The 143,237-nt window shown below is 48.6% G+C and overlaps 1 protein-coding gene and 2 long non-coding RNA genes across 3 annotated transcripts; all 3 read left to right on the top strand.

The window, feature by feature from the left end:
- Positions 1-21,734: 21,734 nt before the first annotated feature.
- EPAS1 (endothelial PAS domain protein 1) lies at positions 21,735-104,187 on the top strand. The gene is made up of 16 exons (XM_008699825.2): positions 21,735-22,228; positions 68,253-68,443; positions 76,722-76,873; positions 77,287-77,371; positions 80,777-80,895; positions 80,985-81,190; positions 89,743-89,849; positions 94,903-95,050; positions 95,701-95,915; positions 97,185-97,375; positions 97,843-97,953; positions 99,165-99,646; positions 100,485-100,611; positions 100,873-100,990; positions 101,286-101,447; positions 101,958-104,187. Exons 1-16 carry the CDS (start codon positions 22,203-22,205, stop codon positions 102,107-102,109), a joined length of 2,592 nt encoding a protein of 863 aa, XP_008698047.1. The 5' UTR covers positions 21,735-22,202; the 3' UTR covers positions 102,110-104,187.
- LOC103671226 lies at positions 24,353-30,403 on the top strand. Its single transcript, XR_570781.2, has 3 exons — positions 24,353-24,632; positions 26,062-26,205; positions 28,688-30,403. It is a non-coding gene; the product is annotated as an uncharacterized LOC103671226 (long non-coding RNA).
- Positions 104,188-119,437: 15,250 nt separating the features above from the next.
- On the top strand, positions 119,438-123,187 carry LOC121100965. The gene is made up of 3 exons (XR_005832749.1): positions 119,438-119,560; positions 120,479-120,630; positions 121,935-123,187. It is a non-coding gene; the product is annotated as an uncharacterized LOC121100965 (long non-coding RNA).
- The last annotated feature ends 20,050 nt before the right edge of the window (positions 123,188-143,237 follow it).

The raw sequence follows: 143,237 nt of genomic DNA, 5'->3' as shown, positions 1-143,237 counted from the left end.
GCAGAAAGAATGATCTAACCAGCACCTGGAGTTTCACCAGCTTAAACTTCAGCCAAGCTTTGTTTCCCCTTTGCTTTCAATCATTAAACATTTGAGGTCGAGCGGAGTGCCCTTGTATTCATGCCCCATCCTCGTCTTACATTTGTTTGCGGAGCTTTCTGTTTCTTTAAACAAAAATAATGTAATTCTAAAATTACAAATGGGGACCGGGCCCCCTGATATTTTCCGCGCTGGGGGCCCTGCTCAGGGAATCTCGGGGGGCCGGCCGACCCCAGGTTGGTTCTCTCGGCCCCTCCTCCGGGCGGGCGGGAGCTACCGGCGAGGGGGCTGCTTCCTAGAAAAGCCCGCCCAGGCTTCCGCGGCCTTGGCCTTCCCGCGGCGAGCCATTGTGCGCGCGCCTGGGGACCGCGCCGCCGGCCGGGGGAGGCGTTTCCGGGACGCGCGGCCGGGCAGCCTGGCAGGGCGGCCCCGCCGAGGAAGCGCTCGATTCTCCGAGTGGCACGTTCGCCTCGGGCCCTGCCAGATGCCCCGCTGGGCGGAGGTGAGGGGCGGCGCCACGCTGGGGTCCAAACCGGGCCCTGGGGGTTGCACGGGCAGCCGGGTGCGCTCACTTCTTGGCCGGTCGTTCCTTCCTTCCTTCCCCTAATCGTTATAGCACTTGGTACTGCCAAGCTCTGTATTGGCTGCTGGCATTACAAAGCCACGCTTCTGCTTCATTCATTCATTCGTTCGTGCGTTCGTTCCAGGGGTCCTTACTGAGCTCTGCGTGGGCCAGGCAGTGTTCTAGGCTCTGAGGATACAGTCAGGGTCCTACAGTCAGGGTCCTTGACCCTGAAGCTTTCGTTCTAGCAGACAGACCACCACCAACAGATGTAATAAGTACATATACCATACTGCCCATCCTAAGTGCTGTGGAAGGAAAGAAAGAGGAGGGGGTGGGGAAACCAATAATGGGAGTGGGGGACCTAGTTGCCAAACAGTTCTCCAGAGGAAGAACATTCTAGGTAGAGGAAACAAGAGGTGGAAAGCTCTGAAGTGGGAGCTTGCTGGCAGAGTGTGACTGATACAGAGAGAGCTTTTCCCCTCAGCCACTTGTGCCTCACCTGGACTCCCAGAGCTCGGCTGAAGGAAAAATCTCCCCGAGACAGGGCCCACGGTGAGTGGCCACATCTGTTCCGTGGCTCCCTCGCTTGCTCTGCAGAATCACTTGTATTCACCTCTGGATGCCCAGAGGTATCCTCATTATCTGGGCTTTCTTTCTGTCTCCAGTCCCTTGTCTGACCCCTCTCAATTTGCCACGTGCCCTGCAGCTTGGCCAGTGACTCGTGCTTCCCCAGGGGCACCATGCTGCCTCAGGCCTTGGCACACAGCGTCTCCTGGAATGCCGTGTACATTCCTGAACCCATGTTCACCTGACAAGCCCTTACTCACCCTTCAAGAGTCTGTTCAACATCACATCCTCCTTGAAGCCTCTTTTTGCTTTCCCTTGAACGTTCCAGACTGTCCTCTGCTTATGTGATGCCTGGCACAGACCTCGACAGGCAAGTGTCTGGCCACCTGGCAGTTATGTGTTGACTTGTCGGTGGCCCCAGTGGGCCACGGCCCTCCTTCCCTTACCTCTGTGACCTCAGCACCCAGCACCTGCCCGGCACGGAGCAGATGCTCAGCAAACGCAACTCGACTGAGTGCGTGAACACTCCTTGGCTGCGTTGGTTCCCTAAGCACTCTGGGGCTGAACTAACCAGTCCATGGCTTGCTCTTGGATATTTAACAGACCGTATTCACAGCTGTGGACTCCCAGGTCACGGATTTCCTGTGGGTGAGGGACTGGTCTGGGGGAGACAAAGGTCTTCAGTTTAACCACAGAAAATGACTGGCTCAAGGGGCATTGTTGTCCGAGAGAATAGGAGAGGTTGCCCCCTCTCCCTGACTCCACCCTAGCCCTGGGTGCCAGTCTGTGGCTGGCCACACAACTCCTGGAAACCCTGGTCAGGAATGGGCTTCCTCTCCCTCCCACCAGGACTCTGAGCACTCCTAGGGCAGCGGCACTCACAAAGAGTGCAGTGGCCGGCTGGCCGGCCACCCCTCAGCCCCTCAAGGCCTGCCAGCCTTTCCTTGAAAGTCACTGTCCTTTTCTTCCTATTCTGACATCCACAGTCCTAATCCATCCCCCTGTCCTCACACGTGGATGGCCCAGAAGGTTTTCTGGCTCACTGCCTTGTCTCCCTCCCCTTTCAGTTCCTACCTTCTCCTTCCAATGTCAGAATCATCTTCAGGCATTTCTGTTTTCCAAGTCTCCGAGCAGAGAGGTGACTCTTAGTGTCAAAAGTCAAGTCTGGACACTCAAACCTGGTGTCCTGGGTCCTCTAAAAATTGAACCTTAACTCCCCCCATGTGCACTTTTTGTTTTTACCCTTCCCTGTCACCAACCTCCTTGCGACAGTCTGCCTTACAGCCCCTCAAGTGCTGTCCCAGCTCTGCCCTTCACCTGTCCTGGATGCCTTCCCGGTGCCTCCCACCTACCCAGTCCTTCCAAATGCTTCTGCATGCAAGCCTGTCCAGACAGCCCTGCATCACTCGTCTTGAGCCCTGGATCACATATGTTACTACCTATGACAGTCATTTAATACCTAGACAGTTGACCTTGAGAGCTTTTAAGTTCCCTTCAGTCCTGCAGTTCTATTCTGACCAGGTGTTTTTGCTGTCATGTTTTACAAGTTTACATCTCCATTCACAGAGTAAGAGTCTGAAGGACCAGGCCTTGCCTTTGTCAGGGGGCACGTTCTGTGCTATAGCAACGCCCGGTACACGGTGGCAGACTCAGCGTGGCTTTGCTGATGCAAGGTTTCCAGACCCCAGCCCCAGCTATTCCTGTCTTCAGTAGTTCCCTGCTCAGCCGTTATATGCTGCGGACTACCCCACACATGCTTCTGAAGGGGAGCTGAGAAATACACGCTGATGGAGAGATCGGAGATTTCATACCCGCGTCCTCCAAAGGGAATCTGCATTGGCCGAGTTACCTGGGAAGCGCATGAGGGAACCACCACTGAGCTTTAACGGTGGGATGCCAGGTATCAGCAAGGGAGGAATGGTTGGCATGGGAACCTTTCTTGGAGCCATTCAGTCATATCCTGCTTTCCCTGACTGCTTTGCCTGGGTGTGCTGCCGGTTCTAGACAGGGCACGGGGGCGGCGGGGTGGTGGGGAACGGGGTAGAAAGAGGAGAACGGAGCTATCCATTTACAAGGAAATACCTCTCACTCCTTTACTCCATGGAAGCCTTACTTGCCTAGATGTCACCACGAGAAGAAACGTTATGGCTGGGTTGTCTGGGAGGAGGGGAGCAAGTGGCATCCCCCCCTCCTCTGTCCCCGATCAGCAAGGCTGCCCAGAGCTCCTGCCGGCACCTTGCCCTTTGGAAGAGCTGTGGGAAGGAGCTGACTCAGCCCTCTTGGACCCACAGACCCACTGGGGAGATAAGGTTCAGGATGGGAAAAGTGGGTGTGGGGATGCAGAGGGAAGGAGGGATGAGCTGCATTTATTGAGCACCTATGGTGTGCCAGGCACTGCGCTAATCACATTTACATCTGTTACCTCCTCTAATCTTCCCCCAGATCTTGTGAGATAATTGTCATTAGCCGCATTCCCCAACACAGTTTATTTCCTCTCACACCCTTTCTCCATTGTTCTTTTTCCTGTTTTGTTTTTGTCTTTTCTGATCATAAAGTAGTGTTCATTATAGACATAGTATATGAAAGTAATATGAAAGTGCAAGGAAGAGAAGGAAAGTCATCTATAAACTCACAACGAAGATAGAACCATTATTAGCACCTAAATGTGTGTATTCCAGTTTTTTAAACTCATTTTAAATATATGTGATATTACCTTGTACACTACAATTTTCTATTCTTCTTTTTTTTACTGACCTTTATACCAATAATATTTTCATGGCATTAAAAATTCTAAAACGGCATCTGTAGCATCTTTGCAGGGCCTCATTCTGTGGATACACAACTAATTTTCCTGTTTCCCAACTGCCCGGCATCTGGTTTTCTATCATTTGAAATTTTAAATAACGGTTCAGTAACATCTTGGTACTGACATCTTTCTATGAATTTCTTTCTTTTTTTTTTTTTTTTTGTCTTTTAAGATTTGAAGAACCGTTAGGGGTCAGTGTCATTGTGATTTTAAATGGTAGTTTTATTTTCTAACTTCAAAAGTGAGAGTTGTTTAATGTGAAAAATTTGGAACACTTAAAAAAGAAAACAACATTCCTAACTTTTCAAGTGGCTATTATTAACATTTTGGGGTGTTTATTTCTCCGTTCTTTTTCCTATGACATACAATATGTAAGTATAAATAAATAAAGCTGCAAAAACTGGGTTGACATGGTATAATCCTTACTACAACCTGCTTATCAGCAAGCACTGTATTGTGATCATTATATTATTAATTATCTTTGACAATATTACTTTTAATAGCTGCATAATTCCACTTTAAGGATACACCACACAAGTTAAAGCATTCTTTTACTAGTGGCCATTTAGAGTTTTGTTTCCAAAACTTTCCTATTAGTCACTCTGTTATGAATATCTGAAAATCTTGAACATCTCTGAATATTAATCTCTGACCTCATCTCTGATCATATCCCTTCATACACATTCCTAGAAGTGAAGTTACTAGGTCAAAGTGTACGAGTGTTGTCAGAGCTGTTGGTACATATTGCTTAATTGTGTTCCAAAAAGCATCCTTATAACCAGAGACGGTCTGTCTTACCATTGCAAAACTGATTATTATTCATTTCTTTAGTATTCGCTTTTACTATTAATGATCGTGTTTTGAAATGTTCACCAGCTATGTGTACTTCGTTTTTCGGAATGTTCTTGACTCCTCTTCGCCTTACTGTTTTTGTCTTTAGTATATTTCTTGATGTTCTAGATGAGATCTTTATATTTTAAAGATATTAGCCCTATGCTTATCACACTCATTCTTGAAGAATTTTCCAAGTAAAGAAGAAAAGTTCTCCATTTTTATAGAGGACTAAACCGAGACTCCGTGAGGAAGTGAGTTATCCAAGGTCGCCCACCTGGCAAATGGTCTAGCTGGGATTTGAACCCAGGTCCTACTGGCCGTAGAACGCTTGATCAGAAAAGAAGAAGAGGAGAGGAAATAAGAGGAGCTGTGGAAGGCTCCGTGGTAAACCGTGAGCCTGTGCTGTAGGATGAGTAGAAGTCAGCAGCTGGAAGGGTGGGGATGTTTATGGAGGAGGAGGAGAGACACAGGGCTGGGGGCTGGGAAGCCAGGAAGGGGCCTGGCCTGGTGCCAGCTGCGCGTCTTTCTGGTCATTGCCCCCGCGCTCAGGGACACGCTTCTGGCAGCCCTGGTACCTTCATGACCCTTCAGAGGACTGCCTCCAGCAATCACCCACATCCTCTCCGAATCTGTGCTCCGCCCCACAACCTTTGGCTTGTCCTCACCTGTATGTTCCCGAGGCTTTGAGAGGCCCCTTGTTACCTCTTGTGCTGACATCCAGGGGTGGGAGAAGCCCAGGAGGCCACACCCTCAGCAGGGTCCACATTCAGAGGTCTTCTTTGATCGTCTTTTCTTACCCAGTTACATTTCTTCTAACCCTCATTTCTATGGACACTTGCTAATTGCCAAGGAAAGAAAGAGGAATAAGGCAGAAGATTGGATTGTTGATTTCCTTAGGTTGGGTGTGCAGGGTCCTAGCTTGGAAGCTCCTTGACATCCCTGCAGCCCTCTCCACCTCCTCCGCCCTTCTTGCCCCTAGCACAGGGCCTGCCCTGGGACTGGGCTCAGTAAATGCCTGCGAATGACTGACAGGGCGGGGGGGGGGGGAGGGCAGCCTACCCTGGAAAGGCTGTCGGCTGGCTCTCCTCCCTCCTCCAGGAAGGACCGGATGCAAAAACAGCAAATAAATGTAGCAGTTTGATTTTTCATTCTGGGGTCAGGCAGATGCCTTTTAGAGAGAGGGCAGAGGCAGGGAAGGGGGTGGTGGCGTTGGAAGGGGAAAGGGGGGCGGCACCATGTTACTTGCCCTCTTCTCTTCATGGCTCCCGCTGGACCCATCCTCAGGGAGTTTGGAAATGCCTAACATTTTATCTTGGCAGTTAAGTGCACTCTGGGATTTGGATGGGAACTTGCAGATTTGGAAGCAGGGATGGAAGGAAGAAAGGATACAGTGTCTGTGGAGGTGGGAAGAGAATTGCCATTTTCTGCAGGTTGAAGGGAAATAATAGCACATGGAAGCCTGATCTACAGAGAAGAATAAGGAGCATCAGAAATGGTCATTATATGGGTGACTCGAAGAGAACAATCTCTCCATTCTTAATTTCTTTAAAAGGCGATGGTCTATAGCAATAACAACAACGTATCCTGGGGCTTATATTCAAGGAATAACATATGTGACAACAGAAAAAAGGATGGGGGTGGTGGTAAAGGGTTTAAGTTCTCATATGCAAATTCCAGGTCGACTGTGCTCAATTGAGGGTGCATATTGTAATCCTTAGAACAAAAAGTTAAAAAATCGAACAAAGAGGTTAGCTGCAAATCCCAGAGAGGAGGTGAAATGGAATACTAAATTATAGTCCACGACTGATCTGAAAGAGCACCAGAAAAATGAGCAGAGAACCAACGAGAAACCAAACAGAAAATAAATGATAGCACCTATTAATTATAATATCACCCATGAAGGGAAGAAATGAGATGATCTCTAAGGCCTTTTCCAGCTTTCGGTGTCTCTGATTTCGGTTCACACCCCGTGTGATTACTAGTGGCTCAGAGGCCGTGTTTGTGAAGACGAGATACGGCAGACTGGGAGGAGAATGGGTCTGCTCGTTCCGGGGTCCATGGTTAGCCCCTTGAGACTGTGACTATGGGTCTGCTGTTGCCATTAGTGTAGCAAGTTGAGGTGATGATTCGGGGCAGGGTTGGAGTCAGAGAAGCTGTCAGTGCTACCCGTCAGGCCCAGGGTGAAGGCCCGAGTTAGAGTCCGTCTGCTTGAAGTTTCCTGCTGGATTTGGCTCACTGGCCAGCTCTGTGGGCTGAAAAGAGCCAGACTCAGGAAGGCAAGGTTGGGTGGGGCCAGGCTGACCCAGCAGAGCTCCTGCGGCCTCTCACAGCAGCTGCTCGGGGAAGGTAGGCATGTGTTTCCCATCGTTAATAACCTCTCTCCCCCAGGACTTTTTCTCTTTCTCTTAACAATGCAGTGCAATAGCCATTCGGTCAAAAACCTTTACTGATGACCTGACGTTACCCGAGTCCCCGCCAGGTGCTACTGTAGGTATGGCTGATGCGGCTCGAGCGAGCCAAGGGCGCTGAGCCCCCCCCCCCCCCCCGGTGGGAGACAGAAGCAAATGTGTGATTCCGGGGAGCAAAACCAGGTCGGTGGGTGGAAATGGAGAAGACCCTGTGCCTGCTGAGGGCGGTGAAGGGCCAGTGGGGGAGCAGGGGCAGCGCGTGCAGGAGGCCTGAAGCCGGGAAGGTGAGGGCAGCAGGGTGGCCTGGGAAGGAGGGGGCAGGACCGGAGCTCAGAGAAGGAGCTGTCTTTGTGCCAGGAAGGGACTGTCCTCCACTTTGGAGAGAAGCCACGTGAGGCTGTAAGGAAGGGAGTGATATGGTCTCATCTGAGATTTAAAGATGACTCCAGTCGCTCTGTGGAGAATAGCCTAGAGCAAAACCAGAGAAAACCGAACAAAAGAGAACAATGGGCAGCGAGATAGCAGTCCTGGAACCTGCAGTGTGTTGTGTGTGATCTTGGGTGCGTCACTTAGCCTCTCTCCCGTGTTATCTGTCCATCAAATGCCAAGAGTAGGATCTAGGCTATTTACGTCACAGAGACATGGTAGCCATCCGTCATTTAAACAGTACCTTTAAAGGACAAAGGGCTGTACAAAACAGGCGGTGGCATCATCTTGCCCCTCGGGATACTGGGCACGCTAAATTCAAGCGATGAAATGGGGTCTGTGTAATAATAACTCGAGTTCCTTTCCTCCATGAACATCATGGCGGCACCTGAGCCTTCCCTCGCACAGGGGCTGGTTAGCTCCTTTGGTTAATGAGGCCAAACTCAACTCCAGTGCCAGCCAGATTCTTTTCCTCCATTCCCAGGCCACAGCCTCATCAGACAGTTCTTAACTGGATGTCACCGGGCACACCGGCCCCACCGAACCAGTGGCTGCCCCCCCACCACCACTGAGGCAGCCCCCATGCAAGGGAATGAGCCCACCACCACCCCCTGGGGCTGAAGATCAGCCTCGAACCAGCCCCACTGCTGAGCTGCTTCGCTCCGGCCGAGGCGATGGCCTCTTCAGAATGGGGAGCCTCGTCCGGCCTTCTCACAGGGGCCTGTGGGATCCACAGAAACCCTTGGGGAGGGGCTGGCGTGTTAGCCATGTTGTTGCTGCTGCCAAGGGAACTACCTCTGTTGTCACTGGATTGGGAAAGAAAGCCTGTGACACATCAAGAAAGATTTCTGTGTTCCTCCAGCCCTGCAGGCTGGATTCCAGCGGAAGGCCATTTTGTGAAACACGTGAACCAAGCAAAAAACAAACAAAAAAACCGCAAGAAGCCAGACTCTAGGCACACATACCCTTTGGGGAACATGGAGGTGATTCTTGGACCTCCACACTGTGCGTGCATTAAAGCTCACTTGGCCCTCCCGGCATCCCTCCGAGTAGATATCATCATCCTCATTTTACAGACTGGGAAACTGGTATTCAGGGAAAGTAATGGATTTGTCCAAGGCTATCAGATGGGCTGCAGAGCTGGGAGTCAGCCCGGGTCAGCCTGATTCCAAAGCCGCGTGCAGCCCAGGCCTTAGGCTTACGGCCCTAGAGCATTCAGAGCACCTCTCCATTGTTCTTTCCGGGAAGGCCAGCACTCCAGACATGCTGGGAACCCCTCAGGCCAGAGATGATTGAGGACAAAGTCAGACCCCTTGGGGCTGGTTTGTCATTTTACTCCATCAAAAGACAAATACTCAATCAGCCAGCAAAATATCAATTAGAGGGCTGGGCGAGAGGTCTGGCAGGCAGGCAGGCAGGAGGTGTGCAGACCCAAGAACAATTTTGAGAGCAAGATGCAGCCATGTCTATGCCCAGAGGAGAGGCTGTGCTGGCCACGGAGGAAGGAGCTGACCAAGGGCTAGCAGGGAGTCAGGGTCAATGAAATGCAGACAGGTGCAAAAAGCTGATGCTATGGGCTCAGCCTCTACCATGGAAAAGCCAGACCGCCTGACTGCTTCCCTTTCCGGGGCCTAGGACTCGGGTCCTGGATCTCTCTGGAGCACAGCAGGCCAGCCCAGGGCCACTGGGAGTGCCCAGCACAGACTACATGTTCACCTCGGGCTAGCCCCGGTGCCCCAGGCACAGACCCTGGCCCCACCGTCCATTTTCCTTACAGAGCCGTCCTCTCAGCACTTGCCAGCAACTAGCTGATGACTGGCCGAGTGGTTGAGGCTGCGCAGAGCCTGGACGCAGGAACTGAGCTAGGAAAAGGGACTTCTTCCTATGTTGAGGGGAAGCCGCTGGGGAGAAGGGAAAAATCAGTGAGAAAGTCTGTGTGGGGCCAGTGTAGTGCCCTCTAATGTATGCGATTGGGCCCACAGCTCCTCTGGGGTGACAAGGTGACAGGGTGTGGGGCTCAGCTGCTTGGCCTGCTTCAGGACCTCAGGCAAGGAGAGAGGGCAGAAAAACCTGCCCTTCCTGCCATGTGGGCCTCCCTGCCTGCCTCCCTTCCTCCCTCTCTCTCAACACTATTTTAAAAATGTAACTAGAGGCTTACCTGGTCCCCACCCATCTGCTCAGGGAGAAGGGGAGGGAGTTCAGCTAGATAGCTCTACGCTAGTGGGTGGGGAGGGAGAAAAGTAGGTCCTTCCTTCCAGAAGTAGGCTCATTTAGCAATGGCAAAGAGCAGTAGAGAGGGGTCTTTACTAACTCTTAATCTTAAAACAAATTGATTTAAAATTATATGAAATACTAAGCTTTAAACGTATGGAATTTATATTAGCGTGCAAGGTTTAGGGGTTTTTTTTTTGTCTGTTCTGAGACTATTCCAACTTGCTAATGCTTTCCTTTGGAAACCCATAACAGTATAAGAAACCATGACGTTGATAGGACATTAATCATCACATTTGTATCAGGGTTTCTAAGGTGCTTCTGGGCACAGTGACCCTGTCCCTAAGTCTGTGAAGTAGGAGCCACTAGTAACCCCATCTTGCAGATGAGGGTGCTGGGACTCAGAGATGTTGAATACGTCCGTGACCACCTAAGAAGTGGAGACCAGAATGCGGGCTCAGGCTTGAGACTCCAGGCCCACCAGTGGGCTCTCAGCACCTTCCTGTGCCCAGCCTCTGGGCCCGAAGGAGAAAAGGGCAATGGTGAACCTGCCTGCTCTTTTAGCTCCGCCCCCGCCCAGGGCACGGAGCTCACGCAGACCCGGTTCAGTCAGGTTGGGTCCTCACACTTTATAGGGCTTTAGACTTTCCCCATTCTGCAGCTCATTCATGTTTTCACCTTTCTCTTCACTTGGAAGAAAAATAAATGTAGGAACAAATGGAAATGGGATGTGTTTGTTCCTCGTGCTTTCTCTTGAGCTCTCTGGGCCAAACCTCTCCAGCATGTGTCGTCCGCATGCCCAGCCCAGTGCTGGCTTCCTCAGCACCGGCCTGAGTGACTCCGAGCCACAGAAGCTGGCTTCAGCGTCACCTCGCACGTGTCTGTCCCACCGGCTCATCGTGAACAGTCCAGCGGGCCTGCAGAGAGGGGCCACCTCACCTCTGCTCTCTCTTATGCAGATACTAATGGAAGTGGCCTCCTTATCTCTGTGATCATCATGGCTGGGTGTGGTCATTGAAAGCCTCAAACTCAGTGGAAACTTCTGGAGAAAAAAGGTATATTCACTGGGAGAGAGGACTGGGGAAAGAGAAAGGAAGAAGTGCGGAGAAGAAGAGAAGCAGTAGGCGCAGGGAGCAGGTAGGGGGGGCGATTGCCCAGGGCAAGACACACAGTAGAACTTTGCAGGGCCTGGGTCCCTCTGGGTCCACTCGTCACAGCTCCGGGCTTCCTCCATGCTGCTTACACCTAAATATCCCCTGAGCTACGCTGTGGGGAGAGTTTGAGTGGCCTTTGAACCTACTTAACACCCCAAGATGCTAAGGTCTCCACAGCCACCTGTCTGTACTCCCAGGGCCATGCATATAGACCAGTGTCCCCTCAAACTTCAGGGCTGTAATAATTGGCTCCTTGCTGAGAGTGGATGTACCCCAGGAGATTCTAGAACCCACGGAAATTTTGCTCTGATGTTAATAGCTATTATGCAAAAGTCGAGTATAAATTGAGCATGAAGGTTTTCTAAAAACTGGGAGGAACAAGAAAGATAAACTGTTCTTATGAAGGGCTGGGGAAAGCTACCTGGTAACCTGAGCCAAGGGCTGCCCGGGTCAAGGACATCCATGCTCCATTCCACATATGCTCCCAGAGTTTGCAGAGAAATCCTCACCACTGTATAGTGGTGTCGTTCCTGCCACAATGGCCACGTAATTATTGGGGGCAAATTCATGGTGGGAAAGCTAGAATGTCACGGCTAAAAGATGAGAGTCACATTCCATTTCTCATCAGCACAGGGGTCACAGTCATCCTCCAAAGGCCCCATCAGGCATTAGTAATACAGGTGTTCTAAGTGGTCTAAAGCCAGTAAAAGCTGATAATCTCAGATGATGATAATAACTAAACCTCCTCGAAGGGTCTTTGTGCCGCTTCTATATGCCCTGCCCTTTGCTTCGAGAGTGGTAAGAGAGGATTCAGCCCTTACTCCCAGACCAAAATGCTCTTCAGCCACTTCTCTGACTAGCAAACTCCGGCTCATCCTTCAAGACCCAGCCAAAACGGCACCTTTTCTGCAGACTTTCCCGGACATCCCCCACCCCCAGCCAGCCTGGCAGAATCATTCTCCTTTCTGAACTCCCAGAAAAACAGGGTTTTAAACTTTTTACATGCAGTATTTTGTCTGTTTGCAAGTTTGTCTGCAATAGTAGACGGTGAGTTTAGAGGGGAGGGCTGTGTCTTATTCATCTTTCTAAGCTGAATTTCAACCCCATTGATGAGTAAGAGCTGGACACTTGATAAATGCTTAAGAGGGGAAGGACGAATGAATAAAATTAATTAAGTAAACAAAGATCAGAATACATACAAAGAGAACGAGGCCTCAAATGCAATGAAATTTGGAGAGATAATTTGGAAAGGTACATTTTTATTTTATTTTTTTAAGATTTTATTTATTTGGCAGAGAGCGAGCGAGCGAGCGCACAAGCAGGCGGAACAGCAGGCAGAGGGAGAAGCAGGGTCCCCGCTGAGCAGGGAGCCCAACATGGGACCCGATCCCAGGACCCTGGGATCATGACCCGAGCTGAAGGCAGCCGCTTAACCCCCTGAGCCACCCAGGCACCCCAGAAAGGTACGTTTTTAAATGCTGTTGTTTTATTACTATTAAAATGTGTTTTCTATTCTTTTTTTTTTTAAGATTTTGTATTTATTCATTTGAGAAAGAGACAGAGTGAGTGTAAGCATGAGTGGGGGCAGGGGCAGGCAGAGGGAGAGGAAGAAGCGGACTCCCTGCTGACCAGGGAGCCCCACTCGGGGCTTGATCGCAGGACCCTGAGATCATGACCTGAGCCGAAGACAGCCACTTAACCAACCGAAACACCCAGGCGCTCCTGTGCTTTCTAGTCTTAACAGGTAAAGTTACTGTGGAGTTGTCTGTGGGTCTTTCCAGTGCTCTCCTAAGTGTGGCCTTCCTTATGAACCTTGGGCATTACGAGCTTCACTCTCATACACAGTGAACCCCGGGCTCCCTGCCTTGGCTTTGCCACTGGCATGTTTTTATGTCACAAGACATCTCTCTACCATAAATTACTGTCTGATGAACGCCCACTTTAATTTAGCCTAAAATAGAACAATTAGGAGGGCAAATCTGCTATAATGTAAAATGAACGATTAAGGTAAGGCTTTGTCTAAAGGCTTCGAAACGTCTGTGCCTCCACTTCCCCTGGGGTAGGTCATTGAGCACACTGGTCCCAGGCGGGCTTGCGACCCCAGCATCCATGCACCAGAGACTGCAATCCTGAGACAGACCAAGAGAAAAGCCTCAGAGTTTAAAATCTTAAGTATTTACAGGCACATTCTCAGCATTGCATCCCTGGTTTTCTTCAAAGGGCAAAGACAGAGGTATGCACTCAGAGAAAAATGAAGCATTTTAAATGGGATTTGTGCGGGACCGTACTTCTGGGCTTGGCACCTGGGGAGCTCCATGTGCGTGTATGTGTGTGAGCGCCCAGGTGCATTTGGGGCCGTGTTAGCATGTGCCCTGACTCGATGTTTGTATGTGCTCTCCCCTCTAATCTCAGCGCTCCAAAAGGACCCAGCTGTAGTCCCAGAATGACACAGACAGGAAAAGCCTTTACATGGCCATGGAAATCATAAAGGGGCAATGTTCCCTCATTCCTTGTATATTAGTAAGTTTCAAAACCAATTCCTGTAGTATCCGGACGCCCTAAATGTCCTGTAACCATCCTTCTCACTTAACATAGATCCGAAGTCTCAATGGTCTCTTGCTATCTCTGACCATTTCTTGAATCTGCAGGCACTTTGCTGGGGGACAGGACAATGAATTGCGGGGCAAGCCATTTCTGCGGTTGTGAGGCTTTTTCCTCCCATTTTCCTTTGTGCTTCTATCAGCCTAAATCTGAAGTTTAAACCCCGAGAGTGGGCCAGACAACACCGAACTTCTCTCAGCAGCCAAGCTCCCTCGAAGACATTGCTGGATGCTCTGTGGTCTGCCCCAGGGGTGGTTTCAGGATGGCAGGAGAACTGCTCGGAATGAGATCAAGAGAAAGTGAGGTGAGAAGGTGCTGGAAACCAGCTCCTGCCGAGTCAAACTTTAGTCAAGCGCCTGCCTAGATCAGATGCCCAGAGTGATTTGTTTTCCATGTAGGAAATGGAGGTCGTAAGGACGCAGTCATGTCCTGACCCAAGTATTCCACAGATGGCCTCACGTGTCTGCCAGCTGAGGCTTCTGGGGCAAAGACCACCGCTTAATTCAGTGATGCATAGCCAATCCAAACATCAGAGCCTAAAGGCTCTAAAGAGCCAGCCCTCTCACTTTAAAGAAAAGGAAACCGAGAGCCAATGATAGAAATTTAGCCAAGGATTTTTTTTTTTTTTTTTTTTTTTTAGAGAGACAGAGAGAGTTGGGGAAGTGAGAGAGCATGAGAAGGGGGAGGGTCAGAGGGAGAAGCAGATTCCTTGCTGAGCAGGGAGCCCGATGCGGGACTGGATCCCGGGACTCTGGGATCATAACCTGAACTGAAGGCAGTTGCTTAGCTGACTGAGCCACCCAGGCGCCCTGTCAAGGACTTCTTATCTGACTGGAAGTGCCTTGAGGAATGGTGCATGTCTCACTGATCTTGGTAGCACCAGTGCCCAGCAGGAGAGCTGGCATACAGGGAGCGCTCACCGGATGCTATTCAAGTAAATAGTGCCTACAAATGAATGAGTGAATGAATGAATGAATATACCAGCCAAGATTCTTAGCCGCAAGTAACAGAAATTATCTCCAGCAATTTGAGAAGAACTGATTTATTAAAAAGGTTCTGGTTATCTCACAACGTCTCTGGGAGGGGGGGTAACTGGAGAGCCAGGCGCAGAGGTTAAGGCAGCCGGGAATTAAGGCCCACACTGGAAGCCCGCTGTAGGTGGCTGTAGTTCACACGGCCAAGCCACCAGCTAACTACTCGGGATGCTAGAACTGCTGGCACCAAGATGCTGTCAGTGGGGTGGCAACCGCTTTGCAAGGTGCCTGCTTCCCCGAGACTCAACGAGATTCAAAGTCTGGGTAGATGTGAGTGATTCAAAGAACCCGAGTCACATGTCCACACCAAGCGTTCAAGAGAAGCTGAGATTATCTGGCATTTTTACTTTCTTTAGTGAAAGCCTTTTCTTTAGTGAAGCCTTGCTGCTTAAGGTGAGCGAGGAACTCCCCAAACATAGAAAGGTGCTCAGGTTCGGATGCTGAGGAACTGAGGAGAAAGAAGATGTCCGATGTCCGATGCCACAAGTAAATTAAGGCAGCGGAGGTGCACGATGTAAACACATTGTGCATTTGGCTGACTCTTGCCTCTCTTTGCCCCATTTGGCTGACTCTTGCTGCAGGATGTCCCTCCCCCTTGCTCCCCAGTCTCCCCATAACTTATTTGTGGGAGTCCCTGGAGCATTTTTCACAAGTTCTGTCTGTAGCTGCCATTTTTTCCCCTAGCCGGCTACAGCACTTCCTGTCATTTCCATAGTTAAGGCTTCTCCAAAATTAGGTCAGGACATTTGCCACTGCCTCCTGGGCCCAATTTTTTTTTCTGGTCACTTCTTGAAGACCTTCTAATGCATCGCCAGCACTGTGGCTTCTGACATCAGCCACATGCACAGCCCTGAAAGGGGCCTCAAGACCCTGAGAGAGTTATATCAAACAAATGGGATTCGTATGATACAATCAGAAGGCAACATTATTATTTTCTTCCATTAAACTTTTAAGTGGTCCATTTGATGGATTATTTAGTTCCCACTTGGAATAAAATCTCAGTGAAGTCCCAAGACTTTTAAAGTCACTCTTGAGTAGTAAAAGTAGAAATTCCTTTGCCCATACTACATAAACGTCTTGCGTCCGGTAGGTAATGAAAATTCTCAGCTTCACCCCAGCTTAGAGCTCTGTCCTCCCCAACTTAGACTTGCTTCAACCTGGAAGCCTGAGCGGACAGGAAGGAAGATGCTATCTGTTGCTTGCACCCTAAGATCTTGGCTGATACATTAATTTGTTCATTTATATGTCTGCATATTTGTTTGGTCAGCATTTACTGAGTGCCCCAGTTATGGTAGATGCCCTGTTAGGCATTGAGGAGCCTAAGATATTTCCCTACCTAGCACCTCTGTACTTAACCCCTCTACTGGCCTACATTGGCCCCTCGAGGCTAGGAGAGGGGAAAAATAGGATAGGGAAGGTCGTCTTCTTCTTCTTTCTCATCTTCTTCCACTTCTTCTTCTCCTTCTTTTTACTAGCATGGGTGTAATTTCTCTTTGGTTTTCCCCGGCCATGGCAGCTATTTGCCTCTTTGGTATCTTTGTGGATTCCTCGGGTGGTCTCCTCCAACTGCATCCCCTTATGGTTCCAGAAGGGCCCTCCTCCAGCAGGTCACTTGTGGTCTTCCTCAGCTTCTGCCTCTGGTGGTCCCTCCATCTCTTTCTGTTGAGACCTTTTTGAAGAGGTACGCATGGCAGGATCCTCTTAAAAATCTTCAGTGGGTATTCCTCCTGTGAATTCCACATCTGGTCTGTAAACATCATGGTCTGTGTTGGACCTGCTTGTCATTGCCCAGATACCCTTCAGGAATGAAGGCCTGTCCCCCCCCCCCCGCCGGGGTGCTGTGCCTAAAGCCACAGCCTTTGACTGATCAGGGCAGAGGTAGAAAGGCCTGACCTCTTTACTCCACTTTGGGACAACTCTGAAGAGCCATTCCAGCTTCAGACACCCTGAGGGGTTGGATGAGACCCTTGTGGAGGCTCCACTTTGCCCCCTGCCCAGTCCCACTTCTGTCCCTTCTTTCCCACAGGTGCTGATCCCAAGGGCTCTCCCTCATAAACCTGCTGAATGCTAACCTCCCCCTCCTGCTGGCTCCCCCGGGGAATCCGACCTGCAAAATACACCACTGCCGTGACCAGGTGAGTAGGAGTAAGCCTCGAACCCAGCCCTCCACCTGGCTCCAACAGCCGCTCCAGCCAGCCTCTCACCTGGGGGCGCTCTCCTGAGGCCCTCAAGCTGCAGGGGATGAGCCTCAGGCTCTCACATGGTCTCGGGTAAGTCACTGGACTCGGAGATAGCTGAAAGGCAAGCATTAGTCCATGGTGCAGGGAGGGGAAATTCCATGATGTTGACAGCTCCATCCTAGAAATGCCACTTCTAGTCCTTGACTGTATCAGTGCGTTCACTCCCTTGAGGTGGGCATTGACTAAAGCATGCAAAACTTTTCGAAAGCTCTTTTGCTAGTTCTGTATTTCTGTGTTTTGAAACTGAGCTAGAGAAAGTCCCCTTTTAACACCCCATTACAGGCCGAAGCCACACTATGGGACCAAGGAGGGTGTCTCTGACCCCTACTTTGTGTCATTCTTAGTTACCAGACTTCAGAGCAGTGCTACTTGAGGCCTGATGTCATCATTTCTATTGATAGTAGCACCTTCATTTCTGCTTGTGCCCTTTCTACTCTAAGGTGGGGCTGGCACATCCTTCCTATAGGCCATTCCTCCCACAGAGATTGCAGCCCCCAGCCTAGCAGACGGGCCAGTCTGGGCGAGGTGTCTCTGACTCCTAGCAGTGACGATGGCTGGGACTCTAGCTTTATCTTCCTTCTTATTCACTCTCTCCACCCTCCCACCCACCACCACCAAATCCTTACAACACCTATTGTTTAGAGCATGTGATTTCGCTCTCAACTTTTATATTTAAAACGTTTTAAGAATATATAAATTATATAATATATTAATTGAAAAGTAGTTTGGAAGAGGAAGAAAGGAATCATTACTTATTGACACTCACTGATTTCAAAAGCCTTAAAAAGTAAGTCAATGTGCATGTCATAATCTGGGAAATGCAGTGGGTGCACAACTGGATTGGCTTCTCCTGGAGGGAAGGGAACCACTGGCTTTCTCTCCCTCCAGATTGATTCCTTCCATTCTCCCTAAACCAGCATAACACAATGGCCATGAACCAATGACTCCTTCACTATTTGTTGAATGACCAAATGATAAACACATAAGACCTTTCCTGGGCAGACATTAGTCTCTAAGTCACGGATAATCCAGATGTGGGGGTGGGGTGGGGAAACTGTGGTTCTTTAAACCTGGATCCTTCTCAGTAAGTACTAAGAATTCAAGTAGAAAAAAATGTTCGACTCTTGCCTCAGTAAGAATCCCAGAACTCTTTTAGAAAGATGGCAAAAGCTGAATTTGTAGAGTCAAAAGTCATGTTTAACCGTAGATATAGCATACGTTCAGGCTTTGGCCTGAAGCCAAACACAGGAGGTATGGTTTTCTGGTCATGGGATTCATTGATAAGCGTGAGGACAGACTCCTACAGTCACAATTTAAGAGCTGGTTTTGTTTGGAGAACTAACAGGCAAATGTGAGGGAAGGGGTGACTTCCCTTCCAACCCAATAAATGGTGGGACTGGGGCCCGAAGGGTATTACATGAGATAACACATGTGCAAGACCAGGGCTAGTACCACCCGAGAGTGAATGCCCCCTGAAATTTTGCACCCCAACCCTGACATGTGACAATACACTGAAAGTTGTGAAATGCTAAAGAAATAGCCCAGCCTTCCAAGATCTCCTCTCCTGTTAGATCCCACCCATCCCAACCTAATTTCCAACCACATCCTGGGCCATACTGTTACTTTAACAGGTTTACCGAGGCCCTCTGTCTTCCACCTGCCCACCTTAGCCCAGGTGCCTCCTCTTTACCAAGTCTGTAAGTTAACTTCTGGTCTCCATCTATCCCAATGTCCTAAGGGTATGTGTGCTCTACAGAGGAGAGAAGAGGCTAGAGACCCAATCTTGTTCCACATTAAAACAAGTCAGTATTCTTCTGGGGTCATAGACTTTGCTACAAGCTGTCCAGTCTAGAGTTGGGGGACAGGTAGGGAGATTTGCTGGGAGATGGGCAGTTGCTCCCATTTTAAGCAGCTTGGGAGTTTTGCCTGGTGATGCCCTCTGCTGCCCTCTGTGGCCAAAAGATCATTGTCTCTAGAGACACTCCTCTAAATTCTGGAATCCATCTCTTTCCGCCATCATCTTTTGAAGGTTTTCTCCTGTAGAGCTCCGTGGGAGTTAAAAAGTAAAATGAGACACTCTAGCCACAGGCCTGGGTTGGGTTTATACTCTTAGCTCCTTCCTGCAGAGGTTGTTGAACTGAATCCTGGAAAAAACCTTAAGTGGTCATTGAGCTGCTTAGCTCTGCTCGAAGCAAGGCTGGGTCCAATTCTTCTATATACAGCTTTTGGTGAATCTCAGACACTGCCAAAATCCCAGACTCTTCAAAGTTACTCACTGGGATTTTCATAATACCCATCCAGTTGCTTATCAGAGCTTGGGGACCTTTCACTTAGATGGCAAAATCCCAATTAGAAAAATGGGCAGGCTGGCCATGGGGAAGAAGCACTATTACTATGGTAGATTTGTTGAGTGACTCTTTCTTTACCTTTCCTCTTCTTTTTTTAAAAGATACCAAAAAATCTAATTTCATAAGCTCAGCACTGCTGAAATGTTCTGTGTAGTTTGGAGATGTTGTTCTGTGACTTACAAGCATAGCCCAGACTCAAGAATTTTCTGCTTCCTCGAGCAGTGAACCACCTGAGCACCTGGAAGCCACCAAAGCACCTGTTTCTTCTCTCACTCCGGCACCAAGTGGGATAAGTAAGCTTATTGTTGATTAAAGGAGCACTGTGTCTTACCAATATCGTTATTAAGATAAATAAATGTGTCCACTAGGACTGGGGGGCTGGAGAAGCCCAGTAGGAAATCACTCCATTTCTGAAATCCACCAGCCCCAAGAAATGGCTCCCTAGAGAGATTTGCAATCTTTGTTTGAATCCCTTGACTGTCAGGCGTGATGTTTGATTTCAAAGTCTGTGTACACAGTGCCCATGGCTCTAGGAAAATGAGAAAATGTGCCTGGTTCCCCAGTTCTCGGCAAGTTATCTCCTCTCCCTATTCTGCTTTCCAGTGCTTTCCAAAGGCCCCTGAAAAGTAGCCCCACCCCTCCTGGTGTGCAAGGGAAAAATATGTTTACTTTGTATTTTGGTGATAACACAAACCTAAACGAAAAAAAGTTCCGTTTATGATTATTTTTTTCTTGATATTTATTTTTGCATTGCAGTTAAAAAAAAAGCTAGCGTTAAATTTACCACCCTAACCACTTTTAAGTGTACAGTGCAATAGAGTTAAATATATTCACATTTCGTACAACAGATTCTAGAATTTTTTTGTCTTGCAGAAGCAAAACTGTATACCCATTGCACACTAATTCCCATCCCATCCCCCCACCACCTTTCTACTTTGTTCCTATGAATTGCATTCCTTCAGATACATCATAATAGCGGAATCATAAAGTATTTGTCCTTTTGTGACTGGCTGTTCTCACTTTGCATAAAGTCCTGGACTTCCATTATGTAGATTATTTAATATAAAACATGACCAGGCTTATGGGGAAAACGTACAGCAAGGCTGTCAGTGCGAGGGCTACCACTCCCGTGGCCCTTGCTTTGTCTTCTCTTCTACTCACACCTATGAAGCTTTTCTCAAAGCTTGGAAGACTGAGCCTCCCCTGTCCCATCCTGAGAACTGAATCAACATAATGTTAGTAAATGGGGTGGGATTCTTGGAAGAGCACATAGATCGGGTCGATCAGGTCAGGCCAGAGGCACCTGGCGCATAGATGCCCGGGCCAGCATGGGTTGAAGGCGGCGTTGAAAGCGCAGCTGGAAAATCCCTGCGCTCTAATGGCCTGCCCCTTAGATCTCTGATCTCTCCACACTCAACACCTGCAGACTTCATGTTCCTAGGGCTTCGATAAAACACTGGAGACACATAGGGCAGGTCCGAGATCCTGTGATTTGATGACACGCTGTCAATTCTTATCCCCAAATCACACTAGGAAGCCAGACTGACTTGTCCAATTCTGAATTGGGCCAGGTCCGCGCGGTGGTGGTCGGGTGTTGGGAGCAGGGTGCAGCAGGCCCTCGCTCGAAGCGTGGGCCCTCCTCTCCCGCATCCTCACCAAAGCCACACAGTCCACCACCACCCCGCAAGCAAACAGGTGTACCAGTTGAGGGAAAGGAAGAGCAGGCGAAGCCCTGGCTCTATTTCACTACACCGTTTTCCCCAGACCCTACAGGAGCGGTGATTGCTCTCCCTGCCTCTCCTTTCAGACGGCAAAGTCAGCGGCACTCTGCCGGGAAAAGCGCAACGCCTCGGTTCGGAGCGCCGCTGCTGGGCCGTCGGAATTATCCCCCAGAGGGCTCGGGGGCCAGGCGGCAGAGCTAGGGACGCTGCAGCGGCACTGCGGAGCGGCTGTGCGTGGCGTGGCAGAGCGCGGGACCCTGGGTGCTCGCGGTCTTGCCCTGCTCCCAGAGGTACGGAGGAGGTGAAAGCGCACCGCTGCAAAGGGGCACTCCTGCTGTCCGCGGCACTCCCGGAGTCCCACTTCTCGCTGCTGGTTAGCCCCACTTAGGTCGCGCTTGCCCGGTGCGGAGTCCCACCTTGCCACAAGCCACCCCGCCGACCTCATAAACAACTTCTGGAACTGCTGGGGGAGGAGGCGGGGCGGGCGGGCCGCGGCGGAGCAGAGCGCGGGGGCAGGGGGCGGGCCGGGGTCAGGGCAGAGGCTGCGGCCGCGCCTCCCCATTGGCCGGGACGCAGTGGGCTGCCCGGGCGCGCGCCGCGCCGCGGGCGGGGTGGGCGGGGGCGGGGCCTGCCGGCGCACGCCCGCCCCCGCCCCCTGCGCCCGCGCCCCCTGCGCCCTCCCCCGCCCAGCCGCAGGAGTTTTTAAAGTGGGCTGGCGGCCCCGGGAGCCGGACATTTGAGAGCGGTCCGCGGCGCAGCCCCTGCGCCCAACACAGCGCTGTCCTGAGGCGGCTGTACAATCCTCGGCAGTGTCCTGAGACTGTATGGTCATCTCCGCGGTCGTGCCCGCCCGGCCTTGGACTCTTTCAACTCCAGTCGTTGCAGCCACTTCTTTTTTTTTTTTGAAAACCCAGAAAGTGACTCCTCTTCGCGGGAAAAAGGAACTAAGGTCCCGCTCTCGCGGCCCTCTTTTTGGGTTTGACAGCCTCCTCCCACTCCTTTCCCCGACCCCGCCTCCCCGTGCAGGTTCCTCCCCGGCACCTTTCTCCACCCTCCTCCCCGCACCTAGCCAGCAGCACTCAAACTTCCACCTGACTGTGCGGGGCGCTCGGGACCTGCGAGCACCTAGGACCTTTAACACCTGCCTGGGCCACAAGGAGTAGGCAAGGGCCAGAGCGAAGGCGGCGACAGCAATCCCCACCGGCAGGGGAGCTCAGGTGTCTGGCGTCTCAGAGCGGCACGGCGACAATGACAGCTGACAAGGAGAAGAAAAGGTAAGCGGGCGTCTGCGTTGGCCAGGGAGCTGGTCTGAGGAGGATGGCCACGCCGCACGGGGTCGGCGCCACCGAGAGCGGCTAGGAGAGGAGTCCGCAGGGGTCCTTGAGGCTTGAGGATCGGTGTGGAGGGCTTTGAGGGGGGAGAGCAGGTGCCCTGTCTGCGGACGCGGCGCTTCGGCTTCGCAGCGGAGGGTTCTGTGGGCCGAAGAAGTCGCGAATCTGCGCGCGCGATGAGGCCAGGAGGCCCAGGGAGATGACCCTGGAGGTCGGAGGGGCTGTGGCGCGCGGAACCTTCCCAGATCGCCACCGCTCCAGCCCCCCGCACTAAACTCATGTGGCCAGCATGTTGAAATATTTCTGGGTTGGCTTGACCCAAGTCAACTTTCAACTTTCTCAGGTTTCGCATGTGGGGCATCATCCACTAGTCTCTTTTCCTTGGGACCCCACGGGTCCTTCCAAATGAGCTGCTGTGCTCGCACTGCGCCCCAAACTGGCCAGGGGCTGGAGGCGGAGCGGCCAGGACGCAGCAAAGGGCCCTACTCAGGGTTTGCAGACCCCACTGAAGCTTGGAGAAACCCCCTTTCTGATCCCGCACCTTGACTCGGGAGGAGAGTTGTGTGGTGGGCCGGTTGCCTCGCGAGGGCAGATGCGTTGGTGTGCGGGGAGGGAATGGAGACACTGGATGCCCCCGGCAGGTCCCAGTGTCTCTCTCTCAAGAGGACAGAGAAGGGCAGCCACGATCTGCCCGTCTGCCCTCGCGGGCCTCGCGGCACTGGGTGAGAGGCAACTCCGGCCAACTCTCACTGCCTTCCCGCCCCCTCCCGGCCGCTCCCCGCCCGGCCCTCTCCCGGCGCGGGTGTGAACACACCGCGCGGCCACGCAAGAGTGGGTACGTCCTCGCCTCCCGCGATCGTGCGAGGCTTCCCGACTGGCCCCCTACTCCCCTGGTCTCCGCTGGGGCTGCCCCTGTGGGCTGGAATTTTCAGCCCCGCCCTCGGCGGCGGCTTGGCGGGGCTGGGTTTCGGGGGGGAATGGAATCGAACGTGCGGCCTGAGCCGCGGAGGATCAGCAGGGCTGCGGGGCGGTCGTGCGGGATGGGGGACCGAGCCGCGAAGGGAGGGGGTCACTGGCCCCGAGAGCTCAGTGCCTGGGTTGATTTGCTCTTGTTCTGACTTCCACTGTGGGACCTTCGCCAGAAACCGTGTATCTTCTGGTGGAAAGCGGCGGTTCCCACCTCGGGGCGCCGATAAGGATTTGATAAACCGGAGCGAATCGCGAGCGTTCTGGCCAGGCGCCGGGGCCCTCGCTCCTGGGTCTCTGGGGGACCCGGCTACCCCTTCCCGGCCGCAGCTATCCCTCCCGCGTCACTGTGGCGCCCCCCGGCTAGAGACCGGTGAGGGAGCGTGGGCCCCCGGGGCCTCGGAGCTCCCCCGAGGGCCTATGTCTTTTGAGGGTGGCAAAGCAAGAAAGAGACCTTAAGATCCCAACACATTTTATAAAACCAACATAGCCTGCATCATGATGCCAATAATAAAGACTGAACAACCAAAAAACAAAATTAGAGTCAGCTCTTCTGAGCGCGCTTTGGGCTCTGGAGCCGGCGAGGGAACTTAGGGTGCATTATACAACTGTGATGCCTATCGGTGACTGTCGCAATCGCGGAGGTGGGGCCTGATGGCAATCTTAACAGTTGTGTGAAGTGTTAGCTTCTCCCCGCGGCTCCGCGCCGGGTCCTTGTGTTATGTATATTAATCGTCGCCAGAAACTTGGGAGCGGGGGAAATAATTACTTCGAAGTGCTGTAATGCCTCCTTCGTGAGGGAGGGAGATGGAATAGGAGAAGGAAAGAAATTGGGTAATCAGAGTCTGAATTACTCTCAAGAGCGNCGGGTTTACGAACCGCCGCGGGGACGGCCCGGTGAGCCGCCTGGAAGGCCGCTGCGGGGCTGCGGCGCAGAGCTGGTGGTCGCGCCAAGCGTGTCCCCTCGCCGACGTGCTTGGCTGTTTGTGTTGCAGACTGGCGGGACAGACAGTGTGCCCCTCGCCTTCCAGAGTCCCGTGAAGGGTTGTCCAGTTCCTGTTGGGCTGTTTTGAAATCTATATTTACTTTTCGCGTCTGGCTATTTGTTCGCTGCAGGCTCCTTGCGGGACCAAGGTGTAATTAGCATGTGAACCGATACATTCAAAGTTAGCGTGTCATCTAAGTGTCTGTCCTTAGCTTTCCAGAAGCTCCTCACAAGGGCAGTGTGATGCCTGCTGGAGGGGCTCTTGTGATGGTGATTCTGCACATTGGTTCTTCAGATTTGTCATTCTACTGGTTCGGCAGAGCTGTTTCTTTCCCCAAAGTCAAGATGCACAGAACATTTGCAGTGTTCCTTCTAACAACAGCCCTCAAGAAGTGGGTAGGATTATTTTGTTCTAAAACGTTCATGCCTCGATGGATATGTTAATGTTTAATAATAAAGAGTTTGCTTTCTAAGTGTTGGCGGGCTGGCTGGCCTCCACGGTGGGTATCAAAGTGCATTTTGGTGGTAGTGGGCATTCCCATGATCTCAGAGATGCTCAGAAACGGAAGCTTGCTAAGGGTACTGCACACACTTACCTTTCTGTATCCGTCTGTCAGGTGGAAGTGGGGGTTTCATTAATTAAGGTTCCTGATTCCGTGAAGAGCTAGAAAGTGTCTGGTGTGCCTGGCTGGCTCAGTTGGTTAAGCATCCGACTCTTGATTTCAGCTCAGATCTTGATCTCAGGGTCGTGAGTTCAAGCTTAAGCTCGGCAGGCCATTGGGCTCCATGCTGGGTGTGGAGTCTACCTAAAAAGAGCTGGAAAGTGTCTCACTTCCTGATAAAATAATTTCTGAGTTCTTTCCCTGGGAGAGAAGAGTTTGGAAGTCCTTAGGTGTTTGGGGAATGGAGAATGGTTCAGGTGAATGTAAATGAGATCTTTGGATAATCCAGGAGCAAAGTCCTCTCCAAAACCAGACCCAGCTCAGAGCACCTTTCTGGAATGCTTAGGTCACTTAATGCAGGGCCAGCAGTGGAAGGGGAATTGGAGACATCTGGACCAGTAGTTTTCAAACTACTCTCGCTACTCCTCCCCCTGCAAACTGGACTTAGTTGTTCCTCTGCTAAAATAAAATCAAAGCCCATCTTTTCCCAATTCTAATGGGAAAACTATTGCTAGGCAGTTTTTCTCAATTTAAATGTATTTTCTATAAATATTCCTTTATCATTTGATATCTCTGTCCACTGCATCACCAGAAATCATCAGAATGCAGGGATGATAAGGCATTGGTTTAACACATTCTAGGTTCGGGCATTTCTCATTTAATTCACACAGCTTTCACAAAGTTCAAAATGAATGCTGTGGTCTCAGGTTTTTATCCGTGTTGCTGATGGGGAGCTTAACAATCATTTTATAAGGGATCATGGAAATCATCTAGTTTGAGGCCCAGAGAGGTTCAGTGACTTTTCCAGGCACAAGGAAAGTTAGTGCTGGTAAGAATCAGAACCCCGGTTCATTGCTTTCAATTAATTATGTATTTCCCAATTGTTGACAAAATAGTATCCTCAGCCCTGAAATGCCTCAAAACAGTGGGAATGATTTCCAAAGGATTACAGTGCCCTCTCCCCCACCCCTGCCAAATCACTGAACCTTGTAGAAAGGAGATTTGCTCTTCTAGATAATTATAAAAGACTTGAAGCTGTAGCAGCACTGGTTCTGTTTGCTTCTTTGCAAAATAGGAAGCAGAATTGGCACAGGTTCCATTGCCTACAAACTTTGGGAAGTTTGAATTCAAATGTCTTAGTGCTCTCCCTTTATTTCACTTAGAAAACAAAGTTTTACTTCTATGTGGACCTCATTAAACAAAACCAACGCAAGGGCTGTGGCACAGCAGAGCAGATTGCTTTCTGCAGTAGAGAACCCCTGTCAGCAGAGACATTCAAGCAGCTGCGAGATTGATTCCTGTGCCGAGTAAGTTGGCATTTTCTCTAGGAGTGAAAACTGTGAGACTCAAACTATTTAATTCACTTTGAATGTAAATCAGCCTGTGTGCGTGCGTGCGTGTGTGTGTGTGTGTGTGTGTGTTTGTATAAGTGTGTGTAGGGTGACCCTCAACTCTCTAGGAATTTATTGTATAAAATGTTTACAGATAGAAGGAACCAATTAGATAATTCTCAGCGCTCCAGGATTTCAGCCCCATACGTTTGAAAATACTTGCTGTCATGACTTATCTCAAGACTTAGGTTTTTCTCCTTTTCAAGAAATCTATCCAGTAGTATTTGCTTTTTATGTACTTTTCATTTTAACCTGATGAAGCTTCCCTTTTGCCTCTGGTAGTGCCCCTCACTGATAGTTCACCACTGATAGTCCACCTGGTAGGGTTTTTGCCAATATTGTGAAGTTAGCAGTGTTGGCTCACAGAGCCCCCAGTCCCATGATGTCCGTTTTCGTGATGAACACCAGCTCTGCTGTTCACACCCTGATGTAAATTAGTAAGACAACAGATGTGTGTTGAACACTTGCTCCTACTCTGGATAAAATGCTAAAGAAGAGACTAAGAAATAGGAGATACGGGGCTTTCAGTTGCTTAGTTTGACTGGTGGGGGGAGGAGGACGCGTAAGGAAGCTTACCTAAATATATAGCTAGGTAGCAGCTTACATGTAACTTTTTTGTTGCGATCGAATCTTTTGAAGCTAAAGATGGGAAGCTCTTCGTAGCACGTCAGGCAGTAACCACACATACAAGCACACAGTTTTGAAAAGTATTGTGTGGGTTTGTGGGTGGGAGAGTTGATCCATAGTTTTCCCTGGAATCCGACAGGGCAGACGCTGACCACCAGCATGGAGACTGGCTCTGGTAGGGTCAAATGGGGGTAGTCAGGGTTGGGGGTAATGAGAGCAAAGAAAGGGTGGGGGGCTCAGGAGTGTTCCCTGTTGTGTACTTCCTTATTATGGACAGAAAGGCCCCAAAGATGAATGTTTGCTGTTCTTTAGAACTTTTGGGTGAGGGACATGGGAGGAAGTGTCCAGTACAATTCAGGGAGTGATAGGGATAGAGGTTGTGGTCCCTCTGAGGAGAACAGTGCAGACAGCTATGACTTCAAGAAGGCCAAGAAGAGAGAGGGAGCTGCTTAACCTGGGCTTTGTGAATAGGCTTCAGGGGGTGGTCTGTGAGCCTCTGAAATTGGGTGCAAAATATTATGTATATAAGCCTTTTTTTTTTTCCCTGAGGGAAATCTGCGCAGCTCTCAATAGTCTTTCAAAGGTTCTATGATCTGAAAAAGACAAGTCCTTAAGCGTCTGCCTTCGGCTCAGAGCGTGATCCCGGCGTTATGGGATCGAGCCCCACATCAGGCTCCTCTGCTGGGAGCCTGCTTCTTCCTCTCCCACTCCCCCTGCTTGTGTTCCCTCTCTCGCTGGCTGTCTCTATCTCTGTCAACTAAATAAATCTTAAAAAAAAAAAAAAGAGACCTTGTTCTTCAATGTCTGATTTGGTGACTGTCTTACATTTCAAGACGTTTCTGTTCAGGTCCCAGACAGTTCCCACATTTCACTGCCAGTGTCTCTCCCTGTCTTGAGATGGGGGAGGGTTTGGTGTGTGTGTATCTAGGAAAGATTATGTGGTGCACCTTAAGCTTACCTGTACCTGGCTGGCCTGTCTACCCACCTACATGGCTGCCTTTGGGAATAGAAGGAAGAGGAGTGGGTGCAAAGCACAGGGTTAGCGCTGGTGTGATTCATTTCCTTTTTCTTTCTTTCTTTTTTTTTTTTTTCAGGGGGGAAGGGGCAGAAAGAGAATCTTAAGCAGGCTCCACACCCACGAGCCTGATGTTGGGCTCCATCCCACACCCCACAGATCATGACCCAAGCTGAAATCAAGAGTCAGATGCTTAACCGACTGAGCCCCCAGGCGCCCCATGGTGTGATTCATTTTCTTAATGCTTCTTAAAACAGCCATGAAAATTTGTCCTCACATTTTCCATCATCCTCACACAGTTATTTGGAGGCCCTTTTATGTACTAGGAATGTGTCCTTAAGAGAATCATATATGCAGTAGGACAAAACCATAAAACCTGAACATTTTAGTCTCCTTTGTGCAGGCTCTGCTCTCAGAATTTACCTGGATTAACTCTTAATTCTCCTAGCAACCTTGTGGCATAAGCCCTGTTATTATCCCCATTTCAGTGACAGGAAAGCTGAAGTATATAGAAAGGTAACTGCCAAAGGTCAGCTCGGTGGGAGTGGGATTTGAATTGGGCAAAGCGTCTCTAGAGTCTGTACATTTACCCGGAGGTCCATTCCCCCTTACGTTTTCTAAGCTGTCTGTGACGTATTTAATGCCATGCCTGACCATGGTAAGTACTCTATAAATGATAACCGCATCTGCTGTTGTAGTTGTAATTATAGTAATTACTTTTTTGTGACTCATCACTGTATTGAACCTCACACACAGACAGGAATAGAAGATCTGAAGGGTGGACTTGGCAGTCCTGGAAATTCATCTTTTTCGTGGGTTTCCCTCAACTCTGACAGGAGGCGATTCTCTGCTGCCCCCAAGAAGTTCAAAGCTTTCCACCTCCCACCCTGCACTGGTGGCAAGACTTCAATAATTACTTTAGCCTTCAGACTCCATTGTGCAGAACGACCTGTTAGAAGTCTTCCTCTGTGGCTTCTGAAGAACCATCTCCAAATCAAGATGCACAAGACTTCCTCTGGCTCTTTTGATCTTTTGAAATTGCAAGGACAGGAAGGAAAGAATGGATGGGGGAATAAAGAATAGCTAAGACTGTGGCAATAATAATATGTCGCATTTTTACGGAGCCCTCTCTCTGAGGGCTCTCTACAGCCATCACAACACTGGCTTCTGCACCGTGAGCCTAGAAGGGTTTTCTGAGTTTTCCCCGTGCTGTAAAACTTAGGTGCACCAACACGTATCATAACCGAGAGAGAAGCAAGTCCTGTTGGCAGTTGCATGTCACCATATGTGTGGAAGTCGTGCATGGGTATGTGCCCCTCACAGCCTCTGTCATTTCCAAGCAGAGTTTGGGTGCAATTTGTTGCCAGTTGTCTGGTCCTGCTCATTGAAAGCCACAGGCTGGCCTGCAAGTATGAAGTCAGAAGAGTGGTGGGGCCCTCTGAGACCTCTGGAGCCAAGGAGACAGGTGCAGAATGGGTTAGAATGTTATCTATTTGTAGGTGGCCTTTTGTTTTCCTAGTTTCTCTAGAAATACTGGTTTGCTTGACGGCCTCAGGCTGTTTCTCGGTGCCACTTGTACATCAGCAAAACTTTTCCAGTATGGCATGACCACCAGAAGTTTCACATGTTCCCAGGAGGCACACACCTCCCCCTTAATTTGGAAAAAGTCGTCAGTTTTAACGTTATAAGTAACTTCTGTGCAAGATAATGACTCTGGGAATCAGTTTCTTTTCTCACATGGGAAGATATTTCAGAAAGGGTGGTTCGTTAGTAAGGAGAATGACCCATTAAAAACAGTGTATTTATCTGTCACACACCCAGCTGGCATTTTCCCAATTCTACAAAGCCTTGGAAGTGGATTGTTAGAACTCTCTTCTTATATGCCTCCGGCGACTTCCTGTATCCCCTTTCCATGGCACCCTCCAATAAAAATAAATAACTAAAAATCAAACCTAAGAGGTTAGTTCTAGGAATCTTAGCAGATTAGTGATTTTACTGGGTTAGGCTGTGTAATAAAACCCATGAGTGGGAAAATGACTCCATTATGCCAGACTCATGATGGCGCTGCTGGAAGGTAGCCCCCATCGCTGTGCTGGCTTCTTGCAAATGCTGGGGTACAGCCAATATTCTGGTTTTTGTAGAAGTTAATCAACTCTGTGACTTTAGTTGTTTGGTTGTGACTTTAGTTGACTCTGTCAATCTCATTTTCAGTCTGAGCTCCCTGCTCTTATGGGGTGTCAGTGGTTTGCTCTGAATAAGAGATATGTGGCCTCAATCTGAGACCAATCAGAAGCATTCTATAAATCCTTTAAAATACATCCGTTAAAGTAGATGGATATTGTTGGTGGTAATCTTTTAAGTCACTGTGCTGTGTGTCTAGCCACACAGTGCTCTTTCTCTGTGTCTCGACATTGTATTAACAGATACATGTGTTGTACTCTTGATACAACATTTTCAAAACAAATTTTTTCATATTTTGTCATCACTGTGTATAATATTTGTCCTGACTGCCCCTGGGTTGGGGGCAGGGGGAAGGAAGGGCAAAACATTATCCTAATTTTATACTTGGGAAATTGAGCTGCTGACAGAAGCAAACCACACTGTCTGCAGTGAAACCTACCACTGGACCCAGGTGTCCTTGGTGAGGTTAGGACCCTAGGTATCCCCTGGGGTTCCTGTTACAAGGTAATAAAGAACCAAGAGCACAAAAGGGGTGACTCAAACTTCAGTGGTAACTATTCTCATTACTAATGAGTAATTACAGCAAATATTTACAGGCCTCCTTCCCACCTTTACAACTTCCTGTTGCTGAAGCACTTTGGAGTATTGAGAAAGACTGTCCTGGAAAAAGACGTCATACGGGGTTGCAGGAAAGAGTGGTTTTAAGCACACACCAAAAAATCGGTTGCTTTGCTCTGTTTATGAATTCCACATGGAAACAACAGAAAATTATGCTTGTGAGGGACTGTTGGTGATCCATTCCTAGGAACTTTAAAACAAATTTTAAAAAATCAATTCTGGATGATCGAGTATCTGGGAAAAGGGGACCCAAGATGTTTTTACAGATTATTCTAGAAATAAAAAGACTGCAAAGTAAAATTTTGGAGTTCAAGCACAGGTCGTTTGGTAAACACTCTTTTATGGACATGATCTCTACAATATTTTTCTGAATGAAGACAGTCGTTCATAATAGAGTAAACCAGGATGTATAAAATGTGCCATGTGGGCACTGCAGGGAGCTAGACGACTATCATTCACTTAACAAAGATTCCAGAGTAAATCCTGATAATGCTTATTTCCTATACACTCAGTTTAAAGAGCACTCCAGTGAAACTGCTTTCTTCAGTATCTAAACCACTGCACCCTTGTATTTCTCTCCTGGGTTTCCAAGAGTCCTCAGATGCTATTTTCGAATGGCAGTATTCACTCCAGTACTGGCTAAGGTTGAGGAAGCTAATTTTGGTGCCTGGGGTAAAGGGAGAGAGAAGTCCTCTGCAAAGCCAGAAGGGCTTTCTGGTGCCTGGGGTTGGAGCAGCGCGGTGTTAGCAGACACACCACGTTTCACCTTTAGAACCTTTATTTGTGTGCTTGCACAACAAATGTTTACCCAGATATTAAGATAAGAAAAGTATGAAGGTCACATTTCGCTGGTGAGAGGGGAGCTTCTATAAATGTGACCATATCACTATGCAGCAGGAGTCTGTCTTTTATTCTATACCAGGGACTTAGGGGAATTAATGGTGGGTGGGGCATGGGAACCAGGCCCTTCTCAGTCTTTTGGCTTTCTTGCCTGCACCCTGCAGGTCCTGGCTCCGCTGACGTGCCCATCCCATTAGGCGAGGCCCTTTGGGGTAGTCAAGAAGTCAGAGGAAATTGTAGTCCACTGCGTGGCCCCACTCTCTGGAGTCCTGTGGCGCTCCATGGACATTGGTGCCCTGCACTTCCCTGCTATCTGACTGGCTGGGAAGCAGGCTGGCTACTAAAATAGCTTTCCTACCCTCTCCGAAGAGGTTTGCATGGGGCTGATACTGCCCCTATTTTAGGCAGGGTTGTCATGTCCTCAGAGCACAGAGAGTCTTCAGGGTGGGAAAAGGGTTTCTTTTGTTGTGGATTTGAGTGTTTCCCCTAAAGGTCTCCAAGGGTTAGCTTTGCTCAGAGCCTGAACGAAGACATGGATCCTTGGCCCAATTTACTTCCCAAGGGCAGCCTGCATGGCAGGGCAAGTTCCTCACTCTAACAGTAAGGGACCCACCCCAGCTCTCTCCCCACATCCACACTCACCGGACATGCTTCTGAACTCCAGCTATGCAGGCCCCCTCCCTCTGCCCTAACAGCTTGTTTCCCCCCCAGGTCACAGGACTCCTGCCCACCCGGATTCCCTCAACCTAGTCCTTCCAGCTTGGATGCTCCTCTCCTCTCTTTCTTTTTTTTTTTTTTTAAAGATTTTATTTATTTATTTGACAGAGAGAGAGACAGCCAGTGAGAGAGGGAACACAAGCAGGGGGAGTGGGAGAGGAAGAAGCAGGCTCATAGCGGAGGAGCCTGATGTGGGACTCGATCCCGGAACGCCGGGATCACGCCCTGAGCCGAAGGCAGGCGCTTAACCGCTGTGCCACCCAGGCGCCCCCTCTCCTCTCTTTCTACTCAAATATCTCCCACTTTCCAAGGCGAGTCCAAGTGCTCCCACTCTAGCAAAGCCTTCCACAGTAATTCCCATGCTGGCACATCCCCTCCACCCCTTCGTGGCTCTTCGTTAGGTTTGCCAAAGAGCCTGCCTGATTCTGTTTCCTTGGTATCTAACGACATTTTACCTGTTCTTGTCTTTCCAACTAGATTGCGTATTGCTTAAGGGCTAGGATACCTCATTTTCTGCTGTGCTCCTGTCATACTTTCCATATTTCGAGTCCCTAAAATCATACATCATTTTTAAAAATCATAGAATTGCTTTTTTGCTATCCCTTGGGTTGCTTGGAGAGCCTGCCTCTTGGGTTCTGCTTTTCTCATTCATGTAGATTTGAGCCCTTTACTCATTTTCCTTTAAAAAGAAAGGAAAAGGAAAAGAAAAACTTGGGGGAACCAGTGGCAGGTCTTGTTGATACACGATTTTACATAAAATGCAAACATTAGGCTAGTATTATGTTAAAGCTTGACTTCAGGAATGCCCAACACACCAGGGCGAGTGCCAGCCCAAACAATGAAGTAGTCCAGCTTTAGTCTCAAAGTTTAGAAGGCCAGATGGGAAAGTGTGCGGGAGAGTACACAGCTCTCAGCTCAGAAGTCACCTTCCCTGGGGACCCTTCCCTGATCACGCTGGTTACCCCTTATTTACATAGTCTTCAGTCTGTATTTTATTATTTGTATGATGCTTTTATAAATTGCTTTTGAGTGTGTGTGTGTGTGTCTGTGTCTGTCCCTGAAAATATTTAGGTAGTAAGGCCTTCATGAGCCATGAGCCTGGACCAGTCATCTTTTTCTTTTCTTTTTTCATATTAAACTTATAGTTTTATTCAGCTTTGATTTTAACACATGTTTAACAAAAGAAAGCCCACAGGAAAGGGTGGAGCCCATGGGGGCAGGGCCTCACAGATGCCTCAGGAGAAGGCAGGTCTCCTCCCCTCCCCTCTCCTCCTCTTCCCTCCCCAGCTGAAGGGATTTGAGGAGAGACAGAGGCAGGGGAGGGGGCTGGTCCCCAGTCTGGGGGGGTGGTGCTTGGGGGTAGAGGGCCATGGGGAACAAGGGACAGTCCTCTTTTTCTGTTCTTTCTTCCCATATACGTCACCCAGAATACAGGCCCACATTTGGGTGTGTAGTAGTTCTCTGTAGACTCAGTAATTATTTTGGGGTGCTTAGTACAGAGGGTTAGAGGCACAGGCAGAAACCTTTGCTCAGATCAGCTTATTCTCCTTGATCACCCAACTCGCCTGTAGTGAGGTCTGTGTGTAAACGTTTATAGGTTACCTGCCACATTCATGTGTCATGCCATGCAATGAAGTTACAAAGAACCATTAGATGGATGCTGCCCTCAGGGATTATAGTCTCGTTTTGAGTTAAAGAATTCCTAAAATTGTTTAAAACATTGCGAGATGGTTATGTTGATGGGGACCCTAGTCCCCTCTTTAAGATGCTACCATCTTGTTGGGTAGTTGAAACTAGCTCAGATAAAAGATGGAGCAAACAGAGGCATATTAGTAATCAAGGGAGTGTGAATGAGGGGAAATAGATCCAGTGTGTTGCGAATAGTTAGAAAGGGAAGCGGTCAGCATTTATTAGAGGGCCCTTTAACAGAGGAGCTTTAAAGTCTAGGTCCTGAACATTGGGTAGAACTTAGATAGGCATACGGGTATGGGGCATTCCAGTTGGGTGAACAGCTTAAGTCAAATGAAGAGGCAGGAATAAACAGGTTGGGCATGCCAGGACTGGTGAGCTGGCTCCTTCCGCAGCTGAGTCCAGAGCACTGTCAACGGGCAGGAGGTGAGGACCAGGCCTGGGCTGGTATGGGGGAAATAGGAATACTCCTTCTTGAGTCATATTGTGATGGAATCTCCGGACTGCTTTGGGGCAGGGGCCCCGAAAGGAGCAGTGTCTGCCTCTCTTGAGAATTAGACATGGGAGAGCTGCTCAGGACACCTCTGTTACCTGCCAACCAGCAGCCTGGCTCTCGTGTGAACACCACAGGGTGCCTGGAGGAGGCTGTGATCGTTTTTCCATCAGAATGACCTCAAAGACTAGAAATGCCCCCCCCCCCATATTGCTTAGGAAATCAGTCATTGCCAATGTGCTTGAATCACTCTGGAATGTATATATAGATTTATTTGGACTGTACCATCCCTCAGGGCAATAAATGCCTCCCTGTGCATAAAACCTGAGCTGGAAGGGGAAGCTTACCATATGCTAAAATGCCTTCCTTCAGGCTCTGAGGAGGGACGCAATGACCCTTATCTGGCATTCTCATTTTGATGGTAAAGTCTCTAGCCCCTTAATAATTTGATAAACCTGGGATTCTATCCCTGCTTGCTCTTTCTCATTGCAGATTCTAGGGCTTTGAGTCTGATCACTGTAGAAAGATAGGGAAGTCCCTTCCACACACCACTATTTACAGGAAGATAGACAGCCACATCCAAGTCAGTCCACCCCTTTTGCCAGTCTCTACCAATAACTGCTAATAGCATTCCTCGTGCAGAGAGAGCGCGGCAGCCGAGCCGTTCCTTGACCTCTCCTTTCCTGTTATGTGGCAACACCATTCCCTGAAGCCTGGGCTCTGATATTCTTGGGCAGATGCTGGCAAAAGAGAAGGAAAAGGAGTTGTCTTTGTGGAGTCACCTGGCTCCGGCAGCTGGAGCATTTTCCCTCCCCCAGCGGTATAACCTCTCCCCCAGAGGTATTCAGAAGCGTGTGAGGCCACGGATGGACCCTTGTGAGCAGGGCCTTGGCCAGCAATCCCGAATTGCTGGGGAGGACCTTACACCGGGGACCAGCAGAGTCCCTTCAGTGCGTGCTGTCCGATGGTATTTTGAGGGAGGTCATAGCTCCTAAATGTGCTTGGCTTGCGGTTTAACCCCATCGTGCACGTGCATGTCTCCACCTCTTGTTCCTTTTCCATCCCCTCAGTCATCAGTAAGTGCTTGTTGAACCGGGAAACTGCTGCCCAGCGCTGGCATGATAGCTTTATTCAGTGATGTGCTCAGTCATCATGTAAATACCTACTCCGTGCAGGCCGCCGAACACTGGGCCTGAACCCAGGGAAGGGCCTCTGGAGGCAGCTGGAAGGAGCCTTCCCTATGTGGGACTGCAGGGGACCGACAGCTGCAGAGCCCAGGGCAGCCCAGACATAGGGCTGTCTGGGCCTTGAGCAATCCCCAGGAAGCGGCCTTAGGGACATCCTAAGAAACCCCATTGGCCAGAAAGTGGTGTTTACTCAAATCTGGCCAGAGCTAGAAGTTTGAGTTTGGCATCTACCTAACCACAGCTCCAGGTAGGCCTCAGGAAGGAAAAGACAGGTGTCCTGACCTGTCATCTGTGGCTACACCATTGGGGTCTGGAGTCTGTGAATATATAATATCTATTCCTTTGTGTTTTTTCCCTTCCCTTCCAAAGTAAAAATTCCTTTGAAAGATTTCGATGTTGCCTCTGCTGAACTCCCAGCAAACTGTTCTCCCCACTTAGGTCAGTGAGGGGAGGGGACTCGGGCACCTTTGGTGGTGGTGTGTCACCATAGCCTCTGGCCAGCTCCGGGCCTTGGGAAATCCTGGTGCCCAGAGAATGCAGGCGGAAAGGAGTCTGAGCCGACTGTGAACGTCGATCCCTTCTTTCCTGAGCCCTTCGTTTGAACACACTTGAAACTATTTGCCACAGTCAGATTAACATAAGCCTTGTGATTCTGCACCACCTGTAGCCTCTTACGTGGATTCAGATATTACAGGGTTAATGACGACAGCTGTAGTTCTCAAGTTAGATATTCTGGGCCACAGCAGGGCACGTGTTTATATTGGAAAGGGACAAATGTTCACCCACCTGAATTTCTTTGCCTCCAAAATTAGTGTCAAAGGATGACCACAAGAGTTCCATATTTCTTAGCCTTTGTTTTGCCAATTGTAAATGCTCCAGGGTACTTATTTGCCAAACAGATTGTAAATCTTCACTTGTTTTGTGTCCCTGGCAAAGCTCGCCTCCACGTGAAGGTCAGAGGAACTCTCAGAAGTCTCTAGGAGTCTGAAAGACTGTTCTAGATCCCTTTCTGACTTGTGTGACCTCACACAGGTAATTTAACCTCTCTGCGTGTTTCACATTCCAAAAGGGGGACTAGACACACTAACTGCTTTCTAAGAGTGCTGTCATGAGGTCGAAATGAGCTGGAGTTTCAGTAAAACCATGCATTTAAAAAGCATATTACACTTTAAAAGTCCTTTTTCCAACCATTATCTCACTACAAAGACCTTTGAAAGGATAAAGTGCAGTCTGTTAAGGCATCATTATTAACAGGCACAGCAGTATAATCGTTCGGCACATCGTTACCTGTTGGAGTGATTGGGCTGTAGTTGGAAGGGAGTCTCAGGAGAAGCTGAAGGGAGATGCTTTTCAGGATTATGGGCTTTTACCAACAGTGATTTCGGGTTATGAGTTATATTTTTCCCATGCTCTGAGACTAGAGGAAATCTGATAACACCAAGAGACCAAGGAAACTTCCAAGACTCCTGAAAAATGGTCTGACTTGGGACATGTCCCTTTCCGTGCCTGGCCTGCTCTCCCCTCCCTGTGGAGATAGAGGGTCCATGCCAGCCGCCATCTTGTTGTAAGTGGGAATTTCCCTTTGACTTAGCACTCCCAGATCTCTTGACCTAAAGGGCTGTATCCACACCACATCTGCTCATGTCCCACCTGCTGCTTTGCATTTTATGAGTAAGACCTAATTGTGGACTCATGAAGGGACAGAGTGCCTGGCCCAAGGTCTTTAAAATGTCAGGTAACTTATGGCAAGATCCAGAAGTGGGGGGTGTACCAGTGCCATGACAATAACCTGGGTCTCCTGGTGTTACTGGAAGTGAGAAGAGGCTTTGGGTGTGAGGACCCTGGCTCTGCCACACAGGGACCGTGATACTTGGCCTCAGCTCTGCAGCATCCCTGCTGCCTCTTGTACCTGAACCTGCCCTTCACATCCCCATGCCCAGGCCAGCCAGCAGACCTGAGCCTGAGCTCTCAGCTTCAGCATCACCTCCTTGGGAAGCCTTTCCCGACCCACTCAGTTAACTTCCATCCCTCCATCCCTGTTCTCCTATTTATTTTTTTAACAAGACTTCCCACATGCTGCTGCTGCTGCTGCTGTTGTTGTTGTTGTTGTTGTTATTATTATTATTATTATTATTATTATTTTGGTCTGCTTATTATCTGTTGCTCCCCTCTAGTTTTAAGATCCTGGAGGGCAGGGACTATGCTGACTTGTTCACCACCACCATATCCATAGTGTTTCGGGAGTGCCAGGCACATATTAGATGCTCCTGAAATAATTGCTAAGTGAAATAATTAATCGAGGATTGCTGGGTCTTTGTTCTCAATTCTGCACTTTTATTTCTTACATTTGTTTGGTGTTTAATTTTTTTCCCCCAAAGCTGATGATGTAGATTAAAGTAGTTGTCATTCTCATCACATAGGTGAAACCAGGGTGACATAACAATGTGATCACAAAGCCAGAAAGTGGTGGAGCCCGTGTTAAAACCCCCCAGGCCCAGCCTCTTTCTACTGTCACCCTGGGCACCTGAGTTTTGTGCTGTGGCGATGTTATTGTTTGTCCTGTTTGGCAATGTTTACACCGGAGGAGTAGGGGCCATTGTGTGTTGGTGGCGTCTGGAAATACACAGCAGAGTCCCAGGAGAACACCACTGTTGGTTCTTACCACAATTAGCAATTGTCAGGCCAGGGGCAGTGACTGGGTGGGTGTCACTCGCTATGTGGCTGGTTCTGCCTGCTCCTGACAGAAGCAAAGGGGAGTGGGAGTCCTCAGACCACAGCCCCATTTCTGTCTGGTCCTGTCTATCCCACCACTCACATCTAGTCCCTTTCTGTAGGGGAATGTCCTGTTCGGGCATCTAGTGGAATTTCTGTGGTCTGGTGGAAAGGAAAGACGAGTGCTAACTGGCTCAGTGACCTCTGAGCCTCAGTTTCTCCACCTTTAAAATGGGCCAGTAGGTGGGAACCAGACACTGAGATCCCTTTTAGGGTTCTAATTCCATTGCGAAGTGAAGTCCAAGTGGAGCCTGGTTTCCAGTGCTTCCTTAGGGAAGGAGGATGAGCTGTTAAAGGTGGTCAGTGGGAGCCTAGAGGAAGCCTCTCCAATTTCCCTGAAACCCACTCCTGCCCCCCACCCCAAGAGGAGGTTCTGTTAAAGTGGACAGGGGCAGAGACATGGCAGTCACTCTGGGTCATGGAGTGATGCCGCAGAGAAGAGCAGCAGGGCCACCCTTAAGAAGGAAGGGGGTTGCAGTGTGACAGAATGCGCACTGCCCAGTGGTTTCTACAAAGGGAACCGCTGTGTTATAAGGAGCAGCAGGGGCTCATCTCCTAATGCCAGAGGAGAGGGAGGCGGGCTGCAGGGGTGAGTGAGAGCACCCTTCACCTGCCACAACCGTGCTGCAGTCCGTCGCGGACTCCCTCCGAGTCCGTGCTGCTGTTACCCCTGCCTGCCGATTCGATTGGGCTGGGAAAATAGAAATTGCTGCTAGAGGTGGCTTATTACTGCCACGACTCATCTATGCAGGAATAAATACTTGTGTGTGTGTGTGTGTGTGTGTGTGTGTGTGTGTGTGTGTATAAATGAACATATCTGGAGTGCTCAGGCTTGATGCGGACATGAGACAATGGACACGAGCCACCTGGCCTGAGGCAGTGAGCAGCAAGCCTGAGTTAGGCAGCCGGGGCCTTGAGAGGGGCAGGCGCAAACATTACTGAATGGACTCCTGTCATACCAGGGGGAGGGGAGCGCCCTGTGGGACAGAGGTGAGTCACTGTGCATGAGTGTTGGGGAGTCACCTTGAACTTGGGCCAAAAAAAGTGGAAATATTGGGATTTGGGTTTATCTGCCTTTAATCAGGTACATCAAGTTCTGGATGGCCGCCCACTGGCCAGAGACCTGAGGTGGACGGCTCTGCCTTGCTGCCCTGGGAAGGCTTTCTGCTGGCTTCAGCCCCGCTGAGCAAAGTCCGCTTGTTCACTGGAGTTCACACAGACTCCTTGCCAGGCCTGCCCAGAATCCTGTCTCCTCTGACTTCCTGTGCTCTTGCATAATATTTCCTTGCTTCTTGAATGGCTGCCCCAGCGCAGGGGCAGCTCACTGACTGACGTTGCTGGCTGGAGAGCAGGATGTGGAGGGAGGATGGGCACGTGTAAACGTCACCCAGGGGTGCTCTGGGCCCTGTGGGTCGAGGGCAGGAGGGATGGTGCTCCCCATAGTGGTTAGTGGAAGATTTTATCATAAGGGTAGTTAGGGAGACTGTTCAGCTATGTACACACACACATACACACACATACACACACACACACACACACACACACACACCAGTGCCCACACATGTCTCTCCTGTAAAATTATTTTTAAAGTAGCTAAGTTTTTTTATTATTATTATAAAAAGTATACATGTTCCCTGTAAAAAGTCCTGGTACAAGAGGGTATCAAGATTAAAAATCAGCAAAATTTTACCACCCAGAGGTAACCACTGTTAACATTTCCTTGAACATACTTCTACATAATAAATATGGATGTGTAATCCAGAATGCTATCATATTATATCTTGTGAAAAATGCATTTTCTATACAGCAATATATCAGAATTATCTCTTAGCTCTCACGGTTCGTGGACTTACTAAATAGCTGTATTAAGTTCCACTTACAGATGGATCATAATGCAACCCCTATTCACTGACGTGTCTAGGCTCAGAAAACAAGCTATAACCAGCCCACAGATTATTCTCAAACCTGAAAAGCAGCATCTCTCCCATATTCCTGACCAGTGTGTAAGCTCTGGTATCCCAGAAATAACTACAAATTAAAAGGGTATTTTTGTTTCTGTTTTTGTTTTTAACCCCATGTAGGGTTGTCTCTGGGCTTAGAATAATTCACATGGTTGTCTTGATGAGACAGGGACCAGAGGGCTGTCAGGGCTGGGCTGGGTCTCACTTTGGATAAGATGATCTCCCGGTGTGGCCCATATATCTGCTTTGAGCAAGGAGCCACTGGCTGGGAGAACAAGTTTTTCTTCAGTGGTGTTCCTGTGCCCAAGACTTCAAATAAGCTCCATCTAAAATTTTAATTGGTTTTGCCCTTCTGAAGTTTTGTGACACAATCCATATCTTCTAAAAGGCACCCTTTCTTCTTTACACAGTAGTGTATTCGTGATATGGGAAACGTTAATATGTATACAGTATCATTCAGATTTGTTACAGTTAGAAGATTTTTAAAAATCAGCTAAAATAAATGGTATCAATACAATGTTTCTATGTCAGCCCTGAAAGCTGAATATTTTCAAGGGTTGTGATGAGCTCTTTCTCTTCCACTGCTGATGGAGGTTGCAAGAGTGGCACTGACTTTAGTTCACTTCAACGTAAAGATGAAAGATGATTCCTATTCTTTTGAGGGCCAGGTATCTACAGCATTTGCTTAATTTTCTTTGAATCATTTTTAAACTGGATTGGATATTTCTTTAATTTAATCGGGAGTTTAAATACGAGGCTGGAGTTCATTGCTTGTGGTTGGAAATTGCATGTTAGGTCTACTCTTGAGTCAAGACAAATTGTTTACTAGAGCTTTCTGTTTCAGACTTTTCTTCTAAATCTAAACCTTCTAAAGCACAATAATGCTAGTCAATTTAAACACATTTACTTAAAACGTCTCAGGCATCATTTAAAAAAATCTTGCAGTCAAAATTAGCACCGATAGAATTCAAGTATCTTACCCCATTTTGTTTATAGTTGCCTGCTGTCTGGGCAATAATCTATTACAACAAATTTGCCTAATTATAGTCTCTCCTTCAATTTATTCATCCTGGACTCCCTTTTCTAGAACTGCTGGTGAGACTGTTATTACATCAAATTCCCTGACTGTACTCCTGAGGAATTAGGAGGGGGGTAAGAGTGAGAGGAAATAATATGTTGCTTGCTCTACAGCGTTTCCAGTATGTAGACATCTAGCAAGTTAATTTTGTCATTGCTTCCTTTCCTGGTCCTTACCTGATTTTGGTGGGGTCTTTGCCATGTGTGCACATTTGGGAAAGGGGGAGGGACGACAAGACTGAATCAGTCCTCAGAACTCTGAAGCAGGACTTTGTTGAAATTGATACCTCTGTACAATGCACATGGAGCCGCTGTTGGCATGGCAACCCCTACGTGGAAAAGTGCACGCTGCTTGCAGATGACTTTTGCAGTACTCAGTGTTAATCTGATAAATGGCTTTTTTAATAGTAGTTTGTGGGCTAATGGAAAGGTCGAAGCAAACCCTCATTAACGGGAAGAAGGATGGGGATTTTGAAGCCACCGAGTGAACACGCTGGAAAGCCACAGCCAAGTCTCCATTTTCAGCTAAATGTCTCTTTTTTACCTCAGATGCGCTTAGAGCTTGGCAAACGGAAGTCAATTGGGAGGACTGTTTGTCTCGAAAAGGTGTAGCTGTCATTATCATTTTAGATTTCAAACATGGAGATGTTTTGGAGTCCTTTTTACTCAAGACATTTACTTTGAGACTGAAGGACTACTGCAGAGTTGACCTTGTGGTGGGTGTCTTTTTCCTTTGGTGGTGGTCGTGGGCTGAAGGTGGCTAATGCCTCTTTTTTTGTTTTGTTTTGTTTTGTTTTTTACTGTGGTAAAAAAAAAAATAGGACATAAAATTTATCATTTAAACCATGTTTAAGTGTACATGTCATTGGCATTAAACACATTCACACTGTTGTGCAGCCCTCAGCACCATCCCTCTGGGGCACTTTTTCATCTTTCCAAATTGGAAAGTCCATTAAACAATAACTTCCCGTTCCTCCCTCCTCCAAGTCCCCAGTAACCACTCTCCTACCTTCTCTGTGAGTGTGACTACTCCAGGTGCCTCACGTGAGTGGAATCATACAATATTTGTCCTTTTGTGTCTGGCTGATTTCACTTAGCAGAATGTGTTCAAGTTTCATGCATGTTGTAGCACATGTCAGAATTTCATTCCTTTTAAAGGCTGAATAATATTCCATTGTTGCATATACTGCATTCTGTTTGTTCTTCCCTAAATGGGCATTTGGGTTGTGTCCACCTTTGGCTGTTGTGAATAATGCAGCCAGGAACATGGGTGTACAGATATCTGTGTGAGTTCCTGCTTTCAGTTCTTTGGGGCATAAACCTAGGAGTGGATTTGCTGGATCGATGTTTAAATTTTCCCAGTGTGGGCTTTGAATTCCACAACCCCGAGATCAAGACCTGAGCTTAGATCAAGAGTCAGACGCTCAACCAGCTGAGCCACCCAGGCGCCCCCTGTGTTTTTGTTTGTTTCTTTGTTTTTAGACTTTACTTATTCATTTGAGGAACAGAGAGAGCACCACACAAGCAGGGGGAGTGGCAGAGGGAGAGGGAGAAGCAGACTCCCCAATGAGCAGGGAGCCCGATGCGGGACTCTATCCAAGGACCCTGGGATCATGACCTGAGCCGAAGGCAGACGTGTAACAGACTGAGCCACCCAGGCACCCCAGGTGTTTAGATTTTCGAGGAACCACCAAGTCTTTTCCGTAACCTCTGCACGCACCATTGTACCTTCCCGCCAACAGTGCACAAGGATTCCAATTTCCCCACATCCTCACCAACACTTGTTGTTTCCTGTTTTTTTGTTTTTGTTTTTAAAAGCCATCCTAGTGGATGGGAAGTGGTATTTCATGTGGTTCTAATTTGCATTTCCCTAACAATGAACAGTTTATTTGTCCTAATGTATATATTGCCCCATACACGAGGGCCTGTGTGGGAGTGGAAATCGTGCCCCATGGTTTATCCCTGTGAAGCAACTGGGACCTCGGTGCAGTGAGATGTGTTGGCCTAAGAGGTGAAAGGGAGGGAGGCGCGGGCACGTCAGTAGACTCCCCGTTCTCAAAGTTCGTACTGTGGAGCAGGTGAAACTCTGTGAGACTGGAGACCTTTGGGACTGAAATAACGGCTGTTCTTTGGATGAGATTTACCAAAGGCAAGCCCTCTGTGGGCTGGACCTATGGTCTGTAACCCTTCCTGCTTTAGCAGCATGTGTGGGCGTAAGTGTCTCTCTTCCCTGAGAATAAGCACTGTTGGCACTGGATACAGAAGCCTGGGCCCATCTCCTTCCCTCTCCTCGGGGAGGAAATCCCCGAGACATCTGGCCAGGGGGTAGTCGNNACCGCTCCGCTATCTAATTTTTCCACCTGGAACTGTATACACACCCCCCTCCTCGTACCCACCCCCTAAGTTCTTGCGTGGGCAGCTTGTGTTTTGGCAGGAAAGGAAAAGAAGTTGGAATGGAGCACCCGGGGTAAGCCTGGCACTTTGCTGGTCACTTTGCAGCAGATGGAAAACATGACTTCTGTCCTTAAAACCAGTACTATAGGACTTATAACTTAATATACAACTCTTTATAACAGGGGTTCCAAACTTTAGCATGCATCAGAACCAGAAGTCACAATCCTGGGCCTCATCCCCAGGGTTTCTAATTCAGGAGGTCCAGGGTGGGGCCCGAGAATTTATCTAACAAGGTCCCAGGTAGACGCTGCTGCTGCTGGTCCCGGGACCACACTTTGAGAACCACTACTTTATATCAACCCTGTGAAGTAGATCTTATTTCCATTTATAGATGAGGAGCTGAGTTGTAGAGAGGCAAAATGACTTGCCCCAGGTCATCCAGCCCCAATTTGAAGCTGGGGCCCTCATTCCAAAGCCTCTGTTGTTACCATTGTATCTGGAGTACAGATACACAGCCCTTGACCATCCCTCATGCAATCCACCCCCGGGACAGGCAGTATGAACCAAGCACAGCACCTTTGAGCACACAGGTGGCCTTGGACTCTTTCACACACTGCTCCCAACAACCATACCTACCCAGCAGTGGGGGCTGAAATTAGTTATACCCGTACCAATGGATTTAGCCTCCCTACAATAGAGACATTACCAAAAGCAATCTGTTAACATCTGGAAGGAACCCTAGCCTGAGTGGCAGTCTCCACTGCTTCGGGGGAAAGGGGTTGGTGGGTTTGGAGCTATGAGAAACACAGCCACCCCAAACTGTGCTGGGACCTCATGGGTCACCAACGAGCATCTTCATTCAGCACCCAGGCAAAGGCAAGATCCTTGGCTAGGGGCCCGTACCCTTAAAAAGTTTAAAGCTTAGATGACATTAATAAGGAGATTTTTAAAGGCCACCATAATTTATTTAATTCATTTCTGCTATATTTTACTCAAAAATTAGTTATTCCATTATTTGGCACTGAGTTCACTAAGTTCAGTGACGGCTAGAAAATAGTGCTCGATAAACACTTGGTAAGACTGGTCAAAGGTACAAGTAGGTGCCAGAGGCAGTCGTGTCCACACTTGATGAGGTCTTTTAACAAACAGAAGGAATACATGTACTTAAACAGTGATGACACTTTGAATTTACGTAGCATCTCTGAATCCCAAAGCCATCCACAGATTTCTCTCTTGCGCTCTTGTGAAACGAGAGACTGATAGAAAATTGATCTCACTGATAAATCAGGGAGAATAATTGAGAATAATTCATTTTTTTCTCTGAAAATTGTGACTTGTATGAGGCATTGCCACTCTTCTCTTCCTCGGACACTTGCTTAAATGTTTCCCAAAGGGAGTAAATGGAAATAAAAGCAGAGTTTTACAGAGGTCAGGAGTGTTCTAAACTATATTTGTAGATGACCAAGGTACACTGATTGTATCAGGTGTGATTCTCCTGGCTTCTAAAATAACCCACCACCACCTTTTGCACATTTCCGCCAGCCCACACAATGTGTGGCCCTCACCGCCACCACCACCAAGTATTTAATCTTGCTATTACGTGTATAGGGAGATCTCTTGTTTCATTGGCTGTTTGTACTCAGCCTAAAAGGAAGGGCAGGAGGAATTATGACTTTATGTCTCATGTGCCCCATAGTATTTAGTAAGGCTTTCTGTAGTAGATACTCCATAAAAATTCATTATCTGAAAAATACAGACCTTTTTAAATTTGGGGAAAAGAATGTAATTTCCATAAGGATACATGTAAGATAGGCAGATCTGTACGCATCTGCCTCGTATCTCTGACACGAGAGGGCATAAGCATCTGTGGTGTGTTTGCGTGGATGTATTCTTTTCAAGTGATGGGTGACGTCGTATTTCAGATCTGAACTGGACATGTGATGGGGTTGAGGGGAAGATTGGAGTGAGGTCACAAGGACAGGGTTGAAAAGAACATCACTAGGGAAGGTGTATGTGTGTCGGAGGTGGGGAAAATAACCCTGAGAACAGACTGGTGCAGGCCTGTCTGTGGCCAAACCAGGAAGCTGTTACAGGGAGCATTTATATTTTTACCTTCAAGGGCCTTCCTGGGTTCTGCCTTCTGGGTTGTTTTGAGAAGAAAGACTTTCTGGTACTTGACCATCTCCACCTTGGAGATCTCCTTCATAGAGGAAAAAGAAAACTCACATTTCTCTGCACATTTCTAATGCCCATGTTTTATCCGAACATGCTTGCAATCATGCTTTTTTTTTTTTTTCTTTTTTAATAAGACCTCCTTTGTAACCTAACTGGCAAAAGGAGGAAGAAAACTTCACCCAATAATATGTCTGGAGACAAGAAAGCTTTCCAAGATGCTGAATGGGTCTTCAATGAAACCAAAGGGGACTGGAAGTCAGTTTCATGTAAATAAAGAACGGTGACCACGTTGGCCATTGAAAGCCACTGGGTATGGCCATCTATTTCACAAATGAAATAGATCAACAAGAACAGATCATTTAATGGTTAAAAACTTGAACATCGACCCCAAAGGGGAAAAAAAAAAGAGGTTCCTTCACAACATCGCCTGTCCTGGCTAAATAGTATACGTACTTTGAGCAGTCCATCTTGGTTTGGGAATAGCATGTAGATGTCGGGAGCACAAGAAAAGGAAAGACATCATCTGTGCCCATTTTGGCTGTGATGACGCCCCTTGGTGGGCAAGACTGGAGCTGGTTAGAATGAAAACTGGTCATCTTTGGGCAACTCCTGGATGCCAAGACAGTAAGGTTTAAAGCCATGTATTAAAAGCAGCTATGTAAGTGGGAAGCTGACTGCACCTTATAAAAGGCTTAACAGGAGAGGCAGAGTCCTCTGTTTGGAGCCTGTTTCATTAAATGTCAAGGGTAGGGAAATTCAAAACCAGTGAATGTTCCTGCTCTGCACTGAAAATGGATTTGGCTGGAGCCAGTCTCACAGCCGGCACGAGCCATACTTCTGTCCTGTTCAGTGTGGCTACAGACTTCAGCTATGGTACTGGGCTGGGAAGTTCCCAATCAACAGCGATTGTTTAATATTTAGGTATGGTCTATAGCTCGTTTAACATTGAAAGAGAGGAAAACAGGTCTAGTTTATCTTTTGTGGACCTGAACTTCCCAGGTGGAGCAGAAAAGTCCCCTAAGGACAGGCTCCTGGGAAGAGCCCCCCTCCCTACTCAAGTGCTGAGAAGAAGGCTCCCTGAGGTCTGATGGCCCATTGCTCTCCAGTGGGCAGTGGTTCAGGATGCGTGAGGTCAGAGTCTTGGATGAGAAAAGGTTTTAAAAGGCATTATTGTTATATAAGAATATTTGTGTCTTTTTAAATTTTTCACATAGTTATTTTTTGGAGGGAAAGCAATTTTGCTCCATCCACTGGAGATGGGAGAGGAGCATGAACTCTGCTAATGTGGGTGTTTCCTTGGGGCTGAGAGACTGGGGGAGACACCAGAGGTGTGAACCTTCATGGGAAAACCCCTAGTACTTTCAGTGTAAGAATGACCAGGAAGCCGGTGAAGGGGACCCAGTCTGTGGCAACCTCCTGGCAGTTCAACTGAGAATCGAGGCACATTGGGTCAGTAGAGGTTACTTGTAGGGTAGGTGCCGAGCCTTCACGTTGCTCGGCAGGAGCACGCTGGCCAGTGGGCCAGTGCTATCAGGCAAGCGAGGGAGGCCACATTCACCCCCATTTTCTCTGCGCCTGCCACCGGCTGCAGGCAAACTCCACTGGGATGTGCACCTTCACTTCCAGTAGGTTTTATGTGCATTCATCCATGGCTGCTGCATAGCTGAGAAATTTGGTGAAAAACTTGAAATTCCATTGCCATGATGGTTTGTGGAATTCGTGTTAGGGCTTTTTGCTTTTGGAAACAAGGATACAAAATATAGAAGCAATAGAAAGCTATAAATATGAGGGTAGTGAACACTCCTCACTCCTGCCCCATTTACATTCTGAACAGAGAAAATAACACTGAGCTGTAGTGCTTACTTCCTGCAAAGAAAACTGTAATTATGGGGCCCAGTTAGTCTTCCTAAGCGGCAGCCTCAGAGTGAAGCATGGACGCTGTTTTGAATATTTGAGAAAAAGAGTGGCGTTCGCTATGAAAGGGAATGACCCTATGCTGCTGGGATTGGGGCAGTTCTCTCCAGCCTCAGTTGCCCCAGGGATAGCCCTGTGCCCTCTCCTGTGTGGGTGTGGGAAACCTCCAAATCCAGCATCAGTACCCACTCTCCCTCCAGTAGGGGACCAATTTATGCTCCTGGAAGACACTTTCACTTAAGCCTCCAGTCTTAGCTGCCTACTTAATATTAAGGGAAATAAGACATCTTGGAGTAGCAAGTAGCTTAAGGATGTGGGCCAGCATGAAGTCTTCTGCACAGAGTGAAAGAATAGGGGAATGAAATCCACGAATAAGCTGCAGAAAGGAGCGGCTGGATCACCTGCCTGGAGGGCGAACCTCCCATAGGACTTCATGGTTGTGCAAGACTTGTGCAATGTTTGGCCAGGGTGGAGAGGCCTTGGCAAAGGCATTTGCACTCCTGATAGATGCCTAGATCCTCCGTGGGGAGAACAGGTATGAGAAGTTCTGCACGGCATTCTAGGAGGAAGAAATTGATCACCTTATCTAGCCTAGCACACTTTATCTGTATTTTGTTGGAGGTTTTTTGGTTTTGGGTTTTTTTCCCCCCATAAACACCCTCTGTAGGGTAAGCAGTGGCCTAGAGACCCTGGAGGGTTAGAGAGGAGACACCTTTGTTCCTGCCCACTCAAGCTCCAGTCCAGTGCAGGTGGTCACAGTCAAGGCAGGAAATGGTAAATGCCATGCTGGGGAGGTAGGGGGAGTGGCTCTAGGACTTCTGGACGGTTCTGGAGTGGCAGTCACGCTTAGGCCCTGGAGCCAGATAGCCTGCGCTCGCGTCCTGGCTTGGCTGCTTATTAGCAAAGGCATCTTGGCTAAGTTGCTTAAGCGCTCCCTACCTCTGTTTCCTCATCGGCAAGATGGGGGTCATTCTACTAGTACCTGTGTCAGAGGGTGTGTCTTAGTGGCTCATAAAGTTGGTCTTAGCTCCAGTAGGGGTTGTGCCCCTTGAGTCAGTGAATGATGCCCTCCAGGCCTCAATTTCCCCATCTGTACATTGAAGGGACCGGATCGGACTGGATAAATGCTAACTTTGTGTGTACTCTAAAATGCTATTGTTCTGTGACTGAGCATATATTCAGTGCCTGCTGTGTGTGATTCCCAGTACGGTGCTGAGTGAGGTGGCAAAGAGCAAAAGTAGAATCTTTGGCCCCGGCCCTCAAGGAGCTATCATCTCAGTGAGGCGAGGACACTAAGATTCAGGAGACTATTAGGGAGTGAGAGAGCATTAGAAATTTAAATTTTGGTGCTATGGGCGTTAAGAAAATAGGAGCAGGGAGTATAGAGGGGACCAGAGCAGTCAGGAGATTTGTAGCAGCCATAAATCCAACAGAGAGGACCACAGAAGCTGTAGACAGGAGCTCCGGCTTGTTTACCGAACCCCAGCAGTCTTCAGCTTGGAACATGGCATTCATATTTAAAGCAGAACAGCAGCAAAACCACAGTTCCGGTTCGTATTTAGGATGGAGACGGGACAAAGTCTATAAAACTCCTCGTGCAAAGCACCAGGAGGGACGGAAACTCTATGGAGTCTCACCCTGGTTTTCCAGGTCTTCTTGGACAATCATTCCAGTAGAACGTAGCGCCTGGCCCAAAGCAGGCACAGAACAACCATGTGGGAAAGCCCAGTGCGCTGGCCTCCGCGGCTCAGAGCAGCCCGGGCGTCGTCGTGGTGGTATTCTCAGCCCCTCCACTAGAGGGCGGTGCACAGGGGCTGCCCCGCAGAGCCCTCCAGCCACAGCTTTGCCAGAGCTCAGGGTTGCCTCGGGCCTCCTGAGCCATGCTTATCAGAGATGAGGCTTCCTGGTCCCTGAGAGTTTGCCACCTCAGGGGCTACCTGTCCTCTCTCCCCAGCAGCGTTGGAACTTAGGTTTTGAGAAGACTCGGCAACAGCCTCAAATTTCTCCTGCAGCCTGACTATCCCACAGTTCCTCAAGGTAGAAACACAGATGGGGCCATAAGTGACCCTGGCCTAACACAGGTCACAAGAGACTTAACAATACTTGGCAGAGACTGCCACGTGACAAAAGAGCAGTGTAGACAGTAAGCGAGGTCACCTCGGCCAGGGAATGGGGGACACCTCCTGGAAGGGGTGAGCTGAGGGCTTGATTGGGCCTTGAAGGATGTGTGGAGAGAGACCAGCGGATAAGATGGGTAGAGGCATCGGGTATTTGTATTCCTCCCTCCTCATACCCCCACACTTCCTCCTCACTAACCAAACACGGGAGGTGGCAGGGCCTCCTATGGCAGGTAGCGTTTCGTCCTGGGGCCGGGATATGAGTGGAAATTACAGATGAGCTGTAAGGACGAACTCCCTGGCCTCAACCAGTCTCGGAGAATTCCTGCTTATCCCCCAAGCAGTCAGTGATGGCGTGGCTTGATAGGGCAGTTCGTGACATCCTGGCTTCAGAAGAGCAGACCACAAACCCTCACACAGCTTTCTGCTGAATTTCCTTCACAGTAAAAACCCAGAAATCTTAGTAATAACTGTCAGTACAATTTATTTACGTAGCATCCTCTGTGAAGGCACAAGCAGGGGTCATATTTGCCATCAGAACACATGTCCACACAAGCACCCACAAAGGTAGGGAGGACAGATGGGGTCACGGAGGTTCAGAAGAAGGAAAGGTACAGTGACCCGGCCTTATAACCTTTCAGAGAAAATCAGAGATGAAAAATGTTCAGAACTTGAGCCTGCCCCCCAGGCCCATATGCTAAGCACCTTTCTTCTCTCCCAAATTTTACCCTTGGCTCATCTGCTCCCCCCCTTCCTTTCATAAAAAAAAAAGTTCTCTTTTCCCAAATAAGCAAAATGGAATCAAACTTTGCAACCCCAAATGTATGAAGTAAACATTATTCCTAATGAGCCTCTGGGAAAGTGCTCACCTTTGAACTTGGCCAAAGATTATGGAGGAAAGAAAAAGTCTTAAGAGCTTGATAGAGTGTTAGAGCTTCCTGGATTTTTTAAGTTAAGTCACATAGTACATTTCTTTTCCTTAATAAGGGCAGCTCCAGAAATCCTTCCTGGATGATTAGACCATGTCCAAAAGTGGAGACCTCTGGTTGGTCCCTAATGCTGGTTTGGGGATCGTCATCTGGGTACTAGGCAACAACAGGACAGGAGGTGCTCTTTCTAGAATGCTCCTACTTTCTGACTCAGCCCCGACTCTCTGGATCCTTGCAAGGCAGGAGAGGAACATGTAGGCTAGCCTGAAGACCAGGAAGATGCTCAAGGGAAGCTGGGACCTCAAAGGCAGTAGGACTGAGGAGCCCTCCCTCTGTGGCAAGCTCCCCCCTCCCTGGAGGTTTGCGTGTTGACTGGCCTGTGCTCATCTCTATTTCTATCTCTGAGAAATAGAATAGTAAGATTTTCATTAAAAACAAAAACAAAAACCTTTCCTAAAGATAAAAGCATAAAGATAAAAGATAAAAAGATCTGTATAGTCTCTGCCTGCCTTCTGTGGACTGTTACACATTTTGATTTCTCCAACCATCCCCGCCCCCAGCCGAGAAGTTTACGTACAGGCATCAAGATGAATCCTACGCAGAATGACTTAAATCCAACTAAGAATCTGTAACTGCTGACCGTTTTGGTTGAGGTCCCAGGATATGTGTGATGCCCCGTGTTTGTTGTAACACATAGAAAAAGCAGGAATATGTTCCTTGTTTCTGTTTCCTTGAACCTGTTGGTTCAAGTTTGCATCTTAATGCTTTTGCTCGTGAGAGAGTCAGACAAGCTCTGTGCTCCACACTCCTTTGATGTGAACTGCACTGGGTGCTCCCATTCCCACAGAAATCTGGGGTGAGATGCTTCGTGGAATCCAGAAGTGTGGATGGCCATTTCCTGAGCGGTGACTGCCTCGAATCCCCACACACAAAGCTAGGCCCACAGAGATGTTTAGCGTGCCGCCCTGAACCGACCGGGTCCCACGCACAGGTTGTCTCCTCTCCAACACCTGTGTAGGGCAGCTTGCTTTTTAAATGAGCCGTCCCGCAAAGAGCAGTTCCCTGGTGGCCTTGGGGTTTGTCGGAGGTTCTCTGGAATTGGCAACTTAGCTGTGACCTCAGAAGTCTTGGCTCCGGCAAGGCAAAGTCTTTGCACTAAAACAGGCTCAGTGCCCATGGAGATAATCACCTCTTGTAATATCCACACAATCATCTCATTGTCAAAGCACAAGGAATGCAAAAAATAGAAGAAATGCCACAACAGGGTTGCCCCATGGTCCAGCTAACCCAGGATTCTGCTCTGGCTGAGGGCACCTTGGGACACCTTGGGAGGGACGGTCCCACCCATTGTTCTCGAAGGCCTGTGCTCCTAAACCTGAGCCAAGTCCCTCTTTATTAGACCCCACCGTGCCTAATTCTGCCCCATCTTCTCGGGGCCCGTTCACCGCTTCTTTGTCGTGGTTAACTCCTGTTTGTCCTTCCAGTCTCCCTGAGAAGGCCCCCCGTAAGGCTCCCTTCTCCCTGCAGAGCACTCGCTGCGGACTTGCGCAGCAAAAGCTTCAGAACCGCGCAGCGCACGGTGTGTGTCAGACACGGTTCTAAGCTACATGGATGTGTGTTAGTCTGCACAAGAGCTCAAGGAGGCTGTGACTTTTAGAGCAACTGTTTCCTGGGACCTGAGGTTTAGAGAAACCTGAGGAGCTCTTGCTGGGTCACAGAGGGGGTGTCTGAGCCCCACAGCCCAGCCAGTCCATCTGGCCCCGCGCCCTGGTTTGCTTGTCTGTCTCCCACACTAGCCTGTCCAGCTTGTTGAGAGACCTGTCTTTCCTTCTGAATCCCTGGTGCCTGACACAGAGTGGACACTCCGTAAATGTTCAATCAATGAAAGCTAAAGCTCGCCAGATATAAACAGTAGATTACATTTGGAATTTAAATTCCAAAGAGCCACACTTCTTTCGAAAATGCTAAAATGCAAAGGAGCACTTGCCCTTTTAGCTAAGTCCTCTGGTTGCTTTAGAACCTTCTTCTAGGTGCTACAGGGTTGTGGGGTGTGACCGACAGCAGTGGGTATAGGACCAATGGGTTTGTCACAATCTCTAAGGCAATCAGAAGTCACTCCAAGAAAGCAAAGCTGCATCTGGTACTTAAAAAAATAATGAAGAGAAACAAGGAAGCAGGAGGACAGAAAAGAGCATCTCTTGATTCTGGAGAAAGAGGCCTTTTCCTTCTACACACTGGCAGCCCAGTTGAGAGTGTCCCAGGCGTGGCTGGGAGACACTCGTGAGAGCCACTGAGGTCACAAACCTCCACTTGGGTCTCCCCTTACTAGGGCTAATCTTCTAAAGCGTTTAATCGAACACTGTAGGCCTCTGAGGTTCAGGGACTCTAGGGCTGTTTTTTTCCCTGGGCTTAAAGTCTTTCTCTGCTGCTGACTCATATGTTAATTATCGCTTTCCACAAAGTAGAATTAACAGTGCTACCGCACTCGCCCGCCTGGGTGTTATACAACCATTGTATCTGCCCCAGTGGAACGGAGTCTGCAGGACAGCTGCGGTGTGGCCAACGGGCCCTTCTTGAGCATTCAGGGCAACAGGCATCAGAAACACAGAAGGCAGCCTTGGCTTTTTAGAGTCACTGCGGAAGAGGCTGCTGGGGGCTCTGCTCCACCCAGGAAACAGGGGGTTAACTGCCCAGTCTTTTGCCCGAAAGTGTGGCCAAGAGTTTCAGTTCGCTGTCACCTGTCAGCGTTAATGGACAGAACTGGTGTTTCACAGAAAAAATATCAAATTGTTTTCTCTTTGACTGCTGGGCTGGATAATGAAGTACAAATGACATTATCTCTAATAAAAGTGATCTGCAGAAATCACTGATAAAATATCAGTAGCAGAGATTTGCCATTAGCAGGTTAGCCAGATAAGGGAAGCAGCTGGATTCTATTAACCCCCTCCTGGTCTGGTGTGTGTGTGTTGAGGGGGTGGGATTGAGGTTTGGAGACTAGATTTTTAAACACTGAAATTCAGGCTAATGGAGAGTGTTTATTCCAAAGTGTGGGTCATTCTCGAACCCTACTTGCTGACCTTTAGGGTTGTCATTGGGTTTGTAATTTGGTGTTTATCTCTTAGGATTTTTGCCTTTAGAAACTTTTGGGGGGGGGTGCCTGGCCCATTTTCTACTTCCATGTTCTATGACTGAACGGGTGGAACCCTGGCCAAGCCCTGGCATCTTCCTTGTTGGAAATCTGACTCCAAGAAGGGCGTCTGTCCATGTGACATGAAGGCTTTGGGTGATGGGTGGTGCTGGGCAGCAGAGTGCTCTGTTGTGTCAAGGAGCTGGGATCAGAGGCAGAAACCCCGCCAAGTCTCATCTGGTGGGGAGAAGAGGGGGCCACCCCTGTCTGGGCTTGTACACCGTCAGTGAAAGCTGAGCGGCTTCTGGCTCACTGAACACCCCCTGTGATGGGGACCGCAGGCTCAGCCAGCACTTCTGTATGAAAACATCCCTAGGGTATGAGAACCTGTTTCCTGGGACTGAGGAGTCATCGAATGTTAGGTAACCCAGTGAGGAGGACAGCCACGGTCACTCCTCTTGATTAACCTGCTTTCTACTCAGCACCAAATCATCCTAACTCCACAGTCCTAATCCTATAGCTGGAGGACCCAGCTGCTTTGGCCTTCACTCCTGCTCGCCATGCTGTATCTGAAAGAGATGAAACTGTTATTTGGGGGGTAAGGTCCAGTGCCAGGCTCTGTGGACGGAAGAACTTGGACATTTGCCTCTGCCCTCAGAGAAGACCCATACGATAAGGCACAGTAAGCTGATGCTACCTCACGGGTAAGTGGTGTTGATCAGTTCTCCAGGTGTCCCTCCAGGACAGGGCGGGGGATCAGTGTGCACTGTGCAGAGAGATCAGAAAAACCTCTGTGGAAGTGGTGGCTCTGAAAGGACAGGGTTTGGAGCATAGGAGAGGAAAGATCACATTTCAGGTGGAAAAAGTTAACTGGGTGGCAGAGAGGGGGCTGGGTTATGGGGTCGGTGTGAAGTGTGGTCTGGCTGGAGCAGGTAGGGTGCTGCTGGCTTTTGGGAATGAAGAGGCCTTGAGGGACATCTAAAGCTTGGGCTTCATCATGAGGGCAAGAGGGAGCCACTCCCGTTTTTAAATAGGGCAGTGACATGCTGAAATGGTCTGGGGGCAAGAGGGGTGGATTGGTGAGCTGTTCCTTTCCCTGAGGTCTGGCTGGAATTGTAGGCTTCTTGATCAGGGAGCAAGGGGACACAGCTAGAAGATGGGGGCTAAAGTCTGTGAAGATAAACAAGACACCACTGGAGCCAGAGGAGGCGTGTGCCCTTGCTGAAGTTTGCTTTTCGTCCCATGGGGTAGCGTTTATGAGTTACTGTTCAGCGAGAATGCCAAGGCTCCAGCCCGTGGTGGCCCACGAGTTGCTGCCATATTTAGAGCTCCTCATAAAGGGACTCGTTTCCCCTGGCATAACTGCCCAGAAAGACGGGTTCTCATACTTGCTGTCCAGTGCGGCAAAAGCACAGCCAGCAGAAGAGGGATCCAGGCTGGGCTCTGCACTGCCCATCCCCTGGCTCCTCGGACACGAGCTCGTCAGTGGGGTAGGCAGCTATGCCATCATCTTACTTTAGTTACCAGTCCTTTTGTTGTTGAAAGCCCTCCTCTGTGCTTGGCACCTTGTGGATGCTTGACAGTGTGGAATGAATGCATCCCCACCACTCTGACTTTTCCAGCCTTGTGAACTGCTCCAGCCTGTCTCCTGACTCCTGGCCACCAGCCCCCCCCCCCATTTCTTGAGCAGTATCTTTGTCCTTGTCTCCTGCCCCCCGATTGCCCACACACACACCCCCGCCCCATACCTGAGCCTCCTTCACACCCCACCTCCAGCACCCAGCTCTCCCTGAATTGTTCAGCCCTGTGGACTTTCTCCTGGCACACTCGCACCGCAGCGGCTGACTGCCAGGCCAGCCCTGCTGCACTTGACTGTGCCCTTAGCCGCAAGCTCCCCAAGGCCAGGAGTCGTCATTCCAATCTGCATGCTACTGCTCCCAGCCTGAGCGCACAGAGAGGGGTTCAGAAATACTTGCTGAGTGAGTGGAGAGGAAAGGCTGTTGCTGGGGAGAACAACCCCATTTCCCAAATTGCTCAAGATCATCATTTGAGAGCTTGATAGTAACTTGGGGAAGACTTTGGCATTTCCCGTGGCTTTTGATGACTTCTCTACAAAGGAATGGAATGTAGCTTCCACAATGTGCAGGAACGTTTCCCTTCTCATCATAGTATGACTAGGACAGGCAGAATGGGAGAAAGCAAGGCCTGGCACTTGGCCATGAATCAGATCCCACAGCTCTGGACACGTGACCATGTAACCGACTGAAAATCGGAGGAAGCCTAGGACAGAAAGGGTCTCTGAGATTTTCTTTGGGTTCCCCTCCCTCTCCTTCCCCTCCCCTTGTCTTTGCTTGCTTTCTTTTAAGTAGGGAAGAGAGAAGGGGTTATGGGTTGGGGGGGGGAGAAAGTGAGAGATTCTGTCTCCCCACCATCTCCCCTTGCTGTTTTGAAATACTTTAAATACCAGGCACCAGAAGTCTTGGGTCAAATTGGGATTAGTCCTGGGTCTTTTACTGTTAGCATACGATCAAGCATCAATCCCTATTCAAAGACTAAACAGATGTTCTTTGCTTTGAAATTAATGTGCCTGGAATAAAGAGGAGAGAACTGACCCTTAAAATCCTATTCTATAGATGAAAAGAGTTTGCGATGACGACCATCTCCTCCAGTTAGGGCTTTCTAAATGTTTTCACCCAGTGTGTGTGACGTCACTGCCAGGGGAATTTCTGCCCCCTCCTTCCTGAAGCTACCCAGCGCTGGCCCTGGAGGCGGCCCCGTTCTGTGTTCTCATGACACAGGAATTATTTTTGGCATCGCACGTATTTTCTCTAACGTTCTTGCCCGCCCCCTCCCCTCGGTTGCCTTTTGAGGAGCAGTTGTTTGGGCAATGCCATGCAGATCGGGGGTTAACTTCATTCAGCGTGGCGAAGAGGGGGGAGTGGGAGAGAGGACTGCTGCCTTTGCCTCCTCTGCGGCCCCCAGCCCCTCTCCCTGGCTCATGAAAGAGCCTGCTTTGACTAGGCTCTGTGCTCACCATTCATCCCCTTTGCAGCGAGCCGAGGGGATATCTAGAGGTGACGCTGGGGGCTGCACCTCGGGGATGGCATCTTAATGACTCGATTTGGCGGGCATTAGAACAGTCCCATTCAGAGTGAGTTCACTCCCTGTGCAGTTGGCTCTCTCAGCCCCTGTCCATAGATGTTCTCTTGTTCACACTGCATGAGGAAATGGAGGTTTCCAAGTGGGAAGCAGGCTTCCCGGCGCTTTAACTCTTCAGTGAAGGGAAGAGGAGCTGCCGAGCACTAACTAAAATCTCAGCAGGCCCAGCTGCAGCTCCTAGGAGAGGCAAGGCCCTGGGGCTGGGGGTGGAGGCCAGGGCAGCTGGGATCACTTTTGCTTTTGGCCCCGAGACGGAAAGGAGAGAGGAGTAAAGGGCATGCCTGAATTGTCCTTACAATCAGTTAGCAAATATTTACCCAGTTTGTCTGCCCTGGGCCAAGGTCCCGCGAAGGATGCACAGAAGTCAATGTTGTGTCTGTGCCCCCCTCCCTGCAAAACACCAAGGTACTTATGGTCCAGTTATAGCAGCGGGACGTTGGCTTAGAAAAGCCAGCAAGACAGGGAGGCCTTTAATGAGGGCCAGTGAGTAATGTGGGCAGGAAGTGAGGGTTGCTGGGGAAGCATCTGTGGGTAGCAGGGCTTGGACCGGCCCCGAGGGAAGGAGTTTTAAGAAATAAGAGGGGGTGAGATGATGCGGGTAGGGAGGGCCCAAAGGAGGACAGGGACATCCACATGGGACTAAGTGGAAGAAACCATAAGGAAATAGAAAAAGAGAGGAAGATTCCTCCTGGCAGAAGAGAAGATCTGGCCTGTTAGACTTCAGATGGCTTTGGCTAAGGATGGCATCAGGGTAGCACTGACCCTGTCACCGATGAACTCTCCATTGTGTTCCGGGGTGCAGCCACAGACCGGCGGAATCAGCATCATCTGGGAGGTTATTAGAAATGCAGATTCTCAGGCCCCAGCCCACATCTACCGACTCAGAAACTGTAATCGGATCTTAGCGTGATTTGTGTGCAAAGTCAAGTTTGAGAAGTGCTGGTCTGTGCAGCTCTAGTTCAGACCCCAGATTTCAAAGAGTGGGAAACACGCATACACACACACATACATACAGATATCTTTGAGTGTCTCTCTGTGCTATGGCTCTTCCTGGATGGAAACCTTCTATTCTGACTGAGAATTGGATTTGAATTCTTATCAAAGACCTAGAACAGTGAGAGACTTTGAGGAATTCACAGAACAGAAACCATTTAAGTGGTTTTTATCCAATGTCTCCCATCTGTGCCACTTGGAACTATTTATGCTTTGAAGGACACCAAAGAACAGTTAATGGGTCCTTTCCCTCGGGAATGTGTGCTCTCGTCGGGGAGACAAATGCTCCGGAAGGGAAATAAGTAGAGAATAACTAACTGGGCTGGCTCATACAGTGTGGAAATGCTGAAGCAGGATGTGCAGAAGTCTGCAGAAGTGAGGCCTTCCTGGAGAAAAGGGGCTGCGGGAGGCCCTGAAGGATGGGGATCTGTTAGCCAGGCCCGGTGAATGGAGGGCATGGGCTTCAGGTGGGACATGGGATGTGGGAGACCAAGGGCTTTAGAGGCCGGGGGCAGGTAGGCGGAGGCGGCTGGGGTAGGTTGCTCCTACCTTCCTTTCTCTGGATTCGCTGCATGCTGGCGAATCTCTACATCTCGTCTCAAGCACTTTTCTCTTGGTTTTTCTGCTGAGGAATTTCTCCCGTTTTCCTAGCTGAGCAGTGGGACAGGATCAGGGCGGCTGCACGTGCCAAGTGGCTTGAGCCCACACCACAGATCGTGCTGTTGGAGGCCTGCGGGATCCCAGGGGAAGAAGGCTGCAGATGGATAGGAGCTTTAGAGAAAAGCCCTCGAGTGTGGGGAAAGAGCCCCAGACCCAGAGAAGTGGCGGCAAGGAAAATAGCGTGGGAAGCAGACATGTTGTGGTGTATGCAAATAATCATTGTGTGTGTAGAAACAGATATCATTTATATGGTATACCACATTAAAAATTTTTTAATTAAAAAAAATTGGCCTAGTGAGAATGAAACACTTTACCTGTGGCATCGCAGACTCTGAAAGCAAAGGAAGAACTTTTTTTTTTTTTTTTTAGACAAACATCTCCAAGCAGAGAAAATCTATCCCACTGGGCCTGTTTCATCAATGGAAGGGCTGACCTAGGGCAAGAGGGTGACCAGGATGTCCCCTTTGCTGCTTCCCAGAGCAAGGATTCATCCAATTAAGTATCCTTAGAGGGATTCACCCCCAATACACCCAGCTCAGCTAAACCTTTTGAACTTACAAGAGGGATCTACTCATGGGCATTTCCCAGAAGGCTGCAATGTAATCAAGGGTAGAGGACTTATGGTCCAATGACAGGTTTGAGTGCTGGCTCCATCCCTGGGTGATACTGGGCATGTCACTTGACAACCTCGGGCTCTGTTTCCTTCTGTGCAGAATGCCTGCTTTACAGGATTGTTTCAGGATGAAATCGGAGGTCGGATGATGAGAGTCCTGTACAGCGGCAGGTACCATGTGTGGCCCTTTCCTCGCTGTGGCAGCGGGATGTCAGCTTGCTGAGGTCAGTTAGTCTCTTGGCTGGAGTCTGCACGGTGGAAGGGGTCGGGCAGGAGCAGGCATCAGAGGCCAGAGAGAGCAGTGGAGGGCCAGGCAGGTGCTCCCTGCAGCTGCTTGCTTTCCTCCCCTTTTCAGGGGTGCAGATGCCACCAAGCCTTCTCTGTCCCTGCACTGGATGTAGTAAGATTGAAGGAGATGGGTACTTTACTTTCACGGTGGGGAAAGAGTCTTGCTCACCAACAAGGGCCGCTGTCTTTACAGACCTGCAATTTCCAATTCCACCATCTCTCTTTGGGTGTGTTAATATGGATATGGCATGAGGGAAAGAGGAAGCCTAGGAGAACCTAGGTGACTGAGCAGGAAGAGAGGGAAAGTTGCTGAGAAGGTGTGCACATCCTGCTTTCTTTCCCTGCCCATCCCTCCACCCCGTACCTCCCTCTGCAGCCCTGCTCTGTAGTGGTGGTCGTCGACCGTGGTCCTGGAAACATTGTTCAACTCTCAGCTTTCAAGGGGCAGTCAGTGGGAGGCAGCTGTGGGGAGCTGGAAGCCAGCAGCGTCCATGTCATCTTTTATCATAAAAAAAAAAATTAGAGAGCAACACCTGCCGCACAGACTATAGTGTTGTTTATAACACCTAGGAACCATGAGTGAACAATAGTACACTGGGTTGTGATATGCCCACACGATAGGATATGGCTGGCTGTCGTGAAAATGTTAAAGAATTCTTGAAAATGTGATAAAATATTAAGCCATAAATCCAATGAAATATCAATTTGTTTTATTTATACCTTTCTGTACTTTTAAAATTGCTTACACTAAATGTGTATTACCCTTATCTTCACCAAAGCATTTTTTAAAAAGGAAATGATATAAGATAAGCAGCGTTTGAGGAGGGTAATGAATAACGAAGATCTGTTTGCAACTGTGTGACATGTCTGGTGCTGGTTGGCAGTGGGCTCTCCGTTCACGGGTCCTTGAAAACGAGCTCGGGGCTTTTGTCCCAGCTCCACACATTCCCATTGCCTTTCTGAGCTTCAGTTTTCCTCATCTCTAAAATGGGGATGTTGGTACCTGCTCTTTCCTATCCTGCTGGGTGAGATTTACAGACTGGCTCCTAAGTGCTGTGTCAGCTGTAGTGCTTGGTACAGGTGCAGAGTGGTGTCACTCCAAGAAAGAAAACCCTGCTAAGGCTTGGGCTCGGCGTGGTACCCGTTCCCCACAGTCACTCCTCTCCTCTCCTGGCCTTTCCCAGCGGGGCTGGGGACTGCACCTGTCCTCGGATTATATGAGGAGCTGGGTCATCTGGAGGCCCATGTGGGCTGTACCAGTGGGGCTGCTTGGTAATTAGGTGTGCTGCTCTTCTCTGAGGCTGCCTGGAGCCCAGAAGCCCACTAGATAAGCATCTCCAGTGGGCCCCAAGCAGAACTGACCATTAGAGAGCCATGTCGGGTGGGCCCCAGACATCACTGTCAGTTCTGAATGCAGTCCAGGCCCACTCTCCAGGGGCACAGACCATCCTCATGGGTCAGGGAGGCAGGGGCTTGGCCCCAGTGGAGGGGAGGTGGGGAAGTTGAGGTATGAGACGCTTTCCAGGATTCCTCCTTCCAGGAAGGGATGAGTGGAGACATTCACTCCTATTGTAGCCCTCACCCCTTATTTGTAAGCCCTTGTAAGCCCTTCTTTTAGGATTTTTGATGTATTAGTCTGTAGTATGTCTTATATCCCAGTGGGGCTTAGTCTGCTTCAGAGCAGAGCCCGTGCCCCTCACCAGAGATGTACATGTTGAATCAGATGGATGCTTTTTTCCCCCTCGTGAAGGTCTGTCTGATCTGCCTAGTTCCTCCTGAATTTCTTCTGTGTTGACTGGTTGACGTGGATGCCTTTACTCCCTCTGTAATAGATTCATGTGCTAATCACTACTGCCTTTGGACAAACATCAGAATTCACCCAGAAAGCTAGCCGCCAGAGTACCACCGGTTCTACGCATTTTTGCCACTCCTTTGGAATTGCCTGTAGAGCCGAAGACCATTCTTTGGAGTACCTTCAATTGTGGCAAGGCCTTATCTCGGAGGGCACATTTCATTCTTTCAAACAACTAACATCCATCCCCAGCCAAGTCTGGTGACTAAAGGAGGTGGGCAAACACGATAATATTGTTTGGGGTTGAAAACGAAGTGTGTTCTACAGAGTGTTATGACTGATTTTCTTGTGTGGCTCTGAAATTAAGTCTACGAGCCCTCCCAAAATACTTGGAGCAACGGTTAGTTTCAGAAATAGACCTGAGTGTCAGTCCTCTGAAGACATGTGATCCCAGGCATGGAAGCCCGTGGTTTAGAAGCCCTCCAGGTGATTCTGCTGGAGGCCAGAGTTGAGAATCACTGCTCTGCAAAAACAGGACCAATACCGCCAGAGGTTAATTGAGGATCTGATGAGATGGTCCGGGAAATGTGCCTCGCTCCAGGGCTACATAAATACCAGTTTCTTTTTCCTTCCACCAAAAACAAAAAAAAAACAGGAAACAAACCTTTTAACTTTAAGCTGACTGCAGTAGTGGTTCCCAGCCCTGGGTGCACATGGGAATCACATGGCAAGCTTTAAGATCCCCGATGCCCCGGCTGCACCCCAGCCCTATTAAATCAGACTCTGGGGGTAGGGGTACCAGCCAGGTGTCAGTCTGTAGGGTTCCTCTGGTGACTCAAGTGAGCAGCCGGGATTGAGACTCACCCGTGCTAGCTCTGCTCTGATAGCGTCCAGGCAGCTATCAATCCCTGGGTGTGGGGGCCCAGCCGTTCCTCCTGTTCTCTGGGACCCGATGCTGGTGGGTTCCCTCCCTTCGGGCAGCCCTTGTGCAGTGGCCATACAGCCTCACGGAAGAGTCACGAGACCCCCCTCCCGGTGACATTTGACGTTCATTTCCTCTACTCACACCCTCCTGTGAATTGGCACCAGCTTAGAATTTCACCACCAACCCGTAGACTGGTTCAGGCTGGCTTCATTAGCCTCAGTCTCCCCCTGCCTGCTGAAATCCATTCTGCTTGTAGGCCAGTTAACCTTATAGGGTTAACAGGGCTAGTGTCACGGTACCCTGGTGGCCCACAGGCATTAGGCACGGAGTCCCACTCCTGCTGAAGGTCAGGAGAGAATAGTTAATTAAGGAACCAGCCGCATTGGTGCAGCCGGAGACATCCTGGGGGCCCCCACACCAGGTTGTGTTCACCTGGAAGTCAGCAACCAGGATCGTCTTGACCAAGAGCTCACAATGGTTTGATTATTGACTTAAGCCAAGCCTGGAGCCATGACCCAGAAGAGAAGGAGACATTTGTAAGATAACAAAGCTCTGGACACAGAGGTCTTTGCTGGCTGAGTTGTGGCCTATACCCACTGGAGTTTGAGATCAGTTTTGCTTTCTCTTCTGACTAGCTGCCTGGTCCTTAAGGGGTTGCTTCCCCTTAGTCAGGATCAAATGTTTCAGAGTGTGAGTTTCCACCTTGGGGAGGGTAAGTATAAACTTATAGATATTAACACGTCAAAGAAAAGGACAGAATTGTGTTCCCCACCTGCAGTGTGGAGAGGAACGTTCCTACGGGCGGGACCTGCAGCCTTCAGGGAGTCACCTCGAGCACTCCCCCTCTCTCCACACCGCAGCCCCACAGTGATGGAGGCTGCTTCCCTCTCAGGCCCGCAGCACTGACCCCTGCTTCCTCCCGCACCCCATGCAAACTCCCATAGTGCCTCTTTATCCTACTGCTGAGTTTCCAGGTCTTTTTCCAAGCTGAGTGGGTACTCACTTAAGGACAGAGAATCTTTATATCGCTGTGGCCTTTTCAAATGTTAACCCTCCCCTTCTCCCCGTAGTGTCCGTGAGCATCCCATTCGTGGGCAAGTGTCTAACACGGCCTACAGCATGTCAAAGGTGTGCAATGAATAGCAGTTTCCTTGCTGCCAATGGGAAGATCTTTGATCTTGGACCCGGAAGAAGTCAGTTTGAGAAAATGCCCTTGATCAAGTTACTGAATCTCTCTAAATCTCTGCCTCCTCATCTATTAAGTGGGGATAATAGTTCCTATCCCTCGGGGTTGTTACAAGAAACAAATAAGTTAGCACATACAGGGGGGTAACGTGGATTCTGACCCTCAAGCGATGGAAGGGCGTTCTGTGTCCTTCTGGGATCAGCTGAAATCCTGCCTCCCTGGGTAGCTTTCCGTGACCTTGCTCAGACTGACTCGTTTCTTATCTTAACCATGTAGGCTGTTTATTGCCCAAACGTATTTCCGTGGTTAAAGGAGGTGTTTCAGGTTGTTGGCTCTCTATCAAGACTGCATAGCCCTCACAAGCAGGGTGCACTGTATCCGCTGTGCAGTTGCACGAGGCCCAGCAGGGAGTTCAGTCAATGCTTCTGGGTCTGCAGGAGGACACCGTTAGCCAGGGCCACACTGATGTTGTGTGTTCCATACAAATACTGTGCGGGACCACCCTGTGGTTGCAGGAGAGCCACCAAGAAAGACAGGAGTAGGCATTCTGTAGAAAGAGCAATTTGGAGTAAGAAATAAATTTGAGTCTTTTTCTGATGATTTGGAAAACTTAAACCCCTGTTTTACGAGAAACCAGAGAATTCTAATGTGCCGTGCCTGGAATTGTCATTGAAAAAAATTGCTGGTCTATTGCAGGTAGTTCTAAGACCTATCCAGGGAAAGAAAATCAAGTGCAGGTATTTTAGGAAATGAAGCCTTACTGGCCTAAGAAGGTTCAGCAATTTAACGCAAACTCGTCAAGATAGGCCTGACCCCCAGTTACACCTCCAGTCCTGGGACAGCGTTGATTTGACGATGAGGAACAGCTGTTATGGCCAAACTCTGAGTGTGACTGACACTCAGATTTGCCAGATGTCATGATTGTTTTCATCTGTGGAGAGCTTTCCAGTACGTCCAACCCTTGCACACTCATCTCCTTTGATCCTGACAAATAAGACATGGGTCTCTCCCATTTTACACACCAGGATATCGGGGCACTGAGAATGTATTTTCTTGCCCAAATCAGAAGGTTAGATAGCCTTGTGGCCAGTGTATCAAGCACACCAGTCCTCCTGACTTCTAGCCTCCTTTTCTACTTGCTAAGAGGCCCAACCTGTGGTAAACTGCGTGAGGACGTAGGCTGTGTATGCAGCAATTAGGAAGGTCTTACCTTCACACTTGGCATTAATTATGCTGCTTCTTCAGTGTTGCTAATTAAATGAGAGCAGTGTTACATATTTTTGTTCTTCCAGGAGTCAACATTAGACAGATATCTCTGGGCTGTGTCAAGGTTAACTAGATAATCTAATTAAAGTCATGCTAGCCCCAGAGTGCAACTGTAAAAACAAGGTAGCTAAAATGGAGCTCATGGCTTTTAAAACAAGAGGCTGCATGAGATTCTCAGTCTTTTTCTAAATGTTAAGATGTTGTGGTTTATTTCTTGCTAACACCGCTATCTCCTGGGGCTAAGCAGTGGAAAAAGTATTGGCCTAGGAAGAAATGGGTTCTAGCCCTCACTCTGCCCCTGATTAGCTGGATTGCCCTAGATGAGTAACGTCGCCTGGGCTGGCCTCAGTTTCCAGATCTGTGAAATGGGGGCAAGAGCAATGCCTGTCTTGCCCATCCACATGCAGGTTGTGAAGATGGACTTGGACACGGAGCACCCATGTGTCTCAGAACTTCTAAGTGTCTGCTCACTGACTGCATGCTCTCCAAGGCAAGCAGGCATTGACTTTGTGACCTGCGGCAAGTTACACATCACATTTGAGCCTCTGTTTCCACATGTGTAAATTGTGCCCTCAGCACCTGCCATATTGTCATTAGGATTATAATGTCATATATGTAAGGTCCTTGGTGTAGTGTTGAAGCACAAAGGCAGATGGGAACAAACGTCTGCATGGTGGAGGGAACACAGTAGGACCCAAGTCTCAAACGCCATTGCCAGACAGAGTATCAACTCCAGACTGCGTTCCCCACCCGCCCTGGCTCTTCCTCTCTGCCTTGTCTGTTCTTGCACTCCAAGGAAGGGGCAGTAGCAAAGGGAAACTGTGTGCCTGTAGACGTTGGCATTCATGTCACAGCCTGTGCTGGGGATCCTTTCTGCCCAGGATCACTTCTCTAGATGCCCTGATGACTAGTCATGTGCTGATGATGCTTTTGTCGGGGAGCACGAGTTGGTGCTAGAGAAAGAATCCAGCATCTCGGGGACGCTGGCTTTCCCTTACCTGCTGTCATGACAGACAGGCATGAAGTGTACAGTTTTAGTGTCCCGTCCCCTCCCAGCCTCCTTCCCTGTGCCAGGACATCTGCAAGCCTTGAACAACTGTTTTCACTCCCTCCAGGGTCAGAGGTCAAGATTCAAATGCAAATAGGGGGGACTCCTATACAAACTACTGTTAAAGCCTGGGATGTGGGAGCAAGCTGGTACCTAAGGACTGACTCTGAGAGAGTGCAGATGGTGGGGTACAGTCGGTATGGGCCAGGGTTCAGAGAATGGACGTGGGGGGAGCAGAGGAAACAGGAGTTCGGGAAAGGGAACAGCAAAGGAGAGGGGACAGGAGAAAACAGTTTTACCCATTTCACAGGTTTTCTGAAGGTTCTCTCTGCCCATCAACAGCCGCTGGATGTTCTCCCCACAGTCTGAGTGTATGACGTGCAGTCCATCCAGGGAGCTGGACGGTCTGTTCTTTAAACATGTTGTAAAGTGAAGCAGTGCCTCTGCCCCAAATCTTGAGGGGTTCGAGAGGCGCGTCAACATTCCGTGAATCCCCAAATACCAATCTTCTGGCCAGATAATAGGCTGCAAAACCAAACAGAAGGGGAAGTCGTGGCTGGCTTTGGAAATCTCAAAAGGGAGGACAGAGAGAGCGAGCTGGAGCTGGTTGGAGGAGGCCTTGAGAGCCGTGAATGGCATTGGACGGTTTATTAAAAAATATATTTAAAAAAAAACACAAAACTTGTTTATTAAACAAGAAATACAGGTTATTTATAGAAACACAAGAAAATACAGACAAGTACTTAAAAAAAAAAAAAAGAGTAATAATCCCCCCAGCCTCAGTGATGGATAAAAGCCTGGATTCTGGAACCCACCTGCCTGGTGTAAAGCCACTTCCCCACTAACCTGCGCGAGGGCTGCAGGTGAATTACCTCGCCTCTGTGCGTCTGTTTCTTCATCTGTCAATCAGGGATAACAATAATAGTACTTCCAGGGGCAGTTGTGAGAATTCCAGAAGCTAATGTAGTAGCTCCTGGAATACAGTAAGCACTATGTGTGTGACAGCTGGAAGAATGGTAGTTATTTTTATCTTACTCTATTTCTAGACTTTTTCCTATGTAGTCTATAAGAAGTATTGTGTAGAACACCTACGTTTCTATGAAAATAGGTTACTTTATACTCTTCAGTAACGTTTTTACTCTCATTTTTTTCATGGGCAGATTTGTTATTAGTATTAGCTAACATTGATTGCTTACAGTTGGGTAAACCCATGGTCAGGAGTTTACATAAATTATCCTATCCAATCCTCATACTCACTCTGTGGGATGAGTAACTATTATTACCATTCTACAGATGAGAAAACAGAGTCTGTGCAGTTTAAATAGTTGACGTGTACATAGCTGGCAAGCGGAGAAGTTAGAATTTCAATCCAGGCAGGCTGGCTTTTGAACTTGCCTGTGTTAGAACTTAACATAGCCTTTATGAGAAGATTTAGGATTTCTTTAAGATGTCCTGCAAGAGGCAGGTTTGGGTGTGCGTCATCTTTCCTTCTGTCCCGCAGAGAAGAGGAAAATGAGAGTGAGACAGGCTGCTAACTGACGCCAGGACGAGAGAGAAAACGTGTTCGCGCTCGTTCCTTTTTAACCCTTGCTGGCTGGGCTCTGTGGCACACCAAACTGACAGATGTCTGGCTGACTGTTTCTTCTTGGGCTTGGGCTCTAATGGCATTTCCAGTTTTTACTGTGGCGATCACTGTCTGATACAAAATGGGACCTAAAGTCCAGTCCTGGGCTCCATGTTTTCTAAGGGCATTTCATCCAGAAAGAGGGCCTTGAAGCAGTTTTTCAGTGTGTTTTCGAGGGCCTTTGACACAGCCACCCACGCAAGTGGCCACAGCCTCCTCCCACTTCCCTCGCCATCCCGGGGTCCCCACCCCAGTCCTCAGATAACCCGGGACCAAGTCCAGGCATTGCCAGTTGGTTAGTCGGCAAGTGTGCTCCAAACCCCCGCATGCGAAGCCCTGGTCTGGGCAGCACAGGAGTGCGAGAGGAGGCAGGCAGTCAGAAGCACAAACACACGCGAACGCAGGGCTGCCGGCGTACAGCAGAGCTGCGTGTGCTCGGACGACAGGTGTGAGCCGCATCAGCTCAGCGGGAGGGTCTGGCTGCACCAAGGGTTGGGGCCCTGGGGATGTCTTGACTAGGGGCATGAGAGGATGACAGTGACATTTCAGGGACTAACCCCTCCTCTCTGAATTCAGGAGTAGCTCGGAGAGGAGGAAGGAGAAGTCCCGGGATGCCGCCAGGTGCCGGCGGAGCAAGGAGACGGAGGTCTTCTACGAGCTGGCCCATGAGCTGCCCCTGCCGCACAGCGTGAGCTCCCACCTGGACAAAGCGTCCATCATGCGGCTGGCCATCAGCTTCCTGCGCACGCACAAGCTCCTGTCCTCAGGTGAGGCCGGCAGTCCCCCCGACCAGCGCGTGCTTACCCACGGGAGGCTCCCGGCAGTGCGGGAGCGGGGAGGCCCCCGGGAAGGCCTCTGCAGAACCTCTGTCTCCACGGAGGCCACCACTGGGGCTTCGTTCCTTCGTACGGAACCCCTCCTTTCCAGCGGTGACCTTTACAATGACTACGGCCACAGGGTGGAGAGCAGGGGCGGGACCGAGGGAGCGCATGGGCACCCAGAAGCTGAGGAGGGCAGCAAGGGCCGGGGGAGCAGGGGGCGCTTTCGCCAGCTCCCACTTGCCCAGCCGGCCTCCAGACCTGCACTCGCCTCCAGAGCGTATCTTTAGGAAGCACTTTCATGCTTACCTGCCAGCCACCTTCTCCAGAAGGACAGCAGTGTGCCCGTGCACTCTTTTCCCTCCTTACTAGCCAGCGTGCCAGACACATCGTGTGGTGTCTCTGCTCTTGGTTTCCTCGCCTGTAAAAAGGGGTTAAAAGCACTTACCACACAGGGCATCTGTGAGAAGGAGAGGAGGTGAAGTCTACCGCACGTGACCTGGCCACACTCCTTCACACGGCAGAGTCCTTGAGGGATCACGGCCTCCCCACAGAACCAGTTAATTCTCACCCTCCCTGGTATCACTGCAACTCTCAAGTTCACAAAACTTTTTTTTTTTTTTTTCACCTCAGAGTTCACTATCTTCAAAAAACCATTTCCTGTTACTCTTGACCAGAAAGAGGCAGCCTGGGGAGTTTTCCAGTTTCAGATCCTATGTGACAGTCCCATCTGGTGTGTCAGTTTCACAAGGAAACTGGGCGGCAGGCAGTGCCTCTCCCCACGCGGCCGAGGCACTGCGGGTGGCAGCGTCCCAGTCGGGGAGCCCGAGGGAAGCAGGCAGGCAGGGGAAGGTCCTTTTGTGCTTGGTTCTCAGTTTTCCTGAGTGAGCCTGGTGCCTTGGAGCTGGTTGACTCTGCCATCCTGTTATGAAGCGGCTATTCTGGGAAAGAAAGCCGGAGTGGGGGGAATCCAGTGCGAGGCGGGGAGGTCGGACCAGCGTGTGCTATTCTGGGCCCTGGAGCACAGGAAGGATATGGGGAAAGAAAGACCTTCAGAAAATAGGATGACAGCTCTGGGTCCAAGACTTGGAGGGCTTACCCTGTACTGCAAATCCAAAGACTCTCAGAAAAGAGCAGTCAGGAGGGAGAGAACCAAGGGCAAAGACACACTCTATAAATACGTTCAAAGACACAATGCCAGGGAATGGCAGATTTGTCATAGATGCGACTGAAGGAGGGAACAGTGGCCTGCAGACACCATCAGAGGGCACATGTGTACCTCTTTCCTTAAAGAGGCTTCTCTTTCTGGACAGGTGAGGGCAGTGTCTGGTGGTGTTGGAATCCTCTTTACATGTACAAAGAGCTTGCAGTGGAGGACTGAAGGAATAGACAGAGACCCTCTCCCCACACTCAGAAGCATCTCTTCAACTTCCTTGTTGATACTTGAAATTCTACTCTTAGACATGAATGCCTTTGGGTACATCATTCTTCCTTCCAGCACAAGCCCCATTCCTCCACCAACAGAGATCCCAAAAGGAGTAATTTATGTGTCCTGAGACACCTCTCTGGTTGAATTTGGACTTGTAGAACATTGGAAAATGATGAAAAGTGAGGTACAAAAATGTTAAGGTTGCTCAAAATCGCACACTTAGCACATGGCGAATTTGCACCTGGAATGCAAGTCCTTTTGGATCTGCCTTTGTGAGAAAGACAGGCATGGGAGGGCAGGAGCATTCTGCAGACCCGGTCAGGCAAAAATGTTGATGAGGGCTCAGTGTGGGGGGAAGTGGGGGTTCTTCCTTGGCAAGAGAATCAAAGTTGAGCAGAGGCACCTGGGGGCCAGCCTGGAGCAGTCGGGTGCAGAGATGTCCTCACACGTTTAGTGGGTTGTCTCTATCCTTTCTCTTGGAGCACGGCATTCATTTCCATGCTCTCTCCCACATAATCATCCTTCTCAGTGGTTCAGAGGCTGGCTTGGAGAGGCCTGTGAATCAGAGGCTGGGTCCCCTGCGCATGTCTGCCTGCCTGTGCCCGCGTGAGCCCCCCCCCCCCCCCCCCCCCCGTGCTAGCCCCACCCCGGGAGATAGGACTACAGCGAGACAGCACACATCCCCGCTCGGGAGCTGTTGCAAGTTGTGGGCACAAGCTGCCTGCCCTCTGGCTGGGCTTGGCCCCAGCCTGACCAGAGCCTCAGCATGTCCGCTCTGGTTCTCTCTGTCCAGAAAGAAATGACAGAAAAGGATAAGAAGTACCTATATTTGGCCCTCTGGTTCTGGTGTCCTTGACAGAGCCGTTCTCATAAAACGCGCATTATCCAGGGACGAGGAGGAGGTGGACGGCTTCTCAGTGCCCCCTTTCTCTGCCTTCTCTTCCGGTCCTCTGGCATGTTCTTTAGACCAACTGTGGAAATCATTTTCAGGAATTGCATGTGAGGTGGAGTCCTTTTTTTTTTTTTTCTTAAATCACATTTTGCTTTTTCAAAACACGCAATCCAGTGGAAAGGAGTACAGGACTTGTGCGCAGATAGGCCCACACTGGAACCTCAGCTGGACGGCCTTCTTTACAAGTTTGTGAGAATCTCTTCACTACCTTTGAGCTCTACTTTCTCGTCCACACAAGAGCGATACCAGTACTACCCTTGCAGTGCTATTTGAAGTTGGAGAGAAGTGGCTAGAAAAGCCCTTATCCTCTTGCCTGCCACATCTGAGGCTCTCCGTAAGTGAGAGCTTAGAAATAAAAGTTATGATGAACAAGCAAATTGATTTATACTAAGCATAGGCTTCTGGAGAAATGATGTCAGCGGGAACCCAGTGAAAACACACTCTCGCACTGTCTTCTTACCCACCTTTCAGCAGTGCCTATCAAAATGCAGAGTAGCCAAGTTTTTCCAAGTCAAAACAAACCACAGATTCATCACTGAAGCATTTCTAACAAAGGTGAGCACCAGGGTTGGCTGACTTTAAAATAGGAAATAGCTGGTTGCATACCTCAGAGTTCAAAAGGCTAAAAAAGACCAGGTTTTGCTTTAGAAAAGTTTCTTCTTTACTTAGTAACATGCTTGCCTTTGATTTTCACAGTAGGCTGTTCTGTGTGGGAACGTTGGAGAGGAAATCTCAGCGCTGAGAAATTCAGGCTGGGAGTCGGGGCAGCCGATTGAGATTCGTATCACAGGAAGCAAACTGAAACAATAGCTTTATGATATTAGCTTCCACGCTGGGCCGAGAACAGAACACACTCTGACGGGAACATCAGTGGAAATACCGCTTGATTGTCTTAAATCCTCTTTCAAGATGAGCCGCACAAACCCTGACCAAACGAGGGTCACTTCTGCATTCAGCGGGCATTAGGCAGCAGTAAATATGCAAAATTAGTTTTTCACTACAAAATTGATTTTTGGTTTCCCCACACTCAGAGGCGGTGAAATCAAATTGATTTTACATGATTGTTAGAGGTCATTGTGTAGCAAGTTCTCAAAAGAGAAATGTCAGGTTTATTATTGATGCATTGGCATGAATGAATCGATTCATTCATGCTTTGCCCCACTCACCTTCCAAATCAAGGCCTTTTTTGGTCCTGTTTCGAGAAGAGAAGCAGATTCATGCTAGGATGTTAATGGCTGGAAGCAGCTAATTTACAGTCTCTTCCAGAGATACTGACCTTGTTCAGATCACTCCCTTAACTTAAACCAAAAACGTCTGGTCAATCAGCAGGTGTTTGCTGACCCCAGCCCTGTGCTTCATCTTATGAAGGGTATACAAAGAGGTAACATAGGATAATAGGTTATGTAAAGAACCAAGGAATGAATCTCTAATGGTGGACTTTCCAGGCCCTATGGGAGGCCAGCAAGATCAGATGAAACACACTGTCTTCTGCCAAAGATGGGAGGGTAGCCCAAGCCTACTGCCAGGTAATGGTAGTGGGGGTCTATGGGCCTTGGAAAGCTGGAGTGAGGAATCGGTTTTCAAAAGAAAGCCTCTGTCATGATGCCTAAATCGTGACTGAACCAGGAAGATCACATCCACGTGGTTTTAAGAATCGTCAGAGCAGTCCTGGAACTTGTCAGAGGGGGAAACAAAGAGGGAAGGTGACCCTCTGCTGGAATAAAGACGGATCCTGACTAGCAGGGCCTTCTCACCGTCTGGTCTCAGAAACCTGGTCTGGAGCGTCTCCCCTGCCACCCTGCCACCCTGCCTGCTCACCCCAGACTCCCGGCTCCCGCTGCCCTTGGGGTCCCGCCCCGCATGGGTGGTGCTGCCTGAAGGAAATGAGCGGTGCTCCGGAAAAAGTGCTCCGAAACCTCAGCCCGCGCATATCCTGGCTGTGGGGAGTCGTCATCAAAGCCTGTTTACTGGGGCTATTTTTAGCATTAAAGAATCTTGTTGTGCTCCCCAGGCTGAGCACGCTTGGTCTTAGCACAGTGCCTCTGATTCCGATGGCCCGCCCCTCTTCCGGGGGGTTGGACTCTGAAGGGTCCTGGGAAACAAGTAACTGAGACCTAGAGCCCACGGAGATTTAGGGACCCCACAGGGGGCTTCTCGAGCACCTGCTGTGGGCTCCTCTTTATTTAGCACCAAGGGTTTCTTCTGGCTTGCTGTGTAATCTTATTGTGGTCTATCTTTGTCTTCCCCACTGGTCTGTAGATTCCTTGAGTGAAAAGATGGCTCTTACACCCTTCAGTATCCCTGATTCTCCCTAGGACGGGACTGAGCACACAGGGACAGTTGTTGACAGATGGCCTGACTGATTTCCTGCCTTGTGCCCAGCGCAGGGCAGACACACAGTAGGCGTAGCGAATAGGTGACTTTTCTATGTGCCCGACACTGCGTCAGCGATTGATGATGCCGTAGGGAAGACCTGATGCTCTCAAGAAAGAGCAGGAGAAGAGGCAGACCAGCTTTCAGCAGAGGGTGACAGGCATGCGCCCCGGCCCCTAGGGTGAGGGTCTGCCTCCGGCCCTGCCCTTTTCACCCGCAGCCCCAAGCTGACAGCGAGCTGGCCAGGTTCCTTCAGAATCCCCCAGGAGGAAAAGCAGGTGTTGCAGGAGCAAAAGTTCCATAGAGGAAAGAGGCCAGGTTGTCCCAGGGGTCCCTTGGGGCCAGCCCGCTGGCTTCCTGGTCCTCCAGCCATTGTGACTTCAGTTCCAAGATGTTCTGTTTCCATTCATGACCCCTGAGCGCCCCTCTCCCTTCCTCCCACAGGCCGGCTGGCCAGCTGCTCTTGCCAATTCGCCACCTCCTGGAAGCAAGTGTACTGGGCACGAATGGAAACCAGTTTGGCTGGGTTGGAACTGTTAAAAACAGGAAATTTTAAGCAGAACTATTTCCTCTGGGCCTAGTTAACCCAAATAGGGTTGTCTTGGGATTACACCAGATTTTGATGTCAGTGTTGCCACTGAGATCAAAGAAATTGAAGAGAAAAAAAAAATCTTCTCAGTAGGCCAGAGCTCACAGGGCTTTGCTGTCTAGAGAAGGTGGCCACCTATCTGGTGTGATTTAATGGCGCTGGAAACCTCTCCTCACCCATCCCCACAATATGTCACCACCTGCCTAAACAGTTGGATTTTCCCAGCATTAAGGGTCACTCGTAGGACCTTGAGTTATGGCAGTGGTTCTCAACCTGTAGTCCTAGCACCATCCGCATCACCTGGGAACTTGTCAGAAAAGCAGATTCTCGGCCCTCATCTGGAACCTACTGCATCAGGGACTCTGGGGAAGGGCTCGTCCAAGGCCAGCTTCCTGAGCCTGTGACCTATGCAGTCCCACAGGGCTCCGTGCTCAGAGGGGCCCTGGACATGGTTAAAGTTTTCAACAAGAGGCCCCACGTGTCCCACCGGGGCCCACGAGTTATGTAGTAGCCCCCGGCCTCGAAATCCTTGCTTTAGCAAGCCCGGCAGGGGATGCTGGTACACGCTCAACTGTGAAATCACTGAGTCACATCATCATCTCTCCTAAAGCCCCTATTTAAATACGGCCGTTAGCTCGAGCACCAACGTTGGCAGTGGCCACACCCCCACCTAGAACTCGGACTCGTCATCGTCAGTTCAGCTGACTAGTTAGTTGGCAGAAACCCTAAGCAGGAATCAGGTGTGGGTACGTGTGTGGTATAAGGCCATCCCCTGATGGTCTGCCTTCCCAGAAGCTAGCTAGGGTGTGAAGAGGAAAGAATCTCCCTCCTTTGTTCTACCATTTTAGCAAAACAGAAGGGAAGTCACCGGGATACCACTCTCTGTAGCCCAACTCTCGGTTCTAAAGGAGAGCCCATCCCTGGATGGGCCTGCTGTGTTCCTCTGTGACTCCGGCACATTTGCTGATCCGGTGTCCCGAAGGTGGCTGGTCCCCAGTGGTGCCACTGAAGCCCCTTGGTAGAAACATCTCCTAATTTGGATTTGTTCTTCTGGAGGAATAGCAGCAGATAGCCCAGAGCTTAAATTTAGGGGCTCGAGGGAAAAGAGAACCAAATAAACCTGGCGCCCTCGCAGAGAGGCCCTTGGACCTCATCTCACAGTATCCGTGTGCTCTTTGCCAAGTGGCCCAAAGATCTAACTGCGTTTTACATTCCCTAGAACAGTCTCAAGTTGGAAGACGCAGTTTAGTTCAGTAAGTATTAACTTTTATAAAGGACAGATTACTCTCTGATCCCCTTGTTCTATAAATTAAATGAGGTCTACTTGGCGTGACGTTTGTACTGGATGAATGCAAATTTTTGTAAGTAAAGGTATGTTTGGAGTTAAATAATACAGTAGGAAAAGCAGGGCCAAAATAAAGTCTGTAGCCTGGGGACAACAGCCGAGGGCCTGGGGCCTGAGAACTTTGGGACGAGAGCTGAGTCTACATTTTGTCTGCTACTCTGCAGCTAGCAGAAGTGTACTTGAAAGACCAGGGCTACTCACAGTGGTTGGCTGGGGGGGGGGGGGTGCTTCCCCAGGTTGCCCCCAGCAGCTGCTTCTCCAGCCTGCCATGAGTGCAGGGGTGTCCTCATGCGGTTCTTGCCCCTCTGGTCTTCAGTGTCTCTCTCCAAACCATCCGCATGCCATTGCCACGTGGTTCTCCCAAAAGCAGTGCTCTGAGATGCCGTTGCTCCAGGACGCCGCACCCACCTCAACGGCCCAATGACTAAGTCTGGGAAATGGAGCCTCCTCTTTGGCCAGATGGGTATCTTCTTAGTTCCCAGGGAGGGAGCTTGCTCCAGGCTCTACCACCTCCATATTTGCCCAGTGTCTGCCCAACCCAACCTGGTCCAGAAAGTTCTTTTGCTTTATAGAATGAGTGCCTGTTTTTCATGAACCTCTTCAAATGCCCTTTTTGTGGAACAGATGTCTCTGACCACCTCAAAGTGACCCCGTCTTCCTCTGAACCCATGAGCACTTACTGTCTACACTCCTCTTTGGTCACCCAGCTCTGTTGCCACTGAGCTTTTACTTAGATTTGCGTCTCTGTGTGCTGCACGTCCCCTGTCTAGACTTTGAGCAACTTTAGGGCAGTAGTAGTATCCTAGAGGGAGCAGAAGGGAAGAAAAAGCACAGTGACTGGTGGTGCTTTTGGGCATTTTAAATGTTTATCTAATCCTTATGACTCAAAAAAATGGAAATTTTTATTTTCATTGGGCTGATGTGGAAACTGATGTTCAAAGAGGTCATTAGCCAAAGTCATAGTCTAATAAGAGGAATAGAACCTATGTCTGTTTGACTCCTAAGCCCATAAATGGTTAGGAGTGTAGCTGTGGATTCAGCTGCCTGAGCCTGCTAATCAGTCTTTACAGCCTCTGGCAAATGACCGACTGCGTCTCTCTAAGCCTCATCTATAAGATGAGACAAAAATAGTACCTACCTCACAGGCATTGTAGACGTTATACGGTACGTTCAGTGCAGTACCTCATGTGCAGTCATTGCTCCATGTACGTTAGCAGTGAAGGTTATGGTTCCTAGTGCTACTGTGACTGCCGTCACATCCATGACACCTGCTGTCACCATTATCCCTAGGCCCAGAAGTATGCTGCCACGACAGCCTCACCACCTGCAGAGCCCCATCAGGGTGTCGTCTGCATAGTGGTGCTAACCAAACACCAGCTGCTTGGGCATGTGGTAGACCCTTAGATGGTTGGCAGTGTGCATTTCCAGAAAAGTCCACGTAATGCCCTTGAGGCATCTCTGGCAGATGTTCATCTGAGCCAGTCACTTCTGCCTTAGTACCACATTCGTGTAGGCCATCCGACCCCCCTCTCTTTCCAGTTTGCTCTGAAAATGAGTCTGAAGCCGAAGCTAATCAACAGATGGACAACTTGTACCTGAAAGCATTGGAGGGCTTCATTGCCGTGGTGACCCAAGATGGTGACATGATCTTTCTGTCGGAAAACATCAGCAAGTTCATGGGACTCACACAGGTGACATTCTCATCTGGCTTTTTCCAAAAGGGGAAAATATTTCCATTTAGGGGTAGAAATGAGTGGAGGGTTCTGGTCACACTTCTCCTGACCTCTCCCTGCCTGTGCCCACCCCGCTCCTTCTGACCTCAGGCTACAAGCCTCAGGAACACAATCCCGGCCCCTGGTGTTGGGGTAGGCCTTGCTGGTGGGCAGCTCTGCTGGCTGATTAACAGACCAAGCCTTGGGAATCGAGTCTCTGCCATCAGTGGCAGTCCTTTGTTACGTCCGCATGTCTGTGGGCAGCACTGCATTGGGATGCAAAGGACCTCCTTCAGTGTGCTCCCCATCCCAGCCTGGAAGGTGACTCAGCTGCCTCTTGGAGCCTTCTTCAGCAGCAGGAATAAAGAAGCCCAACCTTGTTTTTGAAACAGGTGGAGCTAACAGGACACAGTATCTTTGACTTCACTCATCCCTGTGACCATGAGGAGATTCGTGAGAACCTGAGTCTCAAAAGTGGTAAAGTATTCTTCACTGTGTGTTTCCTTCCTTCTTACACCCTGAGAGGGGCTCTGCATTCCCTTTGTCTACAAATGTGGGGGTGATGGATCGGGGTCATCATGATCCAGGAAAAAACTGGCATCCATAAAAGATCCCTCAGAGTTTGCAGCATGAGATGGAGGGCACTGGAAGGACTTGCTACTCAGAACTGTCTCCAGCTGGCCCTTCAGGGTGCCTGATGCCATGCTAGGCAGGCAGTCCTCTGACTTAGGACACTGTCTCCAGCAGGTCTCACCGCCTGAGAGGCCAGCGTCTCTGCCAAATGGCACCACCCAAACCAGTACTCGCCTATGCCCGAATGTTCACGAAACCGATCTCTCTTGTCTACCATTATGGAACAAACCACCCAAAACATGGTGGCTTAAGTGACCATTTTATTACCCATCATGATTCTGTGGGTTCTGTGGGCTCTTCTCTTGCTCCCTGTGCTATCAGCTGGGCTGCTGTCGTCTGGGGGCCGCACTAAGTGGAATGACTAGGATGGCTCCCCCGCACCTCTTGGACCTTATGGCCAGTAGCTGGGAGCTCAGTGGGTGGCAGGGCTGATCGCTCTCTCACTCCATGGAATCCCAGAGCCCCTCCCTCTCCAGACCTCTGACACGTCCGCTCAGGGTTCCCAAAGTGCAGAAGTAGAAGCTGCCAGACTTTCTGAAGGCTGAGTCCGGACGCTGGCGCAGTGTCACTCTGCCCATTTCTGTTGTTAGAGGGAGTTACAAGTCAGCCCCTGCTCAGCATGGGAGGCAAGTACACAAGGCCATGCATATCAGAAGGCACGCATGACTCATTGGGGCCACCTTTGGAGCCCAGATACCCTGGGAGCCAAGGAATGAATCTGGTCCCCTGATAATAAGACCCACAGGTCATTTTTGATGGAGAAGAGATGGAGAAGATCTCATATACTGTGCCCTACCTGTGGGGGTATATCCCCCAGATGCCTGTGGTTGGAAGAGCCCACATAAGCAGAAAGCACTTTGCAATGACTGTCAGAGCTCCTTCTTCCATCTCTTGTCACTGGGGCCCTTCAGGCAAAGGCTTGGATGAGGGTATTGTCAAGAGGACTGAAGCTTTGAGAGGCAGCAAGTCTCCGTGACTTTCACAGTCCCTTCTGAACCAGAGATTCCAGCACCATCCTGGGCAGATTGTGCCCATGTCTGTCCATCTCCTTTTACATCTCTCACCTGTCACTACCGTGGGTCGCGTGCTTGTCCAGCCTGAATGACTGAGGCCGAGGCACCAAGCCTGCAAGGCTGGGCTCTTGTTACTGCACACGCAGATGAAGCAGGTGCTCGGCAGGCCTGCTTCCATCCTGGGGACAGACTGAGCCCACGGAGTGCGGCATTACAGCCCCCTCCCCACCCGGAGCTCGCACCCAGCCCCTCTGCTCTCCCACCTCGAGGCCGCAGGCCACCTGGCTCCTAGAGTTCACAGGCTGGAGAGCGTTCCACAGGGCTGGTCAGTGTCTTCCATGTGCTGCTAAGAAATCTCGTCTGCTGCTATGAGGCAGGGGCCATCAGACTTTCTGAATCTCTTTCTAAAGCACATGCTAGAAACCTTCCAAAATCAAAAAGCCTCTTCTTCTCTACTCAGAAACTCTTCGGCCCTTCGGTTCTCAGTCTAAGTTCAGCCACTGACCTGGTCTCAGTCCAACCATGAGACCTGAACCAGGTCACTGCGTTGCCTTGTTCCTCAGAACCTCTCCTTTTAGATGAATGGTATTGGACCAGGCAAAGTCTAGGACCTTCCAGCTCTCAAGTACCATGATTCATAGCATGATTCTACTCTATTTATCTGAGTAGAACATTAGGTCTCTTGGTCCATATGTCAAGGACTCGGGATCAAACTCTATGAATCAGCCAATCCTCATTGAAGGCACTGGCCTGAGTGGACTCATGATCTAGAAGCAAAGGGTTAGTGTGAATGCCGAGAGGAAGATAAGACCATGAGGCAGATTGTGGAAGGCTTTGAAGGCCGGGTGGAGGGCCTCGAACTTTATCCTATAGACAGAGAGGAGCTTTTGAAAATTTTTTGAGCCAGAGTGAGATAATCTGACTGGAGCTATGTTTAGAAAGATTAATCAAATGGCAGAATGGGGAGAATCTTGAGGTTGGCAAGTTAGGCCACAACAGTAACCCATGCCATAGCCACAAACGAGTCTCTCCAGCCCACTTACTCCCAGCACCTGAACTGGTCCTGAGGGTAGGTCCAGACCCTGGGATACAAAAATATCTCCTGATATGTAAACCCCACCTGTGAAAATTAAAATTGGAAGGAACATCATTAAGTTTTGGAGAGAGGGTTTTATCATCATGATGGAGAAATGTTCTTTCTTAAAAAAAAAAAAAAGATTCACTTTCTCACTTTCATTCTCTTATTCAGCAGGCTCTCCTCTCGAGATGTTTATGATAGGTTCAGAGATGCCAAAAGTCATTTGACACAGCTTTTTGGGGATACATCTTTCAAATAAATCGTGGCCGTCTAGAGGTTTATGGAGGGGTGTGACGATTTGAAAAAAAAGTCTCTGGCTTGTTCTGTGATGCTGGCCAGGGGGCAGGAGTGTACCTGGGAAGGTCCAGGCTGGAGATGGTGGTGGTGGAGGCAGAATTCGGGTATGGACGAGGGGTCTCCCCCGGCACTTACTGCATTCGTCACTGTTTTTTGGAACGTGGGAAAAGCTCTGCGGGAGCGGGCATCTGGAGACCGTGAGGAAGGAGGCTGTGTCATTCGTCTTGGTGATTTATTTAATTCTGGCTGAGAAAGGATCTCAGCCATGTTGAGTTCATCCTCAAAGCGAACTTGTGCAGCAAACCCAGGAGGCTTGGGCCAGCGGTCTGTCGTGAGCCTTGACACAGGTCACTTTAGGGAGAGAGCGGATGGTGCGGTGTCCCGAGTGCAACTGTGGTGGGTTGAAAATAAGGTTCACGTTCGTGAGGGACAGGACTGCAGACAAAACAGGGGTGTCCGAGAGACCTTTCTAATCTGAGAGGTTTATCCCCTTGAGGAGACGGTGGTCTCAGCCACACTGTCCCTGGGACTTCCTGCTAGGGAACACGGGCCTGCCCCAGGAGAGACGTGCCCGATTACAGCTTCCAGTCCCTCGTTGCCTCGCCACCGCGAAGTGAGCACTGACTATATGCTAGATGCAGGGGAAACAAAACAGGGGAACAGCCCTCAGGACCTTAGACTCCAGCTGGGGTCCCCAGGCCGAGGTGACGCTCAGCTTTCATGGCAGGCCGCGGAGCTCAGGGAGCAGATCCTCGGCAAATACACACAACACGTGACCCAGAAAAATGGCACCGGGGCGCCTCTTCTGAACGTAAACGTAAAACCGCAGTCCAGCGGTGCGCTCTACTCTTCCCTGTCCAGGCTCTGGTTTCGGAAAGAAAAGCAAAGACCTGTCCACAGAGCGGGACTTCTTCATGAGGATGAAGTGCACGGTCACCAACAGAGGCCGGACCGTCAACCTCAAGTCAGCCACCTGGAAGGTAGGATGACATCGGGCCTGGGTTGGAGTCCCCTCCCCCGAGACCATGTTCTTTGGCCCCGTGCCTGACCCTCCATGGCTGGTCTCCAGGTCCTGCACTGCACTGGCCAGGTGAAGGTGTACAACAACTGCCCCCCTCACAGTGGCCTCTGCAGCTACAAGGAGCCCTTGCTGTCCTGCCTCATCATCATGTGCGAGCCCATCCAGCACCCGTCACACATGGACATCCCCCTGGACAGCAAGACCTTCCTCAGCCGCCACAGCATGGACATGAAGTTCACCTACTGTGACGACAGGTGGGGGCCCGGGAGTGTGTGTGCCGTAGCTGGGCTGTCTCACGTGTGTGTGTGTGTGTGTGCGGTTGTGCCTATGGGAAAGGTATGGGTCTGGGGCATGGGTATTGCATTGCTGGGTACACGTTTGTGGACGTGTGTCACTGCGTCATCCCATCAGTGTGTCTGAGGGGTTCCTGGTACCATATTTGGTGGTTCCCTGTTGAGGCAGCGTCAGCGGCTGACGGCAGAGCTGTTCTGCTGTGTAGCTCATTACTGATTGCGGTGGTGTGTACCCAGCCCTCCACATATGTGTCAGGCTCCTGAAGAAATTTCCAGGCCAGTCTCCATTCCCAGGAGACCGGAGTCTAGCAATCCGCCTCAGCACTCGCAATTCAGAGGCCAGCTGGGAGCTTCGGGGTCTGGCCTGGAAATGGCCCCACGGCTGCCTGGCTTCCACTGTTCCCTTCCGTGCGTGAGCTCTTCCCTCAGCCTTCGCTCCTTCTCTGTCACCTCCACTCCAGCCACCGCTCAGCCTAATTTTGAAGTCTTTTTGATAAAGGAAGCTAAGCTAGATTCTGACCCCCAAAACCACAATTCTCCTGTGGGAGAGTGATGTGGTTCAAAGTATCAACTCTGGTGAGATGGCCTAAGTTCAAGTTCAATAGGAAATGTTTGGTATGAGTGGTTATTCTCACTACAAGTTGTTGATTATAAAGTTGTAGAAAGAGTACGTAAGAGTGCATATGCCCCTTCTTAGAATTGGCCTCCGCTCGAGGCAAAGTCAAAGGACTTTGGTGAAAGGATCCTTGAGTCATTCCTGTCCCCCCATTTGACCACCATGATGCCAGGACCCAGGCTCTTAGAGGCAGCAGGTCATTCTCTAAGTAGAAAGAAGTGCTCTAACTTCATAGGGAGAAAATGTCACATATGAAGACTTTTGTCCTGGAACTCTCACACAGCATTGATTACAGGGCTTGATAGTGGTGTTACTGGGATCAGGATGAAGACTGGAGATAAAGATTGTCCCTAAAGGCAGGCACTGGAGAAATCCATGCTGTGTGGAAGGTCGTTTCTCAGATGGAGGCTTTGTGTTCAAATGAACACTGTGGGCAGAAGACACACTTCTGTAATGTGCGCCCCTCTCTAGGCTCTCGAGATGGCACGGGAAATGCCACTGTGCAGCCCACGGGTGCTGCTCGAGGATGGGGCGCCGCTGTGGATGCCCTCGCCACCCAGCCCGGAGCACCGGCTGTAGTGCGGGGGACGGTGTGAGCCCCCCTGAGTGAAGCCCATCCCTCACTTGACCCCACAAGCACTGGGAAGACCCTGCCGTCCAAGGAAAGAACTCACCATCTCTAGCTCATAGTAGGGATTTTTTTTTTAAGCTTAACACGTTGATCCTTGTTAAATTTAGGGAAGAAAATAATTCTCTGGGAAGAGTAATCTGAGGTTGTCCTCCATTCGTTACCTTGCTTTGAATGAGTTTCAGGTCATTTCCTGAAAGCAACGTTGCTTGGGATAGAAGAGGGGACAAAACCAGGAGGCATTGTCCCACCAGTGGCAGAAGAGGAAGCGGCCGCAGAACGGGGAGACCCCCGCGCGGACTGCTTGCGTCCTCTGGCTCAGAGCTGGTTGGCAGAGTCGATACTGGCTTGGAGGAACCTGTGATTTAGGGCTTTGTGACTCAGAGTGTGGAGGGCGATACTGCGTCTCAGTGCTGCTGGACACATTGCATTTTCAGCAAAATCTTGCCTTTCAAGAAACCTCATTACATGGCCCGAACTCGGAGTTCAGTGGCGCTGGAGGCGTGAGTGTACAGGCGCTTAAACACGCAGAATGCTGTGCCTCATGGAAGTGGTGTTTAATCGGTTAGCAGATTAGCTAACAAGGGCACGGACATGGCTTAGACAGTTTATAAAGTGACTATTTTAAGGCCTTAAGCCCTAAGTGCTATTTCTCTATTGCTTTGATGAAGACTGGGATTTTTTTGGTTTTGGTAGCTTGTTTTGTTTTCACTCTTTCATTAGAACGGGGCAAGGTGTGCACGCACACCCATGCACGCATGCGCCCTCTCTTTCTCTCTCTCTCCCCCGCCCCCCCGTCTCTCTGTCTCCTTAATACCCTTCCAAGACCAATGCTTCAAAAACCAACACTACATACGATAGCTAATGGGGAGGGAGTGCTTTCCATTTTCCGTTAAACCTAGGAATTCACTCGATTTGATGACATGTAACACACATTGCGGGATGATGGTTTCCCACAAGAGGATAATTCTCCCATAAGGAAAACTGAAAGAATCTGATGAAAATAGAAGGCAATTGGAATCCACAAAATCATTTTTAAAGCCAGTTTAGGACTTTTTCTTTGATATATGAAGACCACAGACAGAATAAAAAAAAGGGGGGGGTGATGGAGAAAAGGGAAGGGAGACTGGAGAGAGAAGAGGGAAATAAAACAGAAGAGAGGAAAGCAGGCTGTGACCCTGCATTTGAACTCTTGGGTTCTCAGAGTCGCTGGAAGCTGGAACAACAGGTCTGAAGCATCTGGAGATAAGGAAGGGCACACGGGTGGCTCAGAGTGCATTTGTCCCACTCCTCGTAATAAAGGGTCAGAGGACGGCCTCGGAGTAATTATCTAAAACATAGTAAACATCTTAAAAGTTAAATTCTATGACACTTCACGTCTGTCACATTTACGTGGATGGGGTTGACGGCTCTTAACGAGGGGAGCAATGCGGGGCAAGGCTAAAGGAGGATATCCTGCTTACCACTGTGATCGATGGTGAACTGTCTCCATTTATGACTCACACAGAGCCCTTCTACTCCCTTTCCTAAAGTACTGAGCAGCCCGTGAACAAACGTATTTACTGAGCACGTGCTACGTACCTCGTTAATCCTGTGCCAGAGACTATTCTATCAAAGACGTAAAAGAGCTTTTTCCTGATCTCCAAGAGTTTAGACAGTGATACACCTGCCACTTAAGGAACCACAGTGAATGGTACAAAATAGAGCATTCCTTTCCCTGGAAGGGGGGAAAGAGGTTATTCCCAAATCGTTTAACTCTAAAATGAGGTGGTTCTTAAATTCATGTGGAGGTGCCACCTAGTGGCGAAAGAGAGTCACTGTGAAGGGAGCCAGGCATGGGGAGGACGGGGCGGCTGTGTGATTCACGTAATCCCACTGTGATTTTGTCATTTGTAGGAGTCTTCCTGTATCTGAGAAATAAATTATCCAAGCAGATTGTATAGATAGGATCAGTACCAATAGGGAGAAAACAGTATCACCGTTCACAGTGAAAATTTCAGATTAACAAAGAGGGTCATGTAATCTTTACAGTTAAAGAAGCTGAAGGCAACCCTGTTTCGCCATTGGATTAAGGCCACATAGGGCATGCTCATACCAGAGGTTTAATAAATTGGATAGTTAAGATGCCTGCATTTCAAATTCTGTGGTTCAGATTTATGATGAATTCTTATATAAAGAAGTCGGGAAGAGTACAGATAATAATGAGAGAAGAGGGGGATCATAAAGAGAAGGTCACTGAAGAAAATTAGAGCCATGAGTTATAAGATACATACAATCAAAACACCTGGAAGGCAAGAGTTTTGAAATCTGGGAAGAAGATAGGCTAACTTCAGGCAAATTAGTAGTAAAAGATTATATACTCTCATTGCATAACGAGATACATTTAATAAATTATTTTTATTGTACTTTTTTTTAGAGGACGGGTGGCATTTTAAAATTCGGAGTGATATTTCAGATTAATACATTACATGTACTTTTTAGTTTCCCATATAGGATATCCTAAATATTTTTGCAGACCTACACTTTATTAGCTTTTCTGCACACATCTTATATGAGAGGGTAGAGCGAATTTCTCTAAATCCCTGAGTTAGAAGAAACTCTAAGTGCTCTCCTTGTGCGTCTGTGTCTCCTCCAAAGACAGTGTTCCGAAATCAACCCAGAGTTTGAGCACATATATAAGAAATGCTTAAATATTGTCCTGTCTAGTCTGTTCCAAGTACTCCTGGAAGAGGCAGCTCTACAAATTCTCTTTGCAATTTAATCCACCTCATAATTCAAAAATCATTCCTTCTACGTGATCTGTTCCTCTCTTGCTACAATTCAAGGCAAGCGTCTTCTTCCTGCATGTGGGTCTCAAGGTGATACAAGGCCGCTGTGGCATTTGGTGGCACTCAGAGCAGGGTCAGTCCAGGATTGAGCCAGGGCAGCCTTCCTAGGTATAAAGTACCTGCAACACCTGTAACACGCCTGTAACACGTCACCCCGACAAGATGAAAATGGATTGTCCCTACAGAGTTGGTTGTATAGATTTCACATACCCACATAGCATCTGAGGAAAACCCAGGGCTTAAGTACTGCTGTTTAAAGCAAGCCAGCTCTGCGTAAGATTTCATTAAAGCAAAAGGCATCGCAAGCTGAGCGAGTGAGTAGTCTGGATCTGATTAAGGAGGTGCCGTGCCCAGGCTTATAAGCACCTATAGAAACCAAAATGAGCTGAACCAGGTGGTTGCCCGGGAGAGGCCATCGCCAGAAGGGTGGAAGGAAAAGAAAGCGGACTTTAATATAAGCACCGTTTATCAGCAAATGCGTTCTTTGAAAAACAAATAGGTGGCTACAAAGTCCTTAAAACTTTTATCCTCTTAAATAGTTTAAAACACTCTCTAGCCATCTTGTTTACGTGCTTAATTGACTTAGCAAGTCCTTCACGGGTGTTGGGAGCAGGGGTGACAACGAAGCCAGACCTCCTTTGACTGCAGGCAACGGCGTCGGCAGTCAGCGAGCTCGCGGCCAGGTCCCGCGTGCACCTGCGCTTTGGCGGTCTCCTGAGAAGAGGGGCGCATAGTCTTAGCTGGGCCTTTGCTGGACTCCCTCTGCCCCTTGAGGCAAGGGCACGGACACTGTAGCCGAGAGAACCGTTTCCTTCCTGGCACTGGGGCACAGGGAGGCCATGCTGAAAAGAGCCTCTTAAGCACTAAGGGTAAAGGACAGTTGGCGGACGATGAGTAACGTTATGAAGACATCTCTAATTCTGAAGTCCAAAGCCCGGTGGTCGGACCCGCATATTTACTCGGTGTGACGCTTCAGAATATAATGACCTTTTTCCTCTATATTTTCTGTTCTCTTCCTCTTCCGTCTCTCTCTGCCTCCTACAGCCGACCTGTCTACATCTCTCTCCTCACCTCGTCCTTGATCTCTTTCTTCTTCTACTTCACTGTTACAGAGTGACCTCTGTTCTCGCTTCTGAAATCTGGTAAATGAAGCCCTTTTACATTTCTCACTTCTCAGAAACAGAACAGCCCTACTGAGTTGACTTTAAATTTATGGGTGACCCCAGACTGATTTTTTTTTTTCCAGTGAGTCAGGGCTCTTAATTAGAAAGAAAGAAAAAAAATTCCCTGCCCCTGATGGAGAGAGCAGATGAAACTGTGTTATCACTGCCCAGCTCCGCAGGCTTCTCTGGGACCCGGGGAGATTAGCAGGGAAGGCCCTTCTGTGCTGTGGGAACTGACCCTATAAGCAAGCTGGGTTCATTGCCTCCCCGCTGGCGTCTGCGTGCCTGCGGATGGAGGCGAATGACCATTAGCTTCAAGTTGGGGTTTCCTGGCTTTGTGAAGTTTGACAACTCAAACGTTCTTCAATTGTGTTCGGGGTATGTGTATTTCCCAGTTTTTATAGTGGTCTGTTTAAAGGAATGGAGAAGGAGCCATTAAATATTTATTTTAGTTGACAAGATAAATGGAGGCCACTCCTGGGAAGCGAGCTGGCGATTCTGAAATCTAGGCTTGTTTGTCCACTTCCAAAACATGCCCATTGTGTGCCTTTGAATGCATGGTACAGTAATTAGATTTTAAAGATGTTTTATTATGAGGCTGATTGTAATAAACATTTACTTTGAACATTTTAAAGATTCTAATCTTGAAGCAAAAGTTCATTTCTTCAGGGAGTGGTACCGTATCTTGTCCAGAATAGCCTCACTTTGGACGGTCTCTAGAAAATTCTAGCCCTACCCAGGAACAGAAGCAATGTATCTGGCAAATCAGCAAGCCTGGTAACAGCCAGCCCGCTGGTTCAATTCCTATTCCCAGGCTTAAGCTCGAAAGGCACTGGACCTGACAGGAAAATTATTTGGTTGTAGGGAAGGAAGGGCCAGGACTGTTCTACTGTCTCCTTGCTCTGCTCCAGTCTCGGCCATTGGGCACCAGCCCTGGGATCAGGCTGCCAAGGAACATATCTGTTGCCGACGAGTTCAGAGACCTCTCTGCTCTGGGCCAAGTGAGGGGACAGGTCTTCCTGGTCTGAGATCAGCAGGCTAGAGCAAGTGAACTCCTGGAATCTCGCTGGAAATCTCCACCAGGCTGAATCAGCTAGGCCTCAGCTGCTCAGCCCCTTTGGGCTACCCCTTGTTTGACAAAAGCTTTCACCCCTAAATCTCACTGAGGCAGAGAATTTTTCTCTTCGCTGACCATGCCAACACCAGGCATAGTTTCCAAGATGAAGGAAGGATGGACTAAATATCTGAACATCACGAGGGGTCCTGCTGAGAGCTGTGTGCGTGCATGTGTGTGTGTGTGTGTGTGCACGCGTGCACACGCACACACTCATGCACTGACATGCATTGGCACAGTTAATCACGTTCTGGGAGAGAAAGTAAAGCTTTATTGCCCAGATCCCTTAGCCGTGCTGGGGGAGGCAGGGCTCTGGTTGTACCTTGGGTCCCTAAGAGAGAATCAACCCACCGGTCAGCCACTCAAGTATTTACTGGGTACCTATTAGAGGGAAGGCCAAAGGAGAAAGTGGTCCCTGAATTTAGGGGTTGGCAGCCTAGGATGTGGGTAATTCTCTGTTATATGGGTTTGCCTATTAGGGCTTCATGAGAGGGAGACACCGCTGAGGGCTGGGGGAATGACAGAGGGCTCCGTGGGCCAGGCTGTGAGCTAGCCTTGCAGTCATCAGAGCTTGGAGAAGAGGGGCGAAGAGAAGACATCAAGGCTCTGTAGCAAGAATGGGTTTGCCGGGTGTGGGGAACTTTGAGGGGAGTGGTCTGCCAGGTTGCAGGATGTAAGACATGCTGCAGGATAGCCAAAATCACATTGCGTGGAAGCTGGAGACCAGATTCCGGAGGGTCCTGGAAGTTAGGCAGACTGTATTTACCCTGGGTCGTGGTAACGATAGTGGTCGATAGTGGTTGATAATAGGGAAAGCTGTAGATGCTTCAGAGGGGCAGGGCAAGAAGGAAGTAGGATTTCCATCCTATTTTAGGATGATTTATGCTGGCAGACATATGCAGAGGCCCTTTGGCCCTTTGGAGCAGGGAGAGAATAGAGACAGGAAACCAAGGAGCCCCTGCTCCTGCTCTCTGCTTTTGCTTTCCCCTCTGTGTTGTTAATTTCCAGCGTGGATAAGGGACGAGGCTGGACTCAGAAGTCATGCATTCTGAAATAGAGCTCATAATCGTAAGAGTATAGCATCACTTCTGACTTGTGGTAGGCCAAGTAAACAAGACAATGAGCCCATTAGAAAAACTGCCAGAGACAGTCAAGCTTACCAGAAATGATATTTAGGTGTGATGTGGGAAAGTGACTAAACTGGTGGTTCTTGGGTGGGGCTTCTTTATTTTAATGATTCTGGTACAGAGCAAAGAGTCCTGAGTGTTCAGTGATCCTTCATGGTTCTCCACATTTGTCTGTTTTCTGCCCACTTCCCATGAAACCCAGACACGTTACAGGATGAAGAAAGGGACACTTGGGACAGCCGAGCCCTGTCGTTTCAGAGCTGCCCATTTATCAGAGTGTAATGCGGAGGCACATTTCTAATACCTTGATTTTATATTTCTTCGTCTCAGCACTTCCTGCACATCCCCCTTTCCTTGAAATGGGGAGGAGCAGGTAAAGTACTATGGAAGGCAAGCCCCATGTCCAAGAAGTACCTGAGGTCACCAGGCAGGACCTGAGGAAAAGTACTCAGAGGAATGAAGATCAAACACAGGGCGGGCTCTCCTGCCTGCGGTTCCTCCCCACTTGCTGCCTACCACACAGAGGCCGACTCCACACTCCTCCCCGCAGAGGCCACACCCTTTTCACTTTTCATTTATATCACCCAGGAGTAACATAAGCTCGATCTGGTAATCCGGAGCCCTGGCTTTCATTCTTGTTCCGTCCCCGGACACTCGTGTGGACAGCAACTGGACTGTCTGCTCTCCCTGGATCTCCCTCTTTGGCAAAAACCGGGAGGTGGAGGGTGTGAGAGCCCCTTCCAGGGGTTGTTGGGAGACTGGGTGTATGTGTATATTGGAGGTGAGGGATAGGGAATCCCCTGACTCTCCAAACGTGATTTCAGGAAGTGCAGGAAGAGCGGAGGTTGGGTGGAGCCATAACTGCAGATTGGCCACCATGTTTTTTTAACTTGGATGAATGGGATGAGCAGGAAGCCTGGCGTGTTTTCATCTGAACGTGTGCATTTGATTTACCTTCTGAATTTAGCTCCTTGAGCCCCTGCCCACGTTCATATAGTCTCTCTTCCCACATGGTTTTTTTTTTTTTTTTAATTCAGAATCACAGAACTGGTTGGTTACCACCCCGAAGAGCTGCTTGGCCGCTCAGCCTATGAGTTCTACCATGCACTGGACTCGGAGAACATGACCAAAAGTCACCAGAACCGTAAGTTCCTGGAGTGCCGTGTGTGGCTCCCTTGTATCTGTGGAATATGACCTTGAGTGAGGTGTGACCAGAGAAGACCTGCTTTCCTCCTTCACAGAGCCACCACCTTATGTGGCAGACAAGACCTGTGCCCTCAGGATGGTTAGAGATCCGAGGCTGCCACCCACCCAGATGACAATGTCACGTAAATTAGGAAAAGGGCCGCTTCCTCCAGGGTGGGGGGGGGGGACACACCCATGCCACGACCCACAGCTTAGAGAGTAGAAGGTGGGCTGAATGTCAGTCCCCTCATTCCATCTCCACCCAGCGCCCCAGGCAGCCAGCAGTTGGCACAACCCTGTGGGACAGCCCTATAGAGAGCAACACAAGAGGACACATAGTCAGCTGGGTTGGGGGCTATAGAGACAGGTACACCCGAGAAGAGGAGGCCTGGGAGAGTTCAGGAAAGGAGTGGACAGAGCCCTTGAGTTGGACCTTGAAGGATGGGGGAGGACGGGGCTCAACAGGTGAAGGTAGGGGGGCAGCAACTTCACAGAAGTGTCGCGGTCGGCCTCAGTTCTCCAGCAGCTCACTTGCTGGGTCAGAGAACTCAGTCAGAGTCTGTCCAGGCAAACCAGTACTGGCACATGGACACCGTGCTTTGCAGTTTGAAAGAAAACCTGAGTTATGAAAGGATCCTGGAACAGCACTGTCCAATAGAACTTTCTGTAAGGGAGATGTCCTGTATCTGCATGGTCCACATGAAATGTCTAGTGCACCTGAGGAACTGAATTTTTAAAATTTTAATTTTACTTAAATTTAAATCGCCACCCTTGGCTAGTGGCTACTCCATGGGACAGGGCAGCTCTAGAGCCTTCACTCGGCCATATTCCCTATGCAGCCTTCTGCCTGCAGACGATCCAGGACAGTCTCCTTGAATGCATGCAGCCCGTCGATATACAAGGAATCTGGGTCGATACCCCTATACCTGGCCCGCTGGGGGACATAGAAATTTATAGGATTGCTCCCCAGTGGAAGGAAAAGGAGGGCTGTGGGCTCTATGGGAGCACGTGGCTCATCTCTTTAGCCTCAGTATCTAGCATAGTGTTTGATAAAATGTAGGCACTGAATCAGCGATAAACCTAAAGGCAACACACATATTTGGGAAAGAATGCTTCAAAAGAGGGCTGACAGTGGTGCAGACAGAGGTGCCGAGAGGATTCTAGGAGGACTAAAAATGGGTAAGGTAAGTCTAACAAGCTTGCCGGTGGCCCTGCTGGTCTTTGGCCCCCGGGATTAGCTGTGGCTTAGGGTGGCAGTGGAGAAAATGGAGATGCTGTTATTTGTCCATTGTTTCTAAATCCATCCTTAAACAGCTGGGCCCAGAGCAGCCAACAGATAAGCAACCCCACAAACTGTGAGTGCAGTTAATATCCTCTGATGGGTGAGATCCTGTCTTTCTAATTGGTCTCTGCTTTGTCCTCGTGACTTTGGGGTTTGAGCTGGCAGTACAACAGGGCTCCTTATGATATCTCAGAGAAGTTTTCACTATGCTGTCTGGCAAAAAACCAACCAACCAGCCTAGATTCAGCCCCATTCAGGGACCCAGAGAATGGGGGAGGGAGGCGAAGGTACCTTCGTGTGCCCGTGGATGTGACCCTAGCCTGCCCCAGCCGTGAAGCTGTAGGATGTGGTTCCAGTCTCCGTGCTGGGATTCCCCATGCTTTTCTGTTACACGGTGGTCCTTGCTCCCAAAGTCATCCCAATGCTGCGACTCCAGGACCTGGGTTCTGGCCCAGCTGACCCACGGATTCCCCAGGGCCTGGCTTTCTGGGCCTTTCCTCCTGTACGTGTAAAATTGGGGAAATGTCCAGCTTTTTTCCTCAGCCAAGGGTGAAGTCAAAGCAGGGGACAGTAGTAAAGGTTTCTGGGACTTCCCGGAAGACATTATTGTACTTTGTCTTCTGGGGTAGAAGAACTGAGGAAACTGCTATCAAAAGGGACAAAAACGATGACTTCTCACTAGGCATAGAAAAAGGATTTTCTCCTTCTTAAAAATCTTTGACCCTTAAGACAGAGCTGGGATAAACCTTTGTCTTATCAGTTTCCTGCTGACTCCAGGGGAAACATGGTGCTTTTTAATGAATCCATATATTGAAGCATTAGGCCCACTTAAAGGTGACTCACAACCCAAAGAGAAATCACAGGCTCCTGTCTTCCCCTGGTGGGGCCAAGTAAAGCTCCCCTGAGTTCAGCGGCCTCGTACCCAGCCAGCAAACCCAAATCCAGCAAAGGGAAGTCTGTGTGCGTTGGAAATTGGGTTAATGCCAGCTAAAACAGAAGCATCTATTTCTGTCTCTCCGTCTGTGTGTGTGTGTCATTGGGTTTGTGCAAATAAAGTTATACCACAGACTCGCACTAATGCGGCAGGGTAATTGGAGGCCCAACTTGGAGGCTGGTCCAGGTTTATACACCAGCATCCTGAGTTTCCACGTGAATGTGTGTCTTAGCCTGTGAACGTTTACTGTCGAAATGACTGGGGAAGCTCTGTCCTCAAACCAGATTTAGATAATTGAAAGCCATCATTTCCAAATGGATTAGTAATTTATACATCGTTACTCTCGGGGGTAGGGGTTGGGGAGAGTTGGGGGGGGCGGTTTCTCTTTGTTGTGTGAGGACATTATGTGCTCTTAGGAAAACAAGATTAAAGGCCATAAACGGCCTATCTACTAAGGAGCAGGCCCCTCACCCAGGCTGGCGTTAATGAACAGATGGTTAGAAAGCGGGCGTAATTATATTCTACGGCCAGAGCAGGCCCTCGCCTGCAATCACTAGAAATGCAGTTAAGACCTTTGCTTACTGTACTACTTAATCAAAAACAATACGAGCCCTGAACTTTGTCTGCATTAAGATCCGTCTAAATAAGTTAACTCCAGGCACTTGAAATTGTGCAAGAATCGTTTCTCTGCAGCCAGGGGAGCCTTAGTGGGGCACCTGAGGGGCCCCAGCGAGGACAGCAGTGATTTCTGGGGCCCAGGAGCCCGTGACGATGCAGGACCACAGCTGCAGCAAGTCGAGGCTTCCCAGTGAATGGCGGCATGGGGGTCGTAGTCAGAGAGTGCGGGGCTGGGAGTGCTGTTGTCCCGCTCAGACCACGTCGCTCTTGTCCTGCGTCGTGTTAAGCAGGTGACAGTCTGGCCTTAGTTCCTTCATGTCCAAAGCAGGTGATAGCTATCCTCTCTGCGGCCCAAGATGGTGTTCAGAGAGACTAGACCAGGGTGAGAGGCCACTTTGGAAAAGAACGTGGCAGCTGCTTACAAAGGAAGCATGTACTTAGCCGGTGACCTGGCCACCGCCCCCCTAGCTGCACCCACAATGTGTGTCCATACCAAGATGTGTACACCAATGTTTATAGCAGCGCTATTCATAATAACCACAAACACTGAAAACAACTTAAACATCCATCTACAGGTGAATGGATAAAGCAATTATGGTACCTCCATACAATGGAATACAACTCAGCAATAAAAAGGAACCCCGAAAACCTGCACCACCCTGAGGCACCTGGAAAGCATGCTGAGTGGAAAGGAGCCAGACGCTAGAGCGTACATACTCTTGTATGAGTCCACTCACATGCACATGGAGAGAAGAGCGACATGTAGAGACAGAAAACAGAGCAGGGGGAGCCTGGGACCAGGGGTGGCTCTGGGGATGAACTGGCAGGGGGCCTAAGGACTTCGGAGGCGGTGGGCTGCTGGGGCAGTTGTTTGCCTTTGATGGTGGTGATAGTTGCACGTGCATTTGTCCACACTGCACTCCTGGGACTGTATACTTAAGGCAGGTGCATTTTTAAATTGAAGGTTCACTAAACCTCACTGACGTCGATTTTAAAAATGAAACCCAGACCACGAGAGCTTAGATTGGGAGTGTTAGATTTAGACTGTGATCCTGTCTGCTGTTTCCACTGAGGGGCCCTTTCAGCAAATCACCCAGGAGTTCTCAGCCTCAGTTTCTTCAGATGTAAACCAGGAATCACGATGGACACCTCGCGGTGTCGTTGCGTATTCCACAAGCCGAGGGTAACGCTAATCCTTATGGGCGACTTACGTGCCAGGCAGTTCTAATTGGCTTTGCAGCAATGAGTTCCTTGAGACAGCTTTGAACACTGCAAAGCACTGCACCCAAGTAAGTTACTACTTCCTGCACCTCGGAGGTAGGTGCTTGGTCAGTTTTTGAAGTGGGTAAAATGTGCCCAGAAACACATACAGCTAAAGGACCACAAGCGGCACTAGTAGGAACCAAGCTGCTCTCCTTAGCCTCGCAAGGGTGGTGAATGGGGAGGTGGCTCCCGACTACCAGGAGAATGGAGTGCAATTCTCCGCGTTTACCGAGAATCTGGATATTCTCCCGTGGGGCCGCTCACGGTGTTCCCTACAGACCCGGGGAAGAGGGGGCTTTTCCTCTATAGCATTGTCCGGGAGGTTCGGTCAACATCTGCACCTGTCAGCCGGGCAGGCAGATACGGTCCTCAGTATGAACAGCTGTGGTATGCCGGCTAGCTAGTAACCATCATTACCATCATTACTGTTATTTTTATCAGTGCCTCATTTCGCAGATGAGGAAACCAAAATAAGAGGCAAAGTTCTTTTCCCAGAGTCCCCATGCCAGCCAGCTCCTAATGCTTCCATCGTGCCTCTTCCAATTCTCTCTGATTTGAAGAGTTTGGAGCTAGGATTCTGAAGAATGAATTCCCAAGGAATGAAAGTAGATGGACAGTTTGGAAAACTACCAGAAATTCTAACATTAGGAGACTTTAAAGAGATTTATTGATTCCTTTTTAATGAGAGCAGATGAAGCCTTCTGGACTAGGGAATGTGAGACACCTTCCCAGTGCTTTCCTACAGTAAAAGAAATGTTAAATGAGCATTTAGAATAATCTGGAAGAGGAAAGAAGTCATGAGGAGGTCCTTGCTATCCTGGTGCCCGGTCTTGTCTGTTTCCCCATAGACCGCCCTCCCCGTGAGGTCTCGCTCCCCAACCTCCCTGACCTGGGGCTCCGTTTCTCCTCCCCTAGTGTGCACCAAAGGGCAGGTGGTGAGCGGCCAGTACCGGATGCTTGCCAAGCACGGGGGCTACGTGTGGCTGGAGACCCAGGGGACAGTCATCTACAACCCTCGCAACCTGCAGCCCCAGTGCATCATGTGTGTGAACTACGTCCTGAGGTAAGCCTGGGACGGCCGCAGGGCTGGGTGTGTAGGATGCCTGAGCTCCCCGGACCAAGGGCAGCGGGCCGAGGGCACGCAGACCTGCCTGAACCCAGGCACTGCCTCTGCCAGCTCTTGGTGCCAATCTTCCGGGCCCCGAGGATGTTCATGGCTGTCTTGGGAGCGATAGGACGCCTGGGGTTGCCCCTTCCCGTGACTTTTTTTTTCTGTGTCTTTCCCCATCTGTCATCTGTGTCATGCCTCTGACCCACGTGGGGGGGGTAGGTATCATAGTTGTCACTTAATGAGTATTATCCAAACGGGGAACGAGGAAAGAGAAATTGCTCGAGCTTTCCAGGAGAAGATGTAACAGCTCCACTCCATAGTGCCTGGGGAGGAAGTTGGAGATGGTCACACCCGTGTACGCCATGTAGTGCACGTGCAGTAATAAAACAGCATCCCAGAGACACCCCATCCCAGAGCACACTCGGGGCTGCTGCCTCCAGGACTCCAAACTTCACCGTGTGGCTCTTTACATGATGCTGGCACGGCGTCCATACCCGTGTTGTCGGCTGGGAGGGTTAGCTGTCTGGTTTTCCATATGTCCCGGGGTATAAAGGATTTTGCTAGAAAATGTGGAAGGTCTGGAGCACTTCTTGTCCCATCAGTGAGATCGAGAAGAACGACGTGGTGTTCTCCATGGACCAGACGGAATCCCTGTTCAAGCCCCACTTGATGGCCATGAACAGCATCTTCGACAACAGTGGTGAGGTGGCCGCGCCTGACAAGAATAACTACCTGTTCACCAAGCTGAAGGAGGAGCCCGAGGAGCTGGCCCAGCTGGCGCCCACTGCAGGAGATGTCATTGTCTCTCTGGATTTCGGTGGGTGCTGCTTAGCCGGGCAGGGGGCCCGCTGAGCCCTGTCTGGGTGGGAGGAGGTTCTTACTGGAACAGGCCTCCCTGGCTTCAGCATTTCCTCAACCCCTGCCCCTTCCCTGGTCCTGTGAGTCCCTGTGGGTGGCCAGACCCTGTGCCGAGCGCCAGAGCACAACGTGCCTCCCGGGGGGAGTAAGAGGGTCCCACCTCGGACTTTGCGAAGTGCTGGATGGGCGGGGCTGTGGGTTTTCTCTGCCGAGGAGTCAGCGGACTCTCCATCAGGGGCCGAGGGAGAGTCCGACGTGAGGGAGGGGCAGCAAGAGAGATGCTCTGAGGCTGCTGCCGTGTTTTCACAGAGAGGGCAGCTCTCCCTCTGGGCCTTGAAGGACAGATTGCTCATTTAGGTACAGGGCCAGGCTGAAAGAGTAAGAGAAATAATTCCAGAAATGCGGGTGGAGAAAAGACACTGGCCCAGGAGGAAGCCCTCATATGCACTGTTTCTTTAAAATGCTGGCCTGGCCACGGGCCACCTGGGCGGCTCAGTCGGTGAAGCATCTGACTCTTGATTTCCGCTCAGGTCATGATCTCAGGGTCGTGAGATCGAGCCCCATGTTGGGCTCTGTGCTGGATGTGGAGCCTGCTGGAGATTCTCTCTCCCTCTGCCCCTCCCCCCACCCTGTGCATGCACTCTAAAAAAAAATTTAAATGTTGGCATGTCCAGCTGTGTGTCCCGTGGCCCCAGGTAGAGTTTTCGCCCCTTGTCCCCCTTCTATGCTGGAAACACCTTCAGTGTGTACCTGGGAAGCCCCTTGCTTCCCATCACCCTCTCCAGCCTCGTGTGCCTGCCCCAGGGCCAGCAGCACCTCCCCCTGCTCCCCCCACACCGGCTTGGCCCCTTTAGAAGGGCTCTGGAGAGGCCGCGTGGGGATTGCAGCTGCCCCGGGACGAGAAGTCTCACAGCGGCCCTGTGTTGTGGCAGTACTGAGACAAACTGCCCTGTTTTATACCCTCCTCCTCATGGACCCCTTGTCAAGGAAGCGGGTCCTAGTACCTGTAGTCTCTGACAAGGAAATGCTCCAGGAGGGTGCTTCCTTCCAAGGGAGGCAGCTCGGGCCTCCAGTCCCGGTTAGGGGCCTGTAGTTGCAGCCAAGCCTCGGAGGCTGAGGGCCTAGCCCCAGGCAGGCTTGCAGACCCTCCTAGGACCTTCCTGCATCCTCCGGGCTTTCTCTGCCCAGCGGGTGTGGGTGGTAACCAGCCAGGCCCTTGTCTCCACAGGGAGCCAGAGCTTCGAGGAGCCCTCCTCCTACAGCAACACCCTCCTGCCCCCAAGCCAGCCGTGGCCCAGAGAGCCGAGGAGCCACAGCACCCAGAGCGAGGCCGGGAGCCTGCCCGCCTTCACCGTGCCCCAAGCGGCGTCCGGGAGCGCCACGCCAAGTGCCACCAGCAGCAGCAGCAGCTGCTCCACGGTGAGCACCCCGCCTTGGGGTGAGGACATGGAAAGGCCGGGCTGCCCCCTTTGGCCGCTGCAGGACAGCTGAGTAGACAGCCCAGATAGGAATACTGCCCTCATGCCCCTTGAGTTATCCCGGAGTCCCCTAGGGCGCTGTTCCAGCTGGGTGCTGTTACTCTGTGTGCACCCCCATCTCAATGCTAAGTTCCTTGAAGAGGGGGGCTGAGTGGCATACAGCTTTGAGCCCGTAGCTCAGTCCCTGGGCAGGGCAGTCACCGTCCTGCTCAGGGCAGAGAGCTGTACGGTTTCCAGAGCCCCACCGGCCTCGGCCTCCTTGTAAGGAGTGGTCCCTCTACACATGCTTGTTCCGTGGACTGGAGTTGAATGAATCTGTGAGTCCAGAAATGTACTGCTTTCACCTCGGACTTCTGGGGAGACCAGTGCCCTACTCTTGACTTAGTCACTCTCCTTCCTGGCCCCCAGCCTAGCAGCCCCGGAGACTATTACACATCCCTGAATGATGATCTGAGGATTGAAGTGATCGAGAAGCTCTTCACCATGGATACAGAGGCAAAGGACCAGGGCAGCACCCAGGTACATGGGCCATGCCTGCCCGCTGGTGGGCGGCGAAGGCTCAGGCCCATTCTTGCAGCCCTGTCCCTTCATCGCAGACACTAGTGGGGGCGCTTGGCCAAGGCCCTGGTCTTAAATGGGAAATAGAGCCTGTGGTGGTCCCCTTCTCCCACCTCTGCCCTCTGCTTTGCATGCCCAATCCAGCTCGTGCAAACTACCCCCGAACCTTCTTTAAAGAAGCCCTATGTATATCCAGAATTGTGAGAGGTTCATAAAACAATTACTCTCCTCACAAACACATTCATCATAGGATTCTGAAGTGACTTTTATTTTAACTGCATCTTAAAAGGACATCTGACAGGTTTTCACTTACAGCTTCTCAGGAATACACCTAGGCAGTGTTCTTGAAAGGGACCGGTGTCCCTGAAAACTTATACAAACAGGGACGAGGTGGGTGGATGTGTCACACAGCTCCAAGGGAAAGCGTTAAGCCCCCTTCATCTCAGGTCCGGTTATCCTAGCGCCTGCCCCACCTGACTCTTCCCGCCCTCTGCCCTGAAGTCCTGAGGGTTGTTGCTCAGGACTCGATTCTGTGTGCTTCTGTCCTCCCCGGTGTCCTACAGTGAATAGTCACTAAGCTGCACGCCCCACCCCCAGCAGCGAGGGCAGCATTGTCTGCGTGGGCTCGGGGTATGCCCTGGAGTGCCCATCAGGACACTGGGAACTTAAGTACTTGCCGGGTGACAGTCTCTCTGCCAGCAGGCCACAGACGAAGCCCGGTCATGCACGTGGTGCTTGGGTCTGTGCAGGGGCTTAGAAGGGAGAGGAGGAACTGTCCCTGGCTCCCCGGGAGCCACTGTGTGCCCCACGGGCCTCAATCTCACTGGGCCCCAGGAGAGAAGGCAGATGGGAGAGAGGAGGGTGTAACAGGTGGGGTGAGGCAGGGTCACCGTGGGAACGTGCAGGCACAACCAAGTAGAGCGTGGAGATTTGGGGCACAGGCTGAAGAGGGCACGAACCCGGGGAAAGGCCAGCGTCACAGGCCAGGAGCCCCACACAGCGGGCAGACAAATCTGAGTTTTCTTTTGGTGGGCCACAGGGATCAAAGACTGTGCTAGAGCATGGGGGGGCGGGGAGAGACCCTGCTGCAGGGAAGGGGTGGTCGGGGGCTGGAACAGCATTCTCAAGGTGATGCCCCCCTCACCACACCTTGGCCTCTGCTCTGTCCTCAGACGGACTTCAGTGAGCTGGACTTGGAGACCCTGGCCCCCTACATCCCCATGGACGGTGAAGACTTCCAGCTTAGTCCCATCTGCCCCGAGGAGAGGCTCCTGCCGGAGAAGCCGCAGTCCACCCCCCAGCACTGCTTCAGCACCATGACGAACATCTTCCAGCCGCTGGCCTCCCACGGTCCCTTCCTCCTGGACAAGTATCAGCAGCATCTGGGAAGCAAGAAGATAGAGCCTGAGCACCAGCCCATGTCCTCCATCTTCTTTGATGGCGGGAGTAAGGTGTCCCTGCCCCCGTGCTGTGGCCAAACCAGCACCCCTCTCTCCTCCATGGGAGGCAGATCCAATACCCAGTGGCCCCCCGATCCGCCATTACATTTCGGGCCCACAAAGTGGCCTGCTGCAGATCAGCACACGGAGTCCTTGGGGCCATCGCCGCTGGGCGCCCCCATCACCTCACCCCATCTCTCCATGTTCAAGAAAAAGTGAGTGGCAGAGACCCTGGGCTCCCACGGCAGAGGCTCCCACGGCAGGGGCGGGGTGGATCTGGGGGGCCCCAGACAGGCTCGCTGCTCCTCCCCTGCCACAGCCTTCCCTGTGCTCTGAGAGGGGAGGCCTTGGGGGAATCACCCCGAGGTAGGGGAGGCCTCGAGCAGGATGCATTTCTATCAGGGCCGAGGCGAAGAGAAGGGGCCTGCGGAGGCCCTCGAACACCACCGCCTCTCCCTTCAGAGCGGGCTCCTCCTCCGAGTCACAGAATGCACACAAGTGTTTGAAGGACGCTTCTCTTAGTTCTCTGCTGGAATCCTGGTTGAGGAAAGCATAAAAGATGCCCTTGCTTCTCCCCTGCCATAGCCTCTCCGGGCTCCCCACATCTCCCCAACGAGGCCCGTGTCAGCCAGCCGGCCGCTCACTGGGCTGAGTCACGGGGGTTGACCTGTGACCTCTCGCTCCCAGGGCCCACGGTTCTGCTTCCCTGGGGCACTTGCCCATCCTCACTGGGCCTCACTGGGGAGCAGTGCAGGGGAGAGACAGGGCAGAAGACTGAGGTCTTCAAGACCAAGGTCACTCACTGTGCAGCCACAAAGGAGGCCTGAAGGCTGTCCAGATACGGCTGGGCTGACAGGCACATGTGGGGGGTACAAGTAACTTGAACCATTTCTCAGCATCTCAAGTCCATTGCCCCTCCCCTGGGACGCTGCCCTTTGGGTCCTAGAGCCAGCACAGGCAAGTATTCATTCTGGAAGGGTCCTCTGCAGGCGCTGAGAACGGGGGCTGTGGGGCTCCCAAGTCCTTCATGGCTCCCTCTCTTGGCGTTGGCAGGTCTGCAAAGGGCTTTGGGCCGCAAGGCGCAGATGTGCGGAGCCCCGCCATGGCGGCCCTGTCCGACAAGCTGAGGCTGAAGCGACAGCGAGAGCATGAGGAGCGAGCCTTCCAAGCCCTGAGCGGGGTGAGCCGCCTGCCTGCGGTCGTCTGGGTGCCCTCCCCAGCCCATGGGGGCACGCGACTCGGTGTGGAGACAGGGCTGAGGGCGGAGGTCCAGCCTGGCCAGAAACGCTCACAGTGGCTGTGAGGGCTCAGAGAGCCTGCTAGGGGCAGCGGGAGGGCTGTGGCCTTTCAGAGAGCGCACACCGGCCCCCGTCCAGGCCCACCCTACCCCCTGCCTCAGGTTGAGGACCTGGTTCTCTGGCCTTCTCCCTTCTACATCCAGGGGGATCCCTCAGGCAGCAGTACTTCACATCAGGTGTGGAAAAGGATGAAGAGCCTCAGGGGCAACGGGAACTGCCCTCTGATGCCCGACAAACTGCTGAGTGCAAGCCTCCCCAATGGTAAGCAGCAGGCCCAGGCCTCCTGGGGTGCTGGGTTCCTCCACGGTCTCAGCACCTGCCTCTCTGAGCCTTGGCAGAACAGGATGGTGTCCTGTGCCCCCCACTCCTGCACACACCCACCTCCCCTTTCCACTGGGCTCAGATGATACAGTCAGAAAGTTCTGGGCGCTGATGCCACAGGAGCTGGCTCTAGTTCTAAGCACCTTTGGTAAAGGAAGGGGGCTTCTGGGGGCTTCACAGTCTCTCCCCTGCCTTGGCCTGGCACTGCCCTTATTTGCTGGCATTGGTCTTTCAGACGAGTTCACCCAAAATCCCATGAGGGGCCTAGGACAGCCCCTGAGACACCTGCCACCGCCTGCCATGAGCCCTGGAGAGAACGCCAAGAGTGGGTTCCCCCCGCAGTGTTACGTCCCTCCGTACCAGGACTACAGCCTGCCATCGGCTCCCAAGGTGTCAGGTGAGTGCGTTCGGGACCTGCAACCCCTGGCAGCAGGGCTCAGCCCCAGAGGGCAGCTACCTTTCCCAGAAGATGCCATCTTCCCCCAGGGTTTCAGAAGGGACATCCAGGGCTAAGAGTCCCCCAACCTGTGTCTTCTGCTCAGGGTTTCATGGCGCCGTATTGCCTACTGCCTCGTTCACATAGCGGGGACACCACTCTGCCTTCGGGCAGGAACGGAGCTGAGGACATGCCCAGAGAACGCACTGCCTCGGGGCGGCCTGGAGAGCTCTGGGAGGGGTCACCCCACCAGATCCATTCTCTGGGAGCCCCCGGACACCCACCTTCTACCCCGGGCTGCCTGAGTCTGTTCCCATCTTACAGATCCTTGATACCATCCCCAAAGGGTTGCTATTTGGTGTGAATATAATTGGTGGCTTGGGGGAAACCTACCAGAAGCCCTCTTATGGAAGAGAGGTTTTTTTGGAACATTTGCGAGCTTTAAAAACACGGTACCCACCGTTCTTTCAGGCATGGTGAGTCGGCTGCTTGGGCCCTCCTTCGAGCCCTACCTGCTGCCCGAATTGACCAGATATGACTGTGAGGTGAATGTTCCTGTGCCGGGAAGCTCCACGCTCCTGCAAGGAGGGGACCTCCTCAGAGCCCTGGACCAGGCCACCTGAGCCGGGGCCCCCCGGGCGGACCCCCCCTGCCAGCTTCACTGTCTAGGTGTACTTCCGCAACTAGGTATTTCTAACACCGACACACTTGTTACGAGGTGTACCTACCCGGCGAACTTGCCCACGGCACCACGTAGTGGCCTTTTTCTAAAGACGCTCACTTTAGTAGCTGTGTTTTAAGATACACCGTTGTTTCACCTGCCGCGTTTTATTCTGTCAATGAACATGTTCTTAAATTTTGTAAGATTTTTCTTTCCCCAACTTCGATTACTTCTAATTTATGTTATTCATGGGTCCCTCTGTCTCGCTCTCTCACACACACAGTATCCATACTAACGAGTTTTGTGTTACGTCTGTTCTCTTGTCGGGAAAGCTTGGGCTTCGTTGAACTAAGAAAAGTTGTTGTTGTTGCCAAAGAGAAACAAAGTAACTTCGCTATCCGAGCTGGGTTTTCGGGGCCCGTTCCTCGCAAAGCCCTTCTGCTTTCTTTCCTAAAACTAATCCCCCTATGGTAAATTCCCATCTTTTTTCTCTCCTTAAGCCAACTGTTAGCTCTAGTTTTGACATAAATTTTGGGGAAAAAAGAGAAATGTGAAGGGTGAACCCTAGCGTAGGTGGTTTTCTGTGAAGGTTGTGCAATGGGGCTTTTCCCTCACTCTTCGGGGTTTTTCTCCCGCATTTGGCGGATTTGTTAATTATTATTCAAAAACGTAACTGAGTTTTTTAAAGAAAACTTATATCTGGGTTAATGTGTTTATCATATATATGGGTACTTTGTAATATCTAAAAACTTAGAAACGGAAATGGAATCCTGCTCACGAAATCACTTCAGATCTTTTTCATAAGGTGTTGGTCTTCTCTCTCCTGGTGTTGCCGACACTGCCGGGGTTCGGCACTCCCCTGGGCCTGTCCTAGCTCTGCTCGAGGTCTCTCGCTGTTGGCTTTTTGCTTTGGGGATATGCCATGGGCGTGACAAAAATCCAAGACATGGAATCATGAAGTGTGGGAGCATTGCGAGCTGTCTTCTCATGTTCTGTATGTATTATGTATGTATGTATGTATGTATATTATTGCTGCCAGGAGGGTCTGCTGGCATGTTATGGGGTGAGGGTGGGGCGAATCTAAGGGGAAGTGCTTTAATTTTTCTTCAGATTTTGTTGCTAGCCCTTCAAGTGCACTGAGCTATGGGACCCTAAAGGTCTTTCACATGGCACATTGGGATATTTCCAGAATTACCATGAGATGGTTTCAGTGGGAATTCAGGAAAGAAAGTGAGGATTCAGAAATGGTGCAGTGATCCAGCCCACCGTCCTCCCAGCTTACCAGCCCGGAGCACATGAAGCTGGCCTGAGAGAGGGTGTGGGAAGTGGGGGTGGCTGGGCCTGACCAGGCCAGCACCCCTTCCTCAGCCTGCTGTCAGGTGGCCCTGCCAGGAGCAGCAGGCAGACTTCCTGGTTGGCCCCTAGCCTCAGGCCTGCCCCAAGGTCTGACTGTCACCTGAAGTGACTTATACAGGTAGGAAGCACTGAAAATCAAGTGTTCTCAGAGCACTTTAGAACTCACTGGTTAAGAGGGACAATACCTTTTGGTTTTTAAATACCAATCACACAGAGCTCTTCTACCCTGGGTATGATGAGGAAGTTTCTAGAAACACACATAAAGCACAGCAGGCCAAGAATTTGGTAAAGCTGGATGGACTCAATGCCAAAAACACAACAAAAAACTGAAGTTCAAAAGAAATCTAGGAGAAAAATGACCTGGCCGCTGCCTTGACCAAATCACACCGTAGCAGCACCGCTTGGCCCCACGCACGGCGGCAGAACTTGAAGGGTTACTGACATGTAAACGCTGGTGTTTGATTTCCTGTGTGTGTTGCCTCAGCATTAAGGGCATTCTACCCTTGCAGTTTTACTAAAACACTCTGAAAAATATTCCAAGCTTCATATTAACCTTACCTGTCAACGTAACGAGTTCATGAACATTATTGTCAAACTCCTACTGACAACATTACTATAGGGGAGCTTAACTTTATAAGGAAATGTATTTTGACACTGATATCTTATTAAAGTGTTCTGATCCTACCATTGCTGGTGGCTCTTGTTTCGTGTAGATTTGTCATGGGCTACACGGATGTAAAGCAAAGCCTCTATTAAATAGTTTACAGACAACGAACGTGGACCCTGATCTCTGTGAGGCAATGGACGTCAGCCGACAGAAAGAGCCACATGAACACTTGGGAACTGCTCAAGCCTGGGCTCCATGTCGCATCAGCCATATTTCCACCTATTTTTCTGTCTGCCACTGGGCTCTTTCTCGTATCCTAGGGGGGCACCCAAGGACAGAAGTCACGGTCCTGCTTTCAGAAGACTACATGAAGCAGCGTGGGAGCTGTGCTGGTCTCCATGTCACACTCTGCACTTTGATGGCTCGAAGGGGCAGCGTGGGTATTAGCGGTCAGGGAGGACCTCAATTTGGAAGTGCCAGGGCTCCAGTGGGGCCTTCCCAGGGAGAATGTAAAGATAGGAGGGGAAGGGCCAAGACCAATTCAGGTGGAGACAGGGCATGGCAAAAGCCCTGAATTAGACATGGCCTGATAGGTTCCCAAATTCAAATTTTACTTTTCTAAATCATGCCCTGCTTATGATCAGGCGGCTGTCTCTCTATAGGGTCATGCAGGGGCGGGGGAGAGAGCCAGCAGCAGCCTCTGCTCACAACTGTCTGTCCTAGAACCAGTCATTCCAACTCCCTGGTCCCGGCGGGAACTGCGTGGCCCCTCGGTGGCCTTTGCAAAATCAAAATCAATCCCTTCTCTTCCAGGACACCCAGGCAGGATCAGGAGAAAAGACTTTTAAAGTTATAATGCTACCCCCCCCCACACACACACACAGAGTTTTTTTAAATGATACTCGTTTGGTGAAGTCATGGTCTCTCCAAGAGCTTACCAGCGAAGAGCGGAAACAAAAGCAATTCTGAGTCATTCCCCTGTATGAGCTGGTGTACAATGAAAGAGGCCCAGGGCCCACGTTTTTTTCAGGTAGTCCCTGTCTCAAATACTGGACTCCGGTGTCCCCAAGTGCACTTGTACTTGGGCCAAGGACCCCTGTCTTGGGTTCAGAAAGCACAAAACTAATAGATGCAAATGAACCCTCAGTTGCTTTTGGGTGGAATCCAGGTCCTGTGGGAGTTCAGAGGCGGCCAGGAAAGATCAGCCTGGGCCTCCACAGGTTGGTAAGGCGGGGGTGGCAGGGAGGTCATTTCAAGAGCGGGCGAGGAGGACAAAGGCATAAGGCCAGAATGGACAGCACATGCAGGAGACGCTGGGGAGCAGGCAGGACACTGGGACTGGGCCTGGCCACTCACAGCACAGGCGTGGAGTCAGACAGGCCCAGGCCCGGACTCTGCTGCTGCTAGCTGTGTAACCTTGGGGAAGCCCCTGAATGCCTGAGAGCCGGTGTCTCCCTCCCCATGAACCAGGCATGATAACGGTCCCTACCTCATAGGTGAAGGCTGGAGATATAAATTTAGGAATCAACAGCAGGTCAGTTGTACTTAACTCCACAAGACTGGATTAAATTACCCAGCAGATAAGAGCAGAGGCAGAGAGTAGAGTGCTAAGGTAGAGCCCTGGGCCGGGTAAGTGCTGGTCCAAGTCAGAGGAGCCAGCAAAGAGGCTGAGTGGAAGCAGCAAGTAGAAAAAGCCCGGGAGTGTTGCATCCCAAAAGCCAAGAGAAGAGGGTGTTCCAGGAAGCAGGAACAGTTAACTGGGCCACACTCTAGACCAAAAGATCAGGTAAGAGAAGGAGGCAAAGTTGGCTCTGGAGCTTGGCAACATGGAGATCATCAGGGACCTTGCACAATGCGGTTTGGGTAGAGAGCAAAGCACAGCAGCTTGATGGGAGTGGACTGGGTATCGAGCTGGCTGGGACAGAGAGGGAACAGAGACCGTAGCAACTCTTTCAGGAAGTTTCCCTATGAAGGGAAGCAGGGAAATGGAGTAAAGCTGGAAGAAGAGGCAGTTTTGCTTTTTAATATTTAATGAACTTCTATCTTAGAATAATTTTAGATTTGCAGACAAGTTGCAAGAATATTATAGAGAGTTCATGCACCCAGTTCCCGTTATTGCTAACATTACTGTGGTACGTATGTCACAACTAAGGAACCAATATTGATACATTCTTATTATCTAAAATTTCTACTTGATTTAAATTTCCTTAGTTTTTGTCTAATGGATTTCTTTTCTGTTCCCAGATCCTATCCAAGATACCACATTGCGTGTAATTGCCAGGTTGTTCCCTAGGCTTCTCTGGACTGTGATAGTTTTTATGGTCCATCATAAGAGCACTCAGACTTCCCCTGTTGTTGACGACCTTGACAGTCTTGAGGAGTGCTGTTCAGATATTCTAATGTAACAGCAGCCTTCAATTTGGATTTGTCGCGTGTTATTGTCATGGTTAGAGATTATGGGTTTTGGGGAGGAAGACCACAGACGTAAAGACCCGGTCTCATCCCATCATATCAAGGGCACATACTGTCAGTGGAACTTCTCACTGCTGATGTTACCCTTCATCAGTTGGCTGAGGTGGAATTTGTTGGGTTTCTCCCCATGAAGTTTCAGATTTTTCTCAGGGAAGTTATATTGCAAGATGAACTATCGATATTGAGTGTTTATATGGTGATGGCAGAGGGAGAAATTGATTAAGGTGGGCGAGAGAAGGCATCGTTGCAGAAATAATGGCACTGGGAACGTAGGAAGGGCACAGATGGGCTCTAGTGCAGCATGGATAGAAACATTTGTCAGCTCATCATTTTGCAGGAGGGAAGGCAACAAGTAGAATAAGGCTGCAGCCTGGTGGGTGGGATTGGTGAGGGGAAGATGGTGAGCAACCTCCAATCTAACCGTTTCCATCTCCGCAGCGATGGAGGAGGCAAGACCGTTAGCGGAGAGAGGGGAGAGGCTGTCAGAGTTCTGAGGAGACAAGTGTGGAATCGTCATTTTAGGAAGCCACACTGTTGCTTAGTATCAGATGCTCAAATGAGATTTTGGTCACAAATGGACCCATTAGCACAGTTGCATGTTCTTCTCTGACCACACCGTTCCACCCTAATGCAGGCAGAATGGGTGGTTAGTTGAGGTTGCCAGGTTGGGGGGTGGGGAGCGGAACAGCATGCGAGAAGAAGCTAGGAATGTTTCCAAGAGAAGGACTATTATGACGGACCATGAAAACTAAGTTGTGTGAGAAGGAAAAAAGATGAAGGGGAAGATGACCAATGAAAGATCAGTAGGCTCCATGAACAAGGGGTGCTGATGAGGCCAGAGAGAGGTCAGAGAGAGGTGTGGAGAAAGGTGAACCATGCAGAGAGTCACTGTCAGAAGAGAGGAAACTGAAAATTGAAATTTCACTTATACTCCCCTATGACCCAGCAACACCACAAATAAATAGGTATTTATCTTAAGTGCAAACTTTAGATTTATATAACATCTGCCCACAAACATTTATGAATAATGCTGCTATTATTATCGAGAACTAGAAACAACCCAAATGTCCTTCAACAGGGTATGGATTTAAAAAAACAAAACCAAAAACAAAACCCTGTAATCCATCCCTACAATGGAATACCACTCAGCTATCTAGGCTCGCTAACTCGATTCACACAGCATCATGGAGGAAGGGCAAAGGTATCACGCTGAGTGCAAGAAGCCAGCATCGAACAGGACAGTCTATATAATTCTATGTATATGACATTCTGGAAAAGGCAAAAAATGCAGGAACAGACAGCAGATCATTGTTTGCCTGGGGTTAGGGGGTGGGAGAAGTTTGAATCAAGGGGCTGCATGGGAGAGTTCTTTGGAGTATTAGAGTTATTCTATATCCTGGTGCTGGTGGTGGTGATGAAAATCCGTGCATGCGCAAAATCATAGAACTGTACATCAGAAAGAATTTTACTTTATGCAAATTTAAAACTGTTAAAAATAAAAGCAAGTTTTGAGATTTCAGAGGTGGCTGAAATGGAGAAGGTGTGAGAAACGGGAGACAGGTTGACACGCAGGTGTCATGATGATGCGGAGTAGAGAGGTACAGGAGAGGTGTGAGCTCCAGACCCAAATCCCTGAAGGGGGAGTAACTAGAAGCCAAGGTTGACAGCCGTGAGGAGAAAGAAGAGAGCTAGGACATGACGGGAAAGGAAATGGCATCGCCAAGCTAGGAGGACCCCCTCCACCTCTAGGCCCCACCTGATACCTGCCTGTATGAGAGAAACCAGCCCCTCCCTGACGGCTGCAGGGAGCAGGGCCCTCAGCAGAGAGCCAGGCTCTAGTTCAAGAGGAAGGTAAAGTCACATGCAGAGAAGAGGGGAGGATCTAGAAGGTGGCTGATGTCGGACAGAGTTCCAGAGAGTGTGGTGGAAGGATCTAGAAGGTGGCTGATGTCGGACGGAGTTCCAGAGAGCGTGGTGGAAGGATCTAGGAGGTGGCTGATGTCGGACGGAGTTCCAGAGAGCGTGGTGGAAGGGTGTGGAGGGTGGGAGAGGTGGCAGATGGGAGAGAATGACGGATGTGCAGAACCGTCTGGGGCCAGGGGCCAGGTGGTGACTGATGACCTGGAAGCCTTGGTCTGCTCCTGGTGACTGAGGCAACGAGAGGGAAGAGATGGTGTATCTCTTAGTGGCTCAAGCCAACAGGTGGGGAGCTGAGCCCTCCTGCAGCCTGCAGGGGCTTGGAATAGCAGGGAGGGACACCAGCTTCTCCACCACGCCTACAGAGCTTTCTGGGTCCTTCTTAGATCCTGCAGCAGCCAGGGACCATCATAAGAGTGTACTCACTGGACGTGAGGTGGGGTGGTTGCTTTCCAAGGCAGGTGTAAGGGTCGGCAGGGGGCCCCCCCGCCTCTCTGTCTGTTGGGACCTGGGTTTGACCCTCTGTGGGTGGGCCCAGCACTTGTAGAAACAAAGGAAGACGGCTGTAGTTGGAGCACCCAGTGGTCTGAAACGAGGGGACGTTCTCCTGTCCTCGTGAGCCTGGTGGAGGCGAGGGCAGCTGAGCGTGAACACTGACGTCATTCGGGGCCTCACTTCAAAGCCAAGGCAGAGCTCTGACTGAAGATGCAAATCTGGATGAGACAGAGGACTCAGGCTGGGGGAATCGGCGCCGATGGGTGGGGGAAACGCAGAGCGCGTACACCCACTCCTGCTGTGGCTTGAAACAGGCCTACCAGGGTGGCCTGGGCCGTGAAGGCCGGTTCTGCCCAGCAGCCCACATAGCAAGGCCCCTCTGGTTAGGCACCAGCTCGGAGCCCTGCCAGGCTGGGCTCAGGCCCTGGGAGCTTACGGTTCCACGAGACCACAGGCTGGGCTGCAGCCCCGATGTATTATGTCCCTCTCTGGCACCACACCTTAATAGAAATATAAACAGGAATTCGTTCAAGGAGGACGACTAAAATGTCGACAGGGCTCACAGCCACATCCCCGTGGTTGACTGGAGTAGTTGAGACAGTTTGTCCCGGAGGAAAGAAGATTTGGGAGCGCTCAAAAGCCCACCTTAAAAAATCTGGAGAAGCATAGTGTGTAGTGTTTCCAGATGGCCCCACATAATGGAACCAGGCCTGTAGGTTCAGATGGAGTTCAGCTCAATGCAAATATACTCAGGAGTAAACCTCCCTTCTCCACTAATACGTCAGTGTTTGCCTTCGCAGTATAATAGGGAAATGATGTCTTTACGCAGGTCGCCAAAGAAAGTTAGAGAGTGATGCCACCTAAGGATATCTGGTCAAGGTAAGCAAAACAAAACAAAAAAACACCTGATTTCAAAGCTTTGCTCAGATCTCGGCCTGGCCATCGGACATGGATGGCCCCATGGAGCCCGGGACAAGCAGAGGGGAGCTCTCTCTTAAGTGTTCATCTCCTGTCTGGGCAGAAGAAAGTGCAAATTTTGTTGAATTTAGAATTTTAAAATGGTTTTCTTCGTATGGATGTATACTGCATGGTCTCTAAGAAATCTGTAAACTTGAGGAATTATCACAGCCAAGGGGAGCCTAAGGAGACATGACAGTTAAATATAATGTGGTTTCTTGGAAGGGAAGAATGAACATTAGGTAAAAAAGAAGGAAATTTGACTAGAGGATATACTTTGGCTAATACTAGTTGTATTAGTTGGTTCATTGATTGTAGGAAATATTCTGATGTAAGATAGCAACGGGGGAAAGCGCCCGCAGGGAAGTGGTGACCCTCTGTACTGCTTTTGCAATTTTTCCTAAGTCTGAAACTATTCTTTGAAGAAAAAAAAAAAGTATTGAATAAAAAAAGGATGCCAGATAAAAACAAAGAAATGCAGGTGGAAATAGAGCACGAAGAAAAGGATAGGTAAATGAGTAAAGCTAAGTGAAGAGTGACTGTTAAAGCAGTAATAATGAAAACATATTGTGCGGTTTTAAATAATGGAAATTAACGTATACGCAAACAGCAGCATAACAGGTGGGAAGAGGTAAATGGAGTCAGTGACTTCCAATCTTTGCGATGTCTGGAAGTGGCAGGTGCACTAACTTGTATGAGACTTTAATAGGTCAAGGATGCGTGTTGTAATCACGAGGGCAATCACTAGAAGAATCGTTAAGATCGTGTGTAACTAACAAGCTGATAAAGCAGGGCAATGGACTCTTTGAAAAACACATGATTATTCCAAAAGAGGACCAAAAAGGAAGGGAAAAATGAACATCAGGGGGACAAACTGAAAACAAATAAGATGCTAGATTTAAATCTAAATATTTCAGTAATTAGATAAAATACAATAGGTTATATATTTCACTTAAATGAAAAATGTCAGACTGGGTTTAAAAAATAAATATAAGCTACTTACAGGATAGATGATGTCTAAATAAGAATACAGGCAGAATTTTAAAAGGACAAAAAAAGATATACAAACGCAAAAAAGCTGGTGTAGTGTACTAATGTCAGACCGTAGACTTTAAGGAAGAAGCATTACTAGAACGGAGAGACATCTCAGAATAATAAAATGTGTCAATGCAACAGAAAGATATTATAAGTCTATGTGTGCACCTAATAAGCTTTAGAAACAGATACTACTATAAGGAAAAATCAAAAATCTATAATCACAGCGGGCGATTTTAACACACGTCTCTCAGCGACTGATGGGATACGCAGAAAAGAGTAAACAAGAATCAAGGAAGTGAAAGGCGACTCACAAAATGGGAGAAAATATTTTCAGAATCATATATGATTAGGACTACTATCCAGAGTATATAAAGGACACTTAAAACTCAACAATGAAAAGACCAAAAATGCAATTTAAAATGGGCAAAACATTTTAGACATTTTTCCACAGGAGATAGTCAACTGGCCAACGATCATATAAAAAGATGCTCCATGTCTAGACATTAGGGAAACGGAGATGAACACCACAATCAGCTACCACTTCACAGCCAAAGGACGGTGAGCAGCTCGAAGATAAACAGTAAGGAGTGTTGGGGAGGATGCGGAGAAATCGTAACCCTCATCCACTTCTGGTGGGAATGTACAATGGTACAGCTTTTTGGATCGCTGTCTGGCAGTTCCTCAAAAAGTTAAACATAGAATTACCATATGACCCTGAAATTCCGCTCTTACACACACACACACACACACACACACACACACACCCAAGGGAACTGAAAACCTATGTTCACACAAAGATTTATGCACAAATGTTTAAAGCAGCATTATTCATAATGGCCAAAAGGGAGAAACAACCTACGTGTCCATCGAGTGAGAAAAGCGTCAACGAGATGCGGTGTGACTGCACGATGGGACCGTATTCAGCCGTATAACGTATTGAAGCACGGATACAGGCTACGACATAGACGGACCCCGGAAACCTTACGTGGAACAAAAGGTGCCACACACAAAAGGCCACATATTACATGATTCCACTTATACGAAATGTCCTGAATAATTAAATACATAGATACAGAAAATATATTAGTGGTTGCCAAGGGATGGAGAAGGGAGACATGGTTTCCTTTTGGGGTGATGAAATGTCCTGAAATTACTGGTGATGGTTGCACAATTGTTAACGTACTAAAAACTACTGAATTGTATACTTCAAAGGGTATTTTTTAATGTTTTTTATTATATTATGTTAGTCACCACACAATACATCCCTGCTTCTGATGTAAAGTTCAATGATTCATTAGTTGCGTGTAACACCCAGTGCACCATGCAATACGTGCCCTCCTTATTACCCATCACCGGTCTATCCCATTCCCCCACCCCCCTCCCCTCTGAAGCCCTCAGTTTGTTTCTCAGAGTCCATAGTCTCTCATGCTTCACTCCCCCTTCTGATTACCCCCCCTTTTCAAAGGGTATTACAGTATGTGAATTATAGCTTAATAAAAAATAGACAACAGTATAAAAGATTGAAGTACACAATTAAGAAACAGACCTAATGGCATATGTACAACCTTGTGCCCACTAACTACAAAAGAGACATTCTTGTAAGTGCGGATGGGGAATTTACTAAAATTGGCCATGTACTAAGCCATAGTATTAGTACCAAGCAAATATTAATACATTTCAAAGGTTTAAAATGACGCAGAGCATACTCCCTGACCACAGTGAAATTAAACCAGAAGTCCAAAACCAAATGGAGGTTGAAGAATCACAAAGTCTGGAATGTAGAGAATATACAGTACTTCTGAACTGCTCGTGGTTCACAAAAGATCACATTGGAAATTAGAACATACGTTAAGTCTTAATGAAAACAGCGTATCAAAACTTCTGGGATTCAGTTAAAGCCATGCTTAAAGGGAAATGTATAGCCTCAAATGGATATACTAGAAAAAAAAGGGGGATGAAATCCAGTGATACAAGTATTTATATCAGGAAATTAGAAAAGAAATAGCAAAGTAAACCTAACAAAAAACAGAAATAATAGAGGAAAACAATGAAATAGAAAACAAATGTAAAATAGAGAAAAATCAACAAAGCTGAAGTTAGTTATTTGAAAAGAATTAAATTGATAAACACCTAGCAAAATGTACCAGGAGATAGTATACAAATTATTAATATCCAAAAATAAAAGATTATAAAATAATATTAGAAACAACTTTATGCCATTAAACTAGATGAAACTAACTTCTTGAAAAACCAAACTAAGACACAATAGAAAATATGAATAATTCCATATTAATGAAAGAAAATGAATCCTTAAGTAAAACTTTCCCACTAAGAAAACTTCAGTTTATGAAGAATAAATGAACAAATTAACAAGAATAAATTCTTCTTAATGAAGAATAGCTTCATTATTAAATTCTCCCACTTGGGCTCCCTGCACAGCAGGGGAGTCTGCTTCTCCCTCTCCCCCTCCTCCCACTCATGTGCGCTGTCTCCCACTCTCTCTCTCTCACATAAATAAAATCTTATAAATAAATTAATTCTCCCAAATGTTTGAGGACAATCACTCTTTCTCAAACACATTTCGCCAGCAGAAAAAGAGGGAACACTTTGAACTCATTTATGAGGCCAACATATCCTTGATGCCAAACCCTGACAAGCATTTAATAAGAAAACTTACAGGAGGCCCATCTCTTTCACACACGTCAGTTTCAGTATCTTCAACAAAATATTACCCAATCAAACCCAGGAACATATGGAAAGGAAAATGCCACTGTGAGCAAACTGGGTTTATAAAAGGAAAACAAAGCTAATTTAACACTGAAAAATTGATGTAACTTGCCATATTAACAGAATAAAGAAAAAATCAATATAGAAGAGATATTTGATAAAATTTGAAATGCATTATTAGGAAAAAAAAACTCTAAGTACACTTGGAATAGAGAATAACTCCCTCAATCTGACAAAGGATATTTATTAAAAACCTAAACAAACATCATACCTACTGGTGAAATTAATACTAACACTAAAAGCTTTCCCCCTGAGAGAAATAAGATAAAGATGCCAACTATCATTACTTCTATTCAATACAGAACCTAGCCAGTGCAATAAAACAAGAAAAATAAAAGGTATGAGGATTAGAAAGGAAAAAAACCTGTCATTATTTATAGACTACGTGATTGTGTATATAGAAAATGCAAAAGGATCTTCAGATTACTAAATTTAAATATATAAACATCAACTGTATTTTTATATACTAACAATTAAAAATAACATTTTTAAATATGTATTCAACCAATCAAAATATAATACCCAGGAATAGACCTAAAAGATGTAGAAGAGTGCTAAATATAAAACCTTGAAAAATATTGAGAAAAATTAAATACCAAAATACGTGAAGGGCTATCCCATGGGTTGGAAAAATCAATATGTCTAAGAAGTCAGTTCTCCCCAAATTATGTATCAAATGCAATCCCAATCAGAATTCTAGAGCTTTCGTGTTTGTAGTCTGAAAAATACATTCTGAACTTTATGTAGAAATGCTGAGCCAGAAGTATCCAAAACAATATTAAAGAAGAACGAAGTTGGAATTCTTGTACTACTGGATACCAAAACTTATTTTAAAATCACAAAAATTGGGGCACCCGGGTGGCTCAGTCAGTTAAGCATCTGCCTTCGGCTCAGGTCATGATCTCAGAGTCCTGGGATCCAGCCCCACATCAGGCTCCCTGCTCAGCGGGGAGTCTGCTTCTCCTTCTTCCTCTGCCCCTTCCCCTGCTTGTGCTCAGTCTCTCTCTCTCTCTCAAATAAATAATATCTTTAAAAAAATAAAATCACAAAAATTGTGACAGCATATTGTGTAAAAATAGACAAATAGACCAATAAAACGGAAAAGACTGTCCAGAAATCAACCCATTCATACATGAACACTCATTCTATGACAAAGGTAATACCGGCAGAGCAGTGAGGAAAGGATGGTCTTTTCAACAAATATACCCAGTCAATAGGATATCCATAGCGGGAAAAATTATTCTTAACTCCTACTTTGCATCTAACTTAAGATTTCCAGATGGAATAGAGATCTAAATATAAAAGACATATAAAGCCCCTTGGGGCAACTGAGTGGCTCAGTTGGTTAAGCCTCGGACTTCTTTTTTTTTTTTTTTTAAGATTTTATTTATTTATTCGACAGAGATAGAGACAGCCAGCGAGAGAGGGAACACAAGCAGGGGGAGTGGGAGAGGAAGAAGCAGGCTCATAGCGGAGAAGCCCGATGTGGGGCTCGATCCCATAACGCTGGGATCACGCCCTGAGCCAAAGGCAGACGCTTAACCGCTGTGCCACCCAGGCGCCCCAAGCCTTGGACTTCTGATCTCAGCTCAGGTCTTGAAAAAAAGACCTACAAAGCCTCTGGAAAATAACATAGGAGACCATCTCTATGACCTCAAAGTAGGCAAGACTTCTTGAACATGAAAAGATAATTTACAGAATGGGAGACAATATTTGCAATATTTACATCGGACAAGAAACTCAGGTCCAGGATGTATAAAGAACTCCTCGAATCGATTAAAAAAAATAGAAAAATAACAGAAGACTTGAAGAGATATTCACAAAAGTTTTTATGACCAAAAAAATATAAAATAGAGCTCAAATGTAGTCATCAGGAGAATGAAAACTAAAACCACGGTGAGAAACCACTTCCACCCCCATAGAATGGCTCAAGTTGAAAACCTCTGTCAACACCAAGTTCTGGAGAGGACGCGAAGCAGCTAGAGCTCTCAATTCGACCTACAGCGCCGGAGAGCTAAACATAAGCCCGCTCCCTTCGCCCCAGCTGTCCTACTCCCAGAAACACCCGAGAAATGAGTCCCGCTGTCCTACCCGACAGGTGTAAGAACGTACATAGCAGCATTATTCCCAACGGCCCCAGACTAAAAATCACCCCGATGCCTGTTACCAGCAGAATGGACAAAGAGGTCGTCCCATATTTTTAAAAATGGAATAAGCAGCCGTAATGAAAATGGGGGAGCGGCTGCCACACACAAGAACGTGGATGAGGTTCCTAAATGCTGAGCCTGAGAAACCGGAAGCAATCGATTACGAGCGATATAATTGCACGTAACAGTCTAGGACCGGCAAAACTACCATCTGGTATTAAGGGTCGGGTGTTCACTACCCTCGGGCAGAACAGTGAGTAGCAGCAACAAGCATCTGGGATGCTGGGATGCTGTTCATATGCCACTTCTGACCTAGAAGGTCGTCATGTACGTACGTCCCCCTTGGGAAAACTCATCTACTCTATGATTTGATAAGTATTATTGGTGCAGGTTTGTGGGGAGACGGACACTCTATTGCGGGTGGAAGCATCAACTGCAAGTATCATTGAAAGGCAGTTTGGTCATATCTGTACAAATTCCAGTGCCGTACGTCTTTTGAACCAGCAATTCGACTTCTAGGATTTGTAGTTATATTTGTACGTCTGCTCAGACATACATAGACAAGGCTATGCATTGCAGCGTTATTTTTAAGCCTAATATCCTGGGGTAGGGGAGGGGGTTGAATAAATGACGGGGCATCTACCAGTGTCAAAAACCACCAAACAAGGGTTGACCCAACCCGGCCCAAGCCCGCAAGCTTCCTTCTCGGTTTGCATTCGCTGGAATGTCCCTGGAAGGACACAGGAGGAGCCAGCAGTGGCGGTCACCTCAATGGCCGGGCACGAGAAGGTGGAACCGCTGTTGGACCTTTTGAATTGTGCACCACACCAGCCCGCAAACACATCAGTCCGAACAGGAACAACCGTGTCCAGGAGTGACAGCACCATAGGATGCCAGGGAAGGCCGCTGTCAGAAGCCACCAGGTCCAACCCCTCAGTATGCCCTTGAGACCGCAGCACCCACCGTCCGCACTCCTCCAGAAGGGAAAACACGTTCTCCGGGAGTTAAACACACCCGCGCGCCATCCCCCTTCCGCTGTGTGCAGACGAAGCTGAGAGAGCAGCTAAGGCCCCAGGAAATGTGTGCAGGAAAAGCAGGTGCTGGGACTGGTGTGCAGGTGACAGGGTGGTGGGGAGGCCGACGCCAAGGGTCCTGCATGGCGTCCTGGGCAGACCACACGTGGGGAAGCAGGAGGGAACCAGTGACAAGGTTCTGCGGGTCCAAGCAGGCCTGATAGAGCAGAGCCGGTTGCCAGTCCAGGGGCTTCTCTTGACTGGATCTCCGCTTCCACACCCGTCTATTCCTTCACTAACTCCTCCGTCTTTACGCATGCCTGCCAGGCGCCAGGCTCGGCCGAGGAACAGCACCGCGCTGGTGCTGGGGCCCCGGTGGGACTCGTGGGGACAGCACGCTGGGCCCAGCTCACAGACGCACGGATGGTCTGGGGAGACCACCTCGTGAGAACCCACAAAGCCGCCTTTTTGAATGTTCTGCTGTGGTTGAATGAAATGTAAATGGAGCATTAAAGCATATTTTGGTCCTTTGTGCCCTCTGAAATCTCTTTTTACTTTTCTCCCCAAATGGACTGTGGTATAACTGAAGTGCACGTATTCAAAGTACGTGGACCGATCGGTCCTGACTACACCTGCCAAAGCACCACCACAAAACGGGGACTGTCCCCCCGCACACCCGCCCGAGTCTCCTGGTGCCCCTTACATCCCCTCCCTCCTTCCAGCCCCACCCCCAGCAGCCACTGTTCTCCAGAAAGTCTTTCAGGAAATCAAGTCTGCCATTCCTCTGCTGTGTTCCAGGTCAATGCGGTGGGGACAGGGGTGAGGCTGAGCGTGGAGCGCTCGGGCCGGAGGACTCAGGACACTGAAGGGCAAGCAGCTGCAAGGACATACTGGTACTCCAGCCGCACAGCAAACTCACAGCTAAGGCACATTCGTTGCTCTTTATGGATGAGGATAGGAGCCCCAGAGCAGTTACGGGGCTGATCCACGGTCACCTGGGTGGTGAGGGCCAAAGCTGGAGCTCAGTCGGCCTGGGTCCAAACCCTACACTGGCCCAGCCAAGTGCCCTCGCTCCAGGCCCTGTGGCCACCACCAGGATCAGCTAAACTCACTATGGCCCCCACCTGAGCCCCAGGGGTGACCTGCCCTGTGTGCACCATGCCCCGCCCGGGGTCCTGCAGGATTCTTAGCACCCCTCCCATCATCAAGAAGGGAGCCAGCAGGGCCCAGGGGTAGGGAACTCGGACTTTCCAGCCAAACTGTGGCCCAGCCGATCTGAGGCTGCTGTGACCAGGGAGCCCCACCCTCTGGGGGGGTACCTCCCAGGGAAATGCCCAAGTTTCAACAATTTGGAAGAGGGCCCACGCTGGGGACATTTTAATGCCACCTAAAACACAGCCACATGCACACGCAATAAACATGTTGCTTTTGAAAACATTACAGGGTATGTGCAACTGCTTTATTCTCTCCCTGCCCTCCTCCCACCTGAGATCACCTGAGATCTGAGGGTCAAGCAGGGGCTGAGGAAGGTGAGAAAGTCAGGGATGGGGTATGGGCACTGAGGTGGAGGCTATGACTAAGGGACGGCTGTGGGACATATCTGTCGGGGACTTCAAAGCTAACCAGTGATTTTACATTTAGACAGGGCTTTTTGATACATCCACACCAAAATGGTTCTCTCTAGGTGGCAGAGAGAATGTTCCAAGCCCTCTCTGGGCTTCAGCTTCCTCAGGAAGTGTGGGGTAGGGCTGCAGGAAGCACCTGGAAACAACACACATTTAAAGAGGGGAGGCTTCCTGGAGGAAGGAGCCCACGAGGCCGAAGCCCAAGACCTCAGTTCCTTCCGGGAGCTGGGGGACAGGCTGGGTGGTGCGTCCCACTCGATGGGACAGACTGAAGGGAAGAGACACATCCAAATCTCGAGTGACTGGCCTTAGAGAATTTGGGGGTGGGCAACCTGGTTCCTGACTCAGTTTCCTTTCTCCACAAAGGGCAGGACCCCCGCTCCTAGAGTCTCAGTGAGGACTGTGTGGGGGTGGCCAGCCCAGTGCCTGGCACATAGAACCCGTTCAGTGGTGGTCCTGCTGCCCCACCGCTACCCGTCAGCGCCCCTGAAACACAGGCTGCTAGACTGAGGGAAGTTTCTGGGGTCTGTGGGAACTTTGAATTAGCCTCAAAAGGCTCTGCCTGACCCGACTCTCAGTTTTGGTTTCAGAATGACTACTACGAGAAAGACACTTCCTTTATTCTGTAAGATTCCTTGGTTATAGGCGCACAGGGCAGGGTGGCTCTTGCTTCTACATTTGGATTCCCTGTTACCCAGTCATCTGAGTTGGGGTGGCTGTGGCGACAGAGGGACATCCTAACAGAACCCACTATCGGTCTGTCTCTGGCCTGCAGCCCCACACCCTTCCTCACGCTGCTGTCCTATTAGCTGGGCGTGATGTGACCCAAAGCCTCCCAGCTTCCTCTTCCCAGACGGAAGAGAAATCAGAGCATTCCCCCAGGCTGCTGTTTGCCGGTGGCCCCTCCGCAGTCCGCAGACCTAATCAAGAGCAGACCAGACACACGGTCTTCTTGGAGGAGGCGAGTCCCAGATAAGACTTGGGAAAGGAGGGCCGAAGGTTGGTGGAAACAAGAAGGCATCCCTGCAGATGCCCCTTCACTCATCAGCTCTTTCGTTGTTCTGTAACAGAGATGGGGGGCACTGGCCAGGGCCAAGGACCGTGGGCAGCGGGCACGCAGAAATGAATGGAATAGGGTCTTCTCTGTCCAGAGGCTCACAGGAGAGAGCAATGGGACCAAGGCTGTGACAAAGGTACAGCAGTCCTCAGCCTGGAAGATGGAGCACAAAGGAGGCCCGGAGAGGCTGGGGGCTTCCCCGGGAGGCGGTGCCCGCGAGGGTCCTGCAGCACACTGCCCTGGCCAGGCACACACTCTAGAGTTGGCTACGTCACTCTGCACCGGGCTCTGCCAGTTCCTACTTCTAGGAGCTCAGTCAACTTATTGGCCTCTCTCTGCCTCAGTTTCCTCACTCTGTGGATGGTACCTACCTCACAAGGTCGTTGAAAAGACTCGGGGAGTTCATACAGCTTAAGCATTTAGAACAATGTCAGCTGTTAGATTTGGTAAATATATTTATCACTGTCGTTGCCTTAGAGGAAAAGCAGGCATTTGGCAGATACGGAAGGGTGTAGNNNNTAGGGAAGGTGTTCCAGGAAGAAGGAACCGTCGATGGGGTGGGGGGGTGGAAGCATGGGCTGTGGTCTGGCACGGCTCCTCCTAGGAGCATGTGCTGACACACAGCCAGAAAGGCAGGCCAAGGCCAGACGTTGGCAGGCAAAGGCCGGACGTTGGCTGCCGTGTGCACCTGGGGGGCTGGGCTCGGTCCTGTAGCTGCCAGACAGCGACCGGAGGGCTCTTGGGGATAATCGGATTTGGTGGTTGCGCTGGGCTGGAAGAAGTGAGATGGGAGGTGAGGAGCCCAGTTGGCAGCTCGAGCCAGAGAAAAGAGAGAAATAAAGGGTCCTACGTTAACACAGTGGCACCAAGAATGGAGAGGTGGGGAGTCCCTGGGGCCTGGAGGCGACCAGATGCTGGGGACGCAGAGGCACCGCCCAGGAAGACTGGGTCACCACCGAGCCATTCATCAGCACTGGGAAGACATGCCGGGTCAGGCTGGAGGAGAAGGAAGGTAAAGAAGAGAAAATACTAGGTGCTGGGCATGGGTCTAGGAGCTTTCCATGAATTATTTCATTTAAACTCACACTGACCCTTTGAGAAGGGTGCTGTTACCATCCCCATCTCCAGCTGAGAAAGGAGGCAGAGTGGTTGAAAATTAACATTCAGAGCCATGATGTGGTTTTCAGAGCCGTATCCTTGTCCTTATCCCCCCTCCCCCACACTGACCCTGAAACACCCGAGAGGATGTGGTGTGTCTAGAGCCCAGCAGAGAGGTCTGGGCTGGAAGCTAGGTATACTGGGGGCCATGGGGCAATGAGCTCCTCTGAGAATGTGTAAGAATAGGAAGGAGAAGGGCAGGGCCAGATGTGGAGAGGGGCTCTGGCATGCAGGGGGCTGGGGGAAGGTGTCCAGCCAGCCAGGAAGCTCTCCAGGAGGATCCAGCAGGCGCCCCCTGTCCCTTCCCTGCCCAGAGAGAACATGGGCCGGCCTGGCCCTCTTCTGGGACCTGGAACCAGTTGCATAACCTCGCTAAGCCTAAGGACGCAAGGATAGCATTACCTTCCTCCCCTGGAGGCATCGAGAGGCCAGGGCTAAAAGGATTAGGCTCAGCGTTTGGAGATAAAACTAAGTACTCCAGGTGGAAAAATGCCAGCCCTCCCTGGGCTATTGTGAGGCCCGATTATGTCTCCCAGTCCACACGCGGACAGGGCTTAGGCTCTGTTGACAAAGGGTCTCAAGGTGTTTACCTCAATCCCAACAGTGGCTGGCCTCTGGCCCAGGTCGTGGTAGGCTGTGTCATTGGCTCAGATGCAAGGACACACACACACACACACACACACACACACACACCCCACTCCCTCCCCAGGAGCCAGCTCCCTGAGTCACCACAATCCCAGCCAATTTCACCTGAAGGCCTGGCATTTCCCTGAACACCCCAGGTCACCCGAGCTCTTATCTAACTTAGTGCTGTCCCAAGAGAAGAGCCCTGCCTAGTTCACCAGTTCACATAATGAGCTTCAGAAATCGCTGACGGATATTGCGAGTTGCGAGCTTTCTGCAGTACTTTCAACCCTGGAGAAAGGGAGAGGATGGGAAAAGAAGGAGAGTGAGAGCCAGGAGAGGCAGGAGCTGCTCCCCACCCTTCATCCACCCCCTCAGTCTGTGTCCAGTCACATAGGGCACCAACGTTTGGCCCCTAAAGCGGGGACAGAAAAGAAAGAAAAAACACCAAGAAGTGGGAAATCATAGAACATAGAATGTGTGTCCTCAAAGGACCTTACAGATCATTCATTAGCCTAACCCTCTTGTTTACAGAGGAGGAAACTATTTGTCCAATGGCGAACTAGGGACCGAATCCAAGGTCTTCCGTGTGCATGCAGAGCTCTCGTCCCTACATCACACAACTCCAGACAAGGACTGGAAGAGGCTAAGCTGCCTGGGAGCCTCACCCTACCTCTATTCCTGGAGACACCCCACAGCACATGCCCTCACTCCTCCTCAAAGCTCTGCAGTCTGCACAGCACCGCCTCTGACCTAGTTTCCTGCCTCTCCAAGTTTTAGGAGCTCCATGGGCCTCACACGTCGCCATCAGGCAGCATCTGTCGCAGAGAACTGGAAAGATCTGGACTGGCCCAGGTGGCTGGAGCCAGCTGGGCACTGGGAATGATGCTAGCGCAATGTCTAGACAGGGTGGGCCCTGCCCCTGCCCTTGCAAGGCCCCTCCCCCAACCTGTGGATGTCCTGGGAGCACCTGCTGTGTACCCAGCCCTGGCAGACCAAGGAATCACACATTTGGGCAGCTAGTTCTCCAAGTTCTTTCCTCTAAGCACAAGAGTGAATAGCCCAAAGAGGGCAGTAAGAAATAAACCCAAGCGTTCTCATGCTCCTGATTCAAAACATAAAAATTTTTAAAAATATGCTCACTGTGCAAATAGCAAATAGACCAAACCTTACTCCCCAGCCAAATATTGATATTTCCTTTCAATCTGGGCTAAAATATCCAGACTTGGGAAGGGAAAGACTTGTGGTTATTGGCCAAAGGCTGTGCTAAGTCATATACAGCCATTAAAATTACAATTCTCAAACAAAAGTTACAGATTTAGAGCGCTTGCCGAGTCCAAAAGTTATTTTGACATTTCATAAAATAAATCATCAGACCAACACCACGTCACATTATGTTGACAATAGTGTCCAAAATAGTTCTACTATCCTTAGTATGTTTTATTTTAATTGAGCTATAACTATGTGATTTATATATAATTTACAATCAAATAGTGTTTAATTATTTCTGTCTTTAGATTTAGGATTTTGAAACAGCCAGTATAAACCCAGAACGGACCGGTTGTAGTAATGTACACGGCAGATGGTACGGAAGGTGCCCTTTCCTGGAATTCTCCTTCACTGAATACTGATTGGATTGGTCTCCCAAGAAGCTGTGGTCCAAATCAGGTAGACCAAGCAAAATAAAGCACAGCACAGGAGCCATAGCTTTAAAGTAGTCAGTTGAGGGGCGCCTGGGTGGCTCGGTCGTTAAGCGTCTGCCTTCGGCTCAGAGCGTGATCCCGGAGTTCTGGGATCAAGCCCCACATCAGGCTCCTCCACTAGGAGCCTGCTTCTTCCTCTCCCACTCCCCCTGCTTGTGTTCCCTCTCTCACTGGCTGTCTCTCTCTGTCAAATAAATAAAAATAAAATCCTTTTTAAAAAAAATTTAAAAAAAATTAAGTAGTCAGTTGAATAATTCAAGTGGTATCTTTCTTCCATCACGGACAGCAGCTCAGCCTAACATAACTGACTTCTGTCCAGAATCAAACGCCAAGGACCCCATTTTCAATACTCTTGACCTGATTTAGCCCAAGGTGTGGCAATGGCTGTCACACATGAAAGGGCTGTGCCTGGAGCCTGCCTGCACCTCCTGGAAAACACTGGCCCAAGACGCCCCAGCTAACGATTCGTTGCACAAAAACCAGCATTTGTTTTAGAAGGAATACTCACTCAGCTCACTTAATACTTGAAGGGGGTAGAGAGTTGCCTTTCCCAAAAGGGAACAAGATGGCACCAGGAAGGACTCCCTGTAGAGACCCTAAAGGCAAGGAGGGATTGATCCCAACGTTCTGAGCAGCTCTTAAGTGGCTTTGGAGAAGCTGCTGGAACTTTCTCCAGGTCAGAGGGGCTGGCGCACACCATGGTTATGTTTCCCCAGCACCCTAGTAGCACAGACGGGAATCGGGTCTGGATGCTGTAACCGGCCAGCCACCTTAGTGAGCCCCAGGCCTCTAGCCCACCCAGCCCCAGTGATGCCACCTTAGCGAGCCCCGGTGTGGCACACACTGGGACACCCCTGCTCAGCACTCACTGCAGCACCGGCATCTCACCGAGGTGACACAGGTGCAAAACGCAGCAGGACACTGCAGGCCTGCACCCCTGTGTCTCCAGACGGCTTGCTGGGGCCCCACAGCAGCTCATACCCACCTCAGCTTTAGCCACAGCACCAGGCCACCGCTTGTGGAGAGGGCCACATGAAGCCTTGGCCCACGCCTGCCTGGTTTCAGCCACCCCACCAGGGCAACCCCTGCACTGGAACCCTAGGACCCCCTGGCCCACACCCCATCTTGACTCCAGCCAGCCCACCAGGGTGTGCCCTGTGCCTCAGCACCCTGGGACCACCCAGCTTGCACCCGCTTCAGCTTCAGCCATCCTTCCAGAGTGCCCTACAAAAAGAGAGCCATGGGCCCACCCCAGCCCATGCCCACTTCAGCTCTAGCTACCCTACCAGGACACCCCCTGCATGCAGCACCCCAGGACCCCTAGAGCCTGTGCCCCAACTCAGCCCCAGCTGCCGAACACTGTACCCCTGACACAGATCTCCCCCACCTTCTTATGCCGCAGTCAGCTCCAGCTGCCCCACTAGGGTGTCCCCTCTGCAGAGAGCCCCAGGATATCCCGGCTTGTACCCACTTCAGGTTCAGCTGTCCTGCCCAGGCACCCTCTGTGCGGATATGTGCCTGATAAAGAGCTTACGGCAATGACCATTAAGACGTTCACCGTACCGAACAGGAGAGTGGAAGAACTCAGGGGGAATTTAACAAAGAGATGGAAAATGTAAGAAAGCCCTCATCGGAGTTGAAGAATACAGAGAATGAGATGGAAACACACCAGAGGGAATCGACAGGTTAGCAGGTGCAGAGGAATGCAGCGACATGGGACACAGGGTAATGGAAAGCACCCAGGCTAAACATCAAAAAGAAAAAAGAATTTTTAAAAACTGGGAATAAGTTAAGGGATCTCTTGGAAAACATTAAGTGAACAAACATGCACATTATAGGGGTCCCAGAAAGAGAAGAGAAAAAGGGACAGAAATCATATTTAAAGAAATAGCAGCTGGGGCGCCTGGGTGGCACAGTGGTTAAGCGTCTGCCTTCGGCTCAGGGCGTGATCCCAGCGTTATGGGATCAAGCCCCACATCAGGCTCCTCCGCTATGAGCCTGCTTCTTCCTCTCCCACTCCCCCTGCTTGTGTTCTCTCTCTTGCTGGCTGTCTCTATCTCTGTCGAATAAATAAATAAAATCTTTAAAAAAAAATAAAAATAAAAAAATAAAGAAATAGCAGCTGAAAATGTCCCCATCTTGGGGAGGGAAACAGACATCCAGGTTCAGGAAGCACAGAGTTCCAAACAAGATGAACCCCAAGAGCTCCGCGGCACAACACGTGATGATTAAAGTGTCAAAAATTAAAGATAGAGAATTTGAAATGCAGCAAGAGAGAAGCAAATAGTTGGGTATAAGGGAAACTCCATAAGGCTATCAATTAATTTTTTAGCAGAAACTTTGCAGGCCAGAAGAGAGTGACATGATATAGTCAAAATGCAGAAAGGAGAAAAATCTACAACCAAGAATATTCTATCCAGCAAGATTATCATTCAGAATAAAGGAGAGATAAAGAGTCTCCAAGACAAACAAAAGTTAAAGAAGTCCACCACTAAATTGGCCTTATGGGAAATGTTAAAGGGACTTCTTTAAGTGGAAAAGAAAAGGCCATAAGTAGGAAACATATGAATAAAAATATGTGGCATGTGATGTCATACACATAAAACATGGAGGGGGAGAATTAAAAGGTTCTCTTAGAATGTGTTTGAACTCAAGTGCCCATCAACTTAATACAGACTGCTATGTACTTAGGATGCTATGTATGAACCTCATGGTAACCACAAATACAAAACTGTAGTAGATACACACACACACACGCACACACACGCGCACGCACACACACGCGCACGCACACACGCACGCACACACGCACACACACACACGCACACACACAGAGAGAAGAAAAAGGAAAGCCAAGCATGATACCAATCACAAGAAAAAAAAAAAAAAGCAAGAGAAGAAACAGAACTACGAAACAACCAGAAAACAAGTAACAAAATGGCAATAAGTACATATCTATTAATGATTATGTGTAAATGGTCTGAATGCTCCAATGATCAGAGATAGGATAGCAGAATGGATTAAAAAAAAAAAAAGACCCATCTATATGCTGCCTACAAGGGATTCACTTCAGGCTTAAAGACATAAACAGAGTGAAAGTGAAAGGATGGAAAATGATATCCCGTGCAAATGGAAGTGGAAAAAAATAAAAACAGTTTAGCAATTCTTCTATCAGACAAAACAGACTTTAAAACAAACCTTGAAATAAGAGGCAAAGAGAGGCATTACATAATGATCGAGGGATCAGTCCAATAAGAGGATCTAATAATTGTAAATATCTATGCACCCAACATTAGAGTACTTAAATACATAAAGCAAATATTAAAAGACACAAAGAAGAAATTGACAATAATACAATAATGAGACTTCAACACTTCATTTACACCAATAGATTATCCAGACAGAAAATCAATAAGGAAACTGTTTTTAAATGACACATTAAACAAAATGGACTTAGTAGGTAAATACAGAACATTCCATGCACAAACAGAACACACATTCTTTCCAACTGCATATAGAACATTTTGTAGGATAGGTCCCATGTTAGGCCACAAAACAAGTCTCAATAAATTTAAGAAGACTAAAATAATATAATGTATATTTTCCAGCCACAATGGTATGAAACTAAAAATCAGAAAAAAAAAACTGGAAGCACATGGATGTTAAACAGCACGCTACTAAACAACCGATGGGTCGATGAAGAAATCAAAGAGAAATAAAAAAATACCTTGAGACAAATGAATGTGAAAGCAAAATAGTCCAAAATCTTTGGAACATAGCAAAAGCAATTCTAAGAGGGAAATTTATACCAATGCAGACCTACCTCAAGAAACAAGAAAAAGTTCAAATAAATAATCTAACTTTACACCTAAAGGAATTAGAAAAAAAACAAAGTCCAAGATTAGTAGAAGGAAGGAAATAATAAAGATCAGAGCAGAAGTAAATGACATAGAGACTAAGAAAACAATAGATCAATAAAACCAAAAGCTGGTTCTTTGGAAGGTAAACAAAATTGATAGACCTGTATCCAGACTTGTCCAGGAAAAAAGAGACCCCAGATAAATAAAATCAGAAATGAAAGAGGAGAAGTAGCAACCACCACCACAGAAATACAATGGATTATAAGGGACTATTATGGACAACATATGCCAACAAATTGGACAACCTAAAAGAAGAAAGAGATTTCTAGAAACATATAATCTTTCAAAACTGAATCAGGAACAGAGAATCCGAACAGACCAATTACTAATAACACCATTGAAGCAGTAATCAAAAAATTCCCAACAAGCAGAAGTCCAGGACCAGATGGCTTTGCAGGTGAATTCCACCAAAGATTTAAAGAAGAATGAACATCTATCCTTCTCAAACTGCTTCAAAACACTGAAAAGGGAAGAATGCTTACAAGCTCATTTTATGAGGCCAGCATTGCCCTGATACTAAAACCAGACAAAGACACTACGAAAAAGAGAAAACTCCAGGTAAATATCCCTGATGAACATAGATGTAAAAATCCTCAACCAAATATTAGCAAGCCAAATTTAACAGTACATTAAAGGAATCATTCACCATAATCAAGTGGGGTTTACTCCAGGGATGAAAGGATGTTTCAATATCCGCAAATTGAACAGACACACCACATTAAAAAATGAAGGATAAAAATCATATTGTCTCAATAGATGCAGAGAGAGCACTTGACAAAATTCAACATCCACTCACTGTAAAAACTCTCAACAAGATGGTTCTAGAGGGAATGTAATAAACGTTATATATGACAAACCCACAGCTTACACTGTACTCAATGGTGAAAAACTAAAAGCTTCTTCTCTAAGACCAGGAAAAAGACAGGCTGTCTACTCTCATCACTTTTATTCAACGCAGTAGTGGCAGTCCTAGCCACAGTAATCAGAGAAGAAAAAGAAATAGACATTCAAATTGATAAGGAAGAAGTTAGACTGTCACTGTTTACAGATGACATGATACTACCATACACAGAAAACCCTAGAGATTCCACCAAAAAAAAAAAAAATGATTGGAAGTAATGAATTCAGTCAAGTCGCAAGATACACAGTTAATATACAGAAATCTGTTGTGTTTCTATTTGCTAATAACAAACTCTCAGAAAGAGAAAAATAAGAAACCAATCCCATTTACAATTGAACCAAAAAGAATAAAATACCTAGGAATAAACTTAACTATGGGGGTGAGAGAACTATTCTCTGCAAACTATGAAACATGGATGAAAGAAATTGAAGACCACACAAAGGGAAAGATATTCCATGCTCATGGACTGGAAAAATTAACGTTGCTAAAATGTCCATACTATCCAAAGCAATGTAACCCCTATCAAAATACCAGTAGCATTTTTCACAGAACTAGAATACTAAAATCTGTATGAAATCACAAAAGACCCTGAATAACCAAAGCAATCTTAAGAACAAAGCTCAAGATATCACCATTCCAGATTTCAAGATATACTAAAAAGCTGTATTATCAAAATAGTATGTTACTGGCACAAAAATAGATACGTAATGAATGGAACAGACTAGAAAGCCTAGAAACAAACCCAAGCTTATATGGTCATTTAATCTATGACAAAGGAGGCAAGAATATACAATGGGGAAAAGACAAGTCTTCAAACAAATGGTATTGGAAAAATTGGATAGCTACATGCAAAAGAATGAAACAGTACTACTCCCTTACACCATACACAAAAATAAACTTAAAATGGATAAAAGATCTAAATATAAGATCCGAAATCATAAAACCCCTAGAAAACATAGGCAGTAATCTCTTTTTTTTTTTCCTTAGGATTTTTAAAATTTCTTTATTTGACAGAGAGAGAGACAGCCAGAATGAGAGGGAACACAAGCAGCGGGAGTGGGAGAGGAAGAAGCAGGCTCCCAGCAGAGCAGGGAGCCCGATACGGGGCTCAATCCCAGGACTCTGAGATCACTCCCTGAGCCAAAGGCAGACGCTTAACGACCAAGCCACCCAGGTGCCCTGACAGTAATCCCTTTAACATCAGCCTTAACAATATATTTATGACTACATCTCCTCAAGTGAGGGAAACCAAAGCAAAAATAAATACTGAGAATAATAATATAATGTAATATAATATATAAAATATAATATATAAATAAATGAAATAAAATAAAAAGGTTTCACACAGTAAAGGAGACCATCAACAAAACAAAAAGACAATCTACTGAATGCGAGAAGATATTGCAAATGATATATTCAACAAGGGGTTGATATCCAAAATATATGAAGAACTGAGGCAACTCAACACCAAAAAAAATAAATAATCCAACTAAAAAATTGGCAGAGGAACTTAATAGACATTTTTTTCAAAGAAGACGTCCAGATGGCTAACAGACACACGAAAAGATGCTCACTCATCACTCATCATCAGGGAAATGCAAATGCAAATCAAAACTACAAAGAGATATCACTTCACACCAATCAGAATGGCTAGAATCAAAAAGACAGGAAAGAACAAGTATTGATGAGGATGTAGAGAAAACGGAACCCTCATGCACTGTCGATAGGAATGTCAATTGATGTTGTCAGTGTGGAAAACAGTATGGAGTTTCCTCAAATAAAATAGAAATAGCATATGATCCAGTAATTCCCCTAGTAGGTATTTGCCCAAAGAACACAACAACACTAATTTGGAAAGATATATGCACCCCTATGTTTATTGCAGTATTATTTACAATAGTCAAGATACAAAAGCAGTCCAAGTGTCCATCAGTATATGAATGGATGAATGGATGAGGATTTGGGGTGTGTGTGTGTGCAGATATATGTAATGGAATATTACTCAGCCATGAAAAAGGATGAGATCTGTCCGTGGATGGACATCAAGGGTATTATGCTAAATAAGTCAGAACAAGACAAATACCATATGACTTCATTTTTATGCAGAATCTAAAAGATGAAACAAACAAAAGCTGAAAGAGACCCATAGTACGGAGAACAAACTGATAGTTGCCAAAGAGGATGTGGGTGTGGATACAGGAAAGATGAGTAAATAGATGTGGGAGATACGGACTTCCAGTTATGGAATGATTAAGTCACAGGGATGAAAGATACAGCACACGGAATATAGTCAATGGTATTATAATAGCGTTGTATGGTGACAGATGGTCGCTAACACTTGTGGTGAGCCTAGCACAATGTAGAGGCTTGTCAAGTCACTGCGTCATACATGTGAAACCAATGTAATCTTGTATGTCAACTACAATAGAAAAAGAAGTCTGTCGTGTTTCCGTACACTAATAACAAACTAGCAGAAAGAGAAATTAGGAAAATAATCCTGTTTACAATTGCATCGAAAAAAATACAAAACCTAGGAATAAATTTAAGTAAGCTAGGAGGTTAAACACCAGTATTCTGAAAACTGTAAGACACTGATGAAAGAAACTGAAGATGATATAAATAAATGGGAAGATATTCCATGGTCATGGATTGGAAGAATATTGCCAGAATGTCCATATACCCAAAGCAATCTACAGATTTAATGCGATCCCTATCAAAATATCAACAGCACTTTCCACAGAACTATAACAAATAATCCTAAAATTTTTCTGGAACCACAAAAGCCCCAAATAGCCGAAGTAAGCTTAAGAAAGAAGAACACAGCTGGAAGTATCATGGCCCCTGATTTTAAACTATACTCAAAACTATAGTAATCCAAATAGTATGATGCAGACCCAAAAATAGAAAAGTAGATCAATGGAACAGAATAGAAAGCCCAGAAATAAACCCACACTTACATGGTTAATTACTCCAGGATAAAGGAGGCAAGAGTATACAATGGGGAAAAGACCATCTCTTCAATAAATGGTGTTGGAAAAACTGGGCAGGTACGTGCAAAAGAATGGACCAGGACAACTTTCTTATACCATATTTAAAATAAACCCGAAATGGACTAAAGAACTAAATGTTAGATCTGAAACCATAAAATTAGAAGAAAAGAGGCAGTAAACTCTTGGATGTCGATCTTAGCAATAATTTTTTGGATCTATCTCCTCAGGCAAGGGCAAAAGCAAAAAATAAACAAATGTAACTATATCAAACTAAAAAGCTTTATGTACAATGAAGGAAACCATCGACAAAGTAAAAAAGGCAACCTACAGAACGGAAGAAGATATTTGCAAATGATACATCCAATAAGGGGTTAATATACAAAATATATAATGAACTCACAGGATTCAACACCAAAAAAAAAAAAAAAAAACCCACAAATTTTTAAAATGGGCCGAGAACCTGAACAGACATTATTCCAAAGAAGACATAGAGATGACAAACAAACACAAGATGATGTTCGACACCATTAATCATCAGGGAAATGCAAATCAAACCCACAGTGAGATCGCCCTGTCCACTGCCAGTATGGCTATTATCAAAAAGACAAAAAAACAGCAGGTGTGGGTGAGGATGAGGAGTAAAGGGAACCTTTGTGCTCTGTTGGTGGGAATGTGAATTGGTGCAGCCGCTATGGAAAACAGTATGGCTCTTCCTTAAAAAATTAAAAATAAAACTACCCTATGATCCAGTAATTCCACTCCAAGGTGTTCATCCAAAGTGAAAACACCAATTTGAAAAGATACAGGCACGCCTATGTTCATTGCAGCATTATTACAATAGCCAAGACATGGAAGTAACTTAAGTTGTCCCTCAACAGATGAATGGGTAAAGATTTGCTGTATAGATACACACAAATATTACTCAGCCATAAAAAAATAAAATAAAATAAAATCTTGCCATCTGCAACAACACGGATGGACAGCAAGGGTATTATGCTAAGTGAAAAAGTCCAAGAAAGACAAATACCATGTGATTTCACTTACATGGGGGATCTAAAAAAACAAATGAGCAAAACAGAAACAGACTCATACAGATAACACACTGGTGGTTGCCAGAGGGGAGTGTGGGAGGGGGATGGGCAAAGTAGGTGAAAGGAATTAACAGGTACAAATGTCCAGTTATAAAATACGTGAGTCACGGGGATGTAAAGTACAACATAGGAAATACAGTCAATATACTGTAGTAAGTATGTATGGTGGCGGATGGTAACTAGGTATCTTTCATAATGTATCTAAATGTTGAATCACTAGGTTATACACCTGAAACTAACATAATATTGTACGTCAATTATACTTCAACTTAAAAAAGTAAAACATGAGACAAGTTTTCACACTATCACTATTTCTATTCATTACACCAGAGGTACTAAGCAAGTACGTAAGTCAGCAAGGACGGGGAAGCAAGAAACCAGTACTATTTGCAGGTGATATAACAGTGTACATGCAAAAATCCAGAGGCATCTACAGATATATTATCACAGTTAATAAGTGAATTAGGCAAGATTCCTGCCCCAGGGTTAACAAACAAGTTTCAGCTATAGTTCTCTATATAAGCAAGGAACAGAAGCTAAAAGTTTTAAAATACCACTAACAGTAGCAAGAAAAAATACGAAATATCTAGGACTTAACAAAAGTTCTGTAAGAGCTCCACAAAGTATAAAATAGTGAGAAAAATTAAAGATGAAAACAAACGAAAGCTTTTACCATGTTCATGGATTTGAAGACAGTATTTCAAAGGCATTTCCCCCCATATTGGTCTATAGATTCAATGCAATCTCGATCAAAATCCCCACAGTCCTGTAGTGAGTGCAGACAATATTTTCTAGAAGTTTGGTTGTANNNGGGGGGTAAAAATAGGGTGATAGCTAGAATAGGTCAGGGAATCAAGGAAGGATTTTTCTTTAAGATAGGAGAAAATTTAAAATGCTTACAAAAATGATTTGTACAGGCGTAAGATCCCAGCAAAGTGGAATGGATGGTTTTAGAAGGAAAAGAGAATTTATAAGAACAGAAAGACAGGAAGAAGGGGTGGGTGTAAATACAGGCTGGATTGTAGGTCTGGTGTGGGAGTTAAAGCGAGTTCCCAACTGGTGACTCCCATTTTCTTAGCAATATAAGAGATGCTGAAGAATGAAACAGAATTTGGCAAAAATAAAGAATTTTAAAGTAGCCCTTGTGGGGTGTGAGAAAATGAGTTGACAAGAGAAACAGAGTACGGTTGCTGAGCAGTCCCAAGAGTCTATTTGAGATTGGAAAGTGTGAAAGTATAAAGGCAGCGGACAGGAAAACATGCAGGCGGGGTGTTAGGACACTGGCCAGAGTGGTCCCGAAACAACAGGTGGCAGTGTCTAAGCTGGATAAACAGGACATGAGGGGTGGGGGCGCTGCTGAGCTGGGAGGTAGGAAAGGGATCCGTGGATGTCCCAAGGAAAATCGTGTCTTTTCATCTTTCTCATTTAATTCTGTACCCTTTTATCACTTATCTCCCTCAGAGACGACGGGAGCCCAGAGGAGAGATGATGAAGCCTCCCAGGGACACAGCCAGGAGTAGAAAGGTCACCTCAGAAACACTGGTCCTAGCAGTGAGGACACCTTCAGCTGCAAGCAACAAGAAAGCTTAAGGAACCATGCCTTAAAATAAGAAGATCCGGACATGGAGCAAACTGCAATGTTGGCTTATTCAGAATAAGCCCGAGGACCACTGAGGACTCAGGCTCCCTCCATGTCTCCACTACCTTGTTCTCAGACGGCCTCCCTTGTGGTACCAAGGGATCACATCTTGGTCAACTCGGGATTTGCAGTGCCTGACACGTAGCAGGTTCTCCAAGCGTTTTTGTGGCATGAACGAATAAATGGATTTATTTCGTGGTTTTTCATAGACTTAGAAGTTCGATCAGCCTGACAAAAGGAAGGATTTTAACACCAGACTTGGGTCATATCCTCAGAAACCCCTGGACACTAAGATGATGGATTTCCTCGGAGAGCTGTCTAAATCCGGGCAAACCACTGTTCTGTGGCCAGGGTCACATGGGGCTTTGGAAAGAGCCAGATTAGTTGCTTTAAGTAGACGTCCTCCACCCCTTGAGCTCCTTCCCGTTAGGAATGCCCCTTGTGCACCAGCCCCAGCCCTTGGCTGCCTGGGTGGCCCCTCCTCCCATGTCCTGGAGCAGAGCTGTGATTATGTATGCATCATCTGTTCACCCCAGCCTGCCCCCCTGGACCAAAGGTCTCCAGGGCACAGGAGCTGCGGCTCATACCTCACTTCTTATTTTACGCACCTTATTAACCTCTGCGCTTGAGTTTGGACTCCATGATTACCTCCCTGGTGACCTTAAGCAAAGCCTCTCTGAGGTTGAGGCTCATAATTTATAAAGTGTTCCCTAGGGTCTCATCCAGCCCACAATTCTCTGGTTCTTTTCGACTGGTTTTTGTGGCCCTTTTAAAGATAGGATGAAAAACAGAAAGCATGATCGCCAGACAGCATAGCAGCCGTTGTCGATGGAAGATATTACAGGAAAAACTCAAGCAGAATCCAATGAGGGACTGATGGTGAGGAAGGGAAGAAGTACCAGAGGTGGGGGGAGGGGGCGTCAAACCAAGGTAATAAAGGTCCTTAGCCTGGCAACTCCACAGATGTTGTCTGCAGAAACCAGAAACCTGTGAGGGCCACCAAACATTCCCAGCACCCAAACTCCAAGTACAGGGCTGTGAAATTGGGGGGCCGGTAGGGGTGCACCCTGGACAGCACGACGTGACCTGCTCTTTCAACTCCTTAGCAGGCCAACAGAAACTTAATCTGACCCCACGTAATTTAAAGTCTGCTAATAAGCACATTACAAAAAGGAAAATGAAACAGGTGAGATTAATTTTCACATTTTAGTTAACTCAATTTATCAAAAATATTGAAGACTTGTTACATGTTGAAATGATAAACTATTATCAAGGTACTTTACATTTTTTATACTAAGTCTTTAACATTTAGTGTGTATTTTACGTTTACTCGCTATTCGAACTAGCCACATATCAAGTGCTCAGTAGCCATGTGGATAACCCATGTCTAAATGACGTGGAATTCGAGATGCAAGAGTTCAGTCATATATTAAATGCCAGGCACGATTATAGACTGAGCTTATCCTTTTCTCACGAAATTGACATTCCTGTATGAGACACAGGACATGAACAGATTTCCTTTTAAGTTTACTTCAGATGGTGACAGGTACTATGAAAAAAAACAGGAAAAAGGGTGACTTGACAGAAAGCAAGTAAAGAGGAAAAGGTAGAAACGACTTCAGATAAAACAGGCCAAGGCTCAGAAGGTGAAATTTGAGCACGGATCTGAGAAGCAAGAAGAAGCCAGTGGAGTGAAGACCTGAGGGTGAGGCATTCCAAGCCCAAGAGTCAGAGAAAATGCCCTGGGGTCAGGATAAGCTTGTCTGGACTTCCACAGCGGAAAGAAGGCCAACGTGGCAAGAGTGTGGGAATGGAGGGGACAGTGATAAGGGAGAAGTCAGAAAAGCAGGCAGCTAGCTACCAGACCATGTAGGGCAGTAGCTCTCAATTTTGGCTGCAACAGAGAACCAACTCTACGGCTTCTAGAAAATATTCATGCCCATTGGGCTCCTGGGTGGCTCAGTCAGTTGAGCATCCAGCTCTTGGTTCGGGCTCAGGTCATGATCTCATGGGTTGCAGAATCTAGCCCTGTGTCAGTTCTGAAATCAATGGGGAGTCTGCGGGAAGATTCGTTCCCTCTGCCCCTCCTTCCCAGTGCATGTGTGCTCTAAAATAAATAAATCTTAAAAAAAAAAAAAAAAATCTCCTGCCCAGCCTCCCATCTCCTCACTGAGATTCTGACTCCGCTCTGTGGAAAGCCAAGCACCAGTATTTTTAAAAACCATTCCAGGCGATTCAAAAGTGTAAGGCAGGGTTAAGAGCCACATAAGTAAGGAGTTGCACAACCCAAGAGTTTGCGTTTATTTCAAATGCAACGGAAAGGCATGGACAGGTTTAGGGAAAGGTGTGACATGATCTGATTGGCCTTTTAAGAGCTGATGCTTTGTGGAGAAAGGACTCTAGAGAGGTGACAACAGAAACAATGCTAGTTAGGACCTACTGGGGAGAGAATACAGGGAATCAGGATGTATATTGGGCATAGGGCTTGGGGGGAGGAGGAGGTGGTCCTCAGAAAGGTGGCATTTACTTTGAACTTTTGTATCAAATTTGCAAGGAGGACTTTGTTTGGTGAGATCTTTTCTATTCTCCCTTGGAAATCAGATCTGTGCATGCCCCAGAGTTGACCTTCTGCTGCCATTGCCGGCTCGATCGGTTTCCCCCATTCCCTGAAGGCTCTTTTGACCCAATCCTTGCTGCATTTGAATGACCCAGGAGTGGGCAGTTGATCAGCGCTGGGCCAATAAGGGAACGCTGTCATAAAGACCGAGAAATCTGGGAGGCCGCGTGCACCCTGGAATTATCCGCTGCCACATTTCCTCCATGAGGACTACGCATGACACAGACACACCAAAAGCAAGAGGGAAGCCTCCCAGAGGCCTTGGAAGCCCTGCTTCCAGACGTTACTGAGGACCAGCCCTGTGCCTGCCCTTCCTGAGGCTGTGAGAGTTGACTCTTAATGAGGTGAAATTCACATGGCATGAAAGTAACCACTTTAAAGTGTACAATTTCATGGCATTTAGTACATTCACCATGTTGTGCAAGCGTACTGCTAATTCCAAAAGCACTTTCATCATCCCAAAAGAAAACCCCAGACCATTAAGCAGTCGATCCCCATCCTTCCTGCCCATCCCGAGCAACCACGATTCTAATTTCTGTCTCTAGGGATCGACCTATTCTGGATATTTCCTATAAATAGACCTACCCCCTGACCCTTGTCTCTGGCTTCTTCAGTTAGCATAAGGTCTTCAAGGTTCATCCGTGTTTTAGTATGTATCAGAATTCCTTTTTGTGGCTGGATCGCATTCCATTATACGCATACGCCACAGTTTGTGGGTCCACTCACCCACTGATGGACACTGGCGTTGCTTTTTGGCTACATGAACAGTGCTGTGAGGCGCATCCATGTAGAAGTTTTGGTCTGGTCTCTATTTTCATTTTGGAGGGTATATACTTAGGAGTAGAATTGCTGGGTCATAAGTGATTTTTTTTTTTTTTTAAGATTTTAACAGAGAGAGAAAGCACAGCAGAGGGAGCGGGAGAGGGAGAAGCAGGCTCCCCGCTGAGCAAGGAGCTGGGTGCGCAGGGCTGATCTGGGGATCATGACCTGAGCCTGAGCCAAAGGCAGATGCTTAACCGACTGAGCCACCCAGGCGCCCTTCATATAGGAATTCATTTCAATTTTTTGAGGAACCACCAATAGCAGTATTTTCTTTTTGCTTGAAGTGGTACATACCATATTTCTGTTAGTTTCATCAAGAAGAGTCCTGGTGTTATGGGCTCAAACCAGCTTTCTGGTCCATTCAGCAAGTCCTTTGAAAATATCTGGTCCAGCACACCCCAACAGCAGCAGCAGGACAGGATGCCCGGCCGGTACCACAGCCTTGTCCCGACTCTCTCTGAGCTCCCCACTCCCTACCTGCCCTCCTTTACCGCCCCCTCCTGCTGGCTCCCCCGTGGGGACACAGGGCTCCTGGCACTTCTGGGCTTCTACCTGTCCCCTTGACGCAACCATCACCGCCCTCCAAGTGTTCTCCTCTTCCTCCACAGCGTACAGCTTACCTGCAGCCCATCTCAGGTCCCCATAAAGCCTTCCACCTCTGCCCCACGACGCCTCGTACTGCCATCGTCCTGGGCACACCCACGGCCCTCACGACAGGCTTCTGCCCCAGTCAGCCCTCAGTTCTGCTGTTTCTGCCTACGGCTTTTATAATTTCAGGCGTCAGCCAGCGATGCCCACCACCCCTGTCTCTGCTGGCCCCCACAGGGCAGGCACTCAGGGCAGCACGTACAGACGGTGGACACGAAGCCACAAATGCAGGAGATAAGCCCCCGCCCCCTCCAAGGCGAGCACAGATCTCCTGTTTGCTCATAAAGGCCCCGTGGCAGCCTTTACAGAACAGAACAGAGATTTTTCAGTGCCTACTCCTAGCCAGACGTATTGTGACCATCCACCACAATAAAGGACCAGGACAGCTAACAATTGTTCTTGAGCAGGACCCGGCAAGGCAGGGATTCATCTATCCATTGCACGAATGAGGCCATTGCGGCCGAAAGATTAAGAAACTACCTGAGGTCAACTTGCTATGAGCGCTAAAGCTGGGTTTAGGTCCAGACCAGTCTGACGCCCAATTCTAGAGTCCTTTTACCACATGAAGCTGAAATTGCCACATATTGGACGACACACCGGCAAGATGGCAGGGAGAGAATTACACTTACTGTTTTATTGTACCTCATACTGGAACGTACATCCTGGTGGACACATTTTGAAAAGCAACTTGGCAATAAGTATCGAGCCCGTAAAAGTGTTCTTACAACTTGATCTTGATGAATTTATTTTCAGGAAATCAATTTTATTATAGAAAAAGGGATATGTCCAGGGCATACCTTTTTGCATTATTTATAACAGCAATTAGCAGGGAATAATCTCAATGTCCAAATATAGGAAACTAGTTAAGAAGATTATGGTATCGAGGCAAAGGAATATTGTACAACAGTGGTTCTCAAGTAGAAACAATGTTTCTCTGCCAAGAAACATTTGGCAGTGTCTGAAGACATTTGTGGTTGTCCCAATGGGGGAGAGGGAAAAGGAGGATTTCTATGGGCATCTAAGCAAGAAAGGCCAGAGGGGCTGTTAAACATGCCACGATGCATAGGACAGGCCCCCGAATGTCAATAGTGCAGAGGGTGAGAAACTTTTCTTTTTTTTTTAAGATTTTATTTATTTATTTGACAGAGAGAGAGACAGCCAGTGAGAGAGGGAACACAAGCAGGGGGAGTGGGAGAGGAAGAAGCAGGCTCCCAGCAGAGGAGCCTGATGTGGGGCTCGATCCCAGGACCCTGGGATCACTCCCTGAGCCAAAGGCAGATGCTTAACATCTGAGCCACCTGGGTGCCCCGAGGAACTCTTTTATAGAAACTATTAATATGAAGGCTGTATTTTATGTTGAGAGAACAAATAGAAATCAAAGTTTGGGGTACACCATAATTTTCACCATGGAAAACTATCTTGCATAGGAGGGAACATTACATGAAAAAGATGGTAAGCAGAAAAAAATACTCTAGTGGAAACAAATCTGACTCTCTGAAAGGTTCTCTTGAACCATGTTTTTTTTGTTTTGTTTTGTTTTTTGGTTTTGTTTTGTTTTTGCTGTTTTTTTTTAGAAAAAGGGGAGGGGGAGAGGGAGTGGGACAATCTTAAACAGGTTCCATGCCCAGTGTGGAGCCAGACGTGGGACTCGAACTCACAATCCTGAGATCATGACTGTGACAGTTCACCAACTGAGCCACCCAGGCGCCCCATGTCATGTTAGTTTTTGCACTAAACAAAAATTGGGGGGAAAAAAGTCGAAGCACAACTTGCTACATATAGGAGTAGCAGTTGTTACTATCTAGACTTAACATTGTGTCTAGCACACTTTCTATGCTTAAATAGTTTGGAAAGAAGGATTTTTAACAAAAGCTATGTGAACAGATTGGATCAAAAGTGGTATTTTTAGAAAATCATCCAAATGTCATGATCTACCATGTTGATCCAGACTCCTTCTGATGCAAGGGACAGAACCAAACTGAAACTAGTTAATACACAAAAAATATGTTGATACACGTGACCTGGAAAAAAGAGATCTGGCATGAGGTCAAGTGGACCCAAGAGCTTACACCATGGTCTCTTCAACCTTGGATGCTCTGTGATTTCTTGGTCTTTCACTCTCAAACTAGTATCACATACTCAGTTTCTGAACCTGGCCCTCATTCCCAACTGCATACAGCCTCCTCCTGCCGATGGGGGATAGGAAGAGGCACAAAAGGCTCTGAGCTTAACAGCATTTTAAGTATCCATCCATGAGTCCAGAAAAAGAGAAAACTATCTGCTTCATCAGAGAAAAATCTAAAAGGTTTCTGACTGGTTTTGTTTGGGTCACACACTTACCCATTGGTCTAACTGCCATGGTTGAATGCTGGTAATAGAAAGTAGGAGGAGAATTGGCAGGAAAGGGGGTTAGACAAAAACAACAAATGTCCACCATCCGCATGAACTGACGAACATTTGGATACTTGAAAATATCTGGGGACACAGGCATAGGAGTGAGGTAGGAGGACAGAGTCCAAAAGACAGAAAATATTTGGGGTGTCATATTATCAAAGAATAATGAAATATCTTGGTGGCTTGCTTTTTTCTGCAACAAAAGAGGTAGGATGGTGGAATCATAGAGCTGAAACCTCTTTGTTCCTGTAGACATAAGGTAACATAACAAACACATCTTTTTTGGAAGCCTGCGGCATCCTAGTCCTAGGTTAGGTTCTGAATACCTTGGAGAGAGGCAGAAGCCATGCTTGTCAGCCAGGTTGGCCTTCCAGGTGAGATGGAACAGTAAAGGTGGACCTTGGCCTTGAAGGGTATTCATTGAACTGAATTTCAGAAAGGAAAGACCCAGTGAATTAACTGAAAAAGATATTGAGTAGAGCAATGGCTTTCAAAGCTTTTTTGATGTAAACTCAACAACAACAAAAAAACACATTTTACATTGCAATTCTGTATACATATGGCACGTACACACGTAACTCGGACAGAAGTGTGATGAAACTACACCTGATGCAGTCTGATACTCTTCACCCATTCTGCTTTATTGCATTTTTATTTATTTGAGAGAGAGTGTGCATGCGTGTACATGAGTATGGGGAGGGGCAGAGGGAGAGGCAGACCCCCCACTGAGCAGGGAGCCCGACATGGGGCTCGATCCCAGGACGCTGAGATCATGACCTGAGCTGAAGGCAGTTGCTCAACCGACTGAACCGCCCATACACCCTATTTCATTTTTTTAAAATACATCTTTAATGACTCACAAAACAGATTTCAAGTCAAGACCCACTAATGGGGGCGCCTGGGTGGCTCAGTCGTTGAGCGTCTGCCTTCGGCTCGGGGTGTGATCCCCGAGTCCTGGGATCGAGCCCCACATCAGGCTCCTCTGCTGGGAGTCTGCTTCTTCCTCTCCCACCCCCTGCTTGTGTTCCCCTCTCTCACTGGCCGTCTCTCTCTCTCTCTCCGTCAAATAAATAAATAAATCTTAAAAAAAAAAAAAAAAAAGACCCACTAATGGTTTGAGACCAGCAATTTGGAACGTCTATTAAGAGAGGAAAAGTTGGCAGCAGACATGAATAGACATTTTTCCAAAGAAGACATCCAGATGGCCCACAGACACATGAAAATATGGTCAACATCACTGATCATCAGGGAAACGCAAATCAAAACCACAATAAGATATCGTTTCACGCCTATCAGAATGGCTAAAATCAACAACACAAGAAACAACAGGTGTTGGTGAGGATGTGGAGAAAGGGGAACCCTCTTGCCCTATTGATGGGAATGCAAACTGGTGCAGCCACTGTGGAAAACAGCATGAAGTTTCCTCGAAAAGTCAAAAATAGAACTACCCCACAATCCAGCAATTGTACTACTAGGTACTTAGCCAAAGGATAGAAAAACACTAATTCAAAGGGATACATGCACCCTGATGTTAACAGCAGAGTTATCTACAACAGCCAACTTATTTGAGAGAGAGAGAGAGAGAATAAGTGGGAGGGGGAGAGACAAGAGGGAGAGGGAGAAGCAGACTCCCCACTGAGCAGGAACCCTGACGTGGGGCTTGACCCCGGGACCCTGGGATCATGACCTGAGCCGAAGGCAGATGCTTAACCGACTGAGCAACCCAGGTGCCCCTCAAGTTTCCTGGTTTCTAACAGGAAAAAAAAAAAATTAGGTGCCTAGATGAAGCACGACTTATACCATCACTGAAACCAGCGAGGATTTCCTCCCTGCCCCAAGGGAGTTGGTCGGAATGAATTCCACCTTCAGTAGGGATCCCCAGTGAAAACAACAGCAGGGTTCAAGGGTCAGTACAGACAAATGGCACATGCTTCAGTACAGACTAGTGGCACAGGTCAAAGTTCAACTCATCAACATGAATTATTTGAAAGACCAAGACAACACAGTCCAAGTCTGCAGCCACCTGATGGATAACCTTTGACCCAAAGATAATATTCAAGAATATAGAGAAAGAGATGAATGGCTTATCCTTCAAGCAATCCTCCATAAACATTGTTTCTTTAAAATGAGCTTCTGATAAGAATAGAGCTGCAGAGTTTGAAGTTATACTATCAGGCAAAAGCTTTATTTTTCCTATTAAAGGAAGGCTGAACATGCTTTGGCCATCAGCCAAGTGGAGGGTTGAGCCAATGTCCTCCTTTGCCAAGTTAAGGAGCCTAATCAGGATGGGAGCCAGCATGAAAATTCACTGAACCTCCACCCAGAACAGGGCCAAGACGAGCAGCAAAGTTTCCCACAGGAATTAGTTCTGCATCTATTTCAACGTGGGGGCAAGGTCCCCAAAGCTGTAGGTCATAGAGATCAGCCACTAGCACGTTAGCTTAGGGAAGGTTCCAAGCGGCCAGTACCAATTGCTCATTAAGACCACAGAACACTTAACAAAGTGCCCAGGACACTTAGAACCTTAATACCAAGTCATGGATTAAAGAGAAACAGTGCAGAATCTAACCAAAATGAACTACATAGTTATCTTTACAAGTCATAAAAGAGAGAGAGAGAGAGAGAGCGTGAGAAAGAAGGGGGAAGAGTATATACCAAGGCTAAGAAGAAAAAAAGGCTTGGACATCACTATGAATTATGATCTATGAAAATAGATACTTGTCACCACAAAGTCTTCTGGTGATGTGAAAAGAAAGTTCTAAGGAATTCTCATTTGTCCCTCCCCCTCCCTTGCCCAACTGTCCACAGCTCACTCAACTCAAACACCCTAAGGGTCTGTTTCACTTTTTCCTTCCCACACAAGCATCACACCACAATCTGCCCTTTCCAAACCGCCACTGGCAATTTCAACTAAACCGATCACATGTCAATTAATTCTAGGAGGCTAGTCCTGATGCCAAGAAACTATGGCACTGTCCCCATCAGAAATCACAACCCTCGGGGCGCCTGGGTGGCGCAGTCGTTAAGCGTCTGCCTTTGGCTCAGGGCGTGATCCCGGCGTTCTGGGATCAAGCCCCACATCAGGCTCCTCGGCCGGGAGCCTGCTTCTTCC

The sequence above is a fragment of the Ursus maritimus genome, unplaced genomic scaffold (assembly GCF_017311325.1).
Source record: "Ursus maritimus isolate PB19 unplaced genomic scaffold, ASM1731132v1 scaffold_6, whole genome shotgun sequence".
NCBI lineage: Eukaryota > Metazoa > Chordata > Mammalia > Carnivora > Ursidae > Ursus > Ursus maritimus.
This window is presented reverse-complemented; position numbering and strand designations above follow the sequence as displayed.

Bases quoted from the DNA above. Each gene is read 5' to 3' on its own strand.
- EPAS1 (XM_008699825.2), top strand. From the start codon at position 22,203: ATGACAGCTGACAAGGAGAAGAAAAG. The intron at 95,051-95,700 runs GTAAGCCTGGGA...TTGTCCCATCAG, and splicing joins TGTGTGAACTACGTCCTGAG to TGAGATCGAGAAGAACGACG. The intron at 97,954-99,164 runs GTACATGGGCCA...CTCTGTCCTCAG, and splicing joins AGGACCAGGGCAGCACCCAG to ACGGACTTCAGTGAGCTGGA.